Below are 137,544 nucleotides of genomic sequence, written 5' to 3' on the forward strand. Positions count from 1 at the left end.
TGGAGTGAAGCATAAAGTGCAGCAGCAGGGTGCTGATGTTTCTAAAGACCCTGCCATATCTGTAATTACTGCTTCCTGTCCCAGGAAGTGGCTTTAAAGTGATCACATCAGATTTGTTCTCTGACTTAGTGGTAGCTACTTTTCTGCACAAGAAAACTTAAGTGCTCTTTTTAGATGTTAAAGCAAGTGATTGAAATGAACATGACTCTGAAGTGTCTGCACTTTGAAGGATGTGAAACTGTATTAGAAGTTAAGTTGTGAATAAAGAGCCATGCAAATAGGATTCTGAAACAACCTGTCAGTAATGAAAGCACTTCACCTGATTGAAATCACAATTGATCTTATGAATGGAGTTCTCTAAACTGTTGTGTACATCTTGGAACTTTCCAATTTATGGTTTTTGGTGGGTTTTTTTCCTCTTTTTTTTTTTTTTTTGGTTTGGTTTTTTTTTGTATCCATGAGATTCTTCAGCTCCATTTCACATTTTAAGGAGAACAAATAATGGGATATATTTTTTGTGTCTTTTGTTCTTCTGAAGAGATGAGAATGCTGCTAGTCAGGAATTACTCATTAAATTTGCAAGTTGCCTTTTGCTGAGTGAGAGTGATGAAGCTGCTTCAGGTTGAAAGGGCTGTTCTGCATAATTTATGTGTTTGTTATTATAAAAAGTCATATGCTACACTAATATTTTAATTTTCAAATTGTGAAAAGGTCAAGTTCTCAGAAACAAGATGGCTCCTTGCATTTCTCATGCTGTTGGCCAACAGTCGCTACCTATAAACACCCAAGGATTTCTCTCATTCCTGTTGCTTCTTGTCTTGAAGAACAGACTCTAGTGAGCTATGGGTGACTCAGGGGTTGTCAAAGGTGGTCCGTTTCAGGAGGAGCTCTTTTCCTGGCTCTCCTGTTGTCTGCCAGCCTTGGCACCAGCTTTAGAGCAGTCTTGGTGCACAGATCTGTTTGTCCTGTGCCGAATTGCCTACAGTGTTTTGCTCTTGTCTGTGTCAGTGAGGGATGGACTTGCTGGTAGGGGAGTGAGGAGAAGGAGGAGGGTGCTTTTGTGGTCTTCAGCAAGCAACACTGCACGATGCCTCTGTGCAGCACACACCTTTTCTCCTGTTCTGTAGCGATGAGTCTGCTTCTATCGTCACTTAAAATTGATGTGTGAGAAATTTAACGAAGTGAAGACCTAAAATGTTCATTACTTGGCCCAGGGCTGGTTACTGGCATGGTGTCATCCCCCAGGGCAGTGTTTCCCTGAGCAAATGAGATCTGTGGGGTGTGCACTGAGGGGTTCATGTGCCTTTTTTTGGGGTGCAGGCGTTGGACAGCAGCCTGTGGGCTGGCTGCCCTTCAGCTGGAAATATTTTAAAGCCTTCCTGGTGCTGGAAAACCACACTTTGGGTTTTACTCAATGAAACAATCCTCTAATCCCGGCGGTGCGGTGCGGTGCGGTGCGGCAGGAGGAGGGTTGCTCTCCGCGCGGAGGCTGCAGCTCGGAGCGCGCAGCCCAGCCGCCCCGAGCCGCCCCGGCCCGTTACCCGCCCGCGGGTGGGGCTGCCCAATGGCGGCGCCGGGGCGGGGCGGGGCGGGGCCGGCTCGGGGCCGGTGCGCGCGCGGGCAGCGGCGGAACGGGCCCGGCCTGGAGGTGAGCACGGGGCGGTGGCTGCGGGGCGCGGGCCGGGGCCGGACGGGACCGAGCCGAAGCGAAGCGAAGCGAGGGCCGGGGCAGGGCGAGCGGGCGCGGGGCGGGAGCTGAGGGGGCCGGAGCGGCGCTGCCGGCGAGCGGCGCCTCAGGCCGGTGGCTCGGCCCGCCCCGCCCGCGCGGCCGGGCTGCCGCAGCTGCCGGGCGTTGCGGGCCCGGGCCGGGGCGCTCGCGTGGGAGCCTGGCCGGGAAAAGGAACGGGCTCTGCGGCCCGCGCTCGGCCAGCCCCGGGACGGGGGCTCCGGGAGCCGAAGTCTCGGGACCGCCTCCCCCGGGGGCTGCCGGGCCTGGGGAGCGGCTTTCCCGAGGGCTGCCGGGGGCTCAGGGAGCGCCTTCGCCGGGGGCTGCCGCCGGTCCGGCCTGGGCGGCTTCGCCACTGCGCTCTGGGGCTGGCAGTGTGTGAGCACCGCTCCCCGGCACACCCGTCCCCTGCATCCGCCTCCGTGCGGGGGACCCGCGCTGAGAGGGTCCTGCGTCGCCCTGCTGATCGCGCTGCTCGGTCAGGGAAGCGCTCCTGAAGCCCCGCTCACCTGGCAGGGACCGGCTGCGGACATTCCCCACCCTCCCCGCCCATCCAGCTCCTTCCAAGCCAGCGTTTGGCCGTGCAGCGCTGCAGCGGACAGCCATGAAACCCTTCGAGGCCGTGAGGAGGGTCGGTGGTCATACGGGAGCGTGAGCAGACATGCATAGGGTCGCAGGAGACATGTCTCTCCTCTCACAACAGGGCACTCGGGATCTTCATCCTTCTTCGTTGCGGTGGTTGGATTCCTAGTGCATCAGTGCCAGCTCAGTGTAGCGATGCTAATGGGTGGCTATGGCTTAGTGAGAAAGTTAAAAGAGGAAAGTTTGCTTCTGTTGGCTGAAGGGACCTGATACGAGAGTACTTCCTTGCTGCTCCGTGTGTAGGGATCCCTTCCTATGGAGGGCAGGGACCGCCCTGCTCACAGCGGGGAAACTGGCCTTACTTCAGATCTGCCTTCTGCATGGGTGAGGGATGGAGGGAGCATGGACCCTGTCACTGACCAAAAGACACCGTGCTCAGAGAAGCTCCTTTGAAAGCTGTTGGTATCATTCCTGGAAGTGTGCAAGGCCAGACTGAATGGGGCTTGGAGTAAACTGGTCTAGTGGAAGGTGTCCCAGCCCATGGCAAAGGTTTAGAGCAAGATGGGCTTTAAGGTCTCCTCAAACCCAAACCACTTTACGTTTCTATGATCTTGCATATCCTCAGGTATAAGCTGATTTTCCAGATTTGCTGGTAGCTAAAAAATAAGTTTATTCTCATAAATAAATTCCTTCTGAAAAATAAGTTTGTTCCATCCAAGTAGAAGATGAAACTCATTATGACTTAAAAGTTATTTCAAAAGGACAACAAAGTACCAGGAACAAAAAGTGAAAAAGCATTATATACAGCTACTTAAATTTTGTATATTTTGTTTTATTTGCTCCTTCACTTAGCGCTGAGAGCAACACTCCTTTTGTCACTGTGCTACAAGGAGCTGATTTAGCTTTGGTGCCTGCTCCCAGTTTGTAGGAAATTATCAAGATAAACACTAGATGCAAACAAGTTCAGGGAGAGGCACTGCAAGGAAGATTTTTTTTATTCTAGAACGCTAATATTGAGGTAATATTGCACCTTAATTTTGCATTGTTGAGACCTTGTGGCTCACCCATGGCAGGAGGTCTTGGTGCTTTGGGACGCTCTGCTCTGCCTGTAGAAAGTCTGTATTCTCAGAGCTTGCAGCCTGTCTCAGGCTTCACTAGTTCATTTTCCTTCCACTTTTGTATAGTCAGCCCCTTGAACTGAAATGTTTCCTGAACCATGACACTATGGTTTGTGTCGTGAAGTGTTGTATGTAGTCAGAGTGCATAAAACGCTATAGGTAATTCTAGTGGTGAAACGGGAAATAGAGTTTGGCTTGGTTAGCACTCCTTACACATTGGGTTTTGAAGGCAGTGGGAGCAGGCTAGGGCTATTGGGGGATTGTTAATAGCTGTGATGGCATTAGCAGAGTGCCTTGGGAGGGAATGAGATGTGGCATGGGGAGATGCTCCCAGCTGGCACAGCAGGCCCCTGCTCTTCTGGGGATCATGCTTGCTTCTGCACGTCGTGTGTTCTGCCTAGTGCTTGTCTGGCCTTTGAAATCTGAATATTGGCCGGTGTAAATATTTTTAGGAACATGTCATCAGTAGGACAGGAGGTCGAGCCTCACTGAGTTCACTTTTCCTGTTACCACCTGTGGGGAAGGAGTTTGACTTCTGCAGTTTGTGTTTGATATGGCTTTGGTCTCTCCTGGCTGGTGACCAAAACTAGAGAGTACCCAGGAGCTGCTCATTAGTCTGGCCTTGGGTGGCCTGCCTGCCTTGCCTTTGGGAAGCAGCTGGCTCCAGCTGGAGGGGAGGCTGCTGAGGCCTCTGCTGCAGGGCTGTTCCTTGTGCTGCCTCGGCTATTGCTGCTTGCATTTTTTTCCTTTTGAGTAACTGCAGTGGGTGTCTCTTCCAGGAGCTGTGTATTCAGAAGGGGATGAATGTGCTCCTGGAGCAATGATTTTAGGAGTGGATGGCTAATAAATAGCCTCATGAGGAGTATGACTGGGCAGCTTCAGTTGCTCATAGGCTCCTGAATAGCAAAAATCTGACCATGCCATTACATGATAAAGCTCACAGTATCAAGGAGGTACAGATTACATCAAGCTCTGGTTTCTCTTCAGATTAGCAGTTAGAGGTGTAACCTGGGCATCTATTTCTGCAGAATTTTGTTGTTAGGGTGGTTTTAAAATTTATGACCTAGAAGTTTTTCTCCTTGGCTGTATGGCCACAAAAACCAAGAAGTTCACCAAAGAATGTACAAAAAGCACCTAAAGTAAGAAGCTTTCTGATTATTTGTCACCCAAAGCTGGAAGATTGTGCACTGGGCAATGTGTGCCCGCTTTTATGGTTAAGCTCATCCTTCATGCTGGGTTCAGTTTTAGGTCCCTGGAGCATGTCCAGAGAAGGGCAGTTGAGCTGGGGAAGGGTCTGGAGAACAAATCAGAGGAGGCACAGATGGGGGGGCTCAGCCTGGAGAACAGGAGGCTCAGGAAGGACCTTGTTGCTCCCTGTAACTCCCTGTCAGGAGGGTGCAGCAAGGTGGGAATCAGGCTCTGCACCTAGAGAACAAGGGACAGGACAAGAAGAAATGGCCTCAAGTTGTGTCAGAGGATGTTTAGATTTGATATCAGGGAAAATTTCTTCACTGAACGGGTTGTCAGGCATTGGAACAGGCTTCCCAGGGCAGTGGTGAAGTCCCCATCCCTGTGGGTGGGGCTCTCGGGGACGTGGTTTAGTGGTGGTGTTGGCAGTGCTGGGTTAATGTTGGACTTGATGATGTCAGAGACCTTTTCCAGTCTTAATGATTCTGTGATTGTCACACTTTCTTGTTGCATGCTGTCAGTAGGGAGGCTGGTGGTGTCTCTGGTTGGTCTCAGCTGTGCTGCTCCGGCAGAGCTCTGCAGGGGCTCAGAGGACACACAAGCCTTGTGGTGGGTGTGATTACATGGGGAGGCATCTGTCTCCCCTCCTGGGATAAGTTTATCTCTACAGGGGTCTGCAAGTATAAAAATAAAACCTCCAAAATGTTAAAATGCACTGGGCTGCAAGCTAGGAAGATGATGTGTGAGAACTGAATGTAAAACCACCCCCAACTAATTTGTAAGGACATGTACGGCTGGCTTCATTCAAATCCTTGGAGCAGACTGCCTACCTACTCTCAGCACAGTGAGACAAAGAAGTGTTTTCATGAGCTGCCTCTTCTTTTCAGACAAAACACGTTTATTACAAAGCAATAACCTACCACTCCTTTGGATGTGAAGCCATGTTAAGGCTGTCCCACTGCAGTACCTACATATTTTGGATTGTTGAGACACAGTGTGGTGTTTGGGTAATTCACCCAAAAGCCCCAAGGAGCTATTCCTGCTGGGTGCCTTGCACCTTGCTGCCACATACTCAGTGCCAGCAGTGGGCATGGGGCAGAGGCTGTGGGGCATTCTGAGCGCACAGGCCTCACCTGCATGTAGACCCCACTGTGATTGATTTCCTGTGCAAATATCACCACTTCTCTGGTGGCATGGGAGAGCTGGGGAGAGCCATGTGGACTTTTTTCCCATGTCAGATTAAACATTTGCTCTGCACAACTGCTACGAAGCTGTGACAGCAAGACTCATGCTGTAGGAGTTGCCTACTTGAACTGTTGTAAGTCTCTGCAACTGAGATTTTTGCCCACTGATTTAATCTGAGTATAGCACAAGTTTGCTAGTGAGGTGAGGCACTGTTACCTTGTAGCAGTGCGTGATGAAGTCTCTGAGCTGCCAGCAGTTAAAGTTTTGCATGAGTCATCATTTTGGGGATGCAGGAAGTTAATTGTTATTGTTATCTCAGTGTGAGGTCAATGGGATGGTTGGGTATTGGTGAGAGGTACAGTTCTGCCTTACCCTTCACTGTCCCTAGTGCTCATGCTGCTGGTGATAGGGGGCTCATCAGCAGAAAACTCATCAGAAATTAAAATGTTCATGTTGGGAGGGTGGAAGGCAAAGGTTCGACTATTTTATTTCTTAGCCATGCTTCAGAATGGTTAAGTTTTCTTTACATTTTCTTCCCAACTGTTGGATTTTAGTCATTATAGTGTGGTTTGGGTTGGGAGGGACCCCAAAGCTCATCTTGTTCAAACCTCTCCTGTGGGCAGGGACACCTTCCACTAGACCAGGTTGCTCCAAGCCTTATCCAGAGTTTCATTAACCCTAGGGGGATAAAGAGTGTTAAGTAAGAATATTGTGAAAGTGCTTCAGTGGGTAGTATTTTCATACAGAATGTCCATGGAAAATCTTTCAGGCTGTAACCCTCTATTTTTTTCCATGTTTCTATAGACTCTGCTCACTGTTGGAAGATGGGAGAGATAGAAGGAACATACAGAGTTCTGCAGACGCCGGGCTCTCGTTTGGGGGCCCAGAAGACCTCAGGAGTGAGTACCTTGGAGCCAGGGCAGAACCTCTTGACTGCCATGGCATCATCGCCTGCCAAAGCCCACGAGCGCGACCTCCCCATCAAAATAAAGATGTTGGACAACACAGTGGAAGTACTTGAGATCGAGGTAAGAGAGATTTAAACCTGATTTCAAGTACACTGAGCCCCTGATGATGCATAACTCACAAGGATGTGCCTCTGCAGAGAGCTGGGACGTTTTAAGGCAATACCTGAATAAAGATTCCTGTTGGGATTTTACCTACTTACAAGTAGTGATATCAGTTGTATGGCTTGTTTTTTAAAATCTTGTAAGCATAACAGATGTTTTGCGTTTTCAACAGACTTTAAACACAAGCACATACTGTAAAGAGTCTTTATTTGTTGTTTGCTTTGGGGGAACACCAACTGTCTCCTGCCAAACTGTTCTTGCTTCCTGAGCCACATGCAGCTTTGACAATTTGGCAGCTGGGAGAGTGAAAGAGTTTTGCCTTAGTTATTGATTTATATTAATTATTTTAATAGTTTGTATCCTCTCCAAGTAAACTTGCTCCTATTTGAAAGTCTTTGCTTACACTTCAGGAGGGATACACCAAAGCAGTGTCAGTTCAGTGGTCCTGAAAATTTTTACTTAGAAGTATGCTTGGGGAAATCTGCCATAAGACATAGAAGCCATGCACAAATTAGGGAGATTCTGCGTTTAAACAATTTTTTTCTTCCAATTCTTGTTACATTTTCAGCATTAACCTCAGAGTTTAATTCTAGTTTGCCTGTTGCATAGACTCAAAAAATTTTCTTCAAATAGAGTGAAAAAGATGTCTGTGGAACTCTGAAGAAATAGTGAATTTGGGGATGTCTTCTACGGATTCTGTCCAGCTGTTCCAGTCTCAGACATGAAATCTGCTTTTTTTTTTTTTTTTTTTTTCTCAAGTGTGAGGTTATGCCTGCATCCTTTCACTTGACCACACAGTGTCTGGAAATGCAAACCCACCCATCCCTCATGTACTGTATAGAACACAAAAGTTTCTTTTTTTCTCTTTAAATTATGTTAGAATATTTTTTTAGAAAATCTGCTGACTTTGGTTCTTTTTGGAGGATAATTTTATTTATTTTTCCAAGTTGATGTAGATGGTGCTTTTGTATTTTGATTCAAAAAGCAACACTCCAAGCAACACTCCAACACCAAGCAACACTCTCAACTCTGTAATTTTGAAAGTCAGTGCAAGGCCAGGTTGGATGAGGCTTTCAGCTAGTTGTATTGTATATGTTTCCCATAATTAGGAGCTATCTTAGTTTTTTTACCTGAAAAGCTCTCTCTGATTATGGTACCCACAGAAACACCCGAATTTAGGCACTAGCATGCTGAGGCCATATTGTGCTGTTAATATTGAGATCAGCTGAAACTGAAAAACTTAGAACCTCATGCCTGGTGCTGTGAGTGGCTAGGAGAAGGGGTCAGCCTTGGGTCAGCTTCAGAGCATTGAGCACAAAAAGGTCCAGAGTCAGCAGCTGTGGCATTACAGTCCAGCTAACACTGCCTCCATTGCCTTTCAGTTTTGGCTAAATAAGGTAGCAAATGATAGCAAACAGGCATGAGGTATTAAACTGTGACCCTCTGCATCACTTCTTTGGTGAGCTGATGGGATAGCAGGAACTGTTGACTGCTGTTTGTAATGGCAAATGGGAATTTTTCACTTAGGATTGAGGGCAGGAATTAGGAAAAGGCAGTGACATTGCTGAATAGGTGGCACAGTTATTTTTCAAAAAGCAGTTAAAAGAAACTGGTGGCCAAGCAGCTGTCCTAGAGGATTGAAGGTTCAGATTGCAATGCCACTTGCCCACTTCTCTTTGCTTTTGCAGTTTTTGTCACTAGATGTGAAAACAAGATGTGCTGTTTTGGGGTTTGTGTTTGATTCAGGTCAGCAGTAGTTTGTCAGTGCAGTGGGACACAGGCCTTTCTCATGGGGTTTTGGCACTGCCTGCTCAGGGAGATGTAGCTGATGGCAGAAGGTTGTTTTGGGTTTTTTTTTTTTCCCAGTTTAAATGATTTTCTTTTTCTTCTGTCTGTAAGAACTATGGCGAATGACTTTTTTTCTGGGAAAAATGGTGTGTCAATGGAAGGACTGACTGGGTGTATGATCAGCTCCTGGAGTGACCCTTGCCTGGGCAGTATGATGAGGAACCTGGTACAGGAGCCCTTTTTATTGCCTCGCTGCCTAAAATGAGCCACAGTAGCATTTTTAACGAAATGGAGTAGTCACAGTAACAACTTAGTCCATGCAGCTTTACATTGTCATCCCCCCCTTTCTCCAAGATGTGTTTAAAACAGTAGCTTTTCTCCTGGAAGCAGTTGGTGGGTGCTCTCGTTGGTAGCCCTTCCCTATTACTTGATGTTTTAATTTGCCAAAGAGCAAGAAAAGAGACTGACAGAGTGATGTAATGTATGGAGACAGAGCAAAATGGGAAAGAACAGTCGTTTCTTTGTGTTATTGGTGTACCTGGAACAGTTTGCTAAAAGTTCCATATAGCTCCATTCTACCACTTTTTGTCTGAAGTCCACTGTCTCTGTCCTTTCTCTCCATCTATACCATAAGGTTTGATTTCTAACTAGAAATTTTATTAATCACTAAGAGGAATTATTCTTCAAAGTATGTTGTGCAGAGCCCTTCTCCAGGGAATCTGATTTGAATGTTAGGGCACGGAGAAATACTCAATGTTTTCCAGAGTTTAAAAAAACTGAAAATGGACTATTTATGGTTTCTCCTTTCCCTTCCAAAACAGAAGAGAGAATGAAACATATCCATTCACAGCTAGGCTGCAGTATTCATTATTTTCATGAGTTTTGTTTTCCCTTTTTACAGCTAGCTTGTTTAGTCAGCTCAAATCTTGCATGTGCCATGTCATGGGGTACCTGGCCTCTTCTCTCCAAACTAAGTCTGTCCAAAGGGTGGTTTCGCAAACTGTGAGATGAATGATTGGAGAATTCAATTTAGTTCAGACTGTGGGCACACTTCAAAGTAATTAGGGTTTTACAATAGAAGTTCTGCCAGCTTTCCAGATTTTCTGAAGAGATTAAACTTGGAGGCTTTTGATCAGTGCAAAAATGTGGCAGGCTCTTAAACAGAAGGGTCTGGGCTGGGTTGAATTCACCAAAATGACATTTAATGAAATTGCTGCTGTAATATGATGTTTAATATTTGGTCTGTGTGTTGTTCCTTATGTAGGAAATTCGTGTCACTTAGGGAATTCTTTTACATGAATTATGCTCTGTGCTATGAGGAAGTGCCCCAGAGAAAGTAGTTTATATTACTATTCTTCAGATTTACCAGATTGTTTGGGGAAACCTTGGTGCTTCTTCAATGGCATGTACTTCCTCTTCTTCTGCTTGGATGTCAAATGAAATTTGGGAGTGAAAAATACTTCTATATTTTATTATAGGGTCTGCCTACCTCCACTGTAAGGGAAGATTTAAACTGGAATTTTTTTTTCTTTTGTGTTAATCTTTGTTTGGTTGTTTTGAGAACAGAAGTCTGTTCTTTCTTATTTTTTTTATGTAATGAAGTGATGATGTTCTGCATCCCTGCAGTGCTGTGTGAGGTGTACCTCTCCCTCTGACACCTGTAGACTCCTGGCAGGGAGATGCTGCACTCCACTGCTGTTCTTGAGAACAGGCTAGTGAGATAAAGTTACACTTTAATTCCTCCCTTTATTTTCTTATTAAGCATTATCTTCTCACTGTTCAGGTCTACTTTGATGTCTACTGGTGTACCCTGCAAAACTATGATATTACTACAAAACTGAAGTGCCCTATTCTATACTAAGCTGAAAATGGGTATTTGATGAGTACTCTGATAGTGATAGTGTCTTTGCTGGGCACTTCCTTGGCTTATTTAAATTTATAAATTGCATTATTAAAAGTGCAAAGCTACTCTCCACCCTTATGTTTAGAATGGAGTAAAATAGCTCTGGTTATTCTGGTTTCTGTGCAGTTTGCAGTTAGCTGTGATTACAAAGGTGCCGTGAAAGTGACTTTCCCTTGGATGCCCTGAAATCAGGAGCTGGGCTGGGACTGCAGATGGAATGGGATGGCAGAGGAAGCAATCTGACTGCAATATACTTCCCATGGTTTGGAGAGAGTGTTTCCTGCTTGTGCACATGGCAAAATGCTGCTCTCAGTAGCAGTGTATTGGTAGCGTTAGTGCCCCCAAGAACTTTGGTGGATATGATGCAGAAATGATGCAACTTTTCACTGTGGTTATTGAGCAGTTTTAAATAAGAAGTATGTGTATGTTAAAAGCTGGGATCGTGTTGTGGGCACTGAAAAGCACTTGCTGTGTACTGTGAGGAGCCTGGGGTGCATTGCCGGTGGGACAGGCAGCCCAGTCGCAGCTCTGGGCTCTGGCACTGCCTGCCCTCCTGCCTCTGCCTTATTCCCCCTGCACCTGCTTAGGCCTTCCTTTCATGAAGGCTTTTCCCCTCGGTGCTGTGAAAGTATTAAGAGCTTAAATATGTGAGGAGTCGAGGGACAGTCTGCTGCTGAATCCTATTAAGTGCTGTGCTGGAGGAATCGAGGTGCTGTTGGTCAGCTCAGTGTTTTTCTTCACTAGCCAGGAAGAAATAGTCAAAATTCCAGAAAGAATCATAGCCAGATGTTTGTCATTGCTTCGGTTTGAGTCTCCTAAATATGGCAAATAAGCTGCCTTAGGACTTATTTTTATCTGACCTCAGAAGAGAAAGTTAGTAATTCACTATTTTAAATTTGCAATTATTATAGGGTTTAAAAAGAAGGTAACTAAAGCTTTGCATTTTGTGTACTGTTTGAATCCACTATATATTTTTTAGGCCTGTTATTTTGTGTTTGGAAGCTTGACTTTTTTGATGCTGTGTCGGAATGTGGTATTGGGTGGGGAAAGGTGAAACCACAGCCATTTTATTGACAGACATTTAGAGTGTGTGTTGTTCATTCGAGTGTTTTTTTGGGGTTTTTTTTGTTTTTTAGGGAAGATGTAAACTTAAATTGTATAATAAGCCAAATTTATTACAGTTCTCTTGATATTAGTTGTCATATTATGCGTAAAGAAAATGGAGCTTTACTGCAGTAAAGGAAAAACAGTCTGAATATTCCTGTACAAAAAGTTGATTATGTGCACAGGTCTTAAAACACAGAAACCCTTTGGGAAAATGGTGATCAAGTGTTATCACAGTCCTTGAAATATTAATGCAGTGGATTGAATTTGTAACAGTTTGTATAGCTGGGCAGGTGTTCACTTCTGTTTTCATAATCTAGTAACGTAGGATAATGAAGATCAGCTGAAATCAGTCTCATGCCATTCAACCAAAATGGCTGTAGGAAATGCTGTATTCCACAATAAACCCCAAAACCAGGAAGTCCACTGGAAACCTTTTAAACCTTTTTTGGGTGTGGGCGACATTCAAGGTTGTGCCCACAGATGGGTAATTCTGTAGAATATATGGAGCCTGAAAGGGAAAAATACCCCAAACCAAACCAAATCAAGGATCAACCCACAGGCAGCTAAAGACAGCTACAGACGGTCAGTGTGCTGAGAGGCAGATCAGAGAAGTTTTAGGTTTGTGCCTACTGAAAAAAGGGACTTGGAGTTGAGCAAGGATGGTGTGTTGCGGTACTTGCAGGTCTCAGAGCAGCACTTGGGGATGTGCATTTAGCTAAACAGGGTTGCAAAAGCACGTCTGTGTGTCAGCCCTTTCTCCTTGCAACCAAATTCATGTCTGGAAAGGGCAGCATTGCCCACTTGGGCAAGAGAGAGACTGTACACATTGAATATTTCAAAAGCTGTGCTATGGTGACAGTGCCTAGTGTGAGAGATTTACTATTCTCATGCCTTAAGAAATTATAGCTTTAATTCTTCATGTATCTGTAGCCTTGATGTAGTTCTGGGCTTCATATGAAACGCTAAAACTTCTGTTCCCAACACCTTTAGCCAAAACAATTCCTCTGAATGGAAATCTAAGGACATGTTCATTGCCCTAGAGCCCCAAAACACGTAAATAACAGTGAATTGGAGGGGAGCAAGCCTGGGATGGTTGACATCATCACCTAAGGGTGTGATTGGAGAATTAAGGCCCAATATGCTAATATGATAGAACTTATAAAAGGTGGAGAGCATGTGACCTGGTGTCCATTTTTGGGTGTAGCCTCATGATGGGGCTTTGTTTACCCTGGATGTACCTAAAGGCCTTTAATGAATTTGTCTGCTTTTTACTCTCCTAACTTTGTCTTTGCCTCTTATTTCAGGTAGACTGTTTTAGGCATCAGTTCAAGGCTGGAGTGTTGGGTATGGGAGGGGGGTAGGCCCCTCTCTCTGACAGAACAGTCATTCACTAATAAAAACAAGAATTAGAAAAGGGAAAAAAGCCAAAAAGGCTTTGTAGAGACTCTGTTAGAGCTGTCTGACGTGGCTGAAATCGTGAAGAAGTGTTGCTGTGCCCTCAGCCCACTTCCCAGGCAGGTAAACTGAAGCCAGTGGTGTAGGAAGGACTTCTGCTGGGAAGGGGAGGTTAGAAAAGCTTGGCTTTATCTAATCTGGCCTGTAGGTATTTATTAACCCATCAGCATGTTATCAAACCTCTGCTCAAAGTACAGTGGGGAGTGATGTTAGGACAGCTGGTGCAGTTTGAGTTTTGCACAAAGCAAAAGGGAGTTTTGGCCTTTTCTGTAAAAATACCTGATTTGTATTTATCTTTTGTGTAAAGAGTCTGTCATAAATGTCTTCTTGATGTTTTAAATTATTTCCTGTGGGCAGATTTCCTCAAAGCAGTGTGTCAGCCTGGAGTAGCCCAACACCTCGCAGGGGAAGTACAGTACCTGGGTGCTGTAACTTCTCCCCCAGGAGAGAAGGCTGAGAGAGCTGGGATTGTGCAGCCTGGAGAAGGAAAAGCTCTGGGGAGACCTTATTGCTGTTTTTGAACACCTGAAGGGGCTCCAAAAGAGCTGGAGAGGGAGTTTGGGCCAGGCCATGGAGTGGAGAACAAGGGGGAATGGCTTCCCAATGCCAGAGAGCAGGGTTGGATGGGATATTGGGAAGAAATTGTTCCGTGTGAGGGTGGTGAGGCCCTGGTACAATTGCCCAGAGAAGCTGTGGCTGCCCCTGGATCCCTGGAAGTGTCCAAGGCCAGCTGGGGACAGGGCTTGGAGAAACCTGGGCTAGTGGAAGGTGTCCCTGCCCATGGCAGGGTGTGGAATGACATGGTCTTTAAGGTCCCTTCCAACCCAAACCATTCCGGAATTCTAGGAAAGCCCAAATCCAATCTGGTGAATGTGGGTGTGGATGATGGTTTTGAGGCAAAAGCATAATTATTGGAGAAAGACTTGCAATTGTAGTGAGACTTTTTTTTTATGAACACAGGAAAACAAAGTATTTTCTGTGTTTAAAATTACTTTAAAAGATAGTTTTATTTTTATGCGTATACACACATATGAAATGAAGCTGTGCAAGATCCCAGAAGCATTTACAGTCTAAATGTGTGTGGAGTGGCCAGGCCCATCTGAGGGAATGGGTGTAGAAAAGTTCAGGGGTTCATGCAAGTGTGTAGGGGCTTGTAGCAAAGTTCAAGGGGGAAAAATTGAGGTCAGTCTCCTGACTTCTAGTTCCTTCTCTTTATTAGCTTGTGTGAACAAAGTAGGTGCCTAGACTTTCTATTATGAACCTGAATTTGAGATCAGCTACCCCAAAGCAGCGCCTCTCTGTGATACTGTCACTGCTGTCACCTGAATGTTTAATTTTTAACAAGCAGAAACTCTGGTGCCAGATCATCCAGCAGTACCTGTGAAACTCTGCCCAAGGATGTGGCCCACAGTGTTAATTTGTGTGACTTCCTTCTTCCACAGATAGTCTAGAGCACTGCATGAAGCAGATGTTTTGCGGGTTCATGTCTGTATTTACCTCTCCAGGTAATGAAAACAGCTGAAAATTCTTGCTTGATGCCCAGTGTGTGGCTTTTCCATGTTGCTCTTGATACACTTGGACACCATGTGTGGACTGAGTGTGCTCAGCCGTGTTGTGGCTTGGTTTTTCTCTGAGCACGGTGTGTTTTAGTCCAAGTAGTCCAGGTATTTCAGCATATTTCATTTCTAAAACTTGGAACCATTTTTTGTCTATATTTGGTATCTACCTAAGTATACATTTCCCAATCTCATTCACATAATTCCCTCCCTCTTGGGGATCTTTTCCCATGTCAACCAATTGTTGTTTTCCTACTTGCAGGCATCCAGCAAGTCTAGCCACTCTGGAAAAGCATGTTTGTTGGGTAGAGCTGGTTCATTTGGCAGTGATGTGCTTTGACACTGCTTTAAATGATCGTAATTTTAAAGCTAGCCTTAATTAAATGAGCCAGAGGCTTCCATTTCTAGAATAATTTGTCTGGCTTGTGGATTCTTCTTTAAAAAACCCTGACAATCCCACATCAAAACCAACCACTGAAATCTTAGGACAAAAAAGAAAAAATCATGGGGAGGGAGTATTAAAGTTTTAAAATAGTAAATTCATACCAGCAGCCAGGGCAGAAAGTTGGATGAAGTTTGCAAAACTCACATGTGTGCTAGGTTGGCTCCTCTAGGTCTTCACCCAGTTCTGGAAGAATTGAGGATTGGCAGGTGGGACTGGAGGTGGTCAGGACCTTGTACGAGTCATGTCTCCAGCTGGGCATCCTGTGCTCTCTAAATCTGTTAAATGCTCTGTTAAGTGCACACTATTCTTGGTGTGGTCTTAGTAAAGTAAACTGTAGTTGGGACCTGTCAGTATAGAAAAGTGAATAAAAGAAATTTATTTCAAATACTGTTTTCTTCACAAAGAGTTAAAAGAAAAATGGAGAGAATTAAAGTTTAAAGTTATTGCTAAATGTTCAGATGATAAAAAAAAATAGTATTTAAGCAATTTGGCTGAGCACATGAAAACAGTGACAGAATTGTTACCTGGGGCCTGTTTTTGTGGGGAAGCAGGGAGTGTTTTCATTGGAGTTACTATTTCCAATTAAAATTGAAGAAACTAGTAAATTACTAAAAGGAAAGGCAGTTGTTTCTTGCTTTTCCAGTCTGCCGATTAAATACTAGATATGGAACCATAAGGTTGTCTTGTTTTAGCCATGAAAGCACAGAGTTAATGACTGGTAGTGCCTTCCCTCTTATATTATTTCCTTCTTTCTAATAAAGATTCTAATGTCCACCCTGTATTCAGAAATGCAGTTTTTGTTTATATGTGGCATTAATGATGGCTATTAACAGGGAGTTTTGTGGGTGTTTTTTCTGTCTCACGCTTCATTTGGACAGAGATCTAACAGATTACAGAAGGGTTGGAGATAAACAGAGCTATAAACTCACCGAAATGTTTTCATATTTTTGATTAAGAAAGGAAATAACAAGTCTATGTTTAGCTGCAAATTGTCTTTTTTTTTTTTTAATTTGCCAAAAAATGAAAAATCACTTTTTCATTAGGAAGACTTCTGAAGTGTCCTAAAGAAGAAAAAGCAGTAAAAACCCATGACTGGTGAAGGGAGCTTTATTTAAATCAGTTCAGTTTGCTTTGGCCATTTGCAGGGCACTCCATGTTGGCTCTGTGTTGGGTGCTTGTCAGTGATGGTGTCAAATCTAAACTGCCTCTCATGCACATCCACTATTTGCTGGAGGATTTGGTCTTCTGACAGTTGCAGATTTTTGTGACATAAAAATCCAAAGTGTTTGCTGCTGCTAGGATCCAGTGGCTCCCCTGACTCTGGCTGCACAAGAGTTTCCATTCTATACCTCATCTTTATAACTGCTTTTTCCAAACTCTTGACTTTTGGACTGATTTTCCCTTCCAGTTTATCTGCTGCCAAAAGTGGATTTCTTTTTTGGAAAGTTGGAACAAGGGCAGCTTGCCAGTTTTGGAAGATGAGAATACTACTCCTTATGAAAATACTGGGGCTTTTGGTTTTTAAATTAAAATACGAGGAAGCAGGAAGTTAAGATGTTCTGGAAGACAAGTTTGGGAGCTAGAGAGGAAGAATCGATATTGGTAATATTGAGCTATGGTCTACTGAATATCCTAGGCTATGAGTTTGTTTTTCTCTCTTCCTAAACTCAGAAGTTATGGCAGAGGGGGGATCTGCCATGTAGGTTGTGCTATTTGAGAAAATAGCAAATAACACTTGGTTTGATTCTCCCGCTCTACTGTGCTCTGGTGAGACTTCATGTGCAGAGCTGTCTCCACCTCTGGGATCCCCAGCTTCTGGAAGACATGGAGCTGCTGGGGTGAGTCTGGAGGAGGGACAGAGATATTCTGAGGGCTGCTCTGGAGCCAGACTGGCAGAGCTGGGGGTGTTCACCTGGAGGAGAGATGGCTCCAAGGAGACCTCAGAGCCCTTCCAGTGTCTAAAGGACCTCCAGGAGAGCTGGAAAGGGACTTGGGACAAGGGATGGAGTGACAGGATAAGGGGGAGTGGATAGATGGGATATTGGGAAGGAATTGTTCCCTGTGAGGGTGGGGAGGCCCTGGCACAGGGTGCCCAGAGAAGCTGTGGCTGCCCCTGGATCCCTGGAAATATCCAAGGCCGGGTTGGACAGGACTTGGAGCAATCTGGTGTAGTGGAAGGTGTCCCTGCCATGGCAGGGAGTGGAATGAGATGAACTTAAAGGTCCCTTCACATCCAGACTGTCCTGTGATTATATGATTCTATTAAAAAAACCCAAAAAACTGTTGTTATGACTTTTAAAATTATTTTTAATTTACTTGTCTGTCCTAAGCATTCCTAACATTAAATATGTTTATTTTTCTGGTAAAGTAAAAAATACAGATATCTCCTTCAGAGAAGAAGCTTCCACTGGAAATGCTTGTTCCTGTTTGATGCTGTCTTAGCACAGGGTGGGGTCTGAAGATGTAGCTTCTCTTTCCACACAGGGCTCTCCATGCCATTACTGCCTGTCAGGGTACCCTGCTGGCACTTGCACAGCTCTGAGGGAACGTTTAGACTTTCATCTCACTATACAAATCAATTTGAAATAAATCTATTCTACTGATCAGTCTTCTAGTGATGACTTGTTAAAATTATCTACAGTACAGTTAGAGCTGGGTCACTGGGGAAAGCTGTTGTTAGCTGCCTATTTAGGTTTTTTACCCTCTTTTTTCTTCTTTTGTTTTATGCGAAATAATCCAATAATATCAGTCGTCATTGTCTTGGCAGAAAATAAAGAGTAATTGAGAAGTTTGGAATGGAAAGTATGCCATGTTGTGAATTTGTATTGAAAGCAGGACCTTTATGAAATGCATTCATGCAGCTACTTGCCCTGATGTCAAAATTACAGTAATTAAGGAATTAGTTAAAATATTTTGCTTTGTGATGCTTTTATGCAAATTAAACAATGACACAGAGCTGCCCACTATGTCACTTTCATTTTTGCCCACTTCAAAATGTTCAGCTCTTTGGAAAGGGTGATTATAAATGTTATAAACAACTTGAGGAACTAAATAGTTCTAAGAGGAGTTTTCCCAAAGAACTTGCGGCATAATAATAAAGGATTGTGTTCTGGCTCAAGCTTTTGAACCCCATTTTTATTTTAAAATAAAATTAATACTGTTCTTTCAAAGTGTGACATTTCTCCTTTGAAGGATGCAAAACGATACTGAACTTAAACTGGGGATTTTCTTAACTTGTCATTGTAAATGACACCCAAAATTACAGTTGGTAGCCCAAGCAAAATTATTTTACACTTTTAACATTTGGACGGCACCTTTATAGTTTAATCAGTTGCCAAGTGCTTCCAGCTCCAGCCATCTTAATTTCTTCACCTCCAGTTTCTCTTCAAGGAGCATGGACTTGACAGAGGAAGGAGAGAAGTGTCAGGGATATGTGCCACAGGGGCTCTTATTTTGGAGAGATGAAGGCAGCTAAACTGTCTTCAGGCACAGAACTCGATGGAGCCACAGACACATGACTCAGTTTAAAGGAAAGAAACCTCTGTATTATAATCTGATCAGGATAATTTTAATGCCTGTATGTGTCTAGCCTTGCTGCACACAGATTTCTTGTTCAGCACAGCACACAGTTGGGCTGTAAAACTTGTTTGATTGTTAGCAGGTGTCTTTCATGAGTTAATCCAAGTGTATCAGTTCTAACAGAAGGTGGCTGGATCCAGAAGTGCTTTTTGTGTCACAAATGAGAAATGAGAGATCTGGTTCATAGGACACCTCCTGTTCAGAAGCTTCTATATGTTTGTAGATCTGTCCATGGAAAGGCAAGTGGCATGTCCCATCTTCTGCACATGAGGCTGGTGAGGGTATTGCACAGATATTGCTGGCTGAAAACTGTTCCCTTCTTAGATCTGTGGGGCCTGAGAGAAGGAGATATACAGTAACAGATGTGTGTGTATGTGCCTTAAAAAAAAGGGGCCCTGCTATGTTTTAGGATATTTTCTTCTGTTACTATTTGAGGATTTATTCACAAGTCCATAGGAAGAAATGTGTTTCAAATGGAGTTAAAAAACCTAACATCCAAAGTCCATTTCTGCAGGCAAATGTATGGCAGTCTGTAACCTGCCTGGGAAACATGCCTGGAGACAGCAAAGAATGTCATTTACTGGAGATGTGGCTTGCCTTACCTGTATAATTCTTTATTTCATTGTCACTGCTCAAAAAACCCGTATCTGTGGAATCTTCTGCAAGCACAGATTTTGGCTAAAAGATTCAACCATAGGTCTGCTACAGTCACACAGTGAGAGATGCTGAGAGCAAGGTGGGTAATTGAACCAGCAGCCCCAAGTGTAGCTGGTTTGGGTGTGCTGTGGAAGTTTCCTGTTTTCTCCTATGTTGCTGTAGCTGCTTTCTGCCCATGTTTGTGGTTTTGCCCCTAACTTGACTTGTCAGAAAGGGTTAGTGAGTGGGTTTCCTGAGGCAGGGATTCATTGAAAGCATTCCCCAGTAGCGTGGTGTTTGGAGAGGAGGTTTGGTTGGGTTCCCGCTGTCCGCAGGCATTTCCAGCCTGGTTGGTGCAAAGGCTGCGGGTGGCCCTGGGGTTCCTGGTGTGGAAAGCAGCGAGGGGTCTCTGTGGAGCAGGGATTTGGCAGTTCCTGCTCCCTGTGCTGCAGCTGGGGCAGATCACACCGCCCAGCTACACAAACAAACGTGTGGGTTTATTGAAGGATCTGCAAATAGCCTGCAGCTGGTCTCCTCAGGTCTTGTGCTGACCCTGCTGTGAGCAGGAGACTGGATGTAGGTGACCTCCGGTGGCTCCTTCCAACTTCAGTTCCTCTGGTTCTGGGAAGGATTTTTATATGGAGTTGTGCCTGTATGTTAGATATTTGTGTGTTACAGTGACAAGAATAATGTGAAAAATCTTTGTGATATTTTTCTCCAGTTTGTAAAGATGCCATTTATTTTTAAATTTGCTGTAACCTTATTCTTGTTTGTTCTTATTAATCTCACTGTAACTTTTTCTATTACTTCCTCAGTCAAAATGTTACGGCCAGACATTATTGACAGAAGTTTACAAGCATCTGAATTTGATTGAGTCAGACTACTTTGGAATCGAGTTCCAGAATATCCAGTCATATTGGGTGCGTACAGTTCCCTGACAAATCTGGTGTAATAAAAAGGTTGGGTGAATGCAGTTTCTTGAGTGACAAAATTTCTCAGTCTGCTGGAGTTGCCTGTAGTCTCCTGTTGGGATTATCTCCTGGATTCTTGTAAATCTGTTTCACTCACCAGAATGACAAGAACTATTAAAGCAGAAGGGAGGAATCAGATTCTGCTTCTTGTTAAATCTCAGTTGTACAAAGCAGTTAAATAGCTGCTGATGTTCCCACTTGCAGGGACAGAAATAAAATCCTTCTTTCCTCTGAAAGGGGAAACATGAACTCAAAGTGTTCTCTGTGGAGCACTTTTAAAATCATATTATGGTGTGTAATCTTGGTAGTGTTCATATTTATCCTCAGTTAATTCAGTCTTCTGTTAATTTTCCTGAAGAGCCGTTATGAACCTCTCTCTAAAACCTCAGCAGGCGTGCAGGCCTGCATGCTTTTTAAATCATTGATCTAGATCAATGCAGACACCTTTAAGCCTCCTAGTCACTTTATCCTGTACCTTGCAAAGAGGACAATGTGGCTTCTAAACTAGAAAATGTTCCCCCAACTTTCTTTTAATTTTGGTTTGGTGTTTTAAAAATTTTTTAAATACTTTTTTTAGCCTTAGGACTCTCATGCCGAAAATATGACTGAGAACATAGGGAATGCTAATGGCACTAATCCATACTGCTCTTGAGCTGAGGAAATACAGTAAAGTTTGTTTAGTTTCAATTTCTTGTGCATGGTGTCCAAACCCTTTCTGCTGCTAATATGGTTCCTAAAATCCTCAGCTGTCTCTCAAACAGAGCAGTAACTAGTAAGGATCAAACATAGTTGTCTTGTAACAATTTTCTGTTTGGAAAAGTGGGGAAAAAAAAAAGGTTGAGCTTCCAGAATATTTTGCATTACTTTTATGCAAAAGAGGATGTTCCTTTTACTAGGACAACAATAGTCTTTCTTTTAAAATGGGCTTATTAAAAGAGAAAAAATGGTGGGAAGTCAATTTTATATTGAGTAAAAACTCTTAAGTAGGTAGGTAAGAGTGCTGGAAAAAGCATGGAAGGGGAAAAAATGTTGGACTTTTTCATGTTCTGCAGACTTTCTGTAATTCTGCAGCCTGGCTCCTGTCAGACTGTGGGTTTTGGCATGACTCCTGCCCTCTTGGCAGTGGGGCTCTGCTTTTGCTGACTTGGCTCCTCTTCTGTCCAGATGAGCTTTAAGCACAGATCAGTGGTTTTTCTATTGATGCATGAGAAATGTCAATTCAAACAGATACGTACACTTTTTGTAAAGCAAAGGAATTACTGCATTGAGGAAGAAATGCTACTCATAAATTACTGCTTAATTTGAATTTACTTTTGATGTTTTCTTATTATATTCAGTAAGAATGTCAGTTTGTAAATCTTTTCTCTTCAATTTCAGATTTGGCTGGAACCTATGAAACCTGTTATTAAACAAGTACGGAGTAAGTAGTTTTAAAAAAGGAAGTTTTCCTTAATTTGCATCTTCTTTATGTGGGTTGCTTTCACAATTACTACTTGATTTACTGGTTATGCTTCCCTGCAAATTACACATGGTAGGGGTGATAGTGGTTCCTGCTGGGACATGCCAACCTGACATTTTAATAGTCAGTGTGTGGTGGGTGGAATGGAAACTTACTGCAGATAGGGTTCTTTCTCTGATAAATATCTGGGTAGGTTGGGTCAGCTGGTGTTATGTCGAAGTGAAATATAACACTTGCTGTGTTAGCTTTTGGAAGTTGTGTTTTCACACCGTGGGAAGAAAAAGGAACATTTTGGCTGATTCCCATGTCAGCTCTTTCCACGTGCTCAGGAGCAGCTTCCCTGGAAGAGCAGAGGTGGGGATCTCCCACCTGCATGGTGGCTGCAATGTCAGAGCCTCTGCTTCAGCTGGGAAATGTGATTGTGCTGCCTGGCCAGGAGGATCTCCAATAGCAATGCTCCCTTGTCTTTAAACCACCTAAAAAGTGTTAATGTGACAGGCACTCTAAAGGCCAAAAATAGCTGAAGAAAGCAAGATGCTGGTTGGTTCCTCAGATGTTGAAGGACTAGATCCAACTTTTTGTTTTTTCCCTTTAGAATGGAGTTAAGCTGTTTGTCTTCTGGTTCTGATTGTAGAGGCTTTGTGGAAGAGCAAGATCAGGAGGGTGTGGTGGATTCCTGCTCCTTTCCAGATCTTGATTGAAATATGTTGAAAATGAGTACTGGGAAGTAGCTTTTAGTAGCTCTTCTGTCTAAAACTGATTGCCAGAAAATATGAAGTAATCAATTCTAGCTAATTTTTTAACTTTAAGGTCATGATTTTGACTTTTGTCAACATTGTTTTTTAAGCAGAAGAGCCAAATAATCTATAAAACAAGGCTCCCTTAGGAGAGTACAGAATATTTTCACTCTTATTTTTCCTGCCAGAAAGATGTTGGGAGTGCCATCTTTTTATGTGCTCCTGGCTGGAAGGAATTATGTGCTAGTCAAAAGATCTGGTGGACTGTAGGTCTGCAGTACTGCCTGGTTACTCCTTCTGTATACTCTTCTATACTGCATAAATTGTGGAAACTTGACCTTAGACCACATATTGTTCCCTGATGATACAAATACTGTTCTAAAATGGTCTAAAAGAATGGGGATGTCCTAAGATTTTTGGCTGCTTTGTGATCTACCACCCATGTTGTGTTGCCAGTGAAACTGAAAGATTTATTTAATATTTTTTTTTTAATATTCATCTCTAAGAGATGCCAGTCAGTTGTCTGGCAGATGTTCACGTTCTGAAATCACTTTTAAATTGATTGAAATATCCTATTTTCTGTATATTGGGGGTTTTGTTTGGTTGTTTTTTTTTTCTTTAGAATTTAATGGTTTTGAAGTTAACCTTTTAACTTCTAGGCCAGCAGCAGGGGAACACAGATGTTATGGGCTTTAAGGTGATCTTGCTCAAACTTGTTGGTTGATGTTGCTGGTGATTGCTGTGTACCTGGAGATACGCATTTCTGAGTCTTTGACATCCCCTCTAAAAACAAAAGTTCTTGATTTACTCCCAGTTTTTTCTTTTCGTCACTTGGTATGTCTCTAGAACTGTAGAATCCGTAGTCTCTGCCAGGAGAGAGTCTCTGTGTCGTTATAGGATGTTATTTCCAGCCTCCTTTCATTTCTAGATACGACACTGTAATTAGGATGTGGATTTTAGGTTTTTTTTGGTTCACCAAAGCTTTGGTGACTGTGGGATTGGAGGCCAAGAGCTGCTCTTGTCACAGCTGTGCTAGTCTGCAAGTTCTCCCATCTACTTGTCAAAAAGCAAAGTTTGTTATTCTGTCATTAGCAAACAAGAGGGTGAGTGAAGGAATGTTTGGCTTATAGGAATCGGGTATTTCAGACAGAAGAAATCAGTGTACTTTGGAGCTGATGGGGTTAAGTGGGACTTTGTCAAGCTTTAAGAGATCTTGGGGCTTAAAATAAATTAAAGCAGGCTGGCTTGTGCTCCAACAAATTTGGTTTATTTTTAATTTGGCTAAGTTTACTTTGAAACAGCAGTGGCAGGGGGAGTTCTGGGGGGCTGTGCTTGGCTCTGGCCCAGAGGGTGCCTGTGCACATCAGGTGGAGCTCAGGCTGGCCAGTGCTCTGCCTGCCTGTGGAATACTTGGCCTCGTTTCCTTTAAGGCAGTAAAAACAATGGGAAAATAGTGGTGCCCAATCCTGGCATGGTGAGTGACTGTTGTATCCTGTAGTAATTATTTCAGAAATCCAAGTGGAACAGGGATTGTGGTTCTGCAGGCTGAGTTGTGATGCTGGAACTGTTAATTCAGAGCATTATGGACTGTTCCAAATAGTGACCAAGGGTTCTCCTTAATTGTGAAAATTAAATTAGTTTTCTTCTGTTGTTGAGATGGACAAGAACTGTTGAGAATGGTAGGGAATGAGTATTACCAGGCATGCTGGCAGCAGGCTACAAACACCCTTTTATCTGCATGGGGAGCCAGCTGAGTCTGCTGGCGCCATCCTGATGGTGGTGGTGTGTGTTGGGAGCCTGTGGGATGTATGTCCCTTCTGCTCCCTCTCCCGGGGTCACCTGTGATGGTCTTTTATGGAGCCAAGTAGTTGCTTTGGGATATTACAGATTTCATGTTGCATGAAACTCTTTTTCAAGCATTCAGCCTGCAGACTTTGTCAGTGGTATCCAAGTCCCTTTGGAAAGCAGCTGCTGCTTCTCCCCTGACATGGACAATCTGTTCCAGAGCCTAGTGTGGATAGCTGGGAATTGAAATCTGGCTAGACTTTCTTTGTGTTGTTTCTCTGCCTGTTGGCAAACAGAATATGCATGTGTTTATGAAGAACTCAAGTTTTTTTTGTGAAATGACCAACTTTTCTTCTAGGACCAAAGACTACAATGCTTCGTCTGGCTGTAAAGTTTTTCCCTCCAGACCCGGGTCAGCTGCAAGAGGAATATACTAGGTAAAGTATTTTTAGAAGTATTGGACTTGTATTACCTACTGCATTAATAGAGTAGGAAGGCAGCACAGCTGCTTCTAAGCAAAACTGAGATGGAAGATGAGTGCAAGAGCACTTACAGTGAATGTTACAGTTTCAGCAGACATGTGTTGGCAGATGAATGTTATCAGAAAAAATACTTTTTGAAACAGAAAACAACTCATGTTAGGGCTTGCCAGCATCACGGTGACAAAGGAGTCAGAATATACAGAAAATACTAATGTTTATAAACAGAGAGTATTAAAAAAAATACAAAATAATCAGTACATATTTTAATAAGTGATTTAAACTTCAGAAGCCCACACTTTACTGTTCACATTTTTCACCATGCTCATCATGGGTAATTTTTGCTGATTGCTAATTCATCTGTGGTCAGTTAAGCAGCCCTATCCACCTGCTATCACCTGGGGACCTGGTTTGAAGTCTGTGCCTCTAACAAGGACATTACCCAGGATGTTAGTGTTTGAAGAGCTCATTTGGTGCTTTTTGCAGTTTCACTACTTTTAATTGGAATTCCTTTTAGAGAGGTTCCTTATTATCCTTCAGATGTATTTAAGAACAAACCATGATAATTGTTGCATGATAAAAAGCATGATAATTGTTGTGATTATCTCTTGTAAGGAGAAGTACTATCTAAATATTCCTTTTGCATCAAGTTTTCTTATGTTATCTGCTGTTTCATATAGGAAATTCCTTAGGAATACAGTTTTTTAGAGCAGGAACTTTATTTTTCCTATTTATTGAGTATTACTGGTGGAATTTTGGTCTGTGCCTAGAGCATCTGGGTAGTCAATGATGTTGTTAATGATAATGAATTCTTAATTGTCATCAGACATGCGGAAAACAGAGCAGACTTTTTGAGAAGCCTTTAATACATATTAACAGTACTTTAAAATTTAAAAAAAACCTTATAATTCAAAATGTATAACTTTTATTATCTTTCTGCTTCAGGAGTAAAGTTTTAAAATAAATTCTTATTTAAAAAATATTGTTGCTATCTCTCAGGGTCTAATTCAGTTAATAAAAAGGATCAGTCTGGCAGTTTGAAGGTTTATAGTAGTGAGTTGTTGCCTGGTTTCTGGAGTTCTTGCTGCATTTTCTTCCAAGTAAAAGGAACAGCATACAAAACTGCTAAACAGAAATGATTCCACTGTAGCTACTGAATGGGAAATATTTTAGTTGAAGTAATGTAGCACTATAAGAAAAGGAAATTGAACTTCTGTCTTTGTAGGCTGCTAATACAGTTACAGAAAATACAACTGCTGAGTAGTTTAGTTGAGTGCTAACAGAAATGCTTATCAGTTTTCCTAACAAACTACTGGAATTGGTGATGTTCTTCCATCTTTTTTCTAATGGGTAAGATCACTTGAAGTGTTCTTTAAGTTTCTTTCTGGCTAAAAATGACAGCTGTTACTGCCCAGAATCCTGCTTAAAACATGGTTTTCCTCCTGCTTCTTTGTGAGTCCTTTTGTGCTGACAAATTGCACTAGACTAGTCACAGGTTATATGGTTTGATTTGACACATCTTGGTGGTCAGGCTGTTGTGCTACTGTTTGGAGAGCGGAAGAATCAGGAGGTGCTGCTTTTCTAACCTTCTGCTCAACTGTTCTGTTGCCCTTTCATGTGTCAGGATGGTCTGTGTAACTCCAGCCCTTGTACCTCTCCTTCAGGTACCTGTTTGCTTTGCAAATCAAGAGGGACCTGGCGGAGGAGCGCCTGACCTGCAGTGACAACACAGCTGCCCTGCTGGTCTCCCACCTCCTGCAGTGTGAGTATCCCAGCTGGGCTGACACTGCCAGAGCTAGCCCACGAGAAATTGCACACAGAAGCTTTTGGGAGCTAAAAGTAGTCTCTCTCACTGTATTTTCTTCTCCACACGCTGTAAATATGTTGATTTTCGACCCTGGGATGGTCATCAGGGCTGGCATGGGGAGAAGCAGCTGGTGCTTATGTGTGAGGTAATTTTGGCTTCATGGGGGTTGTACAGAACCAGCCCTTTGCTGTCTGTTTCCCTGGCTCTGCAAGCTGTATTACCAGCACTTCACATCTTCCAGGCAGCTCTTTCCACCTTTCTCTGTGCTCCTCTGGCTTCATTTCTCACTTTCCCTGTGCCTGGGAGGGGATGGCTGTATAGGAACTGGGCTGAAATACATCTAGAACCATGCTGCAACAAGGTTCCACAGTGGGGCTGTCAGCAGCTTTCCTCCTTGCTGGGAGTGAAACTGGAAATGGGAAGCAATTTATTTGGGAAGCACTCCATGCTGCTGCTGGCTCAGTCTGTACATGCTTAAAGACCTGAAACGTGGCCTTTGAGATGAGAAGGCTGGCAACTTTGAGTGAGTTCAGACACCAAATTGCTGGAGCAGCAGCTGAAATGTTCATAGCTCTGCATCCTGACCTGCAGACAGAGCAAAAGCTGATCAGTGATGCTTCTTCACTGCTAAATAGTTATTGGTCATCTAATTCTGCATTGCAATATAATAATACAGTTATAATAGTCATACTTCTGGTGATTTTATTTGGAAGAGCAGGTCTATCTTGTGTGTGTGCCATCAGAGTGACATTTAAACCTGCTCATGATTTTCCAGCACAGTGGAGCTGGTGAGCGAATCTCGCCCTCACGCCTTGCTTAGCTCAATTCTGCTCTTCTGGAAGATGGGCTGTGAGAAAGAATAGGTTTATTTTCAACAGAAATAATTTTGCAAAAGTGCCTTTCAGTATTTTTCACTCATTCTTTCATGCTGGCTTGATTTTAAACAGGATTCGCTGTGTTCTTGTTGAGAACAAGATTTTCTTCTGTAAATCTCTTCCTAAATTCACAGCATTCCATGTGAAAGACATGAATACGTGAAGAGGAGACCAAAATTCCAGATGTAATTTGCCATCTTCCCAAGCAGCCTTGTCTATTACTAGTTTACATATATTTAGTTAAAAATAAATTGAAATCTGCTGTTTGGTATAAGGTATCTGTAAGAAAGAAATGTTCAGAAATCTTCAGAAGACCCACCTCATGGATCTTCTACAAATCTCACATCTTTCACCCTTAAAAAGTCTAAATGTTCCAAACAATGTTCAAATACTGCTGTGATCCCCAGGAAGACAGCTTGGGATAAATGTGAGAGTTTATTGAAATAAAGCTGGATACAAAGCATCATCCACAAATTTGAAGCACTTAAAGGCTCTTGGGGTCTCTGTAATTCCTTACCAAGCATTTTCTGTCATTGTTCCTTTTCCATTGTTTCTTCTTATTCTAACATTGTTTTGTTTTCTGTCGTAGCTGAAATAGGGGATTTTGATGAATCAGAAGATCGAGAACACCTTAAAACAAACCAATATTTGCCAAACCAGGAAAAACTTGAAGGAAAGATCCTGGAGTTCCACAGGAAGCATGTGTAAGTGAGGATTAATGTAAACCACTAACAAAACCCCTGGGCAGCAGACAGGCTTGCTTGGGGGAGGTTGAGTAGCAGAGTGATAGGCTGATGTTAAGAGTGTGTAAATTAAACACTTTACCTTGAGCAAGGAAAGCTGGGTGTAGCAATAGTTACATGGTTAGGATGGAGTTGTTGGGCAGTAGTTTTTCTTTAGTGATTTTTGCAGTGTACCTTTAATAATGTGCCAGAGAAAGCTATCATGTAATAATGGGTTTAGGCAAAATACTTCTTCAGAATTTCCATTCTACAAAGTTTAAGCTCAGCTTTGCCAGCATATGCAGAGCTCTTGCTTTTGTCTAAATAATTAGAAATCAATTGCATTGGTACTCTTTCTCTACACATTAAGCATAAGGGAGGTGGAGAAGGATGGAGGAAGTGGGGAAGAAATAACTTTCATCAGAATTCATGCAATACCTTATCTTACAGCTGGGTATTTTTGAAATAAGGAAAGATTATTGGTGTTAAAGAAACTGCCACGAATATAAAATTAGTTCCAACATGGAGTCAGGAACTGCAGGAACTTATTTTTCTGTAATTTTTGAGACCTTGCATATTAGGATCTAGGAATTTGAAGTTCTTTTATAAATTGTGAATATCCACACACACATTTTATTGTGCATGGTTGTGTGTTTTAATCCAAATTTAGATTTTCCTTTTGCTCTCTGTGGGTAAGCTCGTGGATTGTTGCTGACTGATTTTCTTTTAAGATAGAGCAAAGGTTTTTCAGGGCAGCATCTGTGTTTGAAGACACATCCTTTAGTGCTGGAAAATTAGTTCCTGAGAATTTCAGTAATTAACTATTTGCTCTTTATCACCAGTCATTTTCACTTGCACTGAAATTATCACTAATGATGAAATTTCAGTTTTGTTGATTCTTCATGAAATCAGGTGTTTATTACTTTTTTCTGCTTTTGAACCTTTGAGGTGCATGTGGAAATTAAGAAGCAAAATAAATGTTTTTAAGTAATTTAAAGTCATTTTGAAGTAAATTAAAATGTGTGCTAGGATTCTTCACCTTGGGAAAAGGTAGCTGGAGGAGGGAAACCACTCATTTCTTTATTTTTTTCTTGTCTAAAGAAAAGGGCTGTAAGAATTAGTAACTAATTAGACATTGTGATACTACTGCAAGGTGCTGTAGAGTCTGAAGCAACAACTGGGTCCTGCAAGGTTTTGATGATGCCATGCAGTGTAGGCTGATGGCTCTCAAATTTGAGGTGAAATGTGGGATTTTTAGATCTAAGTACCCCCAGAGTGTGGACAGAGCAGCCATGTGTTGGTCGTGTCTGGAGTCTGTTGGGCTGCTTCTGCTTGTGGGGAATTTTCCTGGTTTACTTCTCTTGATGGAAGGGTTGTGACTGTCTTGTGAGTGAGAGACTGGTAGTTGTGTTAAATAGGTTTGAGCTTTTTTTCCCAAACAAGTTACTTCTAATCATTCATTACAGTAAGGAAAGTTTGTGGTTTTGCCTGTCAGGAAGGAGTCAGAGGAAGGTTAATAGGAAAAGATTCCTTGCTTCATAGATGTACTTTTCAAAATAAGTTTAATGAGAATCGCATTTAATACATCCATGTTATTAAAATGATTGTAAATCTTATTTTAAAGCAGTGTTTTAGAAGTGTACATGCAAGCCACATTAACAGCTAAGGCACATAATTAGAAAGGTTACCATTGAATGTTAGCAATACCTGGGTACCTTGAAGGCTAGTTTCAAATTCCTCTGCGCCTTTGGAAAAATTTTTGTTAGAGAGATGTCATTTTGCAAGCACTGCAATCTTAAAATTAGCTGCGCCTTCTATGGTTTAACCTCAGCTCAGCCCCGTGCCACTGCTAGCTCCCCCTTGTTGGGTTGGGGGAGATTTGGAAGGGTAAAAGCAGGGAAATTCGTGGGTTGAAATACAGGCAGTTTAAATAGGTGAAGCAAAAGCCCCACACACAGGTAAAGCAAAACCAGGAATTCATTCCTTACTTTCTTCCCATGGGCAGACAGGTGTTCAGCCACCCTCAGGAAAGCAGGATCCCGTCCCTCCAGATTGTTGTTGTGGCACCTTCTTTCCCCCTCATTTTCCTTTTTTTTTTAAATTGCTTCATTGTAGCTATTAGAAGTGGTAGAGCATCATCACCCTCAATAAAACAGAACCTGTGCATCCAATCCATTCTGTATATTGAGAATGTTGTAATTGGAAAGGTGGCAATTGAATGCTTGTTTTCTATTAAACATATTTTTCTTTTACATTTGCAAATACTTTCTTTTACTGTGGCTTCTAAACGTTGCAAATGTAGTAACAGTAAACAAGATGAGTTATATTTTTGGTGTAGCACATTAGTTATTGCTTCAGCAAGAGCCTGAATTAACTTACTTTATTTTTATAGTTTATTAAAAATAAAAGGTGTATATTTTGTAGATGGTGTATTGGCACTGGTGCAGTTAAATCGTGGCACCCATACACTCAAAATACAATGTTTTCTGCCTTCCTGGGAGTAGTGTAGTACTTGCTGCGAGGTGAGTGCAGTTCACGATTCAACATGAAACATTTTGCCTGTGTTCACATGCCTGTGGTTTCTTTGTCTGTACATACATAAATCAGGAAAGAAATAGATTTGATAGATTTATATTTACATTTCCTGTTATCCCTCACGTCCTTTCACAATGTTAGGTTAGTTGTCCGTGAATTTAAATTCTTTAAATTGTGTGTTAGTTAGAAAAACTGTAACTTGACACTTCATCTTTAAAGTTCTATATTAATCACTGGATTTAAATGCTCTGTAAATCACTCAACATTTGACAGCCTTTATTTTGAATCCATTGACATGGGAATATTGTAGCACTACCAATATTTGTCCAGCTGGATGGCTGTGAGGAACTTTCATACTAACACCTATTGCACTGGCAGCAGTTTTTGCTGGAAATACTGATATTAGTCTGTCGTCCATTGACCTGGGGAAGATTAAGTAGATTTATCTGCTTAATGGCTGAACAAAATTAGAGCAGATTGTTTTGGGGCTGGGCTGTGCAGCTAAGCCTGCAGGCAACATCTGAGGGCAATTTCTGAAACTGCCTCTCTTTGTACCCATCTGTGGTACAGCCAGAGCTGCCTGGCTCCTCCACACCAGGCTCAGCCTAATTTGGTTGGTACAGGCAGGTTGTATGAAAGTGAACACTCTTAAAATTGGCTGTTTTCTTTTTGTTCTTTTTTCTGAGATGCGCTGTGCTTTGGATCATATCTAATGGTATTTGAAATAACTGTCAATGGTTCTACATCAGTTACACCAGACTGTTCATGAGGAATTTTTAGTACCATAGAGCTCCAATTTTCTAGTTGCCATTTTTTTGGTTTTGCCTTCCTTCCCTTCCAACCCTGCTTCCCAACCTCAGCACCCTCTTTAAAAGACAAAGCCCTGCTTTCATTCTTAAAGTTGCTGTATTCAGAAGAATTATAGCAGGAATTAGTGTGGGTGGAAGTTACACACAGTGCTCTCAGAGTGTAAGTCAGGAAGCTCTGGCCAAAAGTAGGATTTATGATCTACCTCTTTTGTCTTGTATATTTTTAGTAAATAGGAGCCATGGTACTCCAGCTTTTTTGACGTAGTTAAGAATCTGTGGTGGAAATGGAGACAACACTTAAAGCCAATATTAAAAGCACTTAATCCAGTGTTACTCATTTCAGTGAGGGGAAGAGAAATCTCCTTTACCAGTTGAAGCTCTTAGACATAACTAGTACATGTAGTAGTAATACTGATACAAATGCAGCTGCAAAACCCTGTCTGTAGTGTGGCATTTCTTTTCCCATTTGAAATCAGGTTTTTGTTCCTCTTATGTTCTTCTCTTTCTATTACGTGGTCACATAATACTGACGTTTGGATGAGGGTGGATTACAGACTGAACTTGTAAAGTCAGGAATGTCACTGAATCCTTGCCTTCCGCAGCTGGCAAAATAAATTTGTGATTTCCTGCTGTAGCGTTTTAGATTCTTTGTTTCCCCCTCCAGAATGAGCAAGGCAACAGAACACTGCTGATATCCTGTTGTCAAACGTGTGCATATTCAGGCTTTCTTTCTCAGGGCATTTTGTGCATGTGTGTGTTTTACACTTAAAGAATATTTTACTAAGTATCAAAGAAGCGTTTGAAAGCATTTAAAAATACTTCTATTTTTAAAACCATGGCATGCAAAATAAGTTTCATAATTGTGTTCTGAATTGTATAGAAAGTTTCTACTTGGAGTTAATATATATTGTCATAATCCCTAGTTCTGTTAAATTCAAATGTAATAATCATTCACTTCAATATTCTCTATTTATATTTTTAAAAAATCTATATGGCGCTAAACTATTGTTTAATCTAACATGATTCTAGGTAGGTAAAAGGAGGTATTTTTAAGGAGTATGACTTGAAAAGCCAGTCAAGGCAGCAGGAGAATTTATTTAGAACCGATGCTGTGGTTGGCACTATATAGCACACATAAATAGGTAATGCTAAAAATAGTGTATTGTCTGCTTTAATAAAATGAAATGCAGATTTATGGAAGGAAGGCTGTTTCTTGGAAAAAGTCATTTATCGTAGTGAACTTGCACATGGAAGTAATTTGGTATTTATTATTTCTAATCATTGTCAGTAGTGATGTAGGGGGGTCACTTTATCCAGCTGTGGCTGGTAGAGTCTCACTGCTCTGAATTCTCCACCATTCTATGTTTCATAGAATTCTGCAGTGGTTTGGGATGGAAGGAACCTTCAAGTTCGTCTCATTCCACCGCAGCCTTGGGCAGGGACACCTTTCACTATCCCAGGTTGCTCCAAGCCCTGTCCAGCCTGGCCTTGGACACTGCCAGGGATCCAGGGGCAATTGCAGCTTCTCTGGGCACCCTGTGCCAGGGCCTCCCCACCCTCACAGGGAAGGATTTATCTTAATATAATCTAAATCTCATCTCTTTTAGTTTAAAACCATTCCCCTTTGTCCTATCACTTTCTGTCTGTATAAAAAGTCTCTCTCCCTCTTTTTTATAAACCCTTGGTAAGTAATGATAAGCCACAGTGATGTCTCCCCAGAGCTTTCTCTTCTCCAGGTGAACACCCCCAGCTCTTCCAGCCTGGCTCCAACCCTTGGAGCATCTCTGTGCCCTCTTCTGGACTTGCTTCATCTTACGGGGTGTCCACTTATGCTAGGAGCCCCAGATCTGGAGGCAGCTCTGCATTGGGGTTTCCTTGGGGTGGTTAGCACAGGAGAAGGTTCTCCTGCCTTTTCTGGTTCTCCTTAATCATATTATACCTAAAACTGGGTAGTGGTGTTTTCTTTCATCTTCAGGATGTGTGTAGTTCAGAGACCTCCTTGGGTGACATGCTTATGTTTGTAATAGAGACTTTTTTGCTTTGTAGTGTAACTGGGGCATGATCAGTAGCAACACTTGGACATGATCATCTTCAAGGTCTTTTACAGCCTTAATGATTTTATGATTCTGTGATTCTAAGAACTCCTTCATTTCCATGGCACCATTTGCTTAGTCTTGGAGGATCTTAAACTCCTCGTCAGGCCCCATGAACTTACTGAGAGTGTTTTTGACTTACAGGGAAAAGCTTTTGTCAGTACAAGTACCAGCTGAAAATGCACTACAATCTAATACACTCTCTCCCATGGAGAAAAACTGGGGGGAGTGAGGGAAAAAAAAATACTTTTTGTGAACAAAAACAAAATGTTAGTGGTTTGACATCAGCTAACCTGGGGAGCAGGCAGTGAGGGATGAAACTGTGATGGGTGTGTGACAGAGTCTTGAACAGCCTCTGTGCTGCTGTTTTGGACCTCATGCACCCTTACAGAGTAGTTGCTCCCATCTGTGTACAGCTTCCTCCTGTTTTAGAGTAATTTCAACAGCAGATGAAGTTTCATTTTAAAAATCATTCTGTGGATTCTTTGGCAGGGAGGGAATTATCCAGCCAAAGACTGGGGGAATGTGTTGCACCCTGGTAGTAAAAATTTTGTGGTCCCTAAACCTGACCAGAAAAGGGTCATTCTGTTGCAATATTTGCATTGTTTCTGTTTTTCTAGCTGTGCAACTCTGCCAGCTCTCACTTCTTATCTTAGTTAATACTAATGTGTACACAAGCAAGCAGAAGGAGGAGCACTATGGATTGAATTTGGATTTGTTAAACTTTACAGTTTCTAATCTGAAAAAGCTCTCAGCTAATTAACATCTCTTTCAGCATCTGTCTTGGGATGTGTTTGACATTGGTCATCAACTGTGTCATTATAGAACTTTCAGTGTAACACATAGCTTGGAATGAAACTGCCCAACTAGTTGATACTAGAAAATTCTCATTTAGTGCCACAGTTCAGACTTTAGGGTGTTGGCTGTGTTGGCAGTATCGTAGAATCAGATTGTTCTTAAAACTTCATTTTTTTTTTCATTATTATAGGGGTCAAACTCCTGCTGAATCTGACTTTCAAGTGCTTGAAATTGCTCGGAAACTGGAGATGTATGGCATCAGATTCCACCTTGCCTCTGACCGTGAGGGCACCAAAATCAATCTGGCAGTTTCACACATGGGTGTGCTGGTGTTCCAGGTATGGCAGGGAGGGAAAACTCTGTCTGTCCTTTAGCAAATCTTGGAGTAAGTCTCTTATTTTAACATCAGGCGTCCCTGATGTCTTGAAAATGTAATGTGTTCTATGGTCAGGGAGTGTCATTTAAGCCCCCAAAATGCTGTTCGGTGCAGCTTGTTCTTCTTGGTGCAGAGTGAAGAGCATCAAACCCAGCACTGACAATAAAGTTTGTTTGAGATTAAGTGTGTGATCAGAGAAAATCATCAGTTCATTTGGCACAGCCCTGGGACAAGTCTGTCATCCTGGAATTTCGGTTTGGTTTCTCTTCTTTTAATGTTCCAGTGTATTTTTGCTGGGATATTGTTGCTCTTAATGTACAGAAGTGCTGATTGACTGGAGTGATTGGACCAATTAGTGTTACTGTGTTTGTTGTACTAAATAAACAACTCATTGCTCAGAGTCCTGTTTATGAATGCAGTAATACTGTTTTCCTCTCCCCAATGCACAGAGGCAGCTGATACACTGAAATATTTCCATTTGGGTGCTCAGCTGTGTCTTACCTTTAATTGTAGGACATATATTACCTTTAATTGTAAGACATACACATGTCTATATATCCACAATAGAGTTTTCCTTGGTACTCTGCTCTTCTGAAGCTTTTGCTAACTTTTAATTGTTCTCATTTTAATTTAGGGTAACACGAAAATCAATACCTTCAACTGGTCCAAGGTCCGTAAACTGAGCTTCAAGAGGAAAAGATTCCTTATTAAGCTCCACCCAGAGGTCTGTGTAAGTTTTACTGTAATATAGACTGGTCTGTGTTGAAAAAAACACCTATGCTTCATTTTATTATGAACATTTCTAGAGTTTGTGATTTTATAAAAGAGCCTCAGCAGGGCAGGCTTGGCTTCATCATTCAAGTGTAAATCTTTCCTTTCTCACCTCACGACTTAGGATCTTTAGGTTTTGTGTTTCAGTCTCAGTTTGTCCTTGACACAAGCTTACACATGTATAAATGTAAGACAGCAAAAATTCCCAGACCCAAGTATTTGGTGCACCCTGTCTCAGTACTTCTACTTCGAAAAAATTACAGCCAGTTTCTTGATTCAAATAACCTGATACACCTCAGGTAGGAATAGGTGGCTGAAACTGTATTGTTGTAGCTTAATTTTAAGAATGGTGTGATTACTCTTGCTTAATCTTTTCTGTACATCTGTATAGCACAAGTGTTATTTTTCATGCTTAGCTGATTTACTGCAGATGATTTTGATTCCAGATGTCATTAAAGTTGTTGTTTCCACTCTGGATGACTAGATAGTATTCAGTGCTTAATTTATATTTAAACAGGGGAAAAACCCCAACTTTGGACATAATATAATTTTATGTGTCAGAACACCTGAAATGGGACACACTCTCTGCTTGTGTCGCAATGTGTCACCCAGAAATTTCATATGATAACTGTACTCTGACATATGCAGTGTTTTCCAGTTTTATCTGAATTTCAGGGAGACAAGCATCAGAGCTCCTAAGAAAGGAATAGTATTTAAAAATAGCTACTATTTCACTTAAATATTTAAATTTCTTTGAAATTTCTGAAGGTGGCTTATATTAAGCATGTCCCTAAAGTCAAGTGCTTATAAAACACTTCTACAGTTTCAAGGTAAGCAAACATTTTTGAAAGCTGTTAAATGATTTTTAACTGCATTCAGAATCACTCCCATTGCTTTCAGGCATATGAGAAGTGACTTAGCAAAATCCTGCCTTTTGCTGGAGTTCAGCTTTTTTTTTGGCATCCATTTGTGCCTTCCTTTTCTCCTCATTGTCATTTTAGGTGTTACTTAACTTTTATGTTTTTTTTCCCAGGGCCCATATCAAGATACTTTGGAGTTTCTTTTGGGAAGTAGGGATGAGTGTAAAAACTTCTGGAAAATCTGTGTTGAGTATCACACGTTCTTTAGGCTCTTCGATCAGCCAAAGCCAAAGGCTAAAGCAGTGTTCTTCACCAGAGGGTCATCCTTCAGATACAGGTAGGGAGAAACAGAGCTGACTCATTAGGTCTTAGAAAATGAGATCAAAAGGAAGAAGTATTATAAAGTCATTCCATCTCTAATGCTCATCCCCTGTGTTTGATAACCTTTGTACTTGTGTGGGTTCACAGTGGACGAACACAGAAGCAACTAGTGGATTATATTAAGGACAGTGGGATGAAGAGAACCCCATATGAAAGGTAAGATGAAATCGCTTTTTAATGCGAAATATGGCTGAGACTTTCACAGTGCCCTTATTGCCTAATGCTGCTTGGAAACAGGCTCATTCTCTGTTACTAAGGTTTCCCTCAAACTTAAGGTAGCTAAACTAAAATGTAAAAAATTTATTATTTTGTGATGATATAAGAAGCTTAGTAAAGTTTTGGTACCACGTTTTAATGTCTGTGGACAATGTGTGCCTTAGCTGCCTGAAAGTTCAGCACATACTGAAGATTCCCTGACCTGTCTGTGTGCTACTGTAGCTGTGCCATTAGCCAGTGACAGAGCTCAGAATTGAACTTGGGATCTGCAAATTTGAACCTGTGACCTTAAATATTCGTTTGTTTCTAAACATAAAAATATATATATATTAGGAATGTGCGTTTTCATTATAAAAGTGCCTTTTCCTTACTTGACTCCAAAGCTGTCCTGTCTACATGTGGGAAGCTCCTCCTAGTCCAAATGCTAATCCAAACTATGTGTGGGAAACTCCTACTCCTAATCCAAAAGATTGAAGGGACTTGATAAGAATTTTGAAACGTTTGCGTTAATCTGCTATTAATAAATACTTCTAATGTCTCAGACTCAAGTCGAGCTCCTTTTCTATATGGAAATATGATTTTCTGTTGAATTATTGACATGGGATGAATCTAACCATAAGTGCAATGCAGGATACCGCTTTTTGGAGTCTAACATGGAATTTTATATGATTGACTGAATTTGTCAAAGTTTGTACAACAGTTGCAGATTAGCTCATTCTGGTTCTGAAGCCATTTGTCTGTAGATGTTTATAATGTTGACAAAGGAAGGACAAATGAAGGAGTTAAACTAAAATGTGCTCTTTAGTATTCAGCCCCAAGTTGTTCTTGAGTTCTCATTCAGTGGTACTAAGAGATCCCCACCAGCCAGGTGGTGGTCTGTCTCTACTCCCAGGTAACAAGGGACAGAACAAGAGGAAGCAGCTTCAAGTTGTGCAATGGGAGGTTTGGGTTGGATACTGGGAAAAATTTCTTCACTGAAAGGGTGGTCAGGCACCAGCACAGGCTGCTCAGGGAAGTGTTGGAGTCACTATCCCTGGAGCTGTTCAGAAAAGGTGGAGATAAAGACATGAGTTAGTGTTGGGGGAGCAGTTGGACTTGATGATCTTAGAGGTCTTTCCCAACCTTAATGATTCTCTGATTCTGTGAATGATCTGGATCTTGCTTTATTCCATTTTTGTACATTTCCTACTCTTGCATAATTTAATTTATAACTCTTTTGACCTTTAAAAACTTGAACTAGTTATTAAAAAAGCATGATAAATTAGAACTTGAGATGTTTCTGTTGGCTGCCAGAATGGCAGTAGGTGATGGGGGAAGGAAGGAGGCTGATTCATGTCTTGGGTGCTGACAGGCTGCTCTGCTCCACAGGAGGCACAGCAAGGTCAGAGCGTCCACTCGCACCTCGAACACAGATGTGCCAAAGCAGGTCAGTTCTGCAGCTTCCCTCTGTGGTGTGGTCAGACCATTGACAAACAGCTCTCTGAGGTGAGGGTGAAGGAGTCAGCTCACCAGAATTGCTTCCACTGTTTGCTCTTTGGCTGGCTGCACAGTTCTTTTTGTTGGGGTTACTAATTTGATAGTTGTAGCCAATGGAGTGTAAAGTGAGTAATATTTTACTCAAAATTCCACTGAACTGAAAAGGAAATGTTGGGTAACCAAATGTTGCTATTTAAGAGGATTACTTTGTCTTGAGGTACTCTCTGACTGCTCTCTGGCAGTCTCAAGGTCATTGTAAGATGCCTTCTGCACGGCAAGAAACAAACATTTCACTGAATGCACTTGTACTACATGGGAGGAATTAAGGAAACATCATGGAATTTCACTGTCATTTTGTTATTTTTCCTTGTGGATACTTGTTCGGTTATAAAATACATGCATTTAATTTTCCATCCCGTTACCATAATTAAGGGAAAAACCTTGCCTTTTACAGAGGCTGCTAGATCAGGCTCTGTGCAGCGTTTGCTGTAAAGTGAGCTCCTCTGGAGCATATATTCCTTCTCCATCTGGATGTAACTGGATGTTACATTTGTTTTTGTGTATTACAAAAACCTTTTTATCTGTTATGTTTCTGCCTTTTTTCCTCTTTTAGAATGTCCCATTCACTGAGGGCTTGAGAACTCCAGGGTCTCCTGCCTCAACAGCTGCCCCCTTCCACTCAGTTCACTCCTCGGCCAGTCCCACTTCTATGCTGCCCGTCTTTGCTGAACCCAGCCCTTCCTCCTTGGACCCCCGAGCATCGTACACAAGGATTCCAGAGAAAACCACTGCAGCACCAGTGGAAGAGGCGGGGAGGAAGCTGATGCAGCAGCCTGGATCTCCCGTGCTCCAAGGTGTTGGGTTTGGTAGTGTTGCAGGAAACTGTAACCCGTCTTGTCCTGTTGTTGAGAGTGGTTGCGGTGTAGATGTAGGTGTAGAGAGGAGTAGCAAGGAGAGCAGGGTTGCTGGTTGTAAAAATGACAATGATGAGGATGACTTTACCACAGGTGTATTCATTGCTGAAAAAGAGCAGCAGCGTGGCAGCCGAGGTGCCCCTCTTTTCACACTGACAAGTTCACAGTTACAGGTGTCTGAGGAGTTTATTGATGATGACCCAGCAGAAATGTCCTTTTTTGCTGGGGGTTCTGAGGCGTTTTCCTATGTGTACAGTGGGTTAGAATTAAAGGGTTCTGAGTTTTCTAAGTGTCTGTCAGAGTCGGCTGGTTTAACTACAGATACCCTCCAGCAAAACACAGTCTCTGCTCAATCGAGCCCCGACAGGTACTCAACCGAGGCCGTGGATATGAACATGGAAGAGGAGTTTGAATTTGAAGAAGGGAGTGATTTCAATGGCAATGAGAGGCCATCAGATACCTCGGAGCTGTTTGAGGTGAAAGCCCAAGCGAGCAGAATGCAAAGCCTGCTGAGCCCCTCAGAAACGAGCTCCCTCATCAACAACCGCTCTGAGAGCAGCTCCCTCAACAACCTGCCTCTGAACGGCCCCTCCTCCCTGCACACCTACAGCTCTGCCAACCATTCCGAGGCCAGCTCCATGCTCAACTTCCCTGCCTACTCGGTGCGCTCCGAGTCCAGCTCAGCCTTCCAGTTCACGGACATTATTGACCAGCTGGAGCAGCTGAGCTATCCACCCACCACCACAGAAGACTCCAGCAGCACAGACACCGACTCCTGGGACTCGGAAACAGCTGCACCTCTGGATGTAAACCTTTTCTTTAGTAACCCCTTTGCTCAAACCACTGGTGAAAACTTTGCCTTTGACTTTCAGAATAATTTAAAAAACCTCACGCAAGAAGACTGGACAGAGAAGTCACATATCAATTGATTGTCTTGATTTTTGTGATTGATCCCTCTACGCTGTTCAGGCTTGGAAGACAATAGGGTGTGGTATCAGTCAATCCAGTGGCTGGATTTTAAATCACGTAACATAGTTGATTTTTAAACTTTTTTTAAAAATTCATGTGCCTCTTCAATGTCCCTCAAAGCATCCAAGTTTTGGTGCTGTGTTTCTGTGCATCACACTACATCAAGAATGGGTTATAATAGGCTACAATGTTGAAAAATACTGCATTTAGGAAAAAACGCTAATTTCAGAGAATTTAAGTATGAGCTGGCTCATGCAGACATCATAACTTAGAGTATACTGAAGGATTTCTTCAGCTGTAAACATATCTGTAAGAGTCTCATATAATATGCTGTTCCTCCAAAATCCAAATAAAACAGAGGGGACTCACTTTCACTCATGCTTGTTAACCAGCAGCTGCATCCACTAAACTGCCTGTTTTCCTGCGCTGTAGCAAGGTCCTCATTTGGGGTTTGTTTTTGTTTCCATAATCAAAAAAAACAAACAATCTTCAAATCATCTCTGAAGGACAGTTTTTAAATATCAACCTATGCAACATGTCTGTGCTTTGAAGATTGGCCTGTACCTGCCTGTGTGGTAGTTTGGAAGAGGGAATGTGTATACAACCAAATGGAAATAGCAGGTACCAAACTTCTTGTGACGACAAGCATATTTGCTGACTTCCAGATGTCTTCAGCAGTCCAGCAGCAAACATTCTGAAGCAGTTTGGAGATATCCAGAGACTATAAAAGCACTTAATCCCCACCACATTTCCCTTCTTTCTGCTTATTAATCACTCTGCATAAAAATACTTACAAATTAATTCAGAAAAGTATCTGTGGAGGACAGCTGGTGGTAAACCTGGTGGTAGCTTTAACTTTTTCTTTAAAATATGGACTGTATTCAGAAAAATACTGTAATTTTTCTGAGAAATGGAGTTCTTAGGAGAGGTGAATACTGGAGACAACAGTATAGCTTCAGGGCTTCAATAGTAAAGCTTCTGAGCTTTTGTAAATTCTTTTAGACAGGTGACTTTGATGTGAGACTTGAGCTGTAAGTTTGAAAGTGTAATCAAAAAGACAATTGAGTTGTTACTTAACTGATCACATTTAATTTAGCAACATTTATTGAGGTGAAACAGCAAAAAGTGTGAAATATCCTTCCCTACTGCCACAGGTTGTGGGAGTGAAATTCTGAGCTTCAGCTTGTAAGAGCATTTTTTAGACCATATACAAGCAAGAATGGGAAATCTGTAACACCTGATCCGAATCTTGTGATGGAAAGCATCATTGGTTTTGGGGTTTTCAGTCCTTTGCAGAGATACTAATACAGTTGATGCCTCCAAAATAAGCAGCTTAGTTATAAAAGTAACTTTATGATCAATATTACTGATACCAGTTTAAATGTGGTCTTGATATATCATTAAAGACCTTCACTGTTTATTCAAAAATTTAAAAAATACTATTATTTCTCAAAATTCTGCTAAGTAAAACTTTGATGGAATACTTCTCGACATGAGGTAGAACACAAGGAGGTGAAACACTTCCTTTAGTCACCCATTTCTTCCAGTTTAGTTTTACCAAGGTATAACTATTCTTCGCAATGCTTGCTTTTATCTTGTGTTTGAGTGGAATCTCTGTTGTCCCATGAGAAACCTGTCCCCTTTGCCAGCAGCATAGAAAGACAAAGCCCATTTGGAACAAAGTATTAGCTCAGACCTCCAGTAAAGTGCCACAAGGTGCTCTTTTTTTATCTTTTTTTATATGTTACTTCTATTTTATTTCTTTCCTGTGGAATGTGTGTTCTGGCTCTCTGTGGGACTTTATTCAGGCCTGTGGAGATGATGTTGTGGGTGTGTGGTGTGACATTTTGAAACAGGCCTTGGAGGAGGTCTGCAGTGGTGTACAGAGCTGGTGCCTTTTTAGGTGGTTGGTCTGATTTCTCTCAAAATAAACTACATTATGTAGCCTAAGGAAGAAAGAGAAAACCAGCAAAAAGACAGAATTCTGTCTGCAAACTCTGTAAGAGATGATAGCATCAGAGACAAAGATGTAGAGAAAGGCTGTTGATGTCTTTAATCTTTTAAAAAAAGAATCAGGATTCAGCTATTATGTGTAACTGTGGCTGCTGCTGTTTCATTCCTGTGCCTCAACCATAAACATTCCCTTAAATGTTTTAGAATAGTTTAATATGGGAATAAATCTAACTAAATTCTCTCAGTTTTTGAAAGATCCTGGGAAAAAGCTGCATGTATTTTCAATGAACAGACTTGCCAATTTGCCTTCTTGCACCAAAGTTAGTTTGAAAAGGCATCTTCAATGTTTTTCTTGTATTTTGCAGCCATGCAGATCTTTTATTGGCAGTTCTAAATCTTAGGGATTTTTTTCTTTTTTAAAGAAAGCAATAAGATTCATAGTGTAGTGCCCCTTTGTTTTCTAAAGGAATGGTGTGACTAAGATTTCAATCCTCTAGCTTATGACAAGTTGTGTGGATCCATAGGTGATGATGAGGTAAGGGGAGCTTTGTCCCTGGTACAGATCTGTCTAGATGAACGTTTTAGTTACAGAATGAGAGCTCAGAACTGCTGTTGTGGTCCTGCTAGTTCTGTCTGTGCTCTGGCTGACTGATAGCATGAAGCTGTCATGGCTTCCTTCTGTGCTTCACTTGATTTCCAAAGCCCTATGGCTTCTGAAGATACCTTTGCTTGCTGAGTTGTGTTGTTTTGTTCAAGGTTTCCCAGACAGACAGAAAAGAGCAGAAAATTTAGTTCATAAGTTGAGTTTTTATTATAGCAAGAAAACTGTGAGCAAAGGCTCTTCATCATTTCCTTCAGAGACATAAGTTCAGATTTACTTTCCAGTAGAGATGGAGAGAAAGCCAGCTGCCCTCAAGGAAATGCGACAGCTCAGACCTTCTCAGGCAGCTCGAGCACCATGTGTGGGTTATTTCAGTGCAGTGGAGCTATCCTCTTCTCCCCTGGCTGTCTCCTGAGGTGGCAGGAGAAGGTGAGAGAAGGAATGTCTTTCCCTGCTCTGTCCCCTTCATTTACTTTTGGGTAGCATGAGGGAAGTGGTGAACTGGAGGGCAGCGTGGTGTGTCCTGAGTCCTGGCGACGCCACTTAACTTCCAGCATTATTCCCTGTGTATTGTTCTATTTTCTTGTTACAGTGTTGATACTAAAGCTTAGTTGCTGGTACTGATCCCTGTTTGTTTTCTGAGTACACGAGTTCTTTCATGAAGATGAGCAGTGAGCTGGCAGTGTGAGAGCCAGGAGCCTCACAGACCCTAGGCAGTGACTGCTGCTGCGGGAACCACATGGCATAGAAAACAGGGGAAATTCTTTAGGAAAAATGAGGATATCGAGGAGATCTTTGTTGAGTATTGCATGCAAGAAAGAAGCATTTGAGGAGCTGAGGTAGAGCAGATAAAACCTGGGTGTAAACTTTGTGAGTCTGTGGACAGTGAGTGGTTGGTTGTCTCCCTGCTCCTCCCTACATGCACCTCTGCAGGTGCATTCTTGCACATCTGCTTTCCTCCCCTGCTGCGTGGGAAGCTGGGGGACACACACAGGTACTAGCATTTCTAGCCATTGCACAGATTTTAGTGCTCTGTTTTTCCAGCAGGAGAAGCCCAGGGGTTTCCAGGTGTGTTCTCCTGCTCTACACAGTGCACCCAGCAGCTGTTGCAGCGCTGGCTCAGCACAGGTAGCATCCCGGGACCATCACTGCTGCTCCACAGCAAAGCAGGGCTGTTTTCCATCTTTCCATGCTCTCTGTTCTGTTGCAGCAAACACATGCAGATGTAGGATGTATGCCAGCATTATGGCTTTTCCCAGTGAGTCAGGCTGGTGGGCTTAGCTCTCTGTGCTGCTCAACTGAACATTGCCCTGTGACTAAAACACCAATATGGGTGTTTTCAGTGAGCAATTTAATCCCCACCTGTACTTCTCTATGTGTGTACTTAAATCCCTTCTTAAATGCTTAAACACATTCATTAAATGTAAAATGCTACATCAGAGCATTTTTGATCATCTTCTATGCAGTTAATGAAACTTAATTTGCACAAAACATAGGTCATGGAATATTCTCTGACCTATCTGCCTCCTGGTTAAGCTTTGTTAAATTTACTAACCTGTGTTATCTATTGTGCATAGACTTTGTAATTTTAAAGTACTCATTCATTAGTAAAGTAATACATGCTGTATATTCCCAGAACCTGCCATATTATATCTTAGGGTGGAATAGGGCAATATATCAATCTACTCTCAACTTTCACTTTAATTTCCAGTGAATTTCAGAGTTGCTGAATGATCTGGATAATACCAAGTATTGATCTCCTTTTTCCTGTGCTTATTTGTATTGTGGTCATAGGTGATTTTGTTTAAGGGATTTTTGTTTTGGTTTTTTGATGGCTTGGTTGTGGTTTGTTGTTGGGTATTTTTATTGCTTTTTTTTTTTTATTTTGGTGGTGGTAGATTTTGTCTAGTTGCAAGTCTTGGTAGGGGTAAGATTTTTGTGAAGACACTAATAAAATTTGTTATAATTTCATGCTTTTTGGTGCAAACCTGTCGGTAAGTCATTCCCATTATTGTCATTTTGCAAAATGTAGTAAGCCATAATTACTCAGTACTGATGGATGAATGAGTGTTATCACAGGTCTCAATATAGTCCTTTAGCTGTCATTGCCTGTCATTTTTAGGGGCTCTTACACCTCACTTGTCACAAGTGCTGTGTGTATATATATGCCTGTAAATATACATTGTCTGTCTGAAGATGGGGAGACTTTACAGTTCCAAAGGCATCATAAAATCCACTTAATTTATTACCTGCCCATGGGCTCCCATAGGATTACTCCAGGGGCTGAACTGAAGGTTTGGAGGTTCAAATTTGGAACAAGATTAATTGAACCTGGTCTGTGGGAGGGTGTTCTTGTGCCTTTTCCAAAGTCATAATATTCCTCAGTTGCTGGAGACACAGAATTGCCATTTATCGGTACATACAGGGGTACGTGTGCCTTGGCTAGAGGGACTCCCCAGTTCCTTAGGTGCTACTCTTGCCAGGAAAGGATTACATTCAAACAAAGAGAGCTGGAATTTTTTAATTGATCTCTTGAATTTTATCTTTTATATGGTAAATGTTAATTGAATTATATGTTGGGGTTTTGAGTATCTTTGTGTCTGTTCAGATTGCCAATTATGAACCTACAGATTTGTACTAATTCATAATTTTAATTGTTTATGCAATAAAACAAGGAAAACTTTGATATAAATGACAACATGGGCTTTTTAGCTTTATTTTCATTACCCTTATCTTTGAAATAGAATAAATATTTGTTCTCCTAGGCAAGGCATCTTATAGTTTTATTCCCAGCTTTCTCCAGGCAGTTTTCCCCCTGTACCCCTTCGTTGAAAATAGAGCACAGTAGGCAAACACTGGTGTGTGGGTTTCAAATTCCTGCTTTGTGCAGATCTTTTGCTTGGGATACAACTGGGGCTAGAAGCTCATATTTCTTTGCAGGAATTACATTTATTGTGGAGACCTTTTCTTTTAAATTGGATATGTCCCTTGATCTCTCTGTTTTTATTGGAAGATTGTCCTTTTTTGCAAGCATAGCACGTGGAGGCAATTGCATGTTTTCTAGTTGACAGGTTCTCCTTCAGGTGTCTGTGCCCAATGTTTAGGTAAATCCTCTTCCCTGCAAACAGCTTTTACAAGGTGGAAAGGTGGCAAAAGAAGGGTGGTTGTTTTGGATTGTGTCAGCTGTTTAATGGGTGTCGTCATAAAACTGGGGTCAACCTTAGGATTCTGATAGTCCCACATGTAGGTGTGACTTCACAGATACACAGCACTGTGCTATAAATGTGCTTTAATGTTTCACATGACCTGTACCTGTAGTAGGATAAAAAAGAGATCTTTGAATTTAAAGTCTCTTATTTATTAGTAGGCTTTTTAGGCTCTTAGGTGACTTTCAAGATTCTCTATCTCCCGGCTATTTCTCATCATTTTAAAGGGAAGATTTGCAGGGGGAAAATCTGCTAGTTGTGATGTTTTGCAATATGGAAGATAGGGAAAATATCATCCAGGATTTTACTTGTAGTACATCAGCTTGCTAATGACTTCACTCTAGAAATAATACTTTCACCCTAGAAATAATCATTTGGTCAGTGCATGTGATGGGTTCAGCAGGGCGTTGGGCAGAAGGGAGGCTCTGGGCAGGTTCCCATTGTCCTCTGATCTGCCTCTTCAGGGCTTTAGCCTGAAAACAGCCTTGCCTTTTGAATTAGTAGTAATAGCAATGACGTAATTATAAAGTTGTATCTTTAAAGGTTTTCTGTGAAATGCAAGAGACACTCCGTTTGATAAGGAGCCATTGCTGGCATTTGACCCTCACATAGCTTTTGTCCATCCCATAATGCTCTGTATTATCGGGATACTATTTTAGTTGTCTGTCTTTGAATTATTTTAAGCATCCAGGCATAACGCTTACAGACCATGTACTGTTTGTTTTGGCTGACCAATCAATTTAGATTGAAGAATGGAAATACCTGCTGAAAAAATAACTGGGAAGTGATGCCAAAATGTTTTATTGATTAGTTTTTATTTCAATTGCGTGCATGCTGGTCTTTATGAAATTGTGGGTTTGTTTGCTTAAGGTTAGATGTTTCTAACTACATAGTGTAATTAAAAAGTATTAGTATACTTAAAGATCTTTGAGTATGTGGGATATTGCACCAGGCTGATGCATTTTTGAATGTTGCCTTAAGTGCATTTGTGTGTGATGTGGAGGCAGAAATTTGTTGTGTACAGGATGCAGCTATATCTTATAGTCTGAGCTACAGCATTGAATTCCCATGTCATTGCATGCAGGCCTGGCTTGTGCTCACAGCATTTACAGACACCATTTTGGGATGTTTCTGTGACTTACTTGTAAAGAACAAATTTCCACTTCATGCAGAACATTGAAACCCAGAAACATCCCTCTGAAAGAATAATTCCTTTTAATATAACTGTAGGATGCTGCCTGTGGGGAAGGAAAGACCTTGGAGCACCAGGGTTTGATGTCAAAGGGAATCATTCACATATTTTGATCTTCACATCAACATTTCTACCTAATCAGGAGTTTTCTACATTGAACAGCAGTTGAAATGGCTTCTCCCTTTACCATCCTTCTCTGTGAGAATGAGGAATTGCTGTATATCCTACCTGCTTGCCTGGACTCCTCCTGTGCTGCTCTGGTGGAGAAGCTTTGGGTTATGAGAATGAAAACTTCAGTCCTCCCTTGTAATATCATCTGCCAAGACACACCATCACACAGAGCTTAGATCAAATATTTAATGAAGCAAATGTTAGCCAAAAAGCTAACCTGAGCTTCTCTGTGACTTCTTGTAGCCTCTTCTAGGAAAAAAAAAAAAAAGGGGAAGTGTGGGGACAAGAGGGAATGGCTTTAAGCTGAAGGAGGGTAGTTTTAGATGGAGTAAATTCTTCCTTGTGAGGGTGATGAGGCCCTGGCACAGGCTGCCCAGAGAAGCTGTGGCTGCCCCTGGATCCCTGGAAGTGTCCAAGGCCAGGCTGGACAGGGCTTGGAGCAACCTGGGATAGTGGAAGGTGTCCCTGAACATGGCAAGAGGTGGGACTGGATGAGGTTTAAGGTCCCTTCCTACCCAAACTGTTCTGTGATTCTGTGAATGTGCCTCTCATTCCCATCAGTCACTGGCTTTGGGCAGAAGTTCTTGCTTTCGGATTCAGTGTTTGAAATTAATACTGGCCATCTTCTGTTGGAGGAGATAAAGGTAGAACAACCCAACTTAAAAAGCAGGGTGGTTTGTAGCAAATTCTATCCCATTTGCTCCCCCTTTTTCTGGGCATTCAGGCTGTCTGGAAGCAATTCAAGTTACAGATTCTGGAATTTTTTGCTACTTCATGTTAAATTCCGAGAACTTAAAGAAGTTCCTCGCCCCTGCAAGCTCATGTGTTTGGAAGTTTTTTTTTTCAGCATTCCTGGCATGTAAAAGCAAACTTGAATCCTGTGCCTGGATAGGTGAAACAAATACCAAGCAGTGTTGCTTTCCTGGGGTGATATTAAAATCAATGTGAATGGACAAAATGCTCAGGGAGAAGCAAAAATCTACTCCAGAATTGGTGCTGGACTAGTGTATGAATAGTTAACTCCGCAGCCTGGATGATCTGAATCTCTTCCAGGTGACCGAGTGCAGCACTGTTTAGCTTCCTGCGTTTGTCCATGTGGAATTACAGGCTGGGGCTGCCTCGCCCTGGGTGTGCTTTCCAAGCCTGAGCAGCTGGGAATCGAAAGCTCCCAACTCCTCCTCCAGCACCCGTGACGGTGTGAGGACGTGCTGGATATCTGTGAGGGCTGATTTTTTTTTTTAAAGCCTTTTGTGATGATTTCTATGTAGGCTGGGAAATTATGATTTGGCAGTTTGGGGTTGGCTGTTGATTTCCCCATTTGTCTTGGGGCAGGTGATTTAGCACTTGTGACACAGCAAATCCTGCTGGGGAGGTTTGGGAGGGGCTTTGAGCTGTAGATTTTTAAGTGCTGATACTGGTTTAGTTGCCTGATCTGAGAAAACTCATTTGTTTATCACAGGGAAGGTCAGAAAAATAGTATGTGAGGTTAGGAGGAATGCTGTGGGCATAGTGTGTTTGTCACCTTCCTTTGGTCCAAGAAAGCTGATCGAATGGTCATTTTCAGCCCTGAAGGGTGTCTGCATGCTGAAAAGAGGAGGCTTAAATTCACTGTGATGTGTCAGAAATCTCTAAAGGGTCCACAAATTAAATAATAATTCTTTTTTTAAAAAGGACATGTAATAATCTAAAACAACGAAGTACCTGTTGCTTCTAACGGGTTTAGCTGTGGGTTGTGTCCATCCAGTTAATACTCAGTGCTGCAAAATTGTTTTCCTTGGGATTATTCTGCTTGTATGCTTAGAAGAGCCAGGAATGAACTTCCTTCCATGCCCCCTCTTTGTATAGCAATAGGCTTTCCTTTCTGTTTGGACAAGTTTTGGAGATACCCTGATTTCTGAATGTATTTCTAACATACTTTGTCTTCTGGAGTGGCAAGTCATGGAATAATTTATCCTAGCTTTTTCCTGTATTGAAAAGTAATTCTTATATTGAAAAGTAAAAATTAAAAGCTGTATTCTTGTCCCTGCAGTATAACCCTGGGTTGTGAACTGTGCTGCTACTCAGCAAAACTTTTTCCTCGACAATAAGCATTTATCCTTCCCTTAACTGCAGTTGGTGCAGTGTCTGTCCTAACTGCACTGCTATAAAACCTCTATGATGCAGGAAATGCTCCCTTTGCTCTGAGATACACTCTGAAATCTTTGTATCTATATACCTTTTTGCTCTTTTTCTTTTGCCTTTTTTTAAATAATATGAGATTGCAATTCTGCTTTGCTGTAACAGTGGATAATCACCTTAGTTGCACTATCTTTGAAATAATTTTCTCTCCTTTTCCACTCCATTTTCTTGTTGTCTTCCCACCCAGGCCTCCCCGTGGATCACTCCCAGCTCTCCTCCCTTGTGCTGAAGAGTCCCCTAGGCTTGACCCCAGCCTTTCAGGTGAACTTGAATGCAGTGACCCACGGCTCATCCCCTCTGCTGAGCCCTGTCCTGAGCGACGCCGGCGGGGCCAGGATAGAAGAGGATGACGAAATGAAACGGAAGGTAAGATCATGGTGGAGCTGGGAAATGAAGGTGCCGTGTGGGAGCTGTGTTGGGCATTGAAGGTGTGAGGTGGGAGCTCTGTTGGACACTGAAGGTGCCAGGTGAGGGGCTTGTGCTTGCTGAATGCTGATTGTGTTTTATTATGTGGTGGCTGAAGTGCTGCAGGTTGGTCAGGTGTGTTGTGCTGCTGTGGCAGAAGTGCCCAGTGCCCTCCTGGCATCTTCTTGTGTATTCTTGTCATGGCCACTGTGGCCACCTCCCCCTGTTTTAGTAGGAAAAGTGTGTCATGGAACTGTGTTCAAAATCCACCTGTTGTACCCCAGAATGGCAGTGAGTTTGGGTAGGACATTGGGAAAAGGTTTTTCACCCCAAGGTTGATCCCTGGAACAGGTTCCCTAGGGAAGTGATCACAACACCAAGCCTAACAAAGATCAAGGAGTATCTGGATGATGCTCCTAGTCATATGGTTTATTTTCAGGTGGATCTGCAAGGAGCAGAGAGTTGGACACAATGGTCCTCAGAGGTCCTTATTTGTTAATGTATAAGGTGTGTGCTTCCTGGGTTCCTTCCCATGCGATCTCGCCATGGTCTCATTGATCCATCTCATCATGCATTGCTCTTCCAGGTCATGCTTTCTGATCATAACAGGACCTTTAGAGGGGTCCTGAGGGGGTGTTCCCCTTGAACTGTGGAGGACCTGAGCTTAGTGTGAATTCTCTCACACCCATTTCATCATTAATTTCTCATCACACTCATTGGTCAGCAGAGCTGGCTGTGTTGTTGAAGCTGTCTTCTCCATGGCTGACCCTTCTGTCTGCAGAGAGGTGGGCAGTGCTTTGGCCTTGTGGAAGGTTGATTCTCACTTCGTGGAAAGAGTAGGACAAAAATGCCCCTGATTTTTGCAGGTGCAGTGAGTCTCTAAGCAGGAACAACTTTGGGTTTTCAAGATGTGCTTATGTTTAGGTTCTGCTCTATGCCTGGGTTGCTTTCTTTCTGCCCACCAGTGAGCACTTTAACCAGGGATTTCCCCACATGATGTGGGGTTTTCCTCACCCCCATGTAGACCTCAGGATTTGCTGCATTTCTTCCAGTAGGATAGAGAAGTCCACCTAACAGTAGAGTTCCATGACCATTTTTCTGGAAGGCTCTTTGCTCTCCTTGCCCTGCTTGCAGAGAGGTTTGGTGACTCTTTGGTGCTTGAGAAGGATCCAGGACTTTCCATTACAGTGCCAGGAAGGCTCCACTATCCAAACTCAGTTCCATATGGGATCAGTGGCCCACACTGGGATCTAAAGCTTTCCATACAGCCTCAAAGAAGAACCCACCTTGTGTGATCTTTGCTCCTGCTCTTCTGCTTGCCCTATCCAGTGTATCTCTGCCAGGATCAGGATCCTCAGGCAGGAAGGTCACAGGCTCCTGCTCTTTGGTGTCTTTACCATGTTCTTGGGCACCTCCAGGCACTTCTGTGATGCTGTTGAGAAACACCCATGGGATGGATGTGGTGTGAGTAAGTGCTTGCCAGAGGGAGGAAGGTTTAACTGGTAACTGGGAGCTGAGCTGCAGACAACCCACCCAACTGGCAGCTTCCCTGTCTCATTTAGACTTTATGAGGTGGAGTTTATAGCTTTGGCTGATCACTCTTCCATTAGTTTCCATAGTTATTTTAAAAATAATTCCTTTCATTTATCCTTATAGCTTGGAAATAATGAGCAGACGCTCTGTTAGCTGACTTAGACGTGAAGCCCAACCCTTTCTGCCACATTCTGCAAGGTCTAGTGTTTTGGCAGCTTGTGTTCTCATTCAGGCTGAAATTAATTTATAAAAGTGAGGCTTGTTAGAAGGGAATTTTTTTTTATTCTATTGATCTTAAGCTTGATCAACTCCTGAGCGTTCCAAGGCTTTAATGTCTATTCAGAGACATTGTCTTAAGTGAAACTGACCCAGGAGGAAACCAATGTTAAATTGGTTAAATTTAACTAAGTTAAATTTCACAGGAGCTTTACAGCTTTATTGTACAAGGAAAAAGTAGTCTTACAATATCTGTCTGACCAGAGCTCTGGTTTGAAGGTGATGCTGCTGTAGTTCCACCTACTTGGTTAGAGGAGTGTTAAAAACCTAGGAACCTTGGAATAACTGTTTCCATGTTTTTGTGAAGTGCTCCCTTGATTTGAAATGGAAGTACATGCAATGGAAGTGTCCAAGGCATGGTTGGACAGGGCTTGGAGCACCCTGGTGTGGTGGAAGGTGTCCCTGCCATGGCAGGGGGTTGGAATGAGATCAGCTTTAAGGTCCCTTCCTACCAACCTAAACCACCAGTGATTCTGTGATAATTGACATATAATTGATATTAATTTTTAATACTCTTGAAATAGAAGGAATATTTTATTAGTAAAGTCTGTATTTGGGAATGTGATACGGAACAAAGAGATGTCCTGTTAGTAATGAGCTGCTCCATTTGCACCCAAATGGGGAAGTGGATGTTAGGTTTGAGCTTATGCCTAGTAACAAATAGAGGTTTGTATTTCAGTTGTTTTTGATGTCTGTGTGTCCTTTCAGCGCTTCCCCACCGACAAGGCATACTTCATAGCAAAGGAGATCCTTGCCACAGAACGGACCTATTTAAAAGACCTGGAGGTTATCACAGTGGTAAGGGGGTTTGACTTTATTTTTTTTTCCTTTTTTAAACAGATTTGTAATTGTTAGGTTGGAAAAATTTGGAATTTCTTCCTGTGAAATAGCATAATCCATTAGCTAAGTAGCTGTTTCCTTCCTTGTTCCATAGCTCCTTCTGTGGTGGAGCAGATACCTTCTCTGGACTTCCATCATTTGCCCCAGCAGCTACAGCCTGTGCCATCCTGATGACTTAGGCAAACTTTTGCTCTGAAAACTGTTGTGAACAGGGACAGCCTAAAAATGTTTTTCATTCAGTTTGAGTGATTGCTGCCAGCTCTGCTTATAATCTGGTCATCTTCTCTGCAGTTTTCCTTGGGAAGCTTTTAGCCTTGTGCCTTTGGATCTGAGAGCAGATGACAATTGCAAAGGGCATCAAACCTGTGGGGGTTTGAAGAATTTTGTCTTGTTTTGTTGCTTCCCTTTCTTCCTCCTACTTTCACTCAGAATAGTAAAGTAAGTCCTGGTTTGGAGGGCAGCATGAACTTCCAGCTGTGTTTCTAAAAGATGTTTTTTCGGTCATGAACTCCATGTCTGAGCACTGGGACTGTTGCCTTTCTCTAGGCTGTTGTTTTAATCTCCTCAAAGAAAAGCTTGAGTCCCTTAATGCTGTGCGGCCTCAGTTGAGGTGTTCTCTGCAAGCTCATTGAGCACCATCTCACTCCAATTCCTCCTACAGGCTTCCCAGCACTTCTCCTAAAAGATGGGGGAATCCCTGGCATCTCAGAGGATTTTTGTAATATCCCCATCCCTGCCAGAAAGCTGGGAACCGGCAGCGATAAAGTGTGGAATGTGACCTGCAACGAGATGTCTTCAGCTGAGTAACTTGCACAGGGCTCCAGGTGTATGAGAGCAGTTGTATCTGCGTGGAAGTGGCAGCAGTGGTGTGGCAGCAGCTGGGGCAGCCACTGGGTAACTGACTGTCACTCAGCTGTCCCCAACCATCCCATCATTGCATTCAGAAACAAGCTTGTGCCCAGAGCCAGCCATGTGCGTCATCTTGCTAATATTTGGCAAGGAAAAAAATACCATCTTTTCATTTTTCACAAATTATGTCTTCCCTAAATGTTTCTTCTTCCTTCCTGCTGTTTCCCTGTGCATACTTTCTCCTCATCCATCACTGCAGGAGCAGGAATTTTCATACTAACAACAAATTTCTGAAATACAGAGATTGATGGGAATTTCTGGTTTTCTGGCAGTGGTTCCGCAGTGCTGTCATCAAGGAGAATGCCATGCCAGAGGGCCTGATGACACTGCTCTTCTCCAACATAGACCCCATCTATGAGTTCCATCGAGGCTTTCTGAAAGAGATTGAACAAAGGCTCTCACTCTGGTAAGCCTTTTTCTACATCTTCATGTCAAAACCAGACTATGATTGGTATTTCTGCATTAATAGAAGCAAGGAAAAGTCTTTTATGAAATGAAAGGTATTAAAAAAGTGCTAAGTATGTTGTGCAAAGCCCATTTTTCAAGCTTTGCCTTGTATATAATATCTTGTAGTTGTATGACTTGTGCACCAGACTAAGGGTTTTGTAATCACGGAATCACTTAGGTTGGAAAACACCCTTAAGATCATCAAGTCCAATTGTTGATATAATTTGATAGTTTCCCTCAAGCCTTAGAAAAAAGAAGGAACCCCAGATCAAGAACATAATGTGTGTATTTTTTCCACACCTTCCAGTTAATGAATCTCCAGGTGAAAATCTAGGAAACATTTTTGTAATTAAGATGATAGTTTGGTTCTTGCAATGCAGTTTATTTCACAGATCATGTTTTCAGTCTTTTAATCTTTGTTTTTCTCCTGACCTGACATGCTATATATTACAATATAACTACCTTTCAAAAGGAGGTGTTAACATAAACAAAGTATGAACAAAAATTAATTCACAAAATCACGTGAGGTGATTTGACATTTGATATGACATTTATTTGATTGACAAATGATATGACATTTATTTGGAGGTCTGAATCGTAAAACTCTCAAATAGACTTTCACACAAGTTCCTTTCTAGTCCTTTCTCAGTTTTCTAAGTATGGCTTTGTGTTTGCTGTTTTGTGCAGCTTCCATATTTAGTGTACCAAGTTTTCAATCTCAACAGTGAAATAGGAGTGTCAAGTGGCTAAAGATTATGTCTGGAATTACAGGGGAAGATGGAGGGAGAAAATAGACATTTCTTGATCCCTCATGTATGTTGCTTTCTCAATTCCTCCTTCTGTGTGTTCCAGGGAAGGCAGAACCAATGCTCACGTGAAAGGAGATTACCAACGCATTGGAGATGTGATGCTCAGGAACATGCGTGCTCTGAAGGTAGATACAGGGTTAGAGACATGAAATTTGGGGTTATTGAGGGGTGTTTTTTCTTTGTTTTGTCAATGATCACAGCTCAGGGTTAATATTTCCATTAATCACAGAATCCCAGGGTGGTTTGGGTTGGAAGGACCTTAAAGCCCATCTCATCCCACCCCCTGCCATGGACAGGGACACCTTCCACTGCCCCAGGTTGCTCCAAACCCTGTCCAACCTGGCCTTGGACACTGCCAGGGATCCAGGGGCAGCCACAGCTTCTCTGGGCACCCTGTGCCCGGACCTTACCACCCTCACAGGGAAGAATTTCTCTCCAATATCCCATCTAAACCTATTCTATTTCAGTCAGTCTTAAAGTAACTTGCAAACAATTATTGTTGATAAGCAATTTAAAAAGAAAATGTAGTAAAATAATTGCAGGAAGACTTTGTATCACCATTGCTTATTTAGCCACCTTCATTTACCTTGAGAAAAGGTGATGGTTGGTTATTCAGCAGAAAACAAAGGAAAATTATTTGTTTAGCTCCCCTATTGAGACCTTGATGCATAAGGTTATTTAATTAAAAATATATGTATTTTTTAAAAGCAGGATAGTTTCTTCTGAAATGAAGTCAACTTTATTTGGAGCAGAGTGCCTTTGTCGAAGAGTTACATTAGTGCTGTAGTAGTAATTATTTAATTAAAACCAGTGGCCTGAATGGGAGTGCAGGAGGGTGAGACTATTTCAACTACCAGCATCTGGTATTCCCAGCAGGCCATAGTGACACCTATTTCGACCTTGCCTGGGAGCTGCCTGCCACTTTCTTTAATTATGAAAGACTGTTTTCCTTTGATCCAAATAACTTTTTATCTGATTCCCCAGGAGTTCACCAGTTACCTCCAAAAGCATGACGAGGTCCTGACGGAACTGGAGAAAGCAACCAAGCGCCTCAAGAAGCTGGAGATGGTTTATAAGGAGTTTGAGCTGCAGAAGGTTTGCTACCTGCCCCTCAACACCTTTCTGCTCAAACCCATCCAGAGACTGATGCACTACAAGCTGATCCTGGGGAGGTTGTGCAAACACTACACAGCAGAGCACCGGGACTTTGCCGACTGCCGGAGTGAGTGAGCACCATGCACGTCCTGCTGGCAGCACCCCTTCCCATGGACATCCAAAATTCTGGGAAGACAAGAATTAGAGAATCACAGAATGCCAGAATGGTTTGGGTTGAAAGGGACCTTTAAACTCCTCTCATGCCCCCGTCTGCCATGGACAGGGATACCTTCTACTAGACCAGGGTGCTCAGAGCCCTGTCCAACCTGGCCTTGAACGCTTACATTCAGTCATGTTCAGTTCTGTCCACAAATGCAATGTAAGTGCCTTTCTCTTCCTGGCATTCCAGGAAGTGGTTTTCTCATGATGGATCCCAATGTTTCAACCAAAGCTGGAAAATTAGCCCTTTTCTTGTCTCCTTTTTCAGCAGGAAAAAAAAAAAGTATTTTTTTTTACGAACTCTTTGTCATTTAGATATAAAAATGTGACCAAAAAACGCTTGTTTTGTAGCATCAGAAGTGTGTGTAGTAAATTCCATTGATGACAAAGTAATTTTTGGCAGAAATAGTTGAGTTTGATTTTCTTCATTTACTTTCAGCTGGTTTTTGTTTAAGCAAAATCTGAGATCCACAACGATCTCCAGAAGCATAGGAAATGCTAGGAAGTCACTTGTTAGTCTCTATTTACCCTCCTCTGAAATACACTTAAGTTGGCAGTTGGACTGGGTGATTGTTGTAGGTCCCTTCCATCTGAACTATTCTGTTCTAAAATCAGCTCTAAATTTCAGATCTAAGTTTCAGATTCAATTTTCCAGGGGTGAAATGGGTGGCCTGGGTTGCTCTGCTCTGATCCCTTTGGTCTGTTCTCCATACAGATGCACTGAAGGAAGTCACAGAAATGACATCACAGCTGCAGCACAGCCTCATCCGCCTGGAAAACTTCCAGAAGCTCACAGAGCTGCAGCACGACCTGATTGGCATAGACAATCTCACAGCACCTGGCAGGGTAAATGCCTCTGCTTAGTTTTTAGAGCCTTTATTGGTTTTATTTCCAAGGAAGTGCCTTTGAAGCATGGATTTGCCATCGCTGCCCCTCTGGTCTGTGGGACAGCTGTAAAGGCTTCATGTAACTGTCTCTTAGTGAATCCCATGATGATAGGACCATTACCTTGGTGGTATTCTGAGGAATAGATGAGAAATGCTTCAGCTTAAACTCTGCTTGCAGTTTCATGTTTCCAGTGCAGACACTGGGTGTACTGGGGTATGGTGCTGTGTGTGTGAGTGGGAACTGGTGTGTCGTACTGCAAACCCACTCCCAGCTCTGTTTGTGTCTGCCTGGTGCAGCCTCAGAGAAGGTAGGGATGGTGAGAGCCACAGCACTGGGCTAAACTGCTGTGGGTGCCTCAGTATTACAGGAGTTTGTGCAGTTCCTGCCTGGTTTTTTGTTTCTTTGTTTTTGATAGATGTACTGGGCATAAATACAGGAGCATCGCATGTGCTTTGGGGATGCTATGGCAGTCACTGCAGTGGGATGTAAGTGTGATAGGTGAACTGATGGTGTCCAACAGGAATTCTGCTCCTTTCCCTTCTCTTCCTTCACTGATTCAAATGTTGGCTGCAGCAAGGAGCTGATTCATGTAATAAAAAAGGAAGGAAAATGTCATCGGGCCTCTAAGAAATCTGTTAGTGATCATTGCTGGGCACCAATCAACATCTGTGTACTCTGGGATGAAAATGAAATTCCCTCGAGTCAGGAAAGATCAAACATTGTCTGACTTTTTCTTTTCCACTGCAGGAGTTTATCCGGGAAGGTTGCTTGTACAAGCTCACTAAGAAGGGCTTACAGCAGCGGATGTTCTTTCTGGTGGGTGTTGCTTCTGACTTTTATAAAAACAAAGTCTTCAAGATAAAGTTGTTGGGAAAGTGTGTTTTCATGTGCTTGTGTTGAAAATCATCACTTGAGACTGAATAAGTGATGTTTTAAGAGGACGTGACTGTGGCATTACTCTCTGGTCAGCTTGGCTCCTTAGCAGCACAGAGTTTTAACAGAATTTTAAAATTTAATTTCCTCTCTTAAAAGTAAACAAAAAACAGATTTTAAGGGTAGTTGGCCAAACTGACTGAGCAATGGCATTTTTCATGCATCTACAGTGGCCTTTAAACATCAGATTTTTAAGGAGATGTCAAAAAATCCTTGGCCCTGCCTGCTGCTTTCAGAACACTGATTGTTCTCTTCCTGCTTTTCCAGTTCTCAGATATGTTACTGTACACAAGCAAAGGGGTCACAGGGACAAATCAGTTCAAAATCCACGGACACCTCTCTCTGCATGGCATGCTGGTAAGTGGTTCCATGTTGCATCACAGGGTTAATGAAATGGCTTTGCCTAAGACAGGTTGAGGAATTCCTTCAGGGCACAAGGACCAAAGCCACAGACTGCTCCAAGGCTGGTCTCAGCAGCAGTTGGACCTTGGTGTGTGTCAAACAGAGCTTTATCAGATGAGCCTGTTCCTTCCACATTAGCAAAACAGCTGGAGCACACCCTCTTGTCCATTCACTCTCACACTGCTTTGAGAGGCTCATCTGGAAACAGGGATTGATTTATCCTGGTGTTTTGCTGTCCTGCTCACTCTATGGCATATAACCAATCCTCCTGCCTCCCCACTCCTTTTCTAACAGGATTGTTCTTTCTGTCTTTGATTTGCAGCTGATAGTGCTCGACCCTCCGGTGAGTAATGAGCCAAATCTGCTCCAAGCCCTTCCTTTCCTTGCCCTGTTGGAAGTGGTTTTGTGCTCCTGCAGTAGAAACACACCATAGTTTTTCAAATAGAGCCAAAATAGACTTGAAAGTAGGTGGTATTCATCAAAGAGTTGCTGTTCTGTACCTCCTGCAGCCAGATTGGAATCCTGTTTGACTCCAATCCCAGCCACCACAGGACAGTTTCAGTGTTTATTGGTGATTGAGCACTGATGAGGAAAATCTTTTCTTTTCCTGCAGGTGGAGGAGAGTGAGAATGAATGGTCTGTCCCACACTGCTTCACTATCTATTCTGCACAGAAAACCATCGTGGTGGCAGCCAGGTAATCCTAGTTTTCCTCAGCTGCGTAAATTTCAACCTTAAATAATGGGGTTTTTTACTGCCTGGTGATCTGTTCTTGAAAAATACCACTACAGTATATAAATCAGGTGTGTAATGGCAGAGGAGCCAATACATTTGGTATGCAGATGTGTTTTCTTGAATTCCAAACTAACACCTGAAAATGTAATTGTTTAAAAATCAACCATTTCTCAGCAGCTATGAGTCATAAGGTGCTTAAAAGATTCTTAAATTTTGAAAAATAAATATAATTTTTACCTTGTCATGACTTCAAAATAGCTTAATAGCTTTAAAATAGCTTACCTGTCAAAAGTAAAAATTGCTGCTGGGCTTAGACCATGTGTGGAAAGCTAAATTAAAAGCTTTCAGAAGAAAGAGATGGTTACCAAAACAAAGAAATGTTGTGGCTTTGTCTAAAGCCAAACCTTGCACTGTTGCACACCTGTGGATAGAGATACACCTTGAAGGGCTGTGCAGCTCTCACCCTGCAGTGGATCCTGTGAGGGTGAAGGAAATCTCTTCCTGTGCTCTGGGTTTTACTGGCTTGAGATGTCAGGTGCATCCCAAATGTCCTTTAAAAGATGGGCTGTGCTTTGGGATGCTATTTATCCTTTAAAAAAATCATGGCTCATATCTCCCATCTCCAGAATTCCTCTCCTGACCCACCCCCAGCTGTCTGTTCCTTTTATTTGCTGTAAAGTCCAAGTGTTTAATTGTTAATTCAGTCTTGTTTCGAGGCTTGAATATAGAGGTGAAGGCTGTATGAAGTCAGTTTCCTCTCTGGAAAACTCCTGCTTTGGAGGAATTCTAATTTTGTTTTTATTTATCTCATGGAAAGACACTGTCCCTTGTTTTGGGCAGTGACCTGTGCTTTCAGCACAGGGGCACTCAGTCACTGTTCTGGGCTGGTGGATCCTCATTCCCACTGCTTCCCTTCCAGTACCCGCCTGGAGATGGGCAAGTGGATGGAAGACCTAAATGTGGCAATTGAAATGGCCAAGAAATCTACTGAGAAATCCGAGATGCTTCTGGAAAACTCTGTGTGCAACCGCTCCAACAGTAAGTGGTGCTCCTGCCCCCTTGTGCTATCCTTTCTGCTTTTCCTTTTGTGAGTTTGATGGCATAAATGAAGTATTTTTATAATTAATATGATGATGGAGAGTTAATTGGGTTTTGATTTTAATCAAAAGAGATATGCTTGTCTTCCTAGACTGATGTTCAAGGTAGCTTTAAATGCAGCAGAAATGCTCCCAATACAGGTCCTTATTCATCTCTTACATAGATTTTTCTCAATTTAGCCATATGGTGAATTTTTGTTGTCCAAAATGTGCTGTCTCTGGAGGTCAGCTTTTACAGCCCAGTATTCCTGTGCCTGTCTAGTGGTGTTATGGCTGAGGTGAAACATGGAATTACCTTTCTTGGAGCCCTCTGTCCTGTTCCTTGACTCAAGATTAAGCTGGGCATTTTTATTTGTTTGACACAGCACTGACTCAAACCATTCTGTGATCTTATTGTAGTGGAAGGTGTCCCTGCCCATGGCAGGGAGTTGGAACCAGATGAGCTTTAAGGTCACTTCAAACCCAAACCATCCTTTGGTCCTGAGTCAGCTGCCCCAAGTAAAACTGAGTAATGAAATCCAGATTGATGTGTTAGAGTGGTCAGAGGAGCTGTGTAACCAGTTCAACTCTACATATTTAAAACTGCACCATGGCAAGAGAAAACCTCCTTTCTCAGGAATCCCAGCTCCTCTTGCTTTCACCATTGCACAGTTTTCTTAAACCACTACCCAATTCTCCTCCCCCAGGATCCTCTGATGAGGTCTCTGTAGAACAGGAGTCCGAAGATGACATTCACTCCTCTCGTAGCTCCTTGGACAGGCAGAGTCACCACCGTGCCAACACAACCATGCACGTGTGTTGGTACCGCAACACCAGCGTCTCCATGACCGACCACAGTGTGGCCGTCGAGGTACCGAGGGCGAGCGCTCGCCTCACTGTCCATCCTGCCTGGGCAGGTTTTGTGGCCAGGGAGAGCATGGGCCATCCAACACCACTGCATGCCTGTCCCCTCTGTCCCTGTCTGTGTGTCTGTACTCATGCTCTGCTCTCCATGCAGCAGGGACCAAAGCAGGGAAAGTTTAAAGGAAATGCAGGATGTCCTAGGACTGAATCGCTGCTTTGGGTTTTGTCCTCCTTGCTGGAGGACTGGCCACCCCCTGTGCTGGGCACTGCTGATGTGTCTCAAATCCTGGGGTCAGTTTTGGGCCCCTCATGACAAGAAGGACATTGAGGGGCTGGAGCATGTCCAGAGAATGACAGTGGAGCACCAGGAGCAGCTGAGGGGGCTCAGCCTGGAGAAAAGGAGGCTGAAGGGGACTCTTCTGGCTCCCTAGGAGGGCTTCCTCTCCTCTCAGGAGGCTGAAGCCAGATGGGGGTTAGGCTCTGCTCCCAGGAAACAGGGACAGAATGAGAGGAAAGGGCCTTAAACTGCATCAGGGGAGGTTTAGATTGGGTATTGAAATATTTCTTCACTGACAGAGTGATTAAGTATTTGAATGGGCTGCTCAAGGCCATGGTAGGGCCACTGTCCCTGGAAATGTTCAGAGAATATGTGGATGTGGCACTTTGCTCTATGTTTCAGTGGGATTTGGTCAAAGGTTGGTTGATGATTTTGGAGGTCTTTTGCAACCTTAATGGTTCTATGATTGTAAATGCCCTATCCATGATATTTTCCTTTAGAGATTGACTGTGCTGTACTGAGTGCTGGTTGGCTGCTGTACTGCACCCAGAATTTAGAAGAGGGAAATCAGTTGGAATTCTCTGCACTTCCCTGGCTGGCAGGACTGAGCAGCCAAATGTCTTTTCACAGCACCATCATTTCATGCTGAGCAGAGGTGTTCATTATGTGCCCACTGAGGTGTTCAAGGCCAGGTTGGATGGGGGTCTGAGCAGCCTGGTCTAGTGGAAGGTGTCCCTGGCAGGGGGTGGAACCAGATGAGCTTTAAGGCTCCTTTGAACCCAAACCTGTCCAGGATTCTATGAGCTGCTGGTACCTGTGGTGCTGCTGTTACTCACAGTGCAAGGCAGCACTGGTGGCACATTTGGGTTCTGAATCCTGGAGATTTTGAGACAGATCAGTTTAGCACTCCTTTCACTGCTTGCACCAAGTCTATGGTTTCACTTTAGGCAGCAGTTTAGCAGAGTGGGACACCTTCCTGGAGGCTGGCATGTTTGGAAGACTTCCAGAAGTGGGAATTACCCTAAATACCATGGAGAGAAAAAGAAGGTCACTGACTAGACAAAAGCAATGGGGCAAGGGACTGCAGCATGTGTCTGTGCCTGCCTGTCCTGCTCTGCTCGAGGCACTTGTTTAAAAGGAGTTAAAAGTTTGGGCACTGGAGCTCCTGCATTTTTCTGATATAGAGACCATGTGGATCAGCTTGGTAAGGGAAGTGCTATAGATGGGACCTGGGCTTGAAGTCCAGACACTGGGCCCTTGTGCTGGCTTCTGTTGTGGTTTCTGTTGGAGGGGACAGGCCTTTCCCTGCTGTCACCTTGGGAAAGACACCATCTCCCAGTTCTGTGCCCGGATAACCAGCCCACCTTGCTACAGGTTCTGGGATTGAATGTATGAGTTCTTGCACTCCTTCTGACTCCGATCTGTTCCATGTTCTAACACCGTCATTTTTTCACAATCCATTTTCCTTTGACAGCCACCTCTCTTGCGTAACTCCTCTCACCCTAACATTCTGTTTTTCTCTTTCTCTCCCCCTTTCTCTGCTCAGTTTTCTGCTCTCTTGCTGTTTCTCCAGAGCTTCCTCCTCGCTATTTGCTGGGCCAGGCCCAACGGCCCAACACAATCACCCATGTTTGTTGGTACCGGAACCAGAGCCTATCCCTGTCTGATTACTTGTGCATGATCCAGGTAAAGATGCCTCTCACGTGTTGTGCTGGTGGGGAGGAGCATGGGATGCCCAGGAAAATGTCCTGCTTCCTAACTGCTCACGTGAGGATGCTCATCCTCAGAGGCAGAGTTGTACCATTGCCTTGTTGAGACAGGATTTCTTCCTGTTTATGCCTCACAAAATGGTTGTCTCTGGAAATCTGACATGTATCCTTTTACTCAAATTACAAAATCCATGTGCTGTCATTCCATGCCATGGGTTTCCTTATCCCTTTGGCTGACTCCAAGGCAGTGGTGTTCCCCTTCCATGCCGGCTTGGCTTTGTGTAGCTGCCACGTGTTGTTTATCTCCCAGCTCTGCCATCCTCTGCTTCCTGTCCTGCTTTATTTCCCTTCTCACACAGTGTGTTCCATGAGGGTTTTCTGCATGTAAGAAAGGGTGGCTGAAAGGGATGGGCCCTGGTGGCTGATGGGCCCTGGTGGCTGTCACCATACCTGGGAGGCCTTTTACACCAGGGAGCAAGTGTTGGGCTGTTCACCTGCAGCAGGATGGCAACCTGTGGTTTCATGGGAGTCGTCTTTTCCTTCTGTGCCAGAACCAGCTCTCTGGGTATTTGCTGAGGAAGTTCAAGAACAGCAATGGCTGGCAGAAGCTGTGGGTTGTCTTCACCAATTTCTGCTTGTTCTTCTACAAGACACACCAGGTGAGCAGGAGTAGGTGAGGGGATGATGGTTGGGGTGACCTGGGGATCCTTAGCTTTCAGCTCCAGGGGAAACTCACTGCTGTTTGAAGGAGAGTAACGAGTGGAAAAGGAGGTAGTTCATAATGAAAGTGCTCTCTGAAAGGCTATGAGCACTTCTTGTGGAACTTAATCAGGATTTCCTGTTCTGGTGGTTCTGACCTTCTGTGAGTGAGGGGGAAATGTCTCCTCATGCAGTGACTGAAGAATGTGAGGAACCCAGCAGCTTTTGGACCTCCTTTGCCCACTTCTCTCCCCTCTGGGCTTCAGCTCATCCTGACAGGCTCCAGGAATTTTTCTGTCCATGGTGCATTCAGCACCTGCTTGATAATGAACCGTGGTGTAGCACAATCTTTTCATCTTAATAACCCAATAAACTGTTTATTAACCCAGTAACTAGGTTATTCTGGCTTCTTGCCTTGAAGACACATTTCTTTTGTGAGGGTTACTTTACTTTTTTTTGTCAGATCTGTGCTTGAAGTTCCATAGAAAGGGTGCAGAGAGGGAGGAAGGAGCCCAGGAAGCAGAAATGGGTAGAGGAGCAGAAGCTAATAATTATAAAATAAGTGAAGGGAGCTGGGGGAAGGTTTAATTATAAGCTGTTGGTGACCTTGCAGAAGAGTCCTCCTGTTGTCTGCTGAACAAGAGTGCACAGCCCTTACCTGTGGTACAGGGGCTGCATGGCAGGGATGCATTGCACTAAGGGCTGTGCTCTTGGGCTTTTTCAGGATGATTATCCCTTGGCCAGCCTCCCACTGCTTGGTTACACGGTCAGCTGCCCTGCGGAGGCAGATGGGATTCAGAAGGATTATGTCTTCAAGCTGCAGTTCAAGTCCCACGTGTATTTCTTCAGGGCTGAGAGCAAATACACCTTTGAGAGGTAATTTTCTGTTTTCTCTGTCTTGGTGTATAAGCTGCTCTTAACTCAGTGGTTGGTCATCCCATCCTCTCTTTCCTCCTAGTCTGAGTGATCTTCCAGCATGTTCTCAGGAATAACATTCCTTTCCTTTCCTTTCCCCACTGATGGTGTTGGAGATTCTCCTCTGCCAGAACCCTCCTCTCTGTGTGGGGGAGCTGGGGATACACCTAGAGCCATGAGCTGGACTTTGTGCCAGGAGTCTGGGGCTTCCTTGGAGTCATGGAGGCATGTGGGAGGAAGGGCTGTGGGGTACCCAGCCCCACCAGCTCTTTGGGAATCAGATTTCCACGTCCTGGAAAGGGTTTTTTTGTTTTTGTCTTTTATCTTCAATCTTTGGAAGCATAAGTTATAACACAAGGCTGAGAGCAACAAGTGCAGGCCTCCTTTTCACTTGGCTGGTTTCTCTGTAATTACATTTTATTATTATTCTCTATGATTACAGTTATTTGCTCTCAGGGGCTTCTGCAGAGGGTCCAAACTGTGTGAAATGTACCACATACAGGACTTTGCTGCTGTGTTAACTGTGGAGAACCCTTGCACTGAGGGTCCTGCTGTGCAGGGTTGTATTGGTTGTTTTAGAATGTGGTTTTACTGAGGTGTCACATGTCCCCCTTCCTTGGGAGAGCGTCACAGACTTGTGAACAGCTTGGCTATCAGCTACCTGAGCCATGAGTTGTACTCTTTAAATGTACTGGGCTCATGTAGTGATCTTAAGGGGAAAATGTCTAATTCACAATGGGTTTGTCTTGCTTTTTTCACTGTGGCTTTGCTTTTTCTCAACATGAGCAAGGCTGTTACCTATTCCCTAATTTATTGTTAAGAAAAGCAATAATTGTTGTCAGTTTGTCATCCTTGATAACACCAAGAACACAGTGAGCTCTCATGGGAGTTCTCTGGAGGTCAGAGCACTGTAGACCTGTTACTTGGACAGACAACCATGTTCTGCAGGGTATTTACCACATCTCAAGCTGTTCATTTGAAGAGTTCATTTCCCAGAAGGCTTTTAAAAGAAAGAAAATTATTGTTTCGGGATGTTTGGGAAAGGGGTGCAGCTCATAACCAAAGGACAAGATTATCTGTGAGTGAGGGCTAAGCATTTCTCGTGTGTTTTCTTGGCAGGTGGATGGAGGTGATCAAAAGAGCCACCAGCTCTCCAACCAGGTCGAGCCTGCTGCTTCCCAAGGAGAAGGACAGCCACACAGAGTGACGTGGGGCAGAGCTGGATCTCTGCTGGCAACACCAACGGAAGAGGCAGGTGGGAACAGGAGTCTCTGGAGTTGATAAAGCAAAGAGCCAGGAGGCTCGTTTCCCCCAGTATGGAAAGTGGGAGTGAGGGGGCTGCAGACAGGAATCACATCCATTCCCCATGGTATGGAAGAGGGTCAAGTCTGTTCCAGCTGAACCTGCTTAGAGAGAACCCAATAACAGCACTGCTCCAGTGTGCACACATCATGGTTCTTGTTCCATTGGACCTGTACAGCAACACCTTGACCTGCCCTGAAGGCAGGTACCACCTTGTTTGTACATTTTGACTGGATGATCAGCACACCTGGGAGAAAACCAGCAGCTTCCAGTGGTGCAGTTGGCTGGCAGCAGTGGGTGCCAGGGCTTGCTGGCTCCCAGACATCCCCTGCTCTATGGGGTTGGCAGCACAACCCGTCCTGCTGCTGTCAACATCAACCCGCTGGCACAGCTGTCTCAGACTAATGGGAACACAGTGTGTTGGCTTCCCCACAGGTCATTCTGAACAGCCACTGCAGCTCTCCAAGAACAGCTCTCCTCCTCAGGAGCTGCCACGGCAGCAGTTTCCAGGGAAGCAGGAGGATGGAGTCTCTGCTGAGCTGTCGAGGTGTTGGTGTATTGTGGATAGGTGCTGGGGGGTGCATGGTTTGTCCTCTGAACTCAATCACTATTCTCATATCACAGCTCCAGTTTCTTTATCCTGTAGTAGGAGTTAAGTAAGGCATGGGATGGCAAACACTCTCCACTCTGGTGTGGGTGATGTTTTCAAGGCATTTAAGCACTGTAGGAGAACAAGCCTCTGAAAGTCACTGTTGCTTATGCTTTTGTCATGCAAAGACTTCAGAAAATCCCTAATCTTATATTTCAGTTTGGGGTGGGATCCATCTTCTGTTTCTCATGAAGGTGTAAAAGTCACTGGATTCCAGATGGAGTATTAGTGTGGACTCGATTAAATTTCTGTATCAAATCTGAAATGTTTGCAGCTTGTTCTCTTTTGTAAAGCTGTCACCTTTGGGTGCCTCCACGGAAGGACTGACATATGCTAAGTGCCACAAGATGCTGTTGGACGTGGCTTTGATGGGCTGTGCTGACTTTGATTTTAATATAAATCATAGAAAAGTGTTTGTGTACTAACAGAAGGAACAATGCAGTGGTGCAGTGAAAGCAAAAGGAAAGTGTTGCATGTTGTGAGGATGGAGGAATGTGGAGATCCCTGTGACAATGGGAAGGATATTGGAGCACTGACAATGAGCACGAGTGTTCAGTTATGGTCTCAAGCATATGTGGGATGAGGACTGAAGGGAGGGGGAATCCAGAGGGATTTTCTTGCTTGGCATTTGCATCCTAGAGTGAGTGAGTGCAGATCCAGCCTGTGCCACTGCTGTCACAAAGACCATTGTCCCATCTAAGTTAAATGTACTTAATTTATTAGCGTCTTCATTTATTATTTTTTTAATTACCTGTTGTAGGTGTATCCATGTGGATTGATTAGACATGTTATACTGTGGCTGAATATGACTGTTCAAAGTAAATAGCATCTTGGTATAAAACTCTCTCAGCCTCTTATTCCTGAGCTCACCCTCCCTATTCCTGGTCCCATGTTCAGGTTGTTCAGTAGTTTTCCATGACTCTGGATCTCAGCTCACCCTGTGCCAAGCGCTCTCCATGCAGTCAGGATGGTGTGGAGGAGGTGGCAGAGCTGCCTTTGTGCAGCCTGAGTGCCACTTACCCCACAGTGAGCAGGAGTCTTTCCTGAAGGTCTGGTGAGTGAATGATCCTTTAGTTGCTTCTGTGCTGAGCCTGCAGCTCAGCATCTCCTGTGTTGAAGATGCAAGTGCTGAGATGGGGTCTCTAAACCTGGAGCCTCTGGAAGGACAGCAGGCAGCAAAAAGTCCCTTCTTGGTTTGAGAATACTGAGCTCAAATGTCTCTGCATTTAAAGTGCAGGACCTCAGGCTAGAAAAGCCAAAAACTTTGCTATTCCTAGCAGAACTGCAGCTGCCTTACCTCAGTGAACTTTAAAAATGGTGAGGGTTTCAGTGGTATATCAGTTTTGTGAAGTATTTTATTTTTCCAGAACTCTCCAGGAGTATTTTTGTCTGAACGATGAGCATGAGCAGTTTCTTTAACAGGAGCATGAGGCAAGATCAGGATTAAAATGGGTCCTTACCCTTTAGTTCCTTGCTAAGGTGTATCTAAGGGGGAAGATGCAGTTGGGACCACATGGCTTAATAGTCATGGTCTTGCTATTTCAAAGACCATCCAGTTCCACTCCCTCTGTCCCTTTTCCCACCATGGGCAGGGACACCTTCCACTAGCCCAGGGTGCTTCAAGCCCCATCCAGCCTGGTCTTGGACACTTCCAGGGATCCAGGGGCAGCCACAGCGTCTCTGGACAACCTGTGCCAGGGCCTCACACCGTAAAAAGGAAGAATTTCTTCCTAACCTACCTAACCCTGCCCTGTCAGTGTGAAGCCATTCTGCCTTGTCACCCTGGAGCCTTCTCTTCTCCTGGCTGAACAACCCCTACACTACTAGTTTTCCTTCATGCGACCTTCATCCAGGATAACGCAGTCCTGCTGCCCTGCTTAAGAAACTGGACTTTGTTCAGCAACTCCTGACATATTTAATGCAACAGAGCTGTTCTGGTGACCACTCCCTTCTCCCCTCCCAGCCATAGCAGTGATTCTGTCACACCAGCAAAGTCACCTCCCTGTTTCACAGCTCAGCACAGCTTGAGCTCTGCAGAAGCAGCAGCAGGCACAGGCACAAGGTGCTGCATGCTTGGTCCTGCCCACACCACAGCTGGGCTAGTGGAGCCAAGTGTCTGAGCACTGGGGAGACATGAACTGTCAGACATTCATTTTTATAAGGCATCAGTCACCACTCCAATTACAAGCTGCACCTACCCACACAGCTCTGCATCTTCCCTTGGTGCATCAAACCTGTGCTTCTGTACTCCAGCTGCAGGTGAGGTCAGTTCATCACCAAATGTTCTGGCAACAGCCTGCTGAGCTGAGCATGTGGCATTTAGCAAAATTCCCCTCAAAAAGCACAGTCAGAAGTGCATTTATCAGTGTTGCTTCTTGGCTCTAAGGGAGAAAGAGGTGAGGAGCACTGCAGAGTTGGTCACAGCCTCAGCTTTGTCTTCAAAGTTCTGTTCCTGCCCAGGGAAAGACAGTCACAAGGGTTTAAACCTGTCCCTGAGATCACACAATCTCAGGGATGTCTGGTCCAACCCCTGCTCATGTAGGGCCACATCTGTGCAGTGGATCATCCCCAAAGATGGAGACTCCACCACCTCCCTGGGAAACCTGTGCCAGGGTTAGGGCCTCCTCCCAACTGCACAGTGAGACAGAGGAAGGCAGAGATACCCTGTTGCCAGTCGAGCCTGAGTCTGAAGATAATGCAGATAATGAACAAACTTCAGCAAGAAACTGCAGTGCAGAATCCTCCAGTGCACAGCTATACCTTTGCCAACAGCGTGTGCTTCCTGCAGTGCCAGCAGAAAGGACTGATGTGCCTGCAGCACACAGTAATCCTTGCACACAAAGTATTTAGTTCTGTCTCTGGGGTCTCTGTTATAGAGTCATGAGGAAGATGCAGGGACAGACCTAGAAGAACGCAGAGAAAAGCAGCTGGAACCAATCCATTTCCCCTAATAACACAGTTACACCAGCCTCATTTGTTTTGTTACTTTATTGAAAGTGGCAGATCCCTTTCAATGTTTTTAAAAACTAAACCCATTGTTGCTTTGAATACTGGACGAAGGGTGTGGGGATTGTTTCCTTTAAAAAGTTTACTCGTTACACTGCAGAGCACATGAGTAACGATACAGGTACCTTATCCACACGGTTTGCTACCGTGAACAGCAACTTCAAAAGCAGCAGGAGCCCTTGTGCAGGCCTGCAGCCTCTGCCTTCCCCCTCTCCAAGTATCCTGTCTTTACATTAACTTCTCCTCCTAAGGGAAAAGTGGGTTTGTTTTGTTCTTCCTAACTGCAAGCTCTGAGCTGGCTCTCACCACAGTGGAACACTGCTCTGCAGCAGAGATCCAACAGCAGCACCTCTTCTCTACTGTACAAGTTCATAGTGTTGCTGAGCCTGGATTTATCCATCAGGATAAATAAAGGATAGTCATAAGCTAAACTGAACATCACACACTAGGATGAGGGAACATATGGTCCTCCTGAGCTACTTGCAGCCCAGCACTTAAAATCGGCAGGTCTGAATCTAAGTACCAAAAATCAAGCCTTGTTTCTAACCAAGTGTCTTTAAAAAAACATGCTAAACAGCTCCAGCCTTTGTTCTCAGTGGCTCTGGGGTGAGCAATGTCATCCACATACAAACACCCAGACAGAAAGATCTGGGTAACTGAGGTCTTGATGACTTCATGGAAATCTCTTCACAGTTAGAGAGCAGCTCTCTAAGCAACCAGCTATCAGGGGTTATTTTCCTAAGTCTATTTTTCTAGACCTTTAAAGTGTAGATTTAAGATCTGTGCGCTTACCTGAATTAAAGATTTGCTTTATAAACTAGTCTGATACAGAAAGCAAAGCTCCTGGGGATGGCTCTGCTGGAATACCTTAAGCAGCCAATACAGCAGTAGATGCTTTACTTTCTCTGCTAGCAAACACCACTCCAGCTTGACAAGTGGAGCAGAGTCGTGGCTGCAGCAAGTTTAGATCCCAGGCTGAAGGAGGAGTCAGAAAGGGAAGGCTGAGGAGAGGGAGGCCCAGAGCAGCTTTTAGGAATCCCCAGCCCTACCACACTGCTGAGCCATCCAGTTTACATCTTCCTGTAGAGGACACGTTCTTGGCTAAAAAACTGCTGTGTAGTGTCCCTCTGCCTTGTGAACCAAAGCCCTGCCGGTGTCTTCAGCTGTTGTGTTGCCCCCACTGCACTGTTTAGCCCCTCTGCCCCACATGGGTCTGCACAGTGTGTGTCTGCTCAGCTCAGACTGGCACTGCCCAGCCTGCCTGTCGAGCTGCTTCAGCTGCCAGAAGTGCCACGGGCAGGAACTCCATCAGCTCCCCCAGCAAACATACCCACTTTGCCTTCTGCTCCCTGGAGACCTAAGGCAAGTTCTGCTGTTGCCTGAAGTAGATGAACTGAGGCCTAGTACAAAACGATGTCCCAGAGCCAAAAAAAAAAGAACAGTCAGCAAACCCATCCTCCCATGAAACGACAGTCTGGGAAAAGCAGCCGTGTATCAGCTCAGCTGCTGCGGCACTGGAAAGCGTTCTGTGACTTGTGTGTGAAGGACTTGAAGTGATCCTCCAGAAGAACTGGAGAGCTGGTCTCACTCTCCCAGAGGCCCTGAATGCCTGGAGAGCTTCCCAACATCCCTGCACTCACACACGACTGCTCACAAACACTTCTTTAGGAAGGGCAGGAGGCTAAACCCATCAGACTGCCTGTGAAACACATATCAATGGAAGAGAATCTCCCTTTTTCCAGCAGCTAGGCATTTACCAGAAACAAGCTGTGAATCAAACCAAGCCAAAATGGACACATCCATTGTAGGAAAACAATTAAAAACTGCATTGATTACATTGTAAAAACAATTAGACCACCCATCTTGGGTTCTGCAAAAGGTCTAAGTTGTACTTGCATCGCAAACCCCACCCTGGGTTATCATGGAAAAACGGCTAACATGAAGGCTCTGAAATGTCCTGGAGTCCATCACAATGTCACATCCAACGGCAGATGGTGGTCTGGATTAGAGATGTAGTTCTTATGAAGCTGGAAAAAATCCTTCCCCCCTCACAACAACAGCAGGGAATGTGAGTGTCAGCGGGCAGAGGTCAGGTGGTTCCGACTGTGTGAAAACCTGCAAGGAAGAATTAGCAGGGAAAACTGGTCAGTAGTGGCTGTTTGAAGCTCTCACCTGAAGAGGACCCACAGGCAGCCACCAGCAGCTCTGCCAGTGGGGGAAGGCCTCAGGCTGGGTGGGTCTGTCCCCATTCCCACTGCTACTGCCATCAGTTTTTCCTAGATAAAAAGTCCTGACAAAAACCCAGCACTTTAGCAAAAAGCCAAGGTGGTGCTTTTTTCAGGCTTTCAAGATTCAGTTTTAACCTAATAAGAATTTTTCAGCACTAGTGTTGTACAGTAAGAAAGCAATCAGGTCTTTGAGGTTTTGCAAGCTCCCAAAGAAACCAAGTATCCTGTGCTTCTGCCCCATCCAGTAGTGTCATTTCTAGGCTGACAGAAGTGAATGATGCTGAAACAGCTACCCTGTCTGCAGTCACCCACACACATCTGTGAGCACCTCCTGCTCAGTGAGAGGCTCAGGTTTTACAGGTATCACAGGACACCTTCTGTGCCCCCTGTGGGTCAGCCAGAAGAATGTGTTCTCTTCCTGGCATTAAGTGATTATTAGATGAGGGTTCCACACAGCCCCATAGTATATTTGCTTGGAAGCTTGAATGATGGAGAAACAGAAGCCATAGGGCTGGATGTGGCACTCAGTGCTCTAGTTGACAAGGTGGGGATCAAAGGCTGGACTCAATCTCAGACATCTTTTCCAACCTAACAGTGATTCTGTTCTGTTCAACAGGTACTTGAGTTACAAGGTACAAACTTTAACCCATCAGAAATAAATGCTTAGAAAGCCTAAGCTGAAGGATGTCAAGACTGTAAAGCTTGGGTTGTGTTTACAGGGGCAGCCAGAACACAGAACAGCTTCTTTGGTCTTACATGTATGGCAAAACACTTCCAGCCTGCTAACCAGGGAGGAGCCAAATGTTATGTTTCTCTCTTGTTAAGGAAAGGGTGAGATTCAGGATAGCCTGCTGTGAAAGGGAGAAAAGCCAAATTAATGTTAAATAAAGCCTGATAAATCTGTGACCAGGTTAGCTGTGTTGGTACCTGCAACACATAGATGTGACTGGACTTGGTGCCAGCAGTGGAGCCAAGTCTGACCCAGCCAAGAACTAAATTCTACCAGACTACACTCCTTCACTGGTTTAATAAGTAATTCTCTTCAGGAAAAGAACACTTTCCTATATACCTACAGCTGGGCAAGCAGTGACTGGCTGCACGTAGTGCTGTAAAGCACATTCCTTGCAATGAAACAGATACTCATTAACAGAAACCTCCTATTACAGAAGTGATCCCAATGAGATTTTGCATAGTCCTTGCTACCTGAGTAATGGGATGAGCAGAACATCACATGTATATAGATATATGTGCAAAATGAAGGTGAATAGCAGCATCTTTGTGTGCCCTGCAACATACATCTGCTCTACAGAAACCTGTCCAGTGTGAGGAAAGACTTCTGAGGTCGAAGAACTGTTTCAATTAAATGAAAGCAGTTAAAAGAAGTGGCATAGGAACGATTAAGGCAGCTGTCATCAATATTCACTTTTGTCTGTCTTGACTGCTCATCACCAACCTTTCCACAGCTCTGGAGCACAACAGCCCCAGCTCACACTCAGGGCACTCACCTTTGTACCCGCTCCACCATGTGCGCTATCAGTTTGTCAGAGATGCCTGGGCAGGACTCCTCAGCCAAGCTAAAGGCGTTCTCCAGCTCTTCCATAGCTCCCACATTGCCTCCAGTCTGCTTGTGCTTATCTTTGAGCTGCAACCCAGAAACAGGGCAGTAGGTCCTTATTTTGTTGCAGAAAGCACTGGTCAAGAAGTGCAGCAGTGATATTAAGGCCCTTTCCCCTCTTAGTATGACTCCACCAGGGTGCAGGAGGGCACCCACATTCCACTTAAACCAAAAAGAGCTGCTTTTGTAGGTCAGGAAGGTAGAAGTCCAGTGTCTAGGGTTCAAATTTTCCTCCAGGTACTACTTCCCCAGGGCAGCATCACACAAGGATCTGAACAACAATCAAGCGTCCTGTTGAACAACATCTGCCAGCTTACCACTGTCCAGTTCAATTAAGCTCCCATTAGGCTCTGCTGATTAAAGAGCTTTAGATTAAGCCTGGCAGTTCTTTGCCTCAATTCTAGGATCAGCCTTTTCTGTTGTTGGAGCTCACCTGTTCTCCATGCTTCGGAAAGCAGGACAATGTGAATGCTAATCTCCAGTTGTGATCATTCCTGTGCACCAAGTCCCCTGCTGGGAACAAACAGTTCCCAGCCAAAAAGGGCTGCTGCCTCCTCCATGGGGCACCTGGTCCCTACAACAAAGCTGTGGGAACAACCCACACACACCTCTGCACAGTCAGAAGTGGCAGGGGCATGGAGGGCAACTCAGTTACACATCAAGGATACAGATTTCTTAGGCCAAAAATAGTTGTGATGCTCAAGGCAAGGTTTTGATGTCTACCTACCAAAGGCTGCCCACCTCAGAACAAGCATAGGGTCTGTCCTGGAGGTAAGTTGTCAGTTTGATGCCAAGGCCCTGACCTTCAGCTTGCCCAGCAGCCTGTGATGGGAGCAGTGTGTGCTGGGCAGTCTCTTCCCACTGCAGAAGAGCTCTCTGGAGGCTTGCAGGAGTTAGAGCACTGCACTGAGCTCAGCTTTACCAGCTGCTTCTTGCTGCTTGTCCCTCCAGCCCCAAATTCATTTTACCTCCCTGCTTTTCAATTTCTCCAAAATTGCAGTTGCCCACATCTGTTAGTGACTCCCCATGGGCTATTTTCAATAATAACATCCAATAACAAGCATGCAGGGAAGGTAGATGAAAGATTAAGAACAGCATCTCAGTCAGATCTCCATTCACACAGCCCAGCTTCAGCCCTCTTAGGAAAAGAGGGGATCAAGCCTAGCTGGTTTAAGATACAATCATACAACAGTGAGGAGGACAAAGTCTTCAGTTCTAGTTTCCTACCAAGAGCAAAGAATAACATGTGCAACCAGCAGCAAAGCAGATTTTCAACCTGGAGAAGTTTTCTTTCAAGTCCCCTCTCTACTGCATGCAAAAGCCAGGTTATTTCAGAGACTGCCCAGAACCCTTCCAGCACCTGATTTTGCTCAGTGAGATCTGCAGAGCCAGCAGGAAAGTCTAATCAAAGGAAAGGAGAACCAACAAACTGGGGTAAGGGAGTCAAACTAGCAGAAATTAAATGTCCAAGAAGCCACTTCCTGCCTGAACTGGTGCAGCAACATTAGTAAGGAAAAGCACAAAACCACATTTACAGTCTCTTCATCTCCAACCAGCAGAGACACCAAGAAGGTTCTTCTCACCTCCCCAAAAACTGGGTGAACAAGTGTGGAGAGACACTGTGACCGTGGCTGCCTCTTGATGGGCTCAGTAGGCTGGAAAGCAACATGAAAAGAAGTTACAAGCACAGGCAAAAACTCCCAGGGCACATGAAGTACTAAGCCTTTGGTTAATTCACAGCACCTCCAGGGCAATCCCATCACCAGATCTTGGGAAAGCCACAAGTCACAGTACCCTGATGATATGGAAGAGGCAACTATGGAGCACCAGCCCTTAGTGCCAGGCTGAAGTACATTTCGGACATAAGATGAGGGCCTGGTGGCTTCCCCAAGACATCCAAAAACTTGTGTTAGTTCAGCCCACTTCAGAAAGACCAGACAGTACACAGACCTTCTGGGAACCATGAAGAGCCATTCCTTTGTGCAGCTTGCTCAAGGAATTGGGGCGAATGGTTGGTGGGAATGTCCAGATTGGACCCTGGTCTCCATCCTCTGCATCTCCATCACTGCAAATGAAAAGGGGAAAGTCAAGACAAAGCCTCAGCTCCACACACTGGGGGTTTGCCCACACTTTCCCAGAATCACAAGTTCTCCCCATCTGACTGCCATATTGTTGCAGGCCTTCAGGCTTTTCACTATCCTAGAAAAAATTCTGAAGAGAAGCCTCTTCAGTCTCTACAGCACACATACAGCATCAAAGAGATCTGAGTTAAGTACTACATCGTGTTTCCAAATCACCACATTCACCTTTCTGATCTAGCTAGTTTGAAAAAGTTTATAGTGCTAGTTAAATATAAGAGAATTTCAAGACAATCCAAGCTCACAAGGGGCTAGGCTTAGATGTCACAAGCCAATCTCCCCAAGTCCTTGGTCACTCGAGTCACTGCCCCTACAGGCGAAGAGCAGCTCTGTGACACCAGTCTGGCAATGAAGTGCCCTTTCTGCATCCAAAGTCTATAACCTGACTGTCCTGCATAGCAGCAGCAAAGATTTACACCTGAGTACACACAAATACAGCTCTTGCCACAGTTATTAAAGCCTGTGGCTCTTGTAGTTAATGTGCATAAAATACAGGAAACAAGAGCCCTGTTCTACTAGTTACATGCAGACTAAATGTTTTGTGTCAGGACTTTGATTCCTTACACTCAGCAAAGAGGCTCCACAGGTTAAGACCAGAACAGAGAACCAGGCCCCACGGAACACGAGGTAACAGCCTGGCTCTTCAGGCAGCACTCACTTGCTCCCAGAAACGAAAGCCCAAAGGTTAAGATCTCAGGTGGGAAAAGGACCTGAGCTGTTTGCAGTAGGCTACCCTGGGGCAAGCAGGGGCAACTCTCCATGCAAAGTATGTACTTACATATCAGAATCACCAGAACTGGAATCTTCTCCATGGCCCTCTGATTTCCAGCGCTTGAATCGATCAATCAGCTCCATTAAGAATGAGGTTTTCTTGGTGTAGCGTGTGATGAACTTGTGCTTTAGCAATTCTTTAGCTGTTGGCCTCTGGAGCAGAAAAGGAAAGCATGTCACATCTAACCATCTCTGCAGACTAAACATGCAATTCACTGACTTCAACTGGAATCACAGAATATCCTGAGCTGGAAGGGATGTACAAAGATCATCAAGTCCAACTCCTGGCCCTGCACAGGACAGCCCCCAACAATGCTACCAATCCCCAGCAGTGTGCCTGAGAGTGTTATCCAAACGTTCCTTGAACTCTAGCAGCCTTGGGGCCATGACCACTGCCTTGAGGAGCCTGTTCCAGTGCCTGGCCACTCCCTGGGGGAGAAGCCTTTTCCTAATATCCAACCTAAACCTCCCCTGACACAGCCTCATGCCATTCCCTTAGGGCCCATTGCTGGTCATCAAAGAGAAGTGATCAGTGCCCATCCCACCACATGCCCTCATGAGGAAGCCCTGCCAGGCTCATGTGTCCATCCTGTAAGCTCAGCAATTCTCTCTCCAGGAATTCTGGCACTGTCCTGCTAAAGGAATTTTCAACCTCTGCTGACCTTTACCCAAATTCACAGGGGGGCAGCAATACTCACAAATCTAGGATCCTTATTGAGGCAGGCTTCCACGAACTCCTTGAAGGGCTTGCTGTGGTGACCCTCAAGTGTTGGAGGGTTGTTTTTGGGGATCAAGAAGAGTACCCTCATAGGATGCAAGTCAGAATTTGGAGGTTCTCCCTTTGCTAGTTCAATGGCTGTAATCCCAAGGGACCAGATGTCTGCCTGGAAAAGAGAAGAACAACACAGAACAGCAAGGAGCAATTCTACAACATGAAAGCACAGTTTTAGGACAGCTAATCACATCAAATCAGATGGGGCATTTCATGTCTAATACACAAACTTCTCCAGCAGATCCTGAATCATAACAGGAAAGAATAATTCCTGCAGTTAGCAGCATTTCCAATCCCTGTTTCTGTCCTATCGCGACCTCATGCACAGTAGCTCCAAGGAGCAATCCTCTTGCTCCCAGCTCACCTTGAAGTCATAAGCAGACTGTTTGATGACCTCTGGTGCCATCCAGAATGGAGTCCCCACAAAGGTGTTTCTCTTGATTTGGGTGTCTGTCAACTGTCCAGCCACCCCAAAGTCAGCCAGCTTCACATCTCCTTGTTCCGAAAGCAGCACGTTGGCAGCTGAAGACACAAGTAAGCAATTAAGTCTTGTAAGAGAGGTGGCTTCTGAGCCACTCAGAGGTGGCTTCTGAGTCACCTCCAGCCCACACAGAGCTGAACACTGAGTGAGGCCCTCCTGTGCCATCCTCCTTCACCCTCAGCCTGGATTTAAAGCCTCAGACCCATTGTCATGGTTTGAACTCCACTGGGTAACATGGAACAAGTTCATGAACTTTGTTGGATCAGAAGGGGAATATTGCTAAGGTAGGAGCAGGGAGTAGATGTGAAAGACCACACAATCAAGTAGATGTGACTCCCAGCCACACAAAGGGAGAGCAACACAGCCTCTAATGCTCTTGATTTTTCTTCCAGAGTAGCATTCAGCACAGGTTAAATAGCAGATCCTTCTAAAGAGCTCAACTCCCACTCTTGTGCTAGTTCCCACTCACTCATAACACTGTAACATCGTGCAGATTTGGGAACAGGGTTTTTCTGTAGGACTTTTCATTCTGAGACCCTACCTAACAACTTTCAGCATTTCCCTACCACTGGCAGTCAACTTTCAGCATTTCCCCACCACTGGCAGCCAACAGCCCTGCATATCTTGCAGTGCTAGAAATGTGCAGTCTCATGTACACAATGGAATCTTTTCTCCCTGCACGAGGTTCCTGTGCCCTGCCTGCTCACATCCCCTCCTGCAGTGGGTCAGCAGTGAGCATCCAGCACTGGCCACAGCTCCACAGCACTGTCCCTCCATCCTGCCACAGTACTTTGATGCTCTGGGCTCACTGTGACACTGCTCTTCAGGAGGCAGATGCCAGCTCTCTCTCCACTGCACGTGGCCAGTGACTATAAAAACCAGCAGCAGGATAAGCTGACACAAGCTGCCCTGATTTTCTAGGGCTGTGAACCCTGCATGAGGACAGCTCATGTCTGCTGTGAGCTATAACCACAATAATCAGCACACACACCCTTTCAGGTCCAGCAGCAAAGCAAATGTCCAGACACAAGTCAGCAAATATCTGAGCAAACCTTCCATTGACTCCTTTGCTTTAGCTCCCTGATTGTCCAAACTCAAAATGCTAGAGGAGATCTACAGATCCTTAATGTTCCTCTAAACCCTAAAGACATAAAAAGCATGAATCATGATACAGTGACAAGCATCAGATTCAGATAACAGCAACCCAACACGATAAGCAGTACTGAGAAACAGTCTTTGAAACCTTGCAGATTATGGTGAAATATAATACCTCTGAATTTTATGTTACTAACATCCCTTACAAGAAAGGGAGCTGAGCTCTCCAGTCTTACCTTTGATGTCCCTGTGGATCTTCCTCTCTGAATGTAAATAATCCAAACCCTTCAGGATTTCTCTCAGGATAGTAGCTATGTAAGTCTCTTCTAGTGGTCCTGGCTTCAGCTGATAAAAGGCAGAAAGATGACTTAAAAGAGGGTGACTGATGCCTTGGATTTTCCAGGCTCTCAGTTTGTCACTTGAAAACCTTGGCCAAGCAGGCTGTACTCAGCAGGAAGCACCTTCTTGCACACCTGGTGCACATTCTATGAAGCAGAATGCTGGTCTTTGCACCTGGCAGCATTAAATGGAAAAACTTTGGGGGATTTTCTGCTAGTCTAGCCATCTGTTAAAGGCTTCATCTCTAGCTTTGGCCTGGAAATACACTGGTGAACAGAACATTCTATTAGCTTGTCTTGTTCAGATCTCTCTGCTAGCATGCAAATACTGAATTTCACCCTCTGAGACATCAACCCTCAGGCTGTGGAGTATGGTATCAAATCTCTTCTCCTTTCCATCAGTTCTCCTCTAACCCAAGTCCTGCCTTCACAGTGCAATAATGAGGTTGTGACACTCAGATAACTTCTGCTGATGGCAGCCCCTCACTACACCTTCCTCCAAGTCACTGTAGGCTCAGCAGCTTTCCCTACATGCCTCATTAGTGCTCTGGAAAATGGGTGTTATTGTCCTAAAGAGAAGAGAAAAATGCTGTGACAGAATACAGTGCAGCAGAACTTTGCCTATGGGTACATTCTGCGTTTGTATTCTCTTAAATTTTGGGGTAAGTTGATCACAGACCATGTCTTTACTGAGCTATGCAGGCACTGAACAGTACCACAACTCTGACTAGGTGAAGTACAGATTTGCACTGCTCAAAACCAACTGGCTGTGGTCACTTTTCAGTTCACTGACTCTTTCCATAATACAGCAGCACAGCATGCTGGAGAACAGTGCTGGGACAGCTGAGCTCCATGAAAACATTCCCTCTATCCTGGGATAAGCATAACCACCATGTCTATCCTTGCACTGCTCACCCCTCAGGCACAGGGCTGCCAAAAAGATGGTATGTGGCAAACGAGTGTCTGGCTTGTGGGCATTTCACAAACCAAGTCTCCAGTCAATATTTTTCATAGTCTAGAACTTGCCACTTACCAAATCCAGGGCTGAACCTCCTCCCAGGTACTCCATGATTATCCACAATTTAGTGCCCTGCAAGCAAGAGCACAAATCAAGAGCAAAGACAGTAATACAAGCAGACAGAAAAGTGAAAGGCTTATGAAGCGGCAAGATACAAGAGTTCGTCCCGTGCACAATCCAAGAGATGCTGCACACCACAGCTCTCAGGGCTTAAGAAAGGATCCCCCAGCTCCCTCTTTCCTGCTGACACAGCATTACAGAGGCAGACCTGCCTCCAGTACATTTCTAACTCTCAGTCTGCAGTTTCAACTGAACAAATGACCCTACAGGCACCAGACTGCCCAGCCCATAAAGTTATTCGCAGGCTGGAGCCCTTTAGCGTTTCTCCAACAGCTCATCCAGCATAAGACCTTTCTGGCAATGGCAGGGGAGCATTGCAGCCTTTGATCTCATTAACAGGGCTGCCAGCTTGAAGAGTACAATCAGCAAGATACTCTTACTCCTCAGAGAAGAGATTTCCATGCTGAAGTTCTCAAGCTCCTGGTAGAAGATAAGCAGCAGGTCCATGAAACTACAGCAGAAGGCCGAGAAAATGTATTACGGCCTTTGAAAAATACGTAAGGAATATTCTGGACCCAAAGAGCTGAGAAACTGTTAGCTGCAGTCCCACTGTTACATTTATCTCCAGCAGCAAGAATGCAGAGGCCACTTCTGATCAACACTAGTAGTAACTTCCATGAGAGATTCCTAAACCTGTTCTCAACAGAGGCAGTATCTCTATTGAGATACAGCACTCCTCTGAAGACTTGGTTAATATTATTTTATTCTTATTATTCCCCTGATGAAGTACAGTTTCAACCTCCTTTTTTATCAGAGGCTACTGAAAAGGTGGCCTAGAAGGTACTACCTTAAGACTGTGCTGTTCTGGAAAAGTATTCCTATGAACTTCCTTTCCAGAATTGTCAGACCAGGAAGAGATTAGTCTTCAACAAATAACTTGCTCTCCAGTGAAGTGCCCTGCTCTTGGTACCACACAGTACAGAGTGCCTCATTTCGATATGCTTAGCAAGTGTCTTAAAGCCCAGTCTGCCATGAAGTGCACATCAATGCAGTGATCAGTCATCACTGCTGCTGCCGCCATGCTGCAACTCACACATCAGACATTTTCCAGTGCTGTGTGCCACCATCTGCTGCATCACCCACAGAGGAGCCCTCCCCATTCCTCAACGACTGGCAAGGAATCACCATGGTTTGTCCTACCTTCAAGTAGGAGCCATAGTACCGGGTAATGTAGGGACTGTCACACTGGCTGAGCACCGTAATCTCCTGCTGAATGTCCTCAATCTCATCCTCAGCCTCCTCCAGATCAATGATCTTGATAGCAACCACTTCCTTCGTGCGGTTGTCGATCCCTTTATACACTTCACCAAACGATCCTTTGCCGATCCGCTCCAGCTTGGTGAACAGCTCCTCAGGATCCACCCTGGAGTGCTAAACCATAAAGCAGAGATGGGAAAATTCCATTAACTCCCAGCACACATACCCATATAGCTCATCTCCATACCTGTGCACCTATTGTGTTGATAAATTCACCTGAAACTCACATATACTAAAAAGTTTTAGAAATGTAACACAGAATATGTCCAAGATTAGAACCTTTTCCACAGGCTTTCTGACCCTGCACATGACAGTGGGGGAGGAAAAGAAGAAAAGCCCAGCATGAGAATGTCAGCAAATATCTCTATGGAAAGTATCAGCTCCACTGTGACAGGGCTGCTCAACTGCAGGTACTATGTGATGCCAAAACAGCTCCATGAGCAAGCACCTGTTCACACTTCAATAGAGACCAGCAAGGCATACCAGAACCAGCTTTCTCTTGCAGATCAGGATGAGAAAATGGGAACAAGCAAGAGGCCGTAAGAATGTTTCCCTAGTTAGCCTTCCTGCACTCAAAGACTGAAATGATTTGAAAGATATGCACCCTTCCCGACTTGTCTGGAGGGTGAAATATTCCAGTAATATGAGTTCACACTTACTGTCTTCTCTGCTGCAGCCTGATTTCCAGGCAGCACCCAGTCCAGCTCTCTTCAGACATTTGCAGATGGAGCCTCACATCTTTTGGAAGGTCAGCAGCAAGGTAGAGGCAGGAGAGCAGAATGGACACTCCATCTACCTGACCTGCTTTTCTGGAACAGCCTCTTCCCTGGCTGGCACACCCAGATGCAAAGGAAAATAGCATCTCCTTCATTAGATAAGCACATCAACTAGGCAGTTACTAAGAGAGAAATACTGACTTTTTAACAGCAGCTGCACAGTTAAATTCTTTATTAAGATGACTGTGAATGAGAAAGTGACTGTGATTTGTTCCCTTTCTCAGGATATTTCGTTCAGTCCAGCAGCACACCAGGAGGTCCTGCTCTGCTTCATGATACTAAAATGCTTTTGTGATTAGTTTTTCTGCCTGTTTTAAAAATAGTTAAAAAAAAAGTTGGAAAATATGGCCTGACCTTAGGAAGTAGCCAAGCCATTAGAGGGATTTTTCCACACCCAGAACTTCTCAGTCTCACCTCCATCATGTCACCCAGCGAGACCGCTCCCTCACAAGGGCCTTGAGTTGGCAGATTTTATCAGAGAACAGGGAAGCTGCATTTTTCCATCTCATACCAGGTTCTAGCAGCAGGCCATCATTGAGCAGCCCAAGGTGTTGCTTAATGATTAAGCCAGTCTGTCATCACAGGTTGTTTGCCTTCTGTGCCTAGTGCATTGCTATAAGCCAGGCCTGGTGAGCTTTACAGTCAGCTCACTCAACAGGATTTCCACACATACTCCAGTCCAAGATACAGAAGGATAACCAAATATCCCTTTGCATCCATAGCAACACCCAAACAGGCTGTGCTTTGAACAAATGTGCTGGAAACAGACTGGAAGGGATGTTCAGAGATAAAAAGAACTGGAGATACATAGCAGTCTGGAGAGGAAAGTGGGGGAAAGAGGATTAGAGCTTGAGAAATGCCAGGGAACAATATGAGAATGATGACTGCAGGCAGAAAGAACAGTCTGACTAGTCCAGGTTCACTATAGACCAGGAGCAGTTTCCACCTCTTGAGTGACTTGGAGGAAGGGGCAACAAAGTGCCCCAGTCATTACTGTGCACAGTGACCTACTGTACCCTAAAAATGCCACTCAACACATGAGCCACTCCCACACACCAGGGAGAAGGGAGAGAAAGATCATCTAGAACCACCTGCTCAGCTCAGAAAAGAAACACTACCCACATGAATCCTGCAGGGAAGCAACCCATCAAGGAAACCTTTCTCCCATCCCATGTAACTTTTCCATGAGGTAAGAAACTGCAAGGTGGAAATAACTGCTCCCCCCTCAGTTTGGTAGAGCACACCAGAGAATTAGGACTGATTTCTCCAGATCAGGACATCAAACATCAGAGCACTGGCTATGGCAGGCAGCTTTTGGGACAACTACCACTTTATGTGGTAGGCTCTGTAATCATGGACAGCTTTGTAAACAGCTTCCAGACTTGGATGTTGGTTTATCCTGTTTTCTGTAGAACAAAGCAGTTCAGGTAGGTGCGGTGAAGGAGACAAAGCTTCCTGACAAGCAGACAGAAATTCTACCCAAGAGACTCAGGAAAATAATGTAACTGATGAGCAGATGTGACAGGACCACCGACATTAGGGTGGAAACCTTAGGAAACTTTGTAGGTACTGGATTTACTTTCCCAGTGCTGACATGGAAACGCTTTAGAGCTCTCAGGTGACAGGGCAAGAGTCTGACCATATGGAGGGCCTGAGGGTGTACATCCCTTGATGCAGTGGCCAAAATTGCAGAAGTCACACCCAGCAACAGACAGAACTCAGGAAGCCAGTACAGGGCCAAGGGGTACAGAGTCATTCCAGCCACAGTTAGAGTCTTTGGACATTGCTAGAGGACCACAGTTTGCTGACGAATTTCTTCACTTTCTGTAAACAGGGAGGAGTTTGGCCCATCCCAGATTGAAGTAGGTCAATGTCTGCTCAAAAGAACACCTTGTGACCTACCATTGTGGACACCACAGAAGAAATTGGCAGGTGGCATTTTCAGCAATTCGGAATTCCCATGACAAACTAGGACGTCCTGACTGCAGGACATTGCTCAAAAGTCCCTGCCCATTAAAAAAATCCGGTTTGAGACACCACATGGTGACGCCCTGACAAACAAAAAAGATCAGATCTGTGGGCATAAAAGCCCCAGCACTCATCAGACAGCAGCACAAATGCAGTTCCACCATGAATGGAGAGCTATGGAACTGCACTGCTCTGCAGGAGAGAGAAGGATGCATTCCATGAGCCTGACTCTCCCCTACCCCAACATATCTGCACCTGCAAAGCAATGCAGTGAGAGCTGTAATAAGCACCATCCGTCCCTCTCCTAAACATGAATTATCTCAGTACCAGTCATCTGGTTAGAGAATCCCCCGGCTGGAAATCCATCTTCTGGAATTGCACGGCTACAAACACACCTGGGAAACTTCATTAATAGGAAGCAACAGAATCCAGGTGAAATGCCCACTTAAATACCTGCTTTATACCTGCTTAAATGAGCACAGATAACCCAAAGCAGCTTATTAGCACCTGTCACCTTTGCAACTGTGCACCAGCTTGGGTTCTTTTCATTTTCTTCCACATTCACAGAGCCCATCAGGGTTGAAAAACGGAGCTCCAAGTCAGCAGCGGCTGCTCCTTGTTCTACTACTACATGTAAAGCAGTTAAGGGATGGTCACTACATTGTAACTTTTTGCTTGACTTCAACTGCTTATTACACAGCAGTTCTGAAGCAAAAAGCCTCCTGCTGTTCCTCTCCACTGAGAGCAGCCAGTCAGGCATTAAGAGACGGCTCAGGCAAACCTGGGCAGGCTTTGAAGGGAGAGCACACAATGCATGATCTCTGCTGTAAGTGCAGGAAGGGAATAAGTATGAGAGGGATGATGAAAATTTCCTAGTAATGTGCTCCACTTCTGCCCTCTGGGATCTAATCTCAGAGCACAGGAAAGAAGGATGCTCTGTCCTGACAGGTGTGGGAGTGTTTGCCATCCTGACTGATGATGCCATGTTTTAAAACAGACCAACTCACTGCAGCCATCAGGAATTAGGAACTGCAGTGTGTTGAGACAAGCCTGGCAGTAACACCAGCTGCTTCATGGGGAAAGAATGGTTTTGGCAGCTCTGCCACCTCCAGCTGCAGAGACATGATATCCACAGTCTTTGAGAAGATGTGGATAAGTACAACAGAAGAAGGGTAAGTATCTGCTCTCATTTCAAAGATACTGTCTAGAAAAATAAGCTGCGTACTGGGAACAGAAGCAAACACCATTTGAACCAGCTGAAGATCTCTCTGGGCTGTGTCCAGCTGGATCTTACTCTCAGAATATGCAAGAGCAAGAATCACAACTGCATTTGTTGCATAAAACACTGAGGGGTGCTTAAACCCTTTTGGAAATGAGAATTCCTTAATCTGGGGCAGGTTGGAATTGGAATCACTGTTCTGTATGGGAGAGGTCTGTAACAGAAGATTATCAAGGCCACAATACTTTACAAGCTGAAGCTGACTGAATGTGTGGCAAATTCAAAGGGTTTATGTGAAACTACAGCTGCATTTAGTGTTATTTCTGACTAGAGCACTTTCCAACCAGCCAAACAAACAAACAAACATAATTTTGCTCTACCAAACACAGTGGAAGAAGAAAGCTTGTTTTAATAGAGCTCATCTGCTCTTCTCTTTCCTTCACTGCCTCCTCTGCTCCCCAGATTCTCACTCAGTGTTTACTCACACTGCCTGCTGAACACTCACCTCTGGGCTACCAGTCCCTTTGGTGAAACCAGCTTTCTGTCTGGAACCACCTGAAAGCTTCCCTGTCTATATGAAATCTGTGTACAGCTCTCTGCAACCACCAAAACCGGAGACAGTTTTGAATTTCTAGAGTATAGAAAAGAGAGAAGTTTGTGTTCAAGACTTTGAAACACACCTGTTTGTCTGAGACTCCCAACTCTCTTCACAGACAGCATTCTTTTACTTCAGGTAGTAAAGCATTACTTAGCCAAAAAATCTAAATGGCTTCTTCAACGTCACATAAGGAAGAGCAAATCCAGAAACAGACCTCAGATGAGAGTGTTAAACGTAGTAACTAACACAAATACATCACCTGGCAGATAGAGCCTCAGACAAAGACTGGAGGCCTGCAGTGCTGTATGTACACAGCACAAGGGAGTCAAGAGAGGAAACAGTCAGCTGAGGCAGGGAAATGGAGGCACAGAGGCAGAGCAACCTGGGCATTGGCCTAAGGTAACTCTGCCCATCAGCACCAGAACTGAGAATTAAAGACAAGTCAGGCTTTCACAGTACCTCCCACTGCTCCCTAAATCCCAGTGCAGAGAAGTTCAGGCCAGTTCCTATTGCCCTCCCAGCAAGCCTTAGTTACACAAATTACAAGGTTCTACCAGGGATTCCTGAAAAGACCAGAGGAATGGACAATACAGATTGGTTTCCTATTCCAAGACCAGGCAGAGTCATGGGATGACAGAATCTGAGAATGCCTAATGTCTCCATCATAAATTCAGAACTGAAATCACTAGAATGCTGATAAGCTTCATCAGTGAATGTCGTGTACAAAAAAAGCTTCAGAGCAACCTCCTCTGCAGCTACAGGACTCAGTTTTTCACCCTAACCACACAGTAGCCTTCCCTTTCTCTCCCTGTACTGTGACTCAGTCAGGGACTATATTTACATTTAATTTCAGACACACTTTGGGGAAACAGTTGATGTGAAAGAGCATGCAAACTAAGGTGCATTGCAAATCAATTTTAAGTCAGAAAGGGTTCAGAGAAAGCATTATCTCAAACCACTAAAGCTTTTAGTAATTCTACACCTAGCAACAGAACAGAATAATGCCCCAAAACTCACAAAATATGGTTTAAGAAGACCTATGTTCGGTACTGACATTTGCCAATAACCAAACACACCCCACAACCAAATTGAGAGGGAAGAAGATGCAATCCAATACTATTAATGTGGTTTAGCTTTTAGTCCCAAATCCTGGTATCATCTTTCCACATTCCTCTTATGAAAATGTCATCACAACAGCAGCATTTAACCACATCCATGGGGGCTGAGATGTCTTGGAAGAGCTACTGCTCAGTATCAAATATCACTGCCTCTTATGCAGCAAGGTTACAAGGACCATTTTTCTGAGACTAATGCCATGAACACTTGAGGAAGGTATGTCTGGCAGAGCCAGCACACACAGTTTTTCTGTCCCCATTTCTAGACCTCCCCTTCCAAAAACATTCAGAAAGCCAGTGACTCCTGTCTCCCTAAAAAGAAGACAGTTAATCCTAGAGAAAGGCTCCATACTGGATGAAGAATTCACTTTCTGTATGGCTGGCAACACAACACTATCAGCCCAACACCAGCACCAAGTGAGACACAGATCAATCAGCTAACTGGAGTAAGCTGAGACCTGTGCAAGAGAGATAAAGAGCGGCAAAAAGTGATTTTCTGGTTATTTGTTTGAAACCTTCACATCAAAACCAAACACTGTTATATAAACCCTTGAAAAGGATTTTAAAACAAATTTTTAATCACCACTTACCTGGGTAGCAAATTCTCTCAGGTGAGCCATGCCTACAGGATGGGTTTTTTGCAAAATCAGGGAGGATTAGGATGTCACAGCACAGCAGGAAAGCAACGATTTGTCCACTGGTCAACTGTGACAAACAAGAACACATAGCTCTCATGTGAGGTTCTCGGAACCTGGCTCATTCCCCTGAAGAGTTATCTGCATCTTTTTTCTTTCATTCATTTGAAGCTCCCCTTGAACCTGCCAACATGTTCTAAACATGCTAGGCCCTTCTTGCAAACTGCATTTCTCAATCCTTTAGAGAAAAGTCTTCCAGATGTGTCACAGAACCTCACTCGAACATTACACACTGACCAAGACTCAGGCATCATTTCCCCTACCATCACCTCAGCACAATCCCCAGCGTTACAGTTAACCCCACAGCTTTTTTCCCTCACCACCACTCCCAGCATCCTCCCCAGCACAGCCCACAGCATCGTCCTCAGACACTACTTTTCTCCTGCTCCTCCTCAGCAGCCCTCTCACTGAGGGTTCTCTCCTGCTCCCACCGTCCCCGGTACAGCCACCGGCAAAGCTCAGCTGCCCAGCACACACCTTCCTCTTCAGGGAGCCCCAACCCTGCTCCACCCCTGGCCGCTCCCTCTCCAGCGCTCCCCAGCGACCCTTCCCTCCACCCCAGCACCAGCTGAGCTCCAGCCCGGCCCGGCCCGCCGCCCAGCCCCTCGGGGCACCCCGGCCCGGCCCGGCCCTCTCCAGTGCCCCCCGCCCAGCACACCCCGCTCTCCTCAGTGCCCCCGGCACGGTGCGGCCCCACGGCTTCCCTCCACCCCGCTCCCGTCACGGACACCTCGCCCCACCTCACACCTCAGAGATGTCCCCCCTCCCGCGTTCTCCTCGCCATCATGGGCTACACAGCGCGCCCCTCGCCCCGCCCGGCACCCTCACAGTCCCTCTGTGGCGCATCGCCTCGCCGCCCCGCCCAGCCCGCGCAGGCCCGCCCGGCCCTGAGCGCCGCCGCACCTACGGGCAGCGCTGCGCCGCCGTCGGGAGGGCCATGCCGGGCCCTGGCGCACGGAGCCGCCGCCGCCCCGGGCTGCCCCGGGACACCAGGCGCGGCGGGGGGCGGGAGCGCCGGGCCGGGCGCAACAACACGGCGCGGCGGCGGGGAAGGCCGCACCGCGCTGCATGCCGGGAGGTGTAGTTTCCACGCAGCGCCACCCGGCAGTGGGAGCCATTTCCTGGACTACCATACCCAGAATGCTACGCGCCCAGCGGCAGGGCGGAGCGGCGGGGCGGAGCGGCGGCGCAGGGGTCGCTGGGGCGGGGAGTCCTGAGGCGCGGGGGGCGGGCGCTGCCCGGCCCAGCGGCCCCGCGGCGGGACGGCCTCACGACCCCCGCGCACTGGCGGGGAGGCTGCGGGAGAGTCGCTTTTGTCCTCGCGGCCCCGCCTCACGGCAGCCCTTACTGTGCCTGGGAGCCCCCCGGGGGAGGCTGGGCAGGCCCGCCCTCAGTTCCTCTCCTGCCCGCTGCTCCTGGTGAGGGAGAGGGGCTGCCGCTCTTTCTCCCCCCGCGGATTGCCCGTGCCCCCCAGCCCGCCGGGCCTCAGGGGCGGGAGGAGAGGCGAGGGGACTCTCATGAGCTCCTTCATGGCGCCGTTCTCAGCGCTGCATCTGCAGCGTTGGGTTTTCTCCACGTGCTGTAATGTCAGTGACTGATTCACGTTTTCAAAGAAAAAAAACCCCACAAAACACTTTTCGCAGCCTCTGTTGCCAGGCAGCTTTAACGCTGGCCCTGCATTTCTTCCCTGCAGTGAACAAACCAGGCAGAGCTTTTCCCTGGCGCTGACACGGAACGCCTTTGTCACAACCTGCTGCTCCTAATGGTGAGCTGGTGCTGCTCTGTAGCACAGGTGAGCAGCAAGAGGAGCAGCGCTGGGAACTGTTGTGCATGGACAGATGGGGCTGGACAGCAGCCAGCAGCTCCCTCACATTCCTCTTATTCACTCCCACATCCTTTCTGCATTCCCTTCCCCATCCATCTCCCATCCCTCTGTTTCCCTGCCCCTGATCAAACCATCCAGCAATTTGAGGTACGTGAGTGAAAACATGAATTACATAGAGCATAGGTATCAAATACTCCTGCAATGAGATTCTGGCTTTGTATTTAAATCAACTGTACCTTGCTGGAAGGTTTTCACAAAGGTCTTGCCTGTAGGATCCTTGGGTTGCTGGAACTTTGAGTTTATATCTGCAGAATCAGGCTTCTAACCCCACAAAATACAATCGTCTCACAAACAGCCCTATTCAAGCATGACACCTTGACTTAGGAGATCTATGAACAGACAGAGAAACCAAAGCTTCTTGTGAAGCAGGAAAGGGAGGAGAATGAAGTTCTGCTCTGGTTCCTTCTGGTAACAAGGACCAAGGGGTGAACTGTTCCCTGTTTTGAGTCCCTGTGTATGTTGCTTAATGATCATTTCACCTCAAAACCTCAGCTCTCCACCTCTTGTCATGGACAGTCATTAATTTAGCCGTTGTTGGCATGAGGCCGAAGGGCTCTTACCAAAAGAAGTGTATGTTAATGTTCCAACTCTGAATGTACACACAGGAGCAGCAATTAATTTGCCAGTTCAGGATAAGTATTTCATAAGGGTAATTGCCATGTGGGATTTGCATGGCATTTCCATCTGAAATTGCTAAGGCTGGCTCAGGAGCACAGGAGACAGACGGGGTTCAAATGGTGAGCTGGTGTTTTTCCTCATTAGTGAACCACAGGCAGCCTGCTTTGTAGCCTGTTGCTCCACGGATGGGCAGGAGAAATTGTGTGGGATTTTGGTCTGGTCACCACCTGGAAGAAGCCATTTATGAATCAGTAGCTCGTCACTTTGGGCACTTTGGTTTAGACAAGCTGAGGGTACAGGCTTAGAGATGATTGCTCTGTTTTCACACAGCTATTTCTGGGCCTGTTTGGTAGGGGACGTGATTATTAATGTGCTCCGAAGAATGCAGAAACAAATGCTGCTCATTAGCCTTTGCCTTCATGGCAGTATTAGTAAGTTCTTACCTGTTCTTACCTCTTGCTTCACAAAATTTTAGGATCTTCATGTTTTCAGGGTTCCTACTCCTCTTCCCATACTTTTTAAAATTGCCCTGGATAGTGAAATCTATGTTCTACTTGCCCTGGATTGTGAAATCTTCCAAGAAAGTGTCTGTTCATGGTTGGTTCAAGTACTGATAGATTTTCCTGGATGAATTATTCAAAATATTCGGATTTATGCTGTTCTGTCCCTCTTGAGAAACCTGTCATGACCCTGTTGTCAGAGAGGCTGTGCAAGCATTCCTGGGGGAGCTGGGCAGAGCAGTGTGGTATGGCCTGCTGTGAAATGTCCTGCAGTCCCCGGGGTTTGGGGCACCTGGTCAGTGAGATGAGACACGAGCCTGGTGCTGAGTCCTGGGGCTGCTCAGCCTGCAGCAGCACAGACTTTTCCACCTTGCTCCCCTCCTTCCCCACACGGTGCGGCAGATCTGGAGAGCCCTTCTAGCGCCCTCGCCATGCTGACCGTGCTGTCAGGGAGCACCGATGGCCCTGGGGCAGGTAAGGGGTTTTGGAAGCCAACCTGGTTTGCTGTGTTGGTGCCAGCAGGTGGCAACAGCGCCTTGCAGCCCCGGCTCTTGCAGCACCCGGCAGCCACACTCAGCTCCTTGCAACAAACGGCTTTGGCAGATCCCCTCTGCTCTGTCACTGCTCATCCCTTTCCTGCGTGGGTCATGCAGCCCTTCGTGCCGGTGCATGAAGCAGTGCTCAAAGCCAGAACTCAAAGCTGTTCACTCAGCCTTCAAGCAGGCATCTCACTTCCAAAGGAGGGAGCAGCATGCCGGGGAGCAGGGTGGGTGGTGGCCTGTGCCTGGATTTCTGTCCTGGTACTCTGAAGTTTCCTGCTGTGTGAGTGGGGCCAAGTCTGATTCAGTTTCTTCTGTCTGCCCTGGGTACCACATTAAAAATTCAGGCACGGTGAGGGCAAACCAACAGAGAGTGGAGTGTGTCATGGAGGGAGACAGTAACTCTGCAGGGAGATGGGTACAGCAGCCAAGTGACTGGGGACATGGTGGGCTGGGTGATATTAGGTCTGGCACCTTCGCTTTGGAGTCACTAAGGGACATGTCAGGGCGGTTGGAACGAAATGACTTTCAAGGTCCCTTCTAACTCAAACCATTCTATGATTCTATGTTTATTTCCAGCAGCAGTTTATGCACCTTGAGCCTGGAGAGCCCTGAGAAGTGGTAGCACTTTCCTAGCATAAACAGAGCTGTGGAGCAGAGTGGTTAGCCTGTGAGCTGGGTGTTAAGTGCTCTCCCTGAAGGTAGAATTACTTAGCAGGATAGATGGGGGTCAAACTTCCCTACAAAATGCGCAGCAGAACAACTCTCTTGGTGCTACAGTGCTTGTTTGGAGAGGAGCTGTTTCTGGTTCCATTTGGATGCCAAAAGGCTGGAATGGTTTTGTGGAATTGTGGAGAGCAGTGATGTGGAAGAGGACTATTGCTGCATTATGCAGTAAGCAGTAACACTATAGGAACAGAAGGTGGGTTATCTTCTTGACAAGAGGATCCTTTTGAATTTGTCATGTTCCCAAGGCATATGGTTTTGCCCAGTGCAAAGTGAAGCTTTCAAGCCCTAGGAAAAATGCACTTATACAGAAAAAGCAAGAGTTGGACTCACTCAGTAAAGAGTTTTACACTTTGCTGTGGTTTACAGTTTGTGTCTGGACTTGGCCCATGGGCCTCTGTATAGCAGATGCTACTCAAGCTCATGCCAAAACAGTCTCTGCCTTAGCTTGCAAGCTACGTTGACAGTTTTAAATGGGGATGTTCTTCCTAGTCACCTTTCTTTTTGGTGAAGATTTTGAAGTGCAGCAGTACCTTACCTGAATTCAACAAAGGAGAGGAGGAGCAGAGCACACTCTGAATCTAAATTGCTCCTCCTTTTGGTATAAGGCATATGGTGTATTAGTTCTGCTCTATTTGGGTGCATCACAGCTACTGATAAGCATAAAGTGTTTGCTTTGTTTTGGCAGTAATGTCCTGCTCCAGGCCTTAAACTGTGCTCATTGTAGGAAAGCCAAGGAGAATTCAACGAGAAATCCATACCCTTACAATATAGATGAGGCTGAGCTGGTACTGTGGGAATCCACTGGCTTTGATGGTGGCTCTTCAGATCTGTGCTTGTATAAAGACTGCAGCAGACTGTTAAAGCTACATCAGCCTCCTTCCTGCTTTCAGATTGTATCACTACAAATCTTGCAATATTGGCTGCACAGGGCTTGTTTTCTGCTGATATTGTGGCTCTTAAGGCTATCTTGAGTGTTGAGCAAAGAAAAGAGCCTTTATCTCTCAATCCTGCTGGCAAAGTGGAATAAGCAAGAGTGATGCTTGCAGCTGTAAAGCTCAGAGTGCAGCTGACACTCCTGTTGGCTCAGCAGCCCCTTGCTTCCCACAGCAATTAATTCCTAAATTAAATTAAGGTTCTTCCAAGCCAAGAGCGTGGAATGCTTGCTTTTCCAAGTCATGTTGCTGGCTAGTGGTAGAAAGCAGTTTAAGAGGATTGAGGTAAATTCTAGGTTCTTGAACACCTCTGTGCTGTGCGGAGGCAGGAATGGATGTGGCTAATGTAATTCAGGAGAGATTTTTGCTTTTCTGCTAGTTTCTCCTGGCTGCCCTGGAAGATTTATGCAGGTGAGTGGGTAGATCCCTGTTTAATTGAGCTGTAAGGGATAGTTGCTGACATATGCTTTATTTGGGCAATGGACCTGGCACTCACTGAGTATGTCAGGGGTAATTCCTGTCTTTACCACATAATACCTATGAAAATTGGTGTAAAGGCTGCTTAAAACAGAGGAAAAAATGCTCTGCTGGAACTGGTAGCATGGCATTGTCCTTCAATCGGTCAGACCTGCTTTTAAACTGGAGCTGCTAAGTGTGGTTGAATCCCCTCTGAGTTGTCCATCCAGGAAAATAAAGAGAAATATAGTACTATCCAGAACTGCTGGAGAAAATATGCTTGCTTTGGTTGCCTGCCTATTGCCCATACTTTCTCACTCTTATCCAAGTTAGGAACAGGAATACTCAGCTGTAATTCTGGTAAAACCACAGAGTGGTCACACTTGTGTTTACAAAGATCTCTGCAATTCAAAATGATCACTTAACTCAGTCTAAGGTGCTTCTGATCCCTCTGTGTTTCAGCTTTCCCCTGTGAAACTTCTGCGGTGCTTTCTGTTCTGCTGCCTTCACTGGTGCTTTGTGAGGACAGCGCTAATATGTGCAAGACATTTCTAGACTCCTTGGAAAAGAAACTCATGGTTTCAACTGTGTGTGGAAAACCACAGTGAAGTAAAGCCAATGTAGTGCTGATATCTGGGTCTGAATTCTCATGGAGAAAAACCTAGAGAGGACTTGACCGCTGATATTCCCCTTTCTGACAGCATTTTTTCTTGTCAATACATGTTTTTCAAGCCATTAAACTAAAATACAACACTGAATAAAACCAATTATTCAGATTCATGTACTTCAGAGGAAGAAACTGAACTAAACTGAACTGAATTCATGCTCCCATTAACTCCCAAGACACCTTGTGGAAAGGAAAACTAGCAATTAATTAAAGACTCTTATTTCATAGAATAGTTTGAGTTAGACAGGACCTTTTAAAGGTCATGTAGTCCAACCCCCCTGCAAGAGCAGTGACATGTTCAACTAGATTTGTCCAGAAATGTTTCTAAACAGGAAGATGTAGTTACCTGGCTGAGTGAATAGTTGCTTGAATTACGATTCTGAAGAGCTTTCTTTCTGTCTTCTTGTAAAGCAAGAAGGTGCAAAGCTACCTGCTCTTTTAGGCCTCTTTGTGTTGAGGGACTTACTTCCAGCATCAAATTTCTGTTTATTAATGAACACTTCCTTGGCCTCTGCTGTCTGGGCCAAAGCCACCATTACCAGCTCTATCCCATGATGTTCTGCAAGGTTTAGTCATAATTTATGTGAATTGCTCCAGGCCGCTGCAGTGTGAGACGGATGAACTCATGGCTGCTTCTAGAACTGAAGTCACAAAGATTATATTTCTCCTAACAAAATACTGTGTGTATGTTAATGCCAGCAAAAAATTTTATCCTGCCTTGGCTTCTATCCAGAGAAACTGCTCTGTGGTTTACAGGGTATGAGAAATTGGACCTTAAGTGAAGATACACTTTGGGAGTTGGTGAGAGACACAGACCCTGTGCAGGCGTGTGTGAAGCTGATTTTGCTCTGATAACCTACGATGAGCAGCATCTACTTCTTTTATATCAAGACTGTCTATTAAATTATGCTGTACATCTACCCTACTTTGAGGCTTCTACTAAAGGGGCACCACTGTACCTTAAACAGCAAACGTTGGTAGGTAATGTACAAGACAGCTCAGTGGCTGCTTGTCTTCCTCATGGAGAAGGAGATGTGTTTAGCTGCTTCTAGTGTCTTGGTGGCAGTGAAAAGCTACCTGAGAGTGTTTCTCTCATTGCTTGCTCCTATCCAGTGTAGCAGTTCTTAAACGTGGGATTTGATTGTGTTATTTCTCCCTGTCTTTGCCACATGTAATGATGCTGAACCACACTGACTCCCCCTTAAACCACTAATGTTTCACTTGCAAATACTGAAGTAAATCCACCCTTCAGCTGAAACTGGTCACTGGAATGAGATGTCTCTCTTCCCTAGAATTGTAGTTTTGTGAGTTTCTGCTTCATTCTTTGAAAACACTTTCCCTAATTCTATTTTCACCTATTAGCCTTCTCCTTGCTGTTGAGAGACTTCAGATTTAACCTGGCTATAGGATTGCTGGTTTCTCCCCTAAATCACCTGTGGGACACTGCACTCATTGCCAGTTCAGGCAACGAGTTCATTGCTCAGGTGAAATTTGTGGAATGCTAAAGGGATCTTTTAGTGCAAGTTTTCACTTGGATTTTACTCATGTAGGTAAGTAAATATTTCATAGAGTCATTAGGTTGGAAAAGACTCTTAAGTTCATCAAGTCCAATTTAAGCCCATTCTTTGCTGTAAACAAAAATATCAGAGCTGTGAGCATTTGTTGAAATTCTGAAGTGATGGAAAGCATGGCAGAAATTTGAGTGACTTGTGAAATATAAGCAACCAGCATTGCTTATGTTGATATGGTTCTTCAGGCTTTTTGTGAAAAGTAATTAATCTTGCTTCATGTGTGGTAGATTTTTTTCCCTTGTACCTCTCTGGCTCCTCATAGTCAAAGGACAAACTGAATTAGCTCAGTAAGAAAGACTTCTCTGAGTTTGCAACATCTCAGAAGTCTTGAATTTGTCCACAGAGAAGGCTTTTGGTCTCCAACTGCTCATTAATTTCAAGAGTTGACTCAGTTCAGTACCTGTATAAGAACAGTTGTGTTCTGGTTTTTTTGGTCTCGAGTGCTTTTCTGCATTCTAAAACCCCTTTCAACATCATGTTATGTTTGATATTTTAATTTATCACGTAAAGACATAATTTTATTTCTATTTTCTTTGCATTTTAAACTGCATTTTTATTAATGTTCAAGGGACATACGCTAGCAACAGGAAGTTAAAACAGTGTAAGTAGAAAACAGCCTGGACACAGTCAGATTTCTGATTGGTATCAGCTGTAAAATTGCCAAAATACGCATCCCTTTTCTCCTTTTTGGTTGAGAGAGAAACCGTAGCAATGAGCTGTGGTCAGATGGAAGTAAACAGATGAGTCTGAGACTTGCCCTCTCTTAGAAACAAGTGTAAACCCAGATTGAAATTAGGGACTTCAAAACAAGATTTCACTTCGACTAAATTAGGTCCACCCTGAGCACCTTTGACAATATTTAACATCTGGCCAGATGTTTGCTGTTGTCATGCCAGTGTGAAGTGATGCACTGAAGATGTGCAGACTGGGCAAGAAGCAAAGCACCAAGAGCCTTCTGGCTCTTGCTGAACTGATGGTCCAAGACCTGTAACAGTTCTTTTCCAACCAGAATTCACTAGGGAGCCTGAGAAGGGATTGCTAATGATGGTGGGGTTTTCCTTCTTCTGTGAGCATGGGTGAGTATGTGTATCACCTCATCCCAAACATTTAGAGCAGCCGCTGCACCCAACTGCCTTTCAGTCACAGAAACACTCCAGCCCAAAGGTTTCCAGGCAAAGTAAATGACACAATGAAATTCATGGTCAACAAATGCAAGTTAACCTTGCTTTGGACACCTGCTTGATCAAGCTCGTGTTTCAGCCAGAAGGAAAGAATTGCTTTTGTCCTGGCTTTTGTATGTGCCAGATTTGGATACCTCAATGTCAGGTAACAGAATGCTCACATCTCTTTTTTCTTTTTTTCTCTTTCCACCTCCTTCTGGTTAAGGTCTCTTTGATCAGAAGCAATGAAAGCTCTCATCTTATAAATGTGGGAAAATCCAGACTTGCTAAACAATCGTTGCTCTCACAAGAGGATCTGTTGATTACCTTCTCTCAGCATTTCTCTGTCTTCTGCAGTGGACTAGGAAGCTCCAGATCACCACAGATCCATTTTTATGTGGACAATTAACACTAGTGCGATAGTTTCCTGGGCTTTTTTCTTCATGGAAAAGCTGAATTTGTTTCCTTTTGCTTTGAACTACCTTGCTTGTACCAATACATCTTTGCAGATGTGCTCTGAATGGGAGGTTTATCACATCCAGATAAAAAACAACCAACCAGCTCCCTGAACCAGTCCACAGTGCCAGCAATCCCTAAATTATTGCAGTGCAATTTGGAAAAATTATTTAGGAATTGGTATGAGCAGCTGGACAAGAAGATTGCTATAGCTGACCCTGCTGCTGAGGAAAACAGTTCTATACAGCTCCACTGAGTAAGAGGGATAATTGCTGTTAACCAATGCAGCCTTGAAGAAAACTTTTGTCAATATAGAGTTCCACGAGGTCTAGAGGTGTGTCAAGTGTTTAGAAATGTTTTGCTGCAATCAGAGTGGAACTCTGGAGTGGAATCCTCATGGAGGTTCTGTAAGATATATTACTGTGAATGAAGCAACAATGCACTCTGAATTTGACCTGTGCAGACTAAAGACATTAGCCTTACCTCCTTGTCTGAGACCTTGAAAAGACAGGTTTTTTTAAGCCATAGCTATTGCCCTGCCCAGCAGTAGAGGCTAAGACTGAAGAGCCTGAAGAGGCTTTCCAAAAGTCACCAAGGGTTTAATTACAAGTAGGGTTACATTCTGAATATGCAAACCTTGAGTCTAAATCCCTTGGAGCATGTTTAGGGCAGGAAGATGTGTACAGGGTAGAGGCCTGCCCAGTGTTATCAGCTCCAGCAATCCCTTTGCCTATGTAGGACAGGTCTGTGTGCCAGCACACGTCTTCCAGCTGCAGATAAATGTGTCAGAGCTCATAAATGCTGCTGAACCAGTGCAGAAGTGCCTGTACCCACTGCAAGCTCTCTGACTTTGGGATCATTGCAGGCAGAGGCACCTGCCTGTCTTTACCTGTCCATGTGCATGTATCCCATGTATGAAAGTGAACTGATTTCTAAATCTTTTTGGTGGTCAATTGCTAGAATGAGACAAAGGCTTATCCTCTGCCTTTGTTGATTAGAGCTTGAAAGGGAAGAGAACTCTGCTCTCTTGGGCACAGTGACCTCATTAGGTATTTTCTGCCTTTTCCCTTTTGGTGGTAAATATCTTATTTGTGTTTCAAAACAAAGCTATAGCTCTTGAAAAACTCAAAACTTTTTATTTCTTTGTGTCTGCTGCCTTCTTGTCTATGAGATGGTTGATCCATTCAGTAAAATGTGTCATTTTGAAGCAAAATAGAAGACAGGAGACAAACAAACCAGTTGTATTTACTGAAGTAGGTATTTAAGCAGATGATGCAGCCTTATCAAGGTCCTAGATGTAGCTAGAAGCTGCTGTCTTACAGTGAAGAGCTGCTGACTTGATACCTGAGTAGCAACAGTTGGTTAAACTCTTCTCAGACAACATTTCCAGAATAAGATTCAGGAATACAGGTAGAGATGTTCTGTGATTCAGCTCAGAAGCTAATGTTAAACTCCTGCTACAGTTTCCCCTTCGCCATGTTTATACATCAGTCGTGGAGTGCACCATGTCTCTGTTCTGTCTTTGTCAAAATGTATAGATAACAGAGAAGTTGTGCCTACAGTGACAGTGGGCATGGCAGTGGGTTAAGAGGTGAAAGCTTTGGGTATCAGTGCTAGTCTACATTAGAAACCAAAGTAATGGATTGGTCACTAAAGTTGATGTGTTTAAGTCACTAGACCTGTATCCTCATGAAGGAGAATTGTCTAAAGGCTGTGGAAGGTAAGTTGACTGTGGCACAGTGTCATTGGTGTGGTATGTGACACTTAGCACTGCAAAATCCTGCTGCAGAAAAGGTGCTCCAGGGTGATCCCATCAAGCAAGTGATACAACTCACTGCATGGCTGTGAAAAAGGTTCAAAAAACCTCAGTGTTTTACTTGGGTCCCATTAAGCTGCTGCTTCCATGTATTGTTTTCCTATTGCAGCTGGCAAAATATTTCTATGTAAAAGAAGTGTTTCATCCAACCTTCCTGACCCTCCTGTACAGCTTTGCAGCACAAAGCCCAACATTGTAAGTGTGTTTGCAGAGGTGATAACTTCACAAACACAGACTTGAAGTATTACTGCAAAAATCACATAAGAACATATGTTAAAAGTGGGTGAGATAATGCAGAAGGTGGTTCAGGGTTGGTTTGCTGGAAGGCATTGGTCTGGCTACAGTGCCAGAGTTTTGCCAGAGCATCTTGTGTCTAAAGGGAAACTTCCTATAGCAGGTAGAGGCTAGCAGGGTTGGTTTCGAGACTCTCTGAAGATTAACTGTATGTCTTTGGCAACCCTCTGCTTCTCAGTCCTTACTCTGCAGGTGTTCATAACATGGAATCTCTGCGTGTAGTTTCTGCTGGAATTGTAGGCTATGTGAAGTGGCTGGGATAGGCTCTGCAAGGTGAGACACAACAATAGCTCCAATCAGAGCCAGGCTGTGGGAACACAATGCTGAGGACCTCCTGAGCCCTTGGGGCTATTCTGATGCTCTGGCAGGCATCTATATCATGCGGACCCTCTGCAGTGTGCTCATAATTCACTACCTGTTTTGCTTCAACTACATCTGCTAAATGGGTTTCCCAGAGACTTTTTTCTCTAGCAGTTGAGCTGTTTAATGTTGAGCAGAAGCTGTCCACATTTAAACCATCGCTGTGTTCTTGCTAATGTGACTTCTCCAGGGTTTGCTCCCATTTGACATGATTATAAAACATAGTCGTATATTTGTGCTCCCCTGGTGTTACAAAAGGAGTGCTCTAAGCTGTTTTAGTCACCCCATCTGAGACAGGCAGGAGCTGTGGTGTGGAGCCTGTTGTTCCAGCTAGAACACTGTCATGCCAGGAATAGCTACACTGGAAACAGTTGTTTGAGGTGATAAAAACTGCTTTTGCACTGCTTCCTGTCATTCCTTTGCCACAGGGGTTTTCCCATTATAGATCAAGTCCCTAAGCATAAACATTGTATGGAAAAAGGGGCTCTGATAACACTGACAGCACCTTGGATTGTAACGCCCTCTTCTTTTGTGGCCAGCTGGGCACTGTATGCTGTGGTTTCATCTATTTTTACTTATCATTCAGTGTGAAGCTGTATTTTTCATGTGTAAATTATATAGGTAGAGTACCATGCACTACTGGGTGGGTTTTTTGTAATACAAAGTTTGCTTTTTTATACCCAACCGTCATGCTTCTAGCTTTTGTGTCTTTGCTGCAGGGTGGAAGTTGAGGGGGTGCTGCATGCTGTGACAGTTGGGCAAGGAACACATGTGGGCTGAGATTGGCACTCACAGAGAGCTGGGAAGCACTGTGGCACTTGCATATTTGCCAGAATGCTGGGAAAAATTATCATAAGTTAAGCAGTGCTGATATTTAAGCATTCCTCTTTGTTTCATAGGCCTACTGAATAGGAACAGTTAAGATAGGGCCCCTGTGTCAAGCTGTCAGCTGCTGCAGGAAGCTAAGGCGTAATTTTTAATGATTTTTCAGCCATCAAGGTAGCAAAGGCAAAAATATTCTTTTCCAAGACACTATCAGGCGCACTCTGCAGGGAAGGGGTGGACTGGGGCTTAGGGTTAGGCACAGAATCTCTAGAGTCATGATTTCAGCTTCCGTGGTACAGACCTCTGTCTATATTTAAATGTGAGTAAGGCCAGTAGATAAAAACAAATTCCTAAGGGAAATTGGAGCAAATACATCTGGTGCTGGAAATGCACAGTCACTATTGCCATATTACCATGATCACACTGAGCTGAGCTGGGGTCCCAGCTGGCATCACTGCATGCATGTACTCTCCTTAACCCTGCTCCTTTCCCTGAAAAAGCCAGCTCAGAAAGATCTGTTGCCAAAGGGTATGAGGTACCTCAGCCCTTTTCCAAGACAGCAAAGCAGGCTCTAGCAATCCAATTAATGGCAGCCAACATGCTCTGTGTTAATCTGTGCTTGAGTTGTGTGTTGGATGCTGGCCAGAATGTTCAGTACGTCACATAATAAGGCTTTTTCATGCAGTTCATTTGTTCCTTTTTATCCCTCAATTTGGAGACCAGCATTGGTGCAGGTTGTACTTGAGGGATTTATGGGATTAACACCTTGGAGAGCTGTACTTTCCTCTGTCTTTTCTCGAAGGCAACAGTTACGTCTCACTTCTGACCTCCTTTCAGAAGGGCTGTGTTTCGAACATGCCAAGTACCCAGCTGCTAATATACAAACTGTTATTTGTTGGGAAGAATTTGTGTTTGTTCTGGCAGAATTTTTTGGCTGCAGGAAATTTCTATTATTAAAACTTCTTTTGTTTCAATTTGTAATATAAAAGCCAACATTTGTATGTGATTTATTGAGATGAAGTGGTATAACACATGCACATGGAAGAAAGCTGAGCATTGTGGCATCAATACAATAATGTTGCAACAAAGAGTTGACTTGAAATTAATTTATAAATATTTGGAGCTAATTGAGATGTTTTTCTTAACGCATTGAGATAAAGTGGACAAATTCCTGCCAGACACTTCATTCTGGACAAACTATTTCCTATCAACAAACTCTTCATTTTTTTAACCACACTACTTGTAGTTCAGGGGGAGTTGCAAGCACTGCATGCCTTAGCCCTGAGCTGTGGCCATGTTAATCATAAAATCATCGCAGAATTATAGAATGGTTTGGGTTGGAAGGTACCTTACAGATGATCTGTTTCCAGCCCCCTGCCATGGGCAGGGATATAGTCCAAAATGACAGAGGAGATTGAATTGGTAGGGCTAACCCACAGCTGAGTATGACAGCATATAATTCCCCCCACTTGGCTACCCTATGAAAATGACTGGCCAACATCAACTCTGCAAAAGCTGCTCTGGGAATCCAGCAGGAATTATTCCTGTTTCAGCAGTGCATTCATCACTGCCTGTTACGTGGGGTAACCTGGTCCAGAATTGATGCTCCCACCCTCACGCTGAAGTCGTCCTTGAACGAAGCCCAGTGAAGAACAGCAGAGAACCTCCTTAAGAGAGAAGAAAGGGGAGGAGAAAGCGTCTCTCTCTGGCTATAGCAACCCCACCTCCCGGTTATTTCATCTTCCTTACAAGGCTAAAGCCAGAAGCTTTCCTCTGCGCCTGGGTCTCTTAAAAGCAGGAGAGCAAGCCCCGAGGATCCCGGTGGAGTGCAGCCGGGATGTGGGGCTGACAGAGACGGGGGAGGAGGCACTGGCATGAGCCCTGCCGAAAGCACAGCCGAGGAGGCTGGTGCTCTCCAGAGAAGTGTGACAGTAACCTATGAATCCTAAACCAGGTGCCCAGTGATGCAGATCTTCTAAAGAAACATGAAAGCAAACCCAAAAAGAAATCATTGAGGGGGAAAAAGTGCAACATGAGAGGTAAATATATTTTTTCTTGGGACAAATTGAAATAACTGGCTGTGTTTTTTTGAGAATCATCATTGTAAGTAGGTATCTGAAACTGCAGACTGAAAAATGCATTTAACATCTGAATAAAGACTGGTCTGATTCTCACTTCAAAAGCAGCACTGGCTTAAAAACTCAGATCAGCAGATGAATTCAGGTGACTCTGAAGAAATTTTGAATCTTCTGTTTAGGCATTCACACCTTAAAGCTTTTTAAAAATCTACTTTTCTGTTTTGCTCTCTCTGCTATTGCTAGATGTTTTGAAGAAGTAGTATGCACGTTGCTTTGGGGGAAAAGCGTAGCACAACCAAAACCTAAACTGAGAATATGGTAAACTGTCTTTCCATCAAGACATTTCAAATGCTCCCATACCCCTGTTCTTGCAATAGTGCCATTTCTTCAGAAAGATCCATGACCTACTGTGCTGGAATGTCTGTTGACATCTGGTTGAGGTTACTGTAACTGGTATTCGGGGTTCTTTTGTTTTTTCCAGTTTAATTGAAACAAGCTGAGATTGTCTACACATTCTATGAAGTGTTTCCATGCTCTGACAGTCTAGTCTCTCTGATGGGTAATTCTAGAACTGCCAAATCTGAACTGGAAAAGAGGAAACACCTCGAGAGTTCAAAACTGCAGCCCTTCTATGGACCATGCTGCCAGGGAAAGGCAGAGTGGCTGAAAGATGCAAGACTTTGCCCCTTATCTGTAAGATGGACCAAGAGAAATGTTTTGCAAATATGATACTACTGACTTTAGCATAACTGTATTCTGGAGCTTTTGATTTACATCTTTGCAATGCTAAAGGACTTACAGATGCTTTTATTTACCAGCTAAAATGAAAAACTGGCCTGTGGAGAAGAGCTGCTGGGAGCTGTGATGACCATGAGACCAGAGGATTACTAGACAACTCCTGCAGATTCTCATCGAAGGCATTGGCTCAGCCTTGCAGTCAGTGCATGCAGAGGTTTGGCAGTCGAGGATGGAAGTGCTCCGTCGTTCCTCAGTCTTTGCTGCAGAGGTGATGGAGGTTTTTGACAGGTCTCCCACTGACAAAGAGCTTGTGTCCCAAGCCAAGGCTCTGTGCAGAGACTACATAAACTCAAGGCTGATTCGGGCGGGTGTCAGCTGGAGCAAACCCGAGTACAACGCCCCAGTGCCTGGGGGTAAGCTGGCCGAGGTGTCCACCATACTGCTCCGACTCGGTGAGTGCCTGCTGGGATGGGGGGACCTCAAACTGTATGGAGCAATCCAGACCAGACTAAGGTTTCTGGCAGATGCTTTTCATATGATGATACCGAGATTTGTCTTCTCCGTTTTGAGTATTTAGTTTTGGTTTTGGTGGTCTTCCTTAAACAGCTCCTTTGCTTTGAGTTTCCTCAGTCTCTTGGAGCACTGCTCAGCAGAGGGTTTCTGCAGAGCTGCCTTTTTCTGAGGACTTGCAACAGCTCAAAATCACACTGCAGTCCAAGAAAGCCCAGCAGCAGACTGATTCTGTATGCACAGGTCTCCAGCTGAGTAACAGTTCTCACAGTACTTAGAGCAGTCTTGCTCAGCTGGGCATTTTAACTGATCTTACAGTGTTTTCTCCAGATGTGAGTGACTTGATTGCCATGATAAATCTGGCATCTTCTAGGGCGCTGCTATCGCTGGACTTGGGCTTCAGCAGTAGCTCACCCTGCTGCCAGGACCTTTAATTTGGAGGTAGTTGCTTAGAAAATATGTTATTGAAGATTTCATAAAAGCTGCTTTTTAATGACAGTGTGTTTAATTTTCCTTTGTCTACCTTAGTCATTCAGCAAAACCTGAGTTTTCTTGCTTTTTGCTGGAGCGAGAAGGAGTTGGTTGATATTGCCTGGCATATGCTGGCATTCGGTGCCACCCTCACAGCACAGCAACTATGGGGGCTTCAGGGAGAGCAATCTGAAGGCCACACCTGGAGGTAGTGACATGAAGACATGGTTGTACGAGGAGCACCCTCTAAATGTTGACAGTTTCCTGGCCTTTTGTTTTGGGTTATGTAGCATCCTGTGTGCTCAAGGCCAGCTCTTTGTCTTTTGAGAACTCAGCACCCTCATTCTTGGAAGTTGCATCCAACATCCCTGCAGGCTGGTGTATTAGTGCACGTCTGGCTTGGAAAGTATCACCATCATTTGCATCTGATTTAATTACATCAGAGTTCAAATGAGTCTGGTAAAATAACCATCAGCTGGGCCTTAAAAAATCAGTGTCTCCCCACTTTCTCCTCTTTCTACCTGATATTATCCCAAGTTTCTTTTTAAGGCATAGCTGTGTTTCTTTTTTTTTTTTTATTATTATTCATTCTTTCTCACTTTTTCTCTTCTATGCTGACTTTATTTCTGTTTTTGTTTCCTGTGGTTGTTTGGTCTTTGAGGGATTTTTTTTGTTCTGTCAATCTCACTGTCTGTTTGTACTCCCTTTCTTCTCTGCCTGGTTTGGGGGTTGAGATTTATTTGCTTTCAACCCAATCTTCTGTGGGTGGCCAGGAACATGTTAAAGGGCAAGCAGGTGGCACACTGGATCTGAAGGCATCTCCTGGATGACTCTGCTGGTACTTATGCATGTCCAGATGGAAAGATTTGCCTGATAGTTCCAGGAACTTGATGCCTTCTCTGAACAAATCTGTTTGGAGAGTGCTATGTGGTACTCATGCAACCAGAAAGCTGAGCAGTCCTCCTCATTAGGATGAGGAGTCATTTCTGTCCTGTTTCTTTTGAAATGCCACTTGCCACATGGCCCATGCCTTTCTTTTGCTCTTTGCTGCTCTAACTAGCACAAGGCCAACTGGTATCCAGCCACCTGCCTGGAATGCTAATCCTTAGCCACTTGCTAAGCAATGCAACAAGCCAGACCAGTTTTTTTCTTCGTGATAGTGCTGGGAAGCCTGTGGAGATGGGAAATTGGAGTATTTCCTAGCCCACTTGCACATAGAGAGTCCAGTGAAGTGCCTCGTGGGCCAGCAGAAGTCCTGGGCACAGGCGATGCAGCTGGAGGTCATAGGGAGGGAGACCCCATCAGCTCAGTGAGGCTTAGCAGCTAATTAATGCAATTAATGAGTCAGACATGGTAAAACCTACTGGTATGGCCAAATGAGGCAACCCAGACCAACCTGCTGTGTGTGTCAGAGGCCTGGTTTATCTGAAATTGTATTTCCTCTGGCCAAGGGCTAGGGAAGTGCCCTTTGATGACTGCACTGAGCTGCTGCACATGGGAACTGTCACTGCTGCCCTGCTAATTCTTCCATAATCACTGGAGGAAGGAGGAGAAGCCCCCAAATTGCTCTAAATGTTGCAAAGTTGGGCAAGGACACTGGAGACCAGCACCAAAGTGCCACAGGAGAGGTCCTGGGGCTGCTGGGGCAGGGAGGCTCTCTGAGCACGGGAATGCTTTCCTGTGCTTTCCTTCCCCGGATGCTCCTGTCTGTGCTGTGCCCTGCTGCTGAACAGGGCATGTGTGCCTCCAACCAAGCCCTGATCTCATCTGGGGCCTCCAGGCACTGCTTGTTTGAAGTTGTAATAGTGGCAGGCTACCAAATGCTGATCCCAGCCTCCTGTGCCTCCCTCCCAGCTAACCAGGGCTATCCCCATTTCCTTACATTTACCAGGAAGCCCGTGCGCTGCTTGTGAGGAGGGTACAGCTGTTGAGTAGCCCACAAAAGGGTTCCTCTTATCAGGGCTGACCATGTGTTGGCAAGTTTCCTCTTGCCATCAAACAGGGACAATCCCACACTCAGAAAGGGCCAGGAGAGCTCAGCTGTGGAATTCTGTAGAGCTGGGGTTTGCCTATGCTGATTGTCAGAGAAACGAATTAAGGATTAGTAGTGAATGGCTCTGTAACATGCTCCTGATTGCAGTGATATCTTCCTCTTTAGCTCCTATATAAATGAAATTTAGAGGAGAATCAGTTGCCCTCTGTCTGGACCAAGTCTGGGTCTTGAAGTGGGATACAAAGCTCTTGGCATAGATCTTCCTCTTCCTAGAGCACCCTTGGGCAGGAGAAGAGCACAGTGTGTCCTAAACCTAAGTCAAAAAGGGCTATCCATGCACAAAGGGCCTTGGTCCCATGGGATGTTTGTGTTGTGTCACATTCCTACAGCAGCTGTGCAACCTTCATTAAATATCCATGAACCTCTACAGAGAGAGAAATCCCTTGGAAACTGGGCTTTATTAATTCTACTACTCAAAAATTACTTGTTTTGCTACAGAGGAAAAGCTTTACTGTTGTTTCCCAAGCTCCATAACTCAGTCCTTTGGGAGGAGATTCTCTGCTTGACCTTGGTATTTTTGGCTTGGTCTTCAAGCTGGCCTAACACCTCCAGCCATTTCCCAGCTGGGCAGAAAACACTCTGGAGGTGAAAGCACATGTCTGTGTGTGTGAGGAACCTTGCTGCTGAGCAGTCAGCCATGCAAATGAATACTTCTTTAACCATTTGGAGGAAGGAAAGTACTCCAGATTAACTCTCAAGTGCGTGTGTGAGCATAAAATAGCTGGGTTGGGAGTCTCTTTGTTCAATTAATGTTGTGCAGTTCTGGGTGGATCCTTGGCTTTCATCAGCCTTCAGCATTCTTGAGTCACTCTCATGCACTTCAGGCATTTTTGTACAAGCCTGATGGGGTGCTGAGGAAGGGCGTATCTCTCACAAGCTTCTGTGGATGTACATGTCTCCTTCTCACTTCTTAAATAAAATGACAGGGCCTTGCTTATCTGAGGCCTGTCTCCTGTGTTGGAGAAAAGGCAGGCAGCCAGCCTGGGGACAGCATTTATATCAGGGATTACTGCAGCCACACCACTGGTACAGGGCCACTGCCTGCCCCCACTCCCTGTAGGTGTCCTAGTCACAGAGCAAACTGGGAAAGGAGGGTGCACTTGGCAGGGAATTGCATCTAAATGATCCTGAGCACTCTGCTGCCTGCTTAAATTGGTGTTCAAACTCTGTCTGAAAGCATCCCTGGAGTGACCCCAGCCATAGTTCCTCCATGGTGAGAGCAGGACTTGGTGTGGTGCATGCTGACTCCTGGCTGTTTGTTTCAGGGGATGAGCTGGAGTACATTCGCCCCAACGTCTACCGGAACATCGCCCGCCAGCTGAACATCTCCCTGCACTCAGAGACGGTGGTGTCGGACGCCTTCCTGGCAGTGGCTGCACAGATTTTCACTGCAGGTACTGTGCCCGGACAGATACGCAGACAGGGCTGGGTGGAAAGGAACAGGATGGAGCCACCTCTCTCGTGGAAGGTGTGTTCCTGGCACAGCCTGTAAGGTGGGGCCTGGTTTCTGAAAGGGCTGTGGGCAGTTTGGCAGTGTGCCCTGCTTTAATGATTTAATGAGAGGTCCTCTACCCTGTCTTCTGGCAGGGAAATGCCCTGGGTTGTAATATCCTCCCAGTAGATTCTGTCTCATTCTAGAAGGCACCTCCTGCCCTTCCTCGTTAGGATGTGGTGTTACCTCATTGCATGGGGAGGTCACTCATTCCAAGCTTCTTTGCTCACCATTGGCAACTGCAGAAGATTCATTGCATGGGAGTCTCCCTTGTTCCAGCTCACAGTGCTGATGCTGGGAGCCAGAATCAACTCATCACAAGGGAGCTCCTCTCCTTGTGGCTTCCTTTCCCCCAACAATGGCTAGAATAACAATGGGACCTGTGTTTCTCCTTTCTCATATTGAGGGAGTCTTGGCCTTTAAGTCTGTTCCACATGAATAGGTGCATTGAGCTTTCTCCCTGCTTAGATATGAGTGTTCTGCTGCTGCTGTTAGACTGGTTCCAGAGATGATGGTCAAAAACAAAATTATGCCCTGTGCTGTGTTCCTGCAAGGGAATTTCAGCTTTCCCTGGAAACAGTCCCTGCCCACAACTGGAAAAGCAGCCTGTGGGAATTGAGGGAAGAGAAACCTTTTAGAGAGATTTATGCCAGGCAGGTTCTGACATGGTTGTAGGCTTTCTGCAGTGTCATGTTGTCTGTGGAAGGGACAGTAGATGTTAAAGATTGGAAACAAAACAAAAAAAAAAAAAGTAAAAGAAACCCAAGTAAACAACTTGCTAGCAGCATAGAAATGTGAAAGCACTGGAACCAGTGACAGTAGCATGGGAAGTGTCACAGGACACGGGGACTCTTGTCACTTTAGGAACAGCTGCTACAGGATAGAAGTCCAGATTTCTGTTGTATTTTCAAATAGGCTACATCACTCAAAACCTTTTAATCCTCACAATCAGCTGTGCTTCTTTATCTGGAACCACTGGCGCTTTGGAGAAGCCCTGACATGCAGAAGGTCTGAAGTGTCTTGTGGTGGAGAGCACAGATCCTCCCCAGAATCATAACAGATGGCAAAATAGATCTCTGAGAGGGACTCCCCAGGCAGGGCTTCTGGCAGGTCAAGCAGGGCAGATTTTACTCTGTGGGTTATGGAAATTGATGCTGTGTCTTTGGAAATGGATGGAATTGGACTGTGTGGCAAATACTGCAGCCCTCAACAGCCTTTCAGAGCATGCCTGGGGTGCAGCTTGCCTTGGCACTGGGCTGGCTTGGGAGGCCCTGTGAGCTCATGGCAGGAATGTCTGAGTGTGGCTGTGTTCAAAGGGCAGGTGCCCTGTCTTGTCACTTAGTGCTGAGCTTTACTTGCATCAAGGCTCACAGAAAAACAAAGGTCAAGTTGGCAGACCCAGGTGCAATTTGCATTGCAGGTGAGTAGGTGATCTTAGATGACTACAGCTGACTGCATTGGGACTGGCCCATGTCCAGAGCTGAAGTGACACAGAGAACTAAGCCAGAAAGCCAGGAATGCTGCAGGTGGAGCAGAGTGTGTGTGCTGCAATGCTGCATTACCATGATACTGGGGAGAAAATCTGCTGCCTCCTGGGAATTCTGCTCTCAATGTATATTGACAAATTCATTGAGAGCTGCAATTTTTGTGTTCTTTGACTTCTCAGCTCAGGAGCCAAGTGTGTGGGTAGTTTAAAATAAAAGTAGAAATCATACCTCTTAGTTCTAAACTTGGGTTTTCAGGGTGTTAAGAATAGAATCTGGACTCAGCCCTGTGAGGCTGACAATGCTGGAGACTTTGGACTCAAGCTCTTTTGACAATTCTGCCCCTCCTCCGGGGACACCATGCTGCAGAAATGGCTGGCAGTGTGCTGGTTGCACAGGGGCTGATTCAAATCCTCCCAGAGCTCTCTATGCTCTGTTCTTAATTCTTTCTCCTCTCTGCTGGGGACTCTGTATTTAATTGCTTTTATCAACTTGTTATTCTAATTTCTCCTATGTAGAAGGCTGCTGAGTGGCAGAGGGGTAGGAGTTTGCTGATTTTTAACATTCCTGGATCCCACTGCAGTCTCAAAATGCAGCATTTAACAATAAATCCAGCAAATCGGAGTTGGCTGTGGCAGCCAGACATTCATTCCTATTTTTTTTTTTTCATAGTTCAGAGGAAAGAGGCTCTTATTGAGCAAAGGAAACCAGACGCTCAAGTTTAGTCTGAGTTTTCATGCCAATTACCAAGTTTATTAGGAAAACAGCTATAGTCTGACACTGCAGTGCCTCGACAGCTTGGGGAGCTCCACTGGTCACTTACAATGCCTTTCCAGCAAGGAAGCAGGGGATTTTGACCCTTTTTGCTGGAGGGGTTTTCTCCTTAATCTTTTACATGTCTATCTATCTTCCACATCCTGGTCTGGTTTTGAGTCTTCACACTGTAGCTATGTCTGTGCTCTCACTTCCTGTCCACACCATCTACAAGTGTTGACTAAGCCCAAAACTTCCCTGAGCAGCCTGTTTCAATGCCTCTTCTTTCAGTGAATAAATTTTTACTAATACCCAATATAAGCATCATGTGGTGCAATTTGGGGCCATTTCTTCTTGTCCCATGGCTTGTCATCTGGGAGAAGAGACTATGGTAAGGCTCAGGCTTTATTTTGTTGCCCTGTTTCCAAACAGCTCATTAGTTATTGAGGGTGAGGAGAGCCCTTCTGTGTGGAGACAAGCACCTCACAGCCCTGATTTGCTTTTGATGGGGAAGCATCTGCAACAGCATCATCTCTGTGATGTTACCTCTGGTTCTGATGTGTGGTCCAAAGGTGCTCTGCAGGTAACAGGAGACTTTCCCTTATCTTGAACAGGCTTTGATTTAGAGCCTGGCTGAGTTGACATTTACCTTAGGTGTTTAAACAAAGGCCAGAAGGAAGAGGTCACTTGGTAGAGAAACAGAAGTAGAAAAGGGAGAGACATTTTCCTTTCCTAAAGGAAGCAGTTCTGTCCTGTTGGTAAGAGCTGCTAAGCATGAGGGCTTTTTAAAAGCTTTCAGTGTGGTTTTTACTGGGTTTGGTTTTTAATTAAGAGTACCTGGGCTGAAGTGAACCCTGTGTAATAGGAATGTAAGGTTAATGCTTTCTGAGGAGAAAGCACTTTCCCTGCAGGAGCAAATGGATGTAGATGACACCAAGGTGACTGGTGCTGTTGACACACCTGAAGGATGGGATGACATCCAGAGGGACCTGAACAAGCTTGAGAAGTGACCCATGGGAATCTCATGAAGTTAAACAAGGCCAAGTACTAATGGGGGGGGGCAACCACCAGGATCAGTCCAGTCTGGGGATGAACAGATCAAGAGCAGTCCTGGGAGAAGGGCTTGGGGATGCTGGTGGGTGAGAGCTTGGGGTACTGGGACCCAGAAACTCCCAGAAACGTGTGCTGGGCTGATCCCCCAGAGTGGGCAGCAGGGGAGAGGGTAATTCTGCCCCACTCAGACCTGCCTCCGGCCTTAGGGTCCCAGCACAGGAAGGACATGGAGCTACTGGAGTGAGTCCAGAGGAGGCACTGAGATTATCAGAGGAAGGATGGAGCAGTTCTGCTGTGAGGAAAGACTGAGAGTTGGGATTGTTCAGCCCGGAGAAAAGAAGCTCCAGGTGGCCTAATTGTGGCCTTCAAGTACCTGAAGGAGCCAAGAAGGAAGGTGGAAAGAGACTATTTAGAAGGGCCTGGAGTGACAGGACAAGGGTGAATGGCTTCACACTAACAGGTAGTATGTTTAGATTAGATATTAGGAAGAAATTCTTTCTTAAGAGGTGAGACCCTGGCACAGGTCGCCCAGAGAAGCTGTGAGATGAGTTTTGAGTTCCCTTCCAACCCAAATCATTTTGAGTTTCTGTGAAATGCTGTTAGAAATGCATCCTGCTGCTCCCTCATAGCTTAGGCCTTATGACTTAAGCTTCCTGACTTGTCACACATCGTTCTTGGCTTTTCTCTCCACCAAAGTATATTGTGTCTGGCTGTATTCTCCCAGCTGTTGAAGTTTAGCAGTGGATCGTGTTTCTTTTAGGTCTGATTTGTGCGTGAGACTTTGATGCTGAGTGGAGCAGAGGGAAGTTTATTTGAATAACCTCGGGTAGTGTGGAGCCCTGAGACCGCAGTCATGTCTCATGGCTTCTTCAGCTCTCCCCAGAGGCAGACAAGCTCATATGAGCAGGAACACTTTCAAGAGCATTCCTCTCCTGCTAATTCATTTTACCCTGGGCTCAGCAGTGTTTACATACCTTCAGCTCCATGGCTGGCCTAGAGTGTGCAACTCGCATTTCTTATTTTTTATAATGCCTTCTAAGCAGCCCTTCACTTTTTCCGTATCCTTTTGTTCCAGTCTGTTTTTCTCTTTTGATCATTCCTTTCTGGACTAGTTTTCCATTCCCTGTTGTTGTTAGCTCCTGTGCATGTTAGTCCACGCAGTGGGAAGCTGTGAATGGATTTTCTTGCTTGGTGATGAGTGCCTGTTTCACCCAGTGTGGATGACAGCCAGGCCTTTTGAGGAATTTGGAGCAAGACATGTTTTTGCTTCTCATGTGCACTGGCCAGATGCAATTCCAGCTTGTGCTGAGAGATGCATCACACTGGTGTCACTTTGAACCTGGCCTGGACATCAAAGGGGGCAGAGGCACTGCCCTCTCAGTAGATTGTGCTCCTCTGCCCCTGCCAAGGGAGTCCTTGAGAGAGAAAAGTCAATGGAGCTGGTGTCCTGGGAAAGTGCCCAGGAGGGCTGTTGGGGTGTGTTCCCCTGCCCTGTTCTGCCTGGGGCTGGGTGCTTGCTGGACCCTCCTGGGCAGGGAGCTCAGCCACAAGAATGGTTCAGGTGTTGGAGATGCCTGCTCTTGCCTTGCTTCTCACCCTACAATATCTAGTGAGAACAAGAGTGTAAGCTGTGTCCTGCTGTTGTGAATGAGAAGCCCAGCCAGCTGTCTCCATCTTCTGCCTCCAGCAGTGGCAAGAGGACTTCCAGACAAATGGAAATCAGGAGGGGATTTCCTCCTCTCCTGCCCCCATGGGCTGGCTCTGCTAGTAATAGGAAAGGCAGACTGAAGGATTGCTTTGACCCTTATGGGCACGCTCTGGAAAGAGGATGTGACCCCTGAGCACTCCACATCCATCACCATTAAAAACATTAGCCAAGAGCTCGTTCTCTTTCTGCTGTCAGGTGAAAAGGAGAGGGGCTCTCTCTGTATGTGAGGGAAGCATTCACCTCGTGCAAGTCCTGCAGCAGGTACCACCATGGAACAACCTTGGCAGGGAAGCTGGAGCTGAAGGGCTTCCTCTCCGTCCTCTCTAGACTGATATGCCTTAGAGCAAACTGCTTTCCTGTCTGCTGGGGAAGTCATGGGTCTCTTGAGCCTTTATCTTTCACAGGCTGTGGATACACTTTTCTTCTATTGGAAAGAGAAACCTGGGTTCAAAACAAAGTTAACCAAGATTGGAGCTGTCTTCCTGTACCAGCATGACCTCAGTCCTGTCAGTCTTTGCTACTGCCATGTAAATATCTCAGAGCTAATGGACTTGCTTCAGATATTTAAAGAGTGCTGTCAGTAAAAGCTTGGGAATAAGCCAGTGAACTCTTCCCTGGAATTCTGGGTAACTTTTGTTATGTAACTCAAGATGCAAGGAACCACATTTCTGCAGGGATGGATAACTGTAAAGCTGACTTACACTAAAGCTGTATATAAGCCAGGTGAGGCTCTAGTCCTGGAGGTAACATCAGCAAGGAGTGTAACCCCTTAAAGCCTCTTTCATTAGGCAGAGATGTATTGACCTGCACTGGGACAGCCCTTTTCTTGCAGGGAGAACCTCTTTGTCTTGTCTTTCGTGGTTTCATAGCCTCTTCCTGGCTCGTTCTGCTGGCTGTCATGGTGACACACAATGTGAGAAAGGCAGATAAATAGTGTGAATGCCAAACAGGCAGTGAACTTCCTGAGTGACAGCGCTGGTGTCAGGGACACCGCAGGGTTTAGTTGGCAAATAAAACCACAAGAAACAGTCGCTTTAGCGACATTAATAACTTCCTCTGATCTCAGGGATAGTTCTGGGGAAGGACAGAGTATCACAGAGGATTTGAGTTAATGCTGTTACAGTTGCTGCAAAGCTTCAGGCTAATGCTGTTACAGTTGCTGTACGCAAAAGCCTGATCTGTAGATTTTTATCTAACATTTGTCATTAAAAATTGGGGGGTTTTAACACTGAATAGATTTTCTTCAGTCTAACAAGGTATTCCTGTGGCTGACGTTTGAGTTCCTCTAAAGTTTAATTCTTGTTTTTATTTAAGGAAAAGAAAAGCAAGCAATTCCTAAAGGTGTTAGTGTGAGTGTCCCTTTTGAGGCACTAAGTGTAAGTGGAAGTGGAAATGCTCTGAAATGTGCATGTTTTCTAAAGAAACATGGGGCACTCTACTGCAGTGAGAAGAGCTGTGAGGAGGCTGGAGCTCCATCTCAGAGTTGGTTCAGGATACCTGCAGATCTGAGAGTGCAATGAAGGAAAGAGAGAGGCTCTCTACTCCATTAAAATTATATTTTTGCTTGCTGAGCACATCCAGTTTTCTGGTGGTTTGTTTAACCCCTCCTGGTCCATAGATCTAGTCATTGCATAGATCTTTCCGTTCTCTCACCTGTTTTCTTTCTTGCTGCAATCCTGCAAGAACAGTTCTATGTGGTTTTTAAATATTAGAACTTCACCAGGCTTCTGGTTATGTTTTGGAGAGACTTTGGACAGATTCCATAGAGACCTGACACTGTAAAATACATCACAGTATGCTTGATAAATATGGCTATGTTTGTCTATTTGTAATATTATCTGTAATACAGATGATAAAATAAGGGAGGGGGTTGCCATTGTGCAGTGGTAGTTCTGCATGGGAGTGAAAGGGTTGTGTTTCCAGGTCACTGGTCCTGATAAAAGCCTGAAGAAGGGCAGCTGACTGCAATGTTTGAGCATGAAGGATTTCTGTCCTGTGCTGTTGGTAAGGTGCAGGGGAGCCCCCGAGAGGCTGGCTGGTACCTAGACCTCAGCTCTCACACTTATCGCTAGCACTAACAGGAAGATGACTACTGCTGGCACAACCTCCATGGGGAGCCTGCTGCAGGGAGGTCAGCCTGGCAGGAAGGCTGTTTTCTGGGAGATTAGATAACTGACTGACTCTCCACCCCTGCACTGCCTTGACTGGTGTAGCATAGACAATGCTAAGTAGGCAGAGTGGCCAAATCCTTGAAGTTACCTGTTTTTCAGGTGGAAACTGAGGCATAGTCCTTACATGGAAGAGGGCAGCAGTCCTCATGAGTGCAAGTGGAGGGGTAGGCACTCTGCTCTCTGGTGAGCAGCAACAGGACCCGAGGGAATGGCAGGAAGCTGTGTCATGGGAGTTAGATTGGTTATTGGGAAAAGATTCTTCCCCAGGGGGTGGCCAGGCAGTGAACAGGCACCCCAGGCACCCCAAGGGGCGTTTGGACAATGCTTTCAGGCACAGAGTAGGATTGTTGAGGTGTCCTGTGCAGGGCCAGGAGCTGGTCTTGATGATCCCTGTGGGTCCATCCAGCTCAGGATTCTATGACTCCTCTATTTCAGCTCTGATTCTATGAACCCTCTGGGCCTTGTAGCTTTGCTTCCCTTTGTTGCTTTTGCTCCATAATAGAACTGAAGATGCTTATCTCGTGGGCTTTGAGTGTCACATTGGAACAGTTTTCTCTGATCTAGAAAAAAACAGGACTGTGTTGTCTAAGGGTGCTTAAGATTTGTGTTGAAGACAAAAACCCCAGGTTGTTCAAACTATTTGAATTCTATCACCTCATGTGCAGCATGTGCATGGCCGAGAGCAATACAAAGCATGGTGGTTAACATCTTCCTTATCCTGATGATGCCTTTGGGCTGCTTTCTCCAAAGCTGTGCAGCCAGTGCTGAGAGGCAGTCAAATCATACGGAGGTCAGATTATTTCATTCTGCTTCTCTATGTGGACAGTTTTCCCCAATCCTGGTCCCTTAGTATTTCTTTTCCCCCATGTGGTGAGCATACAGGACTGTGGCTGCACGCAGGCAGCATGGGCACATGTAATGAAGCAGAGTAATTTCCTTTGATTCTTCAAGGCTGACCTGAGTGTGTGTGTAAATATGAATGAGCTTTGTTCTTTTCACAGGCATCACGTGGGGCAAGGTGGTGTCCCTCTACGCTGTGGCAGCTGGGCTGGCAGTGGACTGTGTGAGGCATGCACAGCCAGCCATGGTTCACACCATCGTTGACTGCCTGGGAGAGTTTGTCCGCAAGACCTTGGTGACATGGCTGAAGCGGAGAGGAGGCTGGGTAAGAAATGCTAGCTCATCAAACTTGTTTCTGCATGTGCAGACCAGAAAATATCCTGGTAAATGAAAGTGAGAGTGCACTCCCTGCAGCTTCATGCAGAAAAAGGCTGTGTGAGATTCTCTTCCACAGCCCTGTGGCCACCTCTGTCCTACTTACACCTGAGCTAGACTTATATAACTCTGTTACTGCCTTATGGCCCCATAGTCAAAAACATCAGTTATTCTTGTCCTCAGCTTCCTGCACAGCTGAGCCATAATATTTCAATTCCGACCCATCAGCACCTGTTGTGCTCCTGATCTTCTCCAGAGCTAACAGCCAGTCATAGTGGGACACTGTAGGGATCATTCCTGTGAGGCAGTGGCACAGGTTTCCCAGAGAGCTGTGGTTGCCCCATCTGTGGAAGTGTTCCAGGCCAAGTTGGATGGGGCTTGGAGCAGCCAGTACTAATGGAAGATGTCCCTGTCCATGGCAGGGAGTGAGACTGCATGATCTTTAAGGTCTCTTCCAACCCAAACCATTATTTGATTCCGTGATACTCTTGGCCAGCTGTTTTCTAGAAACTGGCAAAAAATGAGGCCTGCCAGTCTAATCCTCCTTTTGCCTCTAAGCATCTGAATTCTTTGGTCTCTCTATACCCAATGTGAGTATTGGTTCCTGTGGAAGATTGTTCAGAGTAAGAACTTTATTTTGGTGCTGTGGAATAACTAGATACCTTTCCAGTGACCTCCCCAGCAGACTGGACAGACTGGCTGGCTGTGTCAGTGGCTGGCAGCTGAGTGATGTCTGTATGTACCAGGCTTCATGTGCCTGTCTGGCAGGGGCACAGACAGTCCTTGGATCCTCTAGTGTGCTGCTTGGGGCACAGTATTGCCCTATGACACCACTGAGTTCTGGGACATCTTGTTCCCAAGGCATGCACTCTTTCCAGATGAAGCCATGGCAGCAAATTCCCTCTTTTCCAAGAGGTGAAATTTATTCCTGAGCCCTCAGGAAATGGTCAGCCTCCCCACCCACACAGATATGGAGAGAGGGGAATGTCTTTTTCCAAACTGAGTATTGTTCCTTTGTGCTGAGACTTCCCAACTGTGTCAGTAGCTGGTTCAGTCATCTGATTTCTTCAGGAGTGAAACCACCTTTTTTTGGTGAAGAGGAGCTGGGAAAGTATCAGTGTTCTGATTTTGGATCCCTTGCACTTACTAAGTACTAATCCTACCTTAAATCATCCCTGTCCTTTCTAAAACTGTGTCACCTTGAGGCCAACTGGCTCAGGGAACTCTCTGGTTGGGCTAAAAAGTAACCTTTGATTTGAATGCCCAGATCTGTTTCATTTTGCATTCCAAAAATTAATTGTGCCGAGGCAGGTGAAGAGGATATCCTGGGATTGAGTAACAGTGTTCCTGCCTGTTAATGCCAGTCCCTGCCTCAGTGTCATTTGAGTCTTACTTTAACTACATACCTGTAGAGCTGCTTGAAATGTATTCTCTGAAACTATTTTTTAAAGATCTAGTTTCATTAAAACAGAAATGTTGCATAGAAACACATCTCTTTCTAGTTTCCAAGTACTTTTTTCTTTGTTTTGGTAAAACTGGCATACTCTGATAAATTAGCATCTCGTTTTAATTTTTGCATTGCTTCATTAGAGTTCGAAAACAGAGTGTTTGGATAGTTCCAAAAGGATATTTTTGGAAAGTTTGTTGCATAGCAAACAAGCGGCAAAACACATCCCCAGACCAGCAGTGGTTCTGTGCAGCTGAGGAGATAAGTCCACCACTGGCTCCTTCTGCCACCCATCCCTTTTTAGATGGGCAGCACGTTTCTATTGGAGTTGCTGAATCTCTGCTGATTGCTCTTGGGATCTGGCCCTAAGGAACAGAAGCCAACCTCACTGCCCCCCATCCAGCAAAAGGACTGTGAAGGCTGCTGGGTTGTTCTGATACAGCCCATTTCCAACAACATTATCAGCAATTCTGGGCTGTGAAAAGGAAATACTTTCCTTCTAGAAATGAGGGTCCCTTCAGTCTGGGGAAAGGCTGCTAATCCTGCTGCCATCTTGTGCTGTGCTTCCCTGAATGTTCTTCCTCTTGATCTAGGCACTCCAGCAAGGGATTTCCCAGCCTGGTTCACTAATGGGCCAGACCAAAGAAACTCCTTGGTGGAACCCTCTCGCCCACTGCCAGGTCTTGCTGGTGTTGGTTTGTCTTGGCATGGTTTGCCTTGTTCACAGACCCTCATCTCTTTTCCATCAGCTTAAGCTGAGGCTGCCAAGAGTAATCACCATGCCCTGAGCTGGTCCAGAAAGACACCGTGGGGACTTTGGAAAGGCATTTGAAATTCTCCGTTCATCAGCAGGTTCACATGCTGCTTCAGCTGGGAAGACCCTACCCCGCAAAGCCCAACCCAAACCTCCTAAGAGGAAAAAAAGAACCTTTGAGACATCATTTCTCCCTGGGAAGAGTTTGCAGCCTCAGTAGTGGCTTTACAGTAGAATAGAAAGATTGATTTTTTCTTAATCAGCATTTGCTACAAAGCAGTGCATGTTACTCGGATTTGTTAGAATAATTAACGTAGAACATCAAACTGCCATCAAAACAGTTTATCAGTGCCTGACAAGGCAAAAGGACATGAGTTATTAAGTAGCTTTGAAGTTTTCGATTCCAGTGCCTTATCAGGTACACTTGATTTGGATAACAACAGCTAAGGCAATTGTTAAACAGCTGAGCAATTTTGCTTATCTAAGCAAGCCTCACACAAATTTGTAAGTGCTTCTGAGTGCAGCACCTCTTGGTTAGAGCAGTGAGGTCATTGCCTTTGGGAGAACATAGCAGGGCTTTTAAGGATTTCTCAGGTTTTCTCATCTGGTAGTTAACCCTTTACAGCTGTAATCAACCCAGTGTGTATATCTGGGCCTTGTACTGGCTCACATGAGGCACTAAAGCCCATTAGAGCTTATGTTTCTCATGGATCAGGTACCCTAACATACGTGTTCAGACAGGTACCTGCATGTCATTACTTCTCTCAGCTAAAGGGACAGTTTGACACAACTGTGTTTTAATCATGGCCCCATGCAGGTCGCTATAATTTGACAGGTTGAACCGGTTCAGATTTTTTCAAATGCAAATAGAGTGAGTGTGCTAAGCCATCATTGAAAGTATTCAGGGCGATATTACTTTCCTCCACAATACAGATAAAGTACCTGCCATCATCAGTACCATGTTGCAGCATCTTTTGGTAACTATATTGGCTCTGTTTGCTATGTTTGCTTGTGTTTTTAGCTATAGGCAGCAGCATTTCCACACCTTGGTGCTGACTCAGCTTTCTGGCATTCTGTTTCTTCCCATCATTGCATGCCTATATTCATTCTTCCTCCAGTCTCTACCTGTGAGTTATTCATGGGCTCAGCTTCTCCTGAAGCACCCAGGAGATCAGCAGTGTGGTGAGGTGCACTGTGCCAGCCTTCCAGACACAGTGAACAAGGAGCTGCTGGAACATGTGGGAGGCTGCTGTCAGCAGAGCTCTGGTCTGGAGATGATGGTGGGGTTGGTTAGTGTGGCTGTACTCACTAACCAGACTTTGGGATTTGTCCCTTCAACCCCCTTTTCCATTCTTCTGATGATGACCAAGGTTGGTCAGGCAAGGCTCACACATGTCTTGAATGCAGGCAGAAGGAATAGGAAAGATTATTGGAGTATTCATCATCTCTCATGTCCTTTTTTGGGGAGGAACATCTCAGGGTTGAGAGTCTGACTTGTCTGTGCTTGGTCAATGAGAGACTTATCTCAGAAGGCAAATTTGGAAGACTGCTGAGCTAAGCTTGTAAAGTAAAAGCTTTTGGGGCTGTGAACTTTTGCCCTCCTTGTGATCTGATTATTGTTCCCATTTGCCACCCAAAAGTTATTTCTGAAAACCACATGAGGTTGATGTGCTAACGGTGCACTGCCTGTTACACAACCACAGTCCACATCTCCTTGTGCTAGGCTGGAGTTTAACCACAGCTCAGTTATACCACTAGAAAAACTTTTAATTTTGATTCTTCCACCAGCAAATGCATTTTCCCCTCTACCTCTGTCCTGTTCACTTTACCCTCTGGATATTTTCCATTTTCTTCTTCCCATGCCAGTTGAGAGCCTATCTCTATCAATTTGCTGGTTTGTTAATATTTTTCTTTTTTTTATCATTGCAGGCCAGCTTCTCTTCTTGTTAATACTTGAAGCTGGCTGCCCAAGTGATCTTTAAATCTGGCCCACACATCTGGGAGGCATCTCTGCTGGCATACATATTTCCAAAAACAAAGCTACAAAGTTTGCATTGCTTTAGATTTAAATTGGGGGATGGCTTGCTTGAATGTCTTCCAAAGAAAACATTGAGGCAAGAGAAAAAGTGCAAGCAACTTGAGATGATATTAAACAGGACAACCTCTGGGAAGCATCTGGCTTTACAGAAAAAGATGGAAATGCTGATACTGCTAAGGCTTCCTAGACCTTTTGAACAGGGAAAGAAAGTTGTATTTAGCTATCCAAAATGGAAAGTGCTGGATAATTTTCCTGTAGCATTTCTTTCCCCAGGGGTGGCTGAAAAGGGGGACATTTTGCCTCGTCTATGGGGAATCAGGAAAGGGTATTTAGCAGGGCTCTTGAGCCTGACTTAGTAACTTTCAGTGTGTGGAAGTGTTAGAGCCAATACCTAATGCTGCAGCAGTGGTGGTGCCATGCCGTGGGTTGTGGGGCTGGGACAGCCTGCAGAAGTGGCTGACGTGGGCATCTCTCTCTGACAATCTCTCTTCCCTCCTCATTAGGCAGACATCACAAAATGTGTGGTGAATACTGACCCCAGCCTTCGTTCCCACTGGCTCGTGGCTGCTGTTTGCAGTTTTGGTCACTTCCTCAAGGCCATCTTCTTCGTCCTGCTGCCTGAGAGATGAGTCCGAGTCGCCAAACGCAACCCCCCTGCCCCATCTTCTCTCCCACTCCAGAAGCAACAAGAAGTAACTGGAGAAGTAATTCCAGATTGGTAATGGCAATCTCTGAAGAGGAGGAAGAGAAGAACTGGGACAAGGAAAAGGCTTGTTCTCTCCCGTCAGCTGGGAGCAGATGATCAACCACAGTCTCCTATTTGCAGCCACACGAACCTCTCTCACCATTAATCCTTTCAAAAATCTTGTTTTCTTGGGTAACTTGCATGTGTGGCTTAGGTGTTGCTGGTCCCTGGGCATGCTGATGGCAGCCATGTGCAGCATGAACTGTCAGATGGCTTATCCTTACAGCTGTGTTTGCATGCCTATGCTAGTGCCAGGCAGAGGGGAGAAGGAAGGGAATGTTATTTGAAATGAGATAAGAAAATAGGAGAGGGGGAGAATCCCTCCTTCACTCCATGTGATTTCCCTTTCAGTCCTCAGACTTGCCTTGTGTTGATTCTTGTCGTTACATTTGTGCTTCAACTTCATCTCCTTTATCCCTAACTCACTTGGCTGGGCTCTGCCCCAGCACAGCATGGTGGATTTTTAACAAGATAAAATCAAACATTCTGTCAACAGGTGCTTCTCCCTGACGTGTTTGGAGGTTGGTCTGAGTGGCTGTGTGAGGGGCAGGACGAGAGGGGCAGTGTGTTTTGTTGACCCCTCTGAGCACACTCATCCTAGTCAAACAGCAGAGCAAGGGGCAGTGCCTTCAAGTAACAACTCGGGATGGAATTTCATAATGAAGAAAAACGTTTTGATTTTGTTGTGAGGTGTTAGGGCTAAGCATGTAAGTAGGAAAGGCTGGGAGACATGGGCAGAAATAGGGAAGCAGCAAGTGAATGGCTGGCATTGTAAAAGCAGTGATCTGTGCTGAAAGTAGCTGATGTATGTCTCTCCTTTAATCTCTTTGGAAGTACAACTTGTAGTCTTCTTTGTGGCAAACAATAAAAGAAAATAGGTGATATTTCACTGTTGCAAAGGCTATTGTATTTGTTTCCAGACCTGACTTAACAATTCCAAAAAAGGCCAGAACAGTGCAGAGACAAACACTCTGGTTATGCTAAAAATACTTCAGCTTTTCCCCTGGTAGAGCATGTTAACATGTTAAAACTACGACTCGCCTGCTTCACGCCTGGAATTTAACCCATGTTGTTACCATGTCACAAACATTCTGTTTTCACTACCAGATGCAGGACCTCCCTGACATCAGCAGGGAAATGCTGTGGAGCCTCTTCTCTGCCAAAGCCTTCTGGAGACTCCCTGCTCAGTGCCCTGTTCCCAAAAGTGTGGCAGTAGGCACAGATAAAAAAATGGATTAAGAACATGTGGCACTATAGGAGGTTTTGCCTGATTTCCTTCCCAAACATTTAGAGGGGCTTTACTCTTCCTGCGGGAATTACAAAGGGGTCTGAGAATAAAGCAAAACCTTTACTTTTGGGTGCTGTCTGTGGGCCAGGTCTCTACTTGCAGTTAGTAGTGCTGTGCTCTGACCAGCAGAAACCCTAGCAGAGAATGTGGAGGAGTTAGATCCTTGCACATTCTGCTTTTTCTAGCCCTTTGCACTTTTGCTGGTGCTTTGGCATGGGGATGCTGGCTCCAGCTTTACGGCTAAGTGCTACACACCCAGTGAAGAGTGCTGTGCCAGCTTGGTCTACGAGAACATTTTCAGTAGTAAAGCAATTCTTGTGAACCAAAGCCCTTCTAGGGCAACCTCCCCCATCCCCAATCTCCCAACAAAAACATTCACTGAGAAGGAGAGAGCCTCCCATTTCACATCAAAGCTGTGTGCTGCCTTGGAAAGTGGCTGGGGAGACTTTGGGGTGTATTATACTGATGAAGTTCCCAATGTGGATGCAGCTGAGGATGCCATGAGGTTAGGGTATTTTTATGTGTGTAAAGCTTGCAGCAGCTCCCCAAAGAAAACCAAATTGCCAAAGGAATATTTAATTTTTTAGAATTTCCTGACATAATTATATTGGCATCTGAGGTTTTGCTGGCATCACTTATAGTTAGGATTTTCTTCCTTAGATTCCTGGTAGATCTGGCTATGGAAATTTAGAGCAGGTACATAACACATGGGGAATTACACTAATAACCTTTGAGCAGCAGAGAGAGGATCCCCTCCAGTCTGCAACAGAGGCACTAAAAGCTTTATAGTCCATAGCAGGAGGGTGCAGATTTGCTGTCCTAAAGGAGTTTGTGGAAAAGGAGACTTTGAATTTCTGGAAATACCCTTGTTGTGTGCAGACTTTGACTTGGATGGCCTCATAACTCATCTAGTCCAGCTTGCCTTGTGTCTCATGGAGTGTATGGGAGTTTCTGGAGCAGCCCAGTTCCACACTGGGACTGGCAAGGCCTGTCTCAATGGGGATACTGTTTTGAAATGTAATACTTAAGACTATGGCTGTTTCTTTTCAGTAAACAAGTGATATCAGAGGGACTGCTAAGGAGCACAAAGAGTTAAATGCACCAATTAAGTGGATTTAACAAAATGATAATGACAAGCCAAATAAAGTAGCATTGCTGGAAAGGAATGTGTGTGGGTGGGAAAGGGGTTACGGAGGCAGACAAAGGCTCAGCCTGGAAACTGCTGATAATGAAGAGGTGGTGGAGCTCCCCTCGAATAGGTTTCAGACTTCTCTGGCTTCTGTCTGTCTTCTTGCATTTGCTAGTCCCTCCAAAATACATACCAGAGCTGAATAGAGTGCTGCTCACCTTGCACTGGGTGTTAAAGGAGGGTCCTTTGACCCTTGTCACTCCTGTAATAACCCCACCACCACCAGCCTTGTCACCAAAATAAACAACAAACAGACAGAATTGCATGCACCACTGTGCATTTAAGAAGTAACAGTATTGAGCATGATACAGACAAGTGTTTATGTTGTGTTCAGTCCTATCTGTAATGTTTAGTCTTTTTGGAGTACTTCCAGAGGTCCTTTGCAATCTCAGCTCTTCTGGGGCTCTGTGATTTTTCTATTCCCTCTTTTTCGCCAGCCCTACCTGATGGGAGACATCAGGGTTGGTTGTTTATCACCCTAATAAACATTTTCTTTCTAAATGATTGATGAAAGTCCTAGTAGATCACCTAATTTAGTTGTTAAAGAAAACCAAGAAGAAAACAGGTACTGAAGTTAGTGCTAGAATACTATTGTGCTTCTACATACCAAAAGCCTGTCTGTTGTTCCTCTTCCACCATCGAAAACTGAAAACCCCCAAACTAGCCACCTCATTCTTTTCCCTCCCCCTCCAGCACCAACCTCAGTTTCTTTGTAGTGGACCTACATTCAATCAACAGAAATATCTGCTTTATCACAAAGGAGGGAAGTAGAAAAGCCGTCTCAGCTTGGGACTTTCAATGATAAGCATTTGAGAAGTGCTTATCGTGTCCTAGACATGGCCTTGCCCCAACCACAGCCTTATTTGTACCTCTCTCATATCAAACCCTGGCAGCAGGTTCACCTTCTTCAAAACAGTTGGAGAAAGTGGTCTCAGTCTCGCAGCAGCTGTCACCTGTGTTCCTGCACTGCTTTTTCTCCTGCAAATGGAAAGAAAACAGTCTGTGAAGTCCTTAATTTATCAGACTTGCATCTGTATTATAGACCAAAGTACAGAACAATAGTGACAGGGAGGGAGATTGAGGTTTCCCAGGAAATTGCAACATCAAACTTCCTCATTTTCAGACTTGTTTTTTAGACCCTGAGAAGCTCTATTTTTTAAATTCTCCTTTTAATGTGCGAAGTCTGCAAGTGGCAGGGTTTTTGTGCACAATTAAACTGAAGATGAAGCAGATTGCAAGTCCCTCAGACAGGTTTCTGAAAAGCTCAAACCCTGAAGGCATTCCAAGGGCTTTGCCAAGAGCCTTCTTTATGAGGCTCTCATCAATGTGTGTCCCCTTGAATTTCTTCCCTGTCATTGTGCTTTTTTTTTTTTAGATCTGCTATTTATAATTTTATAGGCATAAATATGCCACAGATTAATCATTCTCTTAGGGCAATGTGAAAACAATGCATGTTACTAGATTAATGACAAGCAAACAGCAATTTAATGTACTGCTGGCTAAGTCTACAAATTTCTTCTATGCAAGTGGTTTGACAGCTGGAGTTTAAATACTCCCTCAGAAAAGCCTGTAACCTCTTTAACTCTAAACATTTTAACCCACTGGGATTATGAGCCCCCAGCACAGCTAAACAGAGCAATCCTCAATTGAACTTTACACTGTCACCAGGACCTGGAAATGCATTGCATGTTCAAGCAGAGTCTGTGGGAAATAAAGTGCCCCACGGTCAATCACACGACATACAGACCATGTCCAGGCAAGGTCAGATGAAAAAAAAATTCCCCTCTCACAGAAGGAAAAAAATGAAGAGTTGAGAAGGGAATTTCCAGCTTCCTTACAAGCATATTTCAGAGCTTTAACACAGGAGAAATGTCCTCTCTTTGTCCATAGACCAGCAGACAGCATTGAAACTTCTCCATCGCTGCAGGAACACTTGCTTATACTTCTCTACTGGTGTCAAATACTGTTGTTTCAAATTTTCACTTCTGTCCCTATCTTATGACCTTCCCTCTTGCTTTTGTTGAGCTCTGTGTTTAAGCAAGATAAACTTTTATTCCCCATTCCCTGCTGGAGTGTGACTCAAGCTAGGCTTGCTCTTGAGTCCCTTTCAGTCACCACAAGGGCAACTGGTTTGGACTTTGGAGGACTCTAGGCAGCACCAAGGACCTTCAACATCGCCAATCTGATGGGAACTGAGAGGATGGGCTACTGGCTAGGACCAGGCAGCACAATGTCTCACCTAACTCTAATTAGGGAGGAGCTGGAGATCCTGCTCTGGTCCTTGCTGTGCAGATCCATTCTCCCAATGCTCTGTGACACTGTCCAGGGAACATAAAACCATCTCAAAGTTGATCTTGAAGGCCTCTCAATATTGTGGTGTTGTCATTTTACTCCTAGTGTGGAGGTGTGAGTTGGGGACTGTGTGGTGGTGACTGTGGGGACAGTTTGTACCTGTTTCCCACCAGAGCTGAGCCTGGATTTTCTGGTAATCTAAGAAGGGGATTAAAAACCCCCCCAAAATAGCCTTTTATTTTGATCTCCTTGGCACTTCAAAAGAACAATTCAATCACCGCTAAGCTGCTAGAACATACTTTGCTCTCAGTTCCTCAGCCAGAAATGGCCAGACTGCCCTTTTGAAGCCTGGCAAGTTTCTGCCAGCTAACTCCCTCCCCTTGTGCTGTCAGCTTTCCCTCTCAGTTCACTGGCATTGCTCCTGGGGAAAGGTGTCTGATCCCCGTGGCTGCCTGACCCAGCAGGTTGTTTTCCTCCTCAGAGAAAGAAGCCCTGTCCAAACCATCTGGTGGCTGCAGCAGAGCTGGGTGCTCTCCTGAATGGCATTGTGCCCCATTGCCTCTTGTGTTTTCCCTTTTGTTAGGGCTGGCATGTGCATTTGTACAGGAGGGAGAAGGAGAAAGCTCAGCTGGCTTTTGAAAAGGAGCAAACTCCAAGGATTGTGTTCCAAGCCTCTTCCGCTGCCTCCAAGGTTTGGGTACATGCTGGTGGCACTCACCAGCTGATGCACACCATGAGACTGTAATCTGTGGCTAATGGTAGATTACCTGAAGCTGGGAAAAGGTGCTTGGAATATCTGTGCTCTTGGGTTTTATGGCTTAACTGCAGGAGGAGAACAGCACTACTAAAAATATGTCTTCAAGCTAGTGTTTTGTCTCTGAGGGAGAGCAATGACTTCTCAGAGTCAAGCCCAGGCTGTGTATTATTACAAGCAAAAAACCTACTTGAGGCTGGAATTAGCTCCAGTTAAATTATGAGGCACCCTTCCCAAACCCTGCAGCACATCAGGGGGAAGACTGGAAAAATTGCACAGCAGCTTTGCTTAAATTTAAGCAGTTTAATAAAAATAAGAAGTTAGTAGAATGGCTTGTGTTGACATTGGGTTCACAGCCTTGAGGGGGTTTCTGTAGGGATGAAGACTGGATGAAGCAAGACTGTGTGGGGCACCTGAGTGGGGTGTTCTGCCATCAGAACTGGCAGGAAGGTTTTCTTGTCAGTTTTAGGCTTCAGTTCCAGTTTCAGAACTGGAGCTGGAGGAGAGGGAGCACACAGACACCCAGGGATGGGTGAGGGCACAGCAGCTGGGAGAAGGCAGCCTGGGCCCCACACTAGGATGACTGCTGCTTCTCATGACAAAGGGCTGTTTCTATTTGCTGTCTCCCACGGCAAACACAGCTCCAGGGCTGAGCAGAAGCAAAGTCTTGAGGACACCAGGAGCCTGAACTGTCAACACACCGAGATTAATGTGCAGTGACTTAAATCAGCTCATTTAGGAGTTCATAAAATGTAAAGCACTCAAGGAAAGCAGGGGGGAAAGGAGGGGAAAAGAGAAGGGAAAGCTGTAAGGGGAGCAGTGTGGTCCAGGAGTATCCCATGGATTCTCAGTGTACTTTCCAAAACCCAGTTATCTTGTGGAGACAGCTTCCTAGCAAGAAGCATTTGTTGACTCCATATATTTCTGTCTGCAGACATAAAAATTTCACTCAGTCCTGCATTTGAAGGGAAGAAGAGCAGCTGAGAAAACATTTGCCCTTTTTCAAAGAGCTTTATTTACTTTGGGATCAGAGTGATTCAGCATGGAGGCACCAGCCGGGGCTGGAGGCAAAGCTGCACTTCCCTTGAAGAGGGAGTTAAGGATTATGTCAAAAGTGGAATTTAATCCTGCTGTCTTTCACTTGAAAGATTTAGCAAAGTGCCTCCAATTTACTCCAGCTTCTCCAAGGACAGTGATGTCCTCAGGCTTCGAGGGAGTGAAACACTGGGCGACTTGTCTGCAGGAAACAAGCCATGTGCATGGCCCTCCCTGCCCTGTCACCATGGCCAGAGCTGAGCATTCCCATCCCATGGCCAGAAACCAAGCAAAGAAGGAAAAGTGGAGCAGCAAAGGGAGTAAACAGGGTTTTACATCCTAAACCAAGCTTCTTGGGATAGCACTGGACAGCACAGCTGGCCTCTGCATTTGCAGGGTGTCTCATTCCCAAGCTGACTTTGAAGAAGGAGGGTCTTTCTCCTGCAGGGGGTTCAGTGCTCAGGGTGCTGGCTTTGGGACAGGCTGGCTTTGGGACATGGGCTCCTGGCAGTGCTGGCTCTACAGGCAGGCAGGCAGGATCCTGAGCTGCTGTGGTGGCATTGCCAGTGCCAAAGTGGGACAACAGCCTCTAAGCACTAGAAAGATGCAGAGTTTGGACTTCCTTTCCAGGCCTGGGATGCTGCTTCTGCAGGTACAAACATTTATGGGCATGGATTTCTGATTAAATTGATGCAATTAAAGCATTAATTACATTAAATTAAATACAATTTAAGCCATGGAGTGGAGTTATCCACAAAAACTCAAACTCTAAATGAAATCTGGGGTTTGTGCCCTTTGGATGGCAGCCATCCCACTTTCCCAGCTGACACTGTTCTCCAGAAGTGGATGAGAGAACAAACTTGAGTTAATTTTTGATAATATTTAGCTTTTCTTTAGCTTTTCTTCCTGCTCCTCCCATGGCACTGCTTTCCCCACTGCACCCATGGGTCAGGAGGGCACTGACTGCTCCGTGGTGGGCACCTTCCTTGTGCCAGGCTGGAAGTGGACAAATCTGCTCTTCAGGTGCATTGCTTTGCTGGTGTCTGGCTGAATGCATAGAATAGGGTTACAAAAACCACTGTAGTGCTGCAAAAATCCCACAATGCTTGGCCTGGTCCTGTCTCAGAGGAAATGCTCTTTTATTCAAACACATCATCATTCACAGTGCTTAGATAATGAATGGAGGATTAAAATAAATATCTCCATGTCTGGATATTCCAGCGTTTTAGACAGCAGGAGAATAATAATTCAAGGTTGGGAGACATAAATGCATAGAGGAAAGTCCCCTTTTGGGCACAGGTGGGCCCAAAAAAGCACTGGCTTGTAGCCAGGTGTGGTTATTGATGCCCATGCTTGAGGTACTCCACAGCACCAAGGCTGGCTTTTTTCTTCTGTTGCTTGCTGAAGGCAATAGCAGAGCAGATTTGTTCCTTTCCCCACAAAACTGAAGGCTTTTGGATCAAATACACCACTCCCTACCCACCAAGCCCTTACAGCTGGGTGTTTGGTCACCCAGATCATGGCTAGAAAATGTTGCATATGTGTAAAATTGGCATTATAGTGCTACAGCACTGCTGAATCTCTTGAGTTTTCACTAATGAACATGAAACATGAAGGCACTTGTGGGGGTTGGATACCTCCATATCCACCTGGCCTGGGCTTACTCTATTACTTCATCCTTATTGTTATTGGCTAATTCAAGAATATTTTTGCTTATTATTTCATTCCTCTTAACATTTCCATCACACCCCAATGGGATAAATGTGCAACACATCCAAGATCTTGACCAAGGGGCTTGTCCAGGTGCTGCCACATGGCAGACTGGGAGAAATTATCCATTACTGGAATATTCTGAGCTGGAAAGTAGAAAGAATATGTTTCTTATGTGAACTAAGGGATAACAATCTGCAAAAACAGTGTCTCCTAAAGGCTGAAAGCTCAGGTCTGGCACAGAACGCCTCAGCAAGCAGTTTGTGGAGCAAGGTGAGTGGGAGCACAGTGAAGACAACCTGTTAAGAAGGAAGTCAGGTGCCTGCAGCTGCTGCAGGCTCCCAGGCTCCCTGAAAATACCCACATTCCTCCTCCTGTTTGTATTTGCCTGCACAAGAAGGGTGTCTCCTTCTAACCATGGCCACACAGTTGTACCAGGAGAAGGAAGGAGATGTGCCAGAAGTGCAGGATCCCTTGTGCCAGGGAGCATCCCTCCCACCCATGAGCTCTGATGCTGGCATCCCAACCTCAACATGGGATCAACATGCACCAGGATTCTTCAACATATTGGTACTTGAAGGTAGTGTCACCACCAGGTGGTCAGATGGCAGCATCTCTGTGACTTTGGGAGGAGAGGAACTTCCACCTCTACACAGCTGCCTGTTTCCCTGATGCTTGTGGGTGTTTCTATGTTGGAGCTGATTCTGCCCCACAAAAGAAAAGGTCTTTCAAAATACCCACTGTTCAAAAGTTGCAGGGGCTGGGGGATTTGACAGACCAAGCATGGCTGATGGAATTTTGTTTCCTGTGGAAACCAGGCTGAAAACAAACTCACACCAGACTGACAGCTCTGCAACTTGCACCACACAGTGGGAATGACAGACATCCCCTCCATGGCCTGGCTGTGGCTGATCCATGCAATAGTCACACAGGATTCCAGTTCAGTAGCCACTGGGCTTCTGGAGGCTGGGACTGACTGTTTGCTGAAGCAGTAGCCAAGGCCATGTTCTGATCCTGGGCTGCTAAGTGGTGTTCTGGCACTAAGAAAGCCCAGGTGATATCTTCAGAAGTGACAATGCAATTCCTGGTGCTGATGCCACTGTTGGTGGAGATGCCATTCTGGCAGCTTTGGGGCTGTAAAATACACGTGGTGCCCACAGAGCTCTGCTTCTCAGCTCCCTTCCCACGCCTCTGCTTCTTTTCCCAGACTATTTTCACCTACAGTATTTTTCACCATACAATGCCCCAGGCTTCAAATCATGATCACTGTGCTGATCCTGTCCATTGATGACTCTTCCATGACAAAGCTATGACTTCATTTTGACAAGCTCAGCTCCGTGGGCATTGCTTTCAGGCTGCCTGCAGGTGTGCTGCCTCAGACATGTTTCAACAGTGCTGCAAACCAGCAGCAGTTTTAAAGAAAAATGAAATAATCAGGCCAGGTCTTGTCAAATCTTCTCACCTGATGGATGGAATCTGTTTACTTCATAGCTTAAAAAAACAAAAAAGAGAGAAGCCAGCAAGTCTCACTGGAGGCATATCTGCTTTCATCCAACAGCTGCTGTCAACACATCTGTGGACTTAGGAGAAGTCTGGGATGCCCCAGGTGAGAGATGTCCCCTTCTTGCAGGCTTCATTGTAGGGGAAGTTGAGACCCAGGAGCATAGTATCCATCCCAAGGTTTGGCTGGGGAGTCTTTGCAGAGGAGAGACAAGAATGAAGAAAGAAAATTCAGGGATCTGTGCTCTGCAGCTTTCTGTGATGTGGCTACAGCTGGATGGAGGGGAGCAAGAGGCACCTTAGCAATGCTTTTTGGGGCTGTGTCAGCTCCAGACCACAGAAGGAGCTAAGAGCAGTCATGGAAAATAACTCTGGCTTAACATGTACTCTTGGTGCCTCCCTTCCAAAAGACCCATGCCTGCCTCCTTTCTCTGGTACTGATTTCAAAAGAATATCACCTTTCATCCTGGGAAGGAGAAGTTCAAAACCTCAGGGTAAGGGACTAAATTCCAAACTGCATTAAGATACCTGATATTGTGGGTTGGCTTTTCTCAAGAACCAAGAATTTGTCATTCCATTTGATTTAGGGCAAGAGACGTCATCTGAGGAGCAAAAAGGAAGGCAGGCTGTATGAAGTGCATAAATCTGGTGACCCTTGTAGGTTCAAACCTTGGCTGTGATTTTATTGTCTCTCAATAGCTGGTATGGACATAGCATTGGATAGGGAGATAGTGTTGCTGCTCCTTCCTTCCATAGCTTCTGCCCTGATGCCACCAGGGAGGGAGGAATGGATGGATGGATGGATGGATGGATGGATGGATGGATGGATGGATGGATGAAAAAGGCTACACTGTCTTTGGCTGAACAGTTTTCTGAATAAGAGATCTATTTTGCAGGAGTTGTGGACACAAGGTAGCTCCCCAAACAAGCCTGGTACAAAGCATGGCATCACCAAAATGTTACCACACCATGCAGAACTTCTCCCAAAAATGGGGTGCAAAGGGCTGGTCGTCTGAAGAGGTGGGAATAATGCAGGAAATTCTGTCCCCAGGCTCTGGATGGAGGCTGATAACACCGGGTGCAGGTGGGTTGAAGCTCAAAGGGAGGAGCAAGCTGTTCTCTGCTGCCATTCAATTTAGAGAAGCAGCCAGGCTGTGTCTGGCAGAGTGACAAAGCTCCTTCTTTCGTGACTCATTTCAGGAGAACAGCTTTGGTAAGCAATAATTTTGCACTTCTGTGATTTCAGAGGGTGTGAACCAAAAAAAAAAAAAAAAAGCAGCATGAGCTGAGCCCTACTGAGAACAGAGGCCGCATGGCTGCGGGCTCAGCTGTGTGCTCTGAGCCAGGAGTGGGGCACGCTGCCGCCCATGTGCCCTGGGGCAAACCATCCAACCCCGGCAGAAATGGAACTGCCTCAGCAAAACCCAGGCTGGCTCCTCAACAGGCTGGCTGTTGTCAAAGCAGGTGGCTAGGAATTCGCTGCAGGAATTCGGTGAGGCTGTAAGGATGTCCTCCTCCCACTCACCTGCTCCGTGACTCATCCCGGTGAGCTCATCCAGGAAAGGCAGGAGGATGCTGCCAGCCTGGCTGGGTGGAAAGGGCACAGCTGCCCCGGGAGATGCTGACCTACACCAGTGATGCTGCCAGTGGAAATGGGGAGTTTCACAGTGTTCAGCAGTGCACAGAGCTGGGGGAGAGCTGCTGTGTGGGGTGCCCAGGTGTACAAGTAGAAATTTCCCCTATTTCCAGCCCTCCCTTTCCTGTTCCTTCAGGGACAACACACTCAGCAAGGGTGAGGCAGCCAGAGTGCCCCTGGGCCACTTGTAATCTTGTTTCATCCCCTGGAGTGCTCTGAGTGAAGCCCTAAGAGCTCCACAGGGGGAATCCCATGGGCTTTTAGCATCCCTGCAGCAGTGATGGGCACACATTGCATGTGCTTTCCTCCCACCTCTATTGGGAACATTCCCACTATCACCACCTTCCTTTTTGGTGCCATGAGCCGTAGGCATCCATAGGGATCACTGATACTAAAAGGATGAAAGACTGCCATGGAAAGCCCTGGCACTCCAGTATGTTTGCAAAGAAAGATTGTTTTCTTTCCACTTCCATCTTGTAAGCAAACAATCTTGAAGTGCAGGAGAGTATCACTAGCCCACCCACGGGGTTTTTGCTCTTCATTGCTCCCTCCATACACTGCTTTTCTTTCTCAGCTGTCTCTGAGCAGCTTGGGAGATGAAGAGAAGCTTTGAAAAGTGTAGCTGAGGCTGCAAGCCTGGGCTGCTGCTGCCCTCTCCTGGGTCCAAGGTGGCCAAGAAACAATTTTTTAAAAGAGGTTGCTGCAAGCCTGGGTGCAGGTCACCGTTGTCAGATCCTCTTTCAGACTTGCAGGGAACAGCACCCAGAGGGTGCCAGGCCCAGGGATGCTGCCCAGGCTGGTTCAGGGCTGGGCTGTCTGCCATTTGTAGGCCTTTTACCAGATCCCTTCATGAATCCCAACAAAGTTTATGGCCTGGATGGACAATGGGTGATCAGCTTGGGGTGTAGGGATACAGCTGTGCTGACCCAGTATTGTGGGAGCTCATGGTCTGTTCTGTCCAGGATTGTTTTATTTATGTAAACCTAAAAAGCCTCCTAAATAAGATGCAATGGCTGATTCCTTGTACTGCAGACAAGTTCCCAGTTCTGCCCCTCACCTCGGCTCTACTGCCAGCTGAAACAAAACCTCATATTGCATCTTTTGCCCTGCCTTACCCATGTGTTGGCTGACCCTGCCCAGGACACCCTCCTGGCCGGAGGACACCCCCTGGCACACCAGCCAGGTGAGCACTCAGCCCTTCAATACAAGAGGGATCTCACCCCAGTTTGCTCCTTCTGCAATGAGGTGAGGACACCCTCCTTCCAAAATCTGAGCCTCTGGGGTCCTATTGCTTGCCTATCCAACAAGTGGCCAAGAAATCGTAAAATCCTAGAATGATTTGGGTTGGAAGAGACCTTAAAGACCATCTAGTTCCACCCTCCTGCCATGGGCAGGGACACCTTCCTCTATGTAGGATGCCTTCTTCAGGATTGCTGTGGACAGAAGAACCTATGTAGGTGACCCATGATGGGTTGGGAGCAGTCCATGGCCACCTACAAACCACAGGAATAACATGGGCAGTTACTGCCATAGTTAATGATAAGAGGATACCAGAGCCTCCCCTGTGGCACTGAGAGCCTTTAATGCAGCAATTGGCTCATGGTTTCAGAAGCCACTTAGAGGCTTATTCTGGTGTTAGTGCCTTGTGAGAGGCTGGGAGCTCAGTGCTGGAAGGCTCTGGGGTGTTAGTGGAGTCCCAGTCTCTTCTCAAAGGAACACAGGAGAAGGTGGGGTCAGTGGTCTCCCCCTTCCACAGCCTGTGCAGGAGTGGGAGGCTTTGAGTCAGTGATACAGACCCTCTCCCAGGAAAGTCAGCACAAAGCAGAGAGAAGCCCCAGGAAACAAGCTGTGGCTGAAGTCCTCCCTGCCACAGAGTGTCCAGCCTGCAGGTATGAACCATATTTGGATACCAAAGACCTCTGCAGATGTGCTACCACAAAACCCCGTGGTGGCCACAAGCAGCAGATGGACATCCACGAGGTGGTGCCAGACCGATGTGAAGGGAGCTGGGTGTCCTGCACACCCCTGGGTGGAAGTTCCTTACCTTTTCCTTAGTCATCAGCCCAAACTTTTCTTGCTTAATTTTTTTCATTTTTGTTGTTGTTTTGTTTTATTTTGGTGTGGTTGTTTTCGGTTATTTTTCCGGAGCTGACTCATATTGAAGTTGGCTCCACACATGGAGCCACTCATGTTGCTCCAGGTGTTTAAGAGCCAAATCAACCCACTTATTGAAAACATCAAGTGTTTGAAGAGCTGGGGAAGAGAGGAGTTGCTGTGATGTGACCTCCCTGGTAGAAGCAGCTGCAAAGCACAGGCACAAGGCCACCACGATGGCAGTGGGACATGGGCCAGGTGAGAGTTGTGTCTCACTGCCCATGCTGGACCATGCAGTACCTCTAGTCATGAGTGCTGGGCTTGTTGGTCCTGCCAGAAGAACAAGCTGCGTGGGCAGTAATTCTTCCCAAAAATGCTCCTCCAGGCAGTGATGGAAAACTCCATCACAGGCTATTAAATATGAAGCCCCTGAGACACGAATCCTGCCCCAGTCGGAAGTGCCAGACTATTTATACACTCCCGTGTAAGAGCCACAGCAGACCCTTGGCTGTCTCCATTGCTTTTTGAACGTTTTCCAGTCCTGCTATATGTTTCCGAGACAGGGAGAGCAGAAATGTACTGCATGAATTATGGATATGTAGAGGGTCATCATAATGCTCTCCCTTTTACAGGCTCCTTTTTCCAAATGGTTTTTAACCTGTGCCTCTTGTTTGAACAGCTCTTGGACCATCTGGTACCTCTGAGGTCTCATTCCAGGGACAGGGTAACATGGGGCACATGATAAAGACTGAAAAGAAGAAAATAGGAAAAAACACATTTGTCCCCACTCAGTAGCAGCTGCCATTTTATTGTCTGCTTGCAGTGTAACAGATTGTTGTTCACCCCAAACTGCCAATGGGCTCCTTACTACAGGGAACACACAGAGGTGGAAGCTGGGAGCTGGAGGATTGGAGAGAGGAATGGACACAAGCACCAAGGCTTTTCCCAGTCCCAATAGCTGAATCCTCCCCAAAATGCTGCTTCATCATTTACCATCCTCTCTGCTCTCTGCTCTTCATCCTCCCCAGTGGCTGGAAGGAGGAGGGGGAGGAAGGCAGGAGGCAAATTGTGTGGGAATATGGGAGGAGGGGAGCAGGTTGGCTGGGGATGGAGCAGTCCTAGCCTCAGCCACTCCTGCTCCTGGAGTGATGATAGCTGCAGCAGTGCTCCCCAGCTAGGCTCCCCATCCCATGGCATGTTGGAGCATGGCTTAGGAGGGCACATCCCTGTGCCTGGGAGCAGCGTCTGATGGGGCAGGAGGTGAGAAGGCAGCAGGGATGCTTCCCCTCCGTCTGCCCAACTCCTGGCAAATGCAAGTCCAGCCCCTGCTGCTCTGCCTGGGAGCTCTTGTCCCCTGGGAGGCTGCAGGCAGGACACTGAGGAGCTGTGGCTTGTCCCTCACTCTCAGGGTGGGGACAAGTGGGACCATGCACCCAAGGCAGCTCCATCCTCACTGCATGGAGTGTGAGGAGAGGGAGGGGTGATGCTCAGCAGGATCAAATAAGCAAACTCTTGGTGTCCTACGTAATAAAAGTCAGTGTGGTATCAAACCTTTTTGGGGCCTGAACCCCTTTGTCCCACAGTGTATTCCACACTGACAGACTGGAATAGAAAAACACCTCTTCCTAACCTCTCCCTTCAGTAAGAGCAGCATGAGAGATGCCCTTGGGGCTCCAGCCCTGACTTCAGTAGGATTTGCAGGGACAGGGTCAGGGTTGTGGGGTGACAAGATGCTTGACGAAGGCTTTGAAAGGCTTTGCCTTATCTGCTCATCCTCATCCTCTCCATCCATAACTGGTCCCACACATTTGCACCGGGTGGAGACTCTGCCACCCTCAGCCATCTGCTTGCCGGCCGTGCTACCGGTGGCCTCGTTTTCCCCTTGCTCCATCCTGAGCACCAGGACTCAGCCTGCTGAAATCCCCATCGAGGTGGGATTACCAGCACTGTCTGGAGCTCAGATCACCTGGGTTTTGCAGTCTTGGGCAGAGGACAGAGCTTTGTGGAAAATAAAAATGGGGTAGGGTTGGGAAGCTGGCATGGAGCTCCCTAGGGAGGGCAAGGTGTCTCCTAAGGCTAAAGAGCTGATTTAGCTCCTTGAAAGCTTCACACCAGATGAATTGGTTTTGCTGGATGTTTGAGATCCTGCTTTGGTCTGCCTGGGGTGGGAGACAGCCACATTTCTCTGTGCAGCTTAATACTTCAGGCATGATGGAAGAGCAGCTCAAGGACCCATTAGCAAAGTGGGGTGGATCCAGGTGAGGTGGGGTGGGTGTGTAAAGAGCATCATGGTACATGAGGACCTTTCATCTCTCCCCTGCCACATCTAGGGATGGGGTTTGGCTGGGCAGTGAAAATAAGCTGCAAGAGAAGGGCTGTCAGAGTATCTCTAGCAGCATCACCTGGGAGCCTGTGGACAGCCTGGCTCAGCCCAGCTAAAATTGAGGCCAATGGGAGTGGGCAGTTCTGGGGTGCTTGAGCTTTTCTCCTGCCTGTCGGGAGAAACCCTGAGACAGTTCAACTGAATCAAGTCCTCACAGAGCAGCTCTTGCCCTGCACCCACCTCCTTCATCTGTTTGCAAACCCTGAATTTTTCCCAGCCTAGAAACGGAGACAGTGAACCACTGCCCATAGGTGTGGATGGGCTTTCCTGAGAGGAACCCAC

The 137,544-nt window shown here is 45.0% G+C and overlaps 3 protein-coding genes across 14 annotated transcripts; 2 read left to right on the plus strand and 1 right to left on the minus strand.

Moving 5' to 3' along the window:
• Positions 1-1,554: 1,554 nt before the first annotated feature.
• On the plus strand, positions 1,555-67,494 carry FARP2 (FERM, ARH/RhoGEF and pleckstrin domain protein 2). Of its 9 annotated transcripts, none has more exons than XR_014854134.1 (28): positions 1,555-1,648; positions 6,604-6,827; positions 20,154-20,258; positions 21,687-21,729; positions 24,649-24,727; positions 26,434-26,531; positions 28,041-28,155; positions 34,599-34,746; positions 35,419-35,508; positions 36,589-36,752; positions 36,884-36,952; positions 38,381-38,438; positions 39,102-39,342; positions 49,860-50,038; positions 52,595-52,684; positions 53,908-54,041; positions 54,935-55,016; positions 55,876-56,113; positions 56,921-57,051; positions 57,841-57,909; positions 58,294-58,383; positions 58,751-58,771; positions 59,042-59,124; positions 60,082-60,200; positions 60,946-61,109; positions 62,926-63,065; positions 63,640-63,747; positions 64,512-64,541. XR_014854134.1 is itself a non-coding variant. In XM_085069846.1 (28 exons), exons 2-28 carry the CDS (start codon positions 6,624-6,626, stop codon positions 65,907-65,909), a joined length of 3,162 nt encoding a protein of 1,053 aa, XP_084925972.1. In that variant the 5' UTR covers positions 1,555-1,648; positions 6,604-6,623; the 3' UTR covers positions 65,910-67,494. The 9 variants fall into 9 exon arrangements, 7 of the variants coding, with proteins under 7 accessions (XP_084925972.1, XP_084925976.1, XP_084925977.1 ...); XR_014854135.1 differs by having other exon boundaries at positions 62,953-63,065; XM_085069846.1 differs by lacking the exon at positions 62,926-63,065 and adding an exon at positions 65,822-67,494 and having other exon boundaries at positions 64,512-64,663.
• Positions 67,495-69,626: 2,132 nt separating this feature from the next.
• STK25 (serine/threonine kinase 25) lies at positions 69,627-88,910 on the minus strand. Of its 2 annotated transcripts, none has more exons than XM_085069854.1 (12): positions 88,767-88,910; positions 87,759-87,873; positions 81,376-81,606; positions 80,131-80,187; positions 78,996-79,104; positions 77,548-77,705; positions 77,110-77,295; positions 76,419-76,564; positions 75,453-75,567; positions 75,086-75,157; positions 73,393-73,529; positions 69,627-71,774 (listed from the first exon to the last, which is right to left on the minus strand). In XM_085069854.1, the coding sequence occupies exons 2-12, from the start codon at positions 87,786-87,788 to the stop codon at positions 71,735-71,737; spliced, it is 1,281 nt and encodes a 426-aa protein (XP_084925980.1). In that variant the 5' UTR covers positions 87,789-87,873; positions 88,767-88,910; the 3' UTR covers positions 69,627-71,734. The 2 variants fall into 2 exon arrangements, with proteins under 2 accessions (XP_084925980.1, XP_084925981.1); XM_085069855.1 differs by having other exon boundaries at positions 88,771-88,909.
• A 13,492-nt stretch (positions 88,911-102,402) lies between these two features.
• On the plus strand, positions 102,403-122,265 carry BOK (BCL2 family apoptosis regulator BOK). Of its 3 annotated transcripts, XM_085069857.1 has the most exons (6): positions 102,405-102,710; positions 103,231-103,442; positions 103,568-103,939; positions 107,787-107,915; positions 116,184-116,347; positions 121,140-122,265. In XM_085069857.1, the coding sequence occupies exons 3-6, from the start codon at positions 103,717-103,719 to the stop codon at positions 121,263-121,265; spliced, it is 642 nt and encodes a 213-aa protein (XP_084925983.1). In that variant the 5' UTR covers positions 102,405-102,710; positions 103,231-103,442; positions 103,568-103,716; the 3' UTR covers positions 121,266-122,265. The 3 variants fall into 3 exon arrangements, with proteins under 3 accessions (XP_084925984.1, XP_084925983.1, XP_084925982.1); XM_085069858.1 differs by lacking the exons at positions 103,231-103,442; positions 121,140-122,265 and adding an exon at positions 118,594-121,133 and having other exon boundaries at positions 102,403-102,710; XM_085069856.1 differs by lacking the exon at positions 103,231-103,442.
• The last annotated feature ends 15,279 nt before the right edge of the window (positions 122,266-137,544 follow it).

This window comes from Lichenostomus cassidix, chromosome 9 (assembly GCF_008360975.1).
Source record: "Lichenostomus cassidix isolate B80296 chromosome 9, HeHo_3.0, whole genome shotgun sequence".
Classification (NCBI taxonomy): Eukaryota; Metazoa; Chordata; class Aves; order Passeriformes; family Meliphagidae; genus Lichenostomus; species Lichenostomus cassidix.

Bases quoted from the DNA above. Each gene is read 5' to 3' on its own strand.
- FARP2 (XM_085069846.1), top strand. From the start codon at position 6,624: ATGGGAGAGATAGAAGGAACATACAGAGTTCTGCAGACGCCGGGCTCT. The intron at 26,532-28,040 runs GTGAGTATCCCA...TTTCTGTCGTAG, and splicing joins GGTCTCCCACCTCCTGCAGT to CTGAAATAGGGGATTTTGAT. The intron at 59,125-60,081 runs GTAATCCTAGTT...CTTCCCTTCCAG, and splicing joins ACCATCGTGGTGGCAGCCAG to TACCCGCCTGGAGATGGGCA.
- STK25 (XM_085069854.1), bottom strand. From the start codon at position 87,788: ATGGCTCACCTGAGAGAATTTGCTACCCAG. The intron at 77,706-78,995 runs GTAAGACTGGAG...TTGTGTCTTCAG, and splicing joins GATCCACAGGGACATCAAAG to CTGCCAACGTGCTGCTTTCG. The intron at 75,568-76,418 runs GTAAGTACATAC...TTTCATTTGCAG, and splicing joins AGTTCTGGTGATTCTGATAT to TGATGGAGATGCAGAGGATG.
- BOK (XM_085069857.1), top strand. From the start codon at position 103,717: ATGGAAGTGCTCCGTCGTTCCTCAGTCTTTGCTGCAGAGGTGATGGAG. The intron at 103,940-107,786 runs GTGAGTGCCTGC...TGTTTGTTTCAG, and splicing joins CACCATACTGCTCCGACTCG to GGGATGAGCTGGAGTACATT. The intron at 107,916-116,183 runs GTACTGTGCCCG...TTCTTTTCACAG, and splicing joins TGCACAGATTTTCACTGCAG to GCATCACGTGGGGCAAGGTG.